The sequence below is a fragment of the Miniopterus natalensis genome, chromosome 7 (genome assembly GCF_054644295.1).
Source record: "Miniopterus natalensis isolate mMinNat1 chromosome 7, mMinNat1.hap1, whole genome shotgun sequence".
NCBI classification, from domain to species: Eukaryota; Metazoa; Chordata; class Mammalia; order Chiroptera; family Miniopteridae; genus Miniopterus; species Miniopterus natalensis.
In genome coordinates this window covers 60,678,835-60,823,013 of record NC_142087.1, presented here as the reverse complement: position 1 = coordinate 60,823,013, position 144,179 = coordinate 60,678,835, and the positions used below count along the sequence as shown (strand labels likewise).

The following is a 144,179-nucleotide window of genomic DNA, read 5'->3' as shown; positions in this document are numbered from 1 at the left end:
CTATTGTACTGGTGTGTGTGTATCTCTGTGTCTGTACTGTGTATATTTAAAATATGTATGTCAATATACCATTAAATGTGTCGATGCATTTAAATATTCAAAAATATTTAGATTGCATATTTTTTAAAAAGAATTACTCAGGTATTTTTATTCTCCAAGATAGAAAGAAACAAAAGAACGATTAATTTTTAGTCTCAGGTTGTGCGAGCTGGAAAGCTGCTTGGTGCTTGAAATGGTCACAGATACTGACTTAAAATTTAACGATTTAATGTACACATATCTGTTTTATTGTTTGAAATTAGTATAGTTTTAGTAGTTTTTTGATTCCCCATCCATAGTTAATGTTAAAATTCCATTCCAACTTTGGTGGCAGGAGATATTTTAATATAAAAACTATTGGTTCTACTGCCAGAATCCTGGAATTTCACACTTTCTGTGGGTGTCCAGATTTCTAAAATCCACTAGCCCTGGTCACTTTTGGACAAATACAATAGCAGTAGTGTTTTTCAGTTTAGTCATAGGCCTCTCTCCAGAGAGAGTCAGAAAGAAAATAGTATGTAAACTTATATTTTAAATTATATAAATTTAATATTAATTTTTCTGAAATACTATTAGAATGTCAGTATGTCCCTCGTTTATTAATCCAGGCATCGCAAAACACATATTGTCGATTCCTGTGCTAGAGAGAGACCTATACCAACATGTGGAAGAAGATTTTCCAGGAACTGTGACAATTTTAATAATATCAGCATGAAGGCCTGCATTCCCCAGGGCTTCTCCAGCGTACTCATCAGCACAACAGAAAGACATGTCCTCTCTGGTAGCATTTTTGGATGTGACTAGGTTCCTGGTAACAGGTCAAATTGAGTTCCACCAGAACACTTAGCACAGTAAAAGCGAAGAGGCTGCATGAAAGAAGAGAGCTCTGACCACAAGGAGTAACAGGGTCTGCCAAGTGTGTGATCTCTTAGTGCCCTCGAGGGAGGTTTGGAGCTCACAGTACTTCAGTATTTGAATTTGGAGAACGCCAGCTGAGGCTTAAAATAAGATTGACTGGAGGAGAATGACCAACAGCTTTTGATAGTTTATTAGGAACATTGTGACTTTTGGAGCTTCAAGAAAAAGAGAAATATATTAAAAATATCTTTGAAACCTTAAAAAGCAGATGCTTCCAAAAGATCCAGGGCTCTTTAATTTCTAAAACTATCTTAAGAAAGACTGCACCGTTCCTTGCAGAACTGAGCAAACATTGAATGATTAGTTTCCCCTATAAGCTGATGTTTATCTAACTGTCAAGTTTGCAAATCCCTGCTTTTAGATCCAGCAGAGCAGGTTGAAGTCCCACTGAATCCCTAAAGTGGCCCCTACCTTCCATGAAGCCAGTGTAGTCATAATTTATCCCATTAATAAAAGCTAATTAATCATTTGAACTAATTAATTTATAATCATTTATACATTTTCCTTATTAACTGCTCTACAATGTACAGCATGTACATGTTAGTTTTTTGGTTGTCTTTTTAAGTCAGAATGTTATATAGTACAACTGGCCAGCTTTTATTCAGGCCTGTCATTCAGCCTTTTGATCTGAATTAAAATGAGTCCTCTGTGATTACCACATATATGAAACACTTCAATTAAACAATAACAAAAATTTTTTTCCTCTTTTTTATCTCCAGTGTACTCCACTGACCAAGGAAGTGGTGTGTGTGTGCCCAAGTTTGAATAATGCGTGGTTTAGACACACCGCAAAGAGGCAGTTAATTTCACACCAGTGAAACAGCAAATGCACATTGCGTGCTGGTTAACTAAACTTGAGAGGCCGTGAGGCTGGCAGACAGATTTAGACTCACTCAGATGGAAAGGGCAAAACGGAACTTCGTAAAGCCGTATCAGAAGGAAGCTTAGAGGAATCCCGGCCAGAGTTTTGTAAAGCTTCTTACTGGGAGGTGGACAGATACTCACAGTCACAACCCCTAAAATCCAATTCACTTAGAACGCTAGGGACCTAGGCTAAGCTACTGCATGTGACAGTCAGGCATCCAGGCTCAAACGTTGAGTTCAGCTATGCTGGCTTCAAAAGAAGGGGCTCTGCTACTTCCTGGCTGTAGGACCACGGACACTGTAAAATGGGCCAGGTCATTCCTGTCTCGCAGGAAGAGGGAGGACCCACGTGAAGGGCTGTGCACGTCCCTAGCACGGGACAGGTGTGCAGTGATGTCAGCCGCGATGACGGGGATAGCTGGGCAGGGGGAGGAAGAGACTGTTAGCACTGAGCTCTAGAAAAGCATTTCTAAAATAAGTCCAGATTTCTGAGTTTCTCTTGGGATTCTTGTGTTCCTGAGGGTTAATGAGGGCCACGGGAATTCGTAAAGGTGAGGTTAAAGATTGGGGGAAGGAGGAGGGGGAGGGAGAGCAGGAGAAGAGAGCAAGTCTCTGTATTTGGGGGGCAGAAATTGAGAGGAGGAACTAGCGGGCCTCTCACTCGGTGGGAAGGAGGCTTCCGGAGCTTACCCTGCAAAACCCCGATGGGGAAATACAGAGAGGAGGACAGAAACCGAAGCAGCAGGGCCAGGCAGGCGTTTCCCATGGGGCAGAGGCCAAGAAGCAGGTGCTTAGGAGCAAGGCTCCTGATTTGGACACCGACCCCCCCGAGCAACCTTGGCTAGTCCCCTGAGCTCCTTTCAGCTGTAAAACAATGCTACTACCTACGGGGGGGGGGGAGGGTGCTGACAGGCTTCCACGAGTGCAATGTATGAGGTGACTCGCAGTGACTGCTCCGTAGTAATGGGAGCTGTTGCTACCATAGTCCACTTTCAAGTTTGATACTTAGGATGCTGCAGGGACTCTAGTAAACCGGCCGATACCAGGAACCAGAACATCGAGAAATGTATTGGGCTGTAGTTGTCAAGGGTGGAAGAGGCAGTGAAGCTTGGTTTGATACCAGACAGCGCGTTTAGCTGACAAACTGGGTAGGACATGAGCAGAGAGGTAGGGAGGGCATTGCAAGGAAAGGCGGGAGAAAGTTAATCTAGAATTGGGTGGAAATACAGAAATAAGTGTTTGGAGGAAATGCCTGAGAAAGAGTTCACCCTTATCGAGGTCACTTGGTGATGACAATAGGACAACTGGTGAAACGCCCTGCAAAGTCGGTCATGTTTAGTTGGACAGGAGTAAATGATTAGAGACCCTGCCCCCAACATGCAACCATTCCACCTCCCCCTCTAGTGTCTGCTCCGCTCATGTTTGCAGCTGTAAATCCCGAAGTCATTTTTGCCACCATATGGTGTCCACCTTCCCTAGCAAACTTGTCTCTTCCTTCTCCTGCAACACCCTTCTTTTATTATAGCATTTTCCCTTTGCTGTGGTTTTCATTCATTTCCTTCTCTTCCTAAAACTACCTTTGGCTCCAAGTCTTCCACTCAAGAAGCTATTGTGATTCCCTACTGCTGAGTGTATTGTATTTAATTTAACTCCTGGGTGACTCTCAAAACCCTCCATAATTGGCCCACCCTGCCTCTCCAGTCTGATTTCCGCTTCTCCTCCTGCTCAGCTTCAGTTACCCTGCAGACTGCTCTCTCCCCTGGCTTTCCACCTCAACATGCTGGGTTTCTCTAGTCTGGAATAGGTCCCCTGGCCTAGGCACTCATTATTCAGGACACAGTTCAAGTTCCGCCACCTCCAGGAAGCCTTCTCATTTTTGCATTGGGCACTCTTTTTCTTTTTTTTCTTGTTCAAAATATCACAGATGTCCCTTTTTCTCCCCAATGACCCATTCCATCCAGTCCCACCCCCCTTCAGTGGGCACTCTTTGCTGAAGTCCTATTTGCTTATTTCTAGTTCCATGGGTATTTTATGTTGACTCCTCTCTGATTGATTCACACATGCTCCCCTTGTCTAACCCACAGCCTTGTAAATAGGTTCAGGAAAGGGTGTTCTGTTGCTGCCCACAGCACCAGGCATATTGTGGGCATATAATATATTCTCAGTAAATGGTTGATGTAAATATTGGCATCATGTTCAAAGAGATTAAAACTGACAGTGAAGGATGAGATTGGATCACTGAAACCTGTAATACAAGGAGACTAGTGAGGGCTCGTGAGTTGAGTCCTTGGGTTTGCAGGTCTGATGACAAATTTGTGGCACTTGAGAGAGCTGAGTGGAAAGGCCAGTTGATTATGGCAGGATGGCCTGATGACTTGGGCTTTAGGAAAAACTTAAGCAGGAAATTTTGACCATGATATCATCTTAGACTCTTATAAAGAATTACTCTTCCAAGTTTCTTTTGAGGTTACTTCATATTAGAAACAAATGCCTGGTTGGCGTGGATCAGTGGTTGAGCGTCAACCTGTGAACCAGGAGGCCACAGTTTGATTCCCAGTCAGGGCACATGCCTGGGTTTCCAGCTCAATCCCCAGTAGGGGCGTGCAGGAGGCAGACAATCCATGACTCTCTCTCATCATTGATGTTTCTCTCTCTCTCCCCCTCTCTCTGAAATCAATAAAAAATTTTAAAAAACATTAAAAAAAAACCCAACACTACATTTCATCTACTTAAATATGCTTATCCTATCTTTCACCTGTGTCTGTTACTGGATTCATTCTGTCTTCATTGGTTTCTATCCTTCCTCTCTCTCTTTTTTTTTAATCCTCACATGAGGATATTTTTTCCATTGCTTTTCAGAGAGAGTGGATGGGAGAGAGAGAAAGAGGGAAAGAGAAACATCGATATGAAAGAGACGTATTGACTGGTTGCCTCCCGCACACGCCCCAACCAGGACCAGGGACAGAGCCTGAAACCAAGGTACGTGCCCTTGAGCAGAGTCGAACCCGGGACCCTTCAGCCCACAGGCCGAAGCTCTAACCGCTGAACCAAACTGGCTAGGGCTCCTCTCTCTTTCTGTAGCATCCTCTGTAGGAGGAGAAACAGCAGAATTCCAAAACACCGTACAGATCAAAAGTCTCAATATTTGTTTAAAAGCAATGATAACAAAACAAACACAATGTAAACAAAATGCGCCCCAAAGCCTATTTGATGAGTAGGATCTACCAGGTAAACCAGATGTACTGTATGGGTTTTCTTATTTCTGGTCCCAGGAGTGTGGGCTGGATACTTTTTATTGTTGTAAACTATGCACATTAATAGAGCACAGCCCTTGCCCCTGTGCTGGCCGACAGAGTGCTCTTCAGTGCTTTTCCTCTGCTCCCTCTTTTTATACTATCAGTTTCAAAAAATAGTTGGGTTTTAAGTGATTCTCACTAGAGAAATTGGCTTAATGATTTTTTTAAATCTCCAGTTAAGTTGTGCCTTCACCAACCTTTAGAACATAGCAGAAATTTTAGGGGTTTTTTCCATTTACGGATTAACAATCTTTTGTAACTCAAAAATTATATTGCCCTGGCCAGGTAGCTCAGTTGATTAGAGCATCATCCCGATAGGCCAAGGTTGCAGGTTCGATCCCTGGTCAGGGCACATATAAGAATCAACCAAGGGATGCATAAATGAATAAATGAGTGGAACAACAACTCAATGTTTCTTTCACGCCCTCTCTCTCACTCTCTCTCAAAAACAAAGAAAAAAACATGCACATGCCTGTTGCAAAAAATCTTAAATATACAGAAATACAAAGGGAAGAAAAAAAATCACCCATAATCTTATCAACTAGAGATAACCAATGTTAACATTTGGAACTTATCAATACATGTTAAATCCAATTTCCTTAGCAAAATGAAATTTTATGCACACCGCTTCATTTACACTTAATGTGAGCCTCTTGCATTACTACACAGCAGTCAGAAATGAACTCTTGTGTTGGAAATTAAAGTTTATTCAAGTTTAGAATCTAGATGGACATGATTACAATTAAATCTTTACACATATCCATGTTTATTTCCTTAGGATAAACTTCTAAAAGAACTGCTATGTGAAAGAATATGAACTTTTTAAAGCTCTTGATACATAATTTCAAGTTGCTTTCCAGAATGGCTGTACTAATTTTACTCCCATCCTGGAACACACACACCTCTTCATTTTTGCTCACTTAAACAGAAGAAAAATGGTACCTCATATTATTTCCTTTCCTTTCATAGTTAGGGATGTGGAACTTTTCAGATGTCTATCATCCATTTGTACTTTTTATGAAAGTTCTGTATATTTTCTCCTTTTATCTCTTTTGACATCATCAAAAATGAACCTTAAGGTAGCCTATGGACTTTGGATGATTATGATGTGTCAGTGTAAGTTCATCTTTGATAACAAATGTACCACTCTGGTGAGCGATGTTGATAACTGGGGAGACTGTGTATGTGTGGGGGCAAGGGTAGATGGGAAATTTTGTTGTGAACCTAAAACTGCTCTTTAAAAAGTCTTGAAAATAAATGATAGATAGATGATAGATAGATAGATAGATAGATGATAGATAGATAGATAGATAGATAGATAGATAGATAGATAGATAGATAAATAGCTAAATAGATGATAGATGATAGATAGATACATAGATACATAGATGATAGATAGATAGACAGATGATAGATGTTTGAGGTTGGGGAAGAAATTCTAGTATAAAAATGTAGACATCAATAAAATAAAACAACAATGTTTGCAATGTCTAAGTGCCCAGCGTCTCAAGAGTAGTAAAGGATTTATTATCTTGAAAGCAGTGGAAAGCCTCACAGATTTTTAAGCAGGAGAAAAAGGGGTTTGGAGAAGGAGGGACTGTAGGTCGGATGGTCAGCTGGGGGACTATTGCTTTGGACGTAACAACAGCAAAGAGAGGAGCGGATGGAGGTAGAATGTACAGGACTCACTCCCCAGTTGACTGAAGAGGAGGGTAAAAGATAATGACCACGCTTCTGGTTTCGTGAAACTGCTGACCTGACCACCCACCGCAGGTTCAATAAGACATTGTGTTAATTTCTCATTGAAAGCAGAAACAGGCTTTAGCCAAGTCTACACTTTTTAAAAGATCACATCTAGAAAATACAACATGATATATACATTGGGAAGTCATTTATTTCCATAAATGCAATTTAAAAATGATCCATATGTAGAAAGGCAAAGATAGTTTGCATAACAATACCCCTTAACACACACACCCCCTTTTCACCTAGAGGCAGGGTCTGTAGAAGGGGACCAGGCCCAAGAAGGAACATAAAATAAAGCTGAGACAGGAGAGAAAGCGTGCAGGTTGGTAGCAGGCCAGAGTCCGGTTAGCACTCCTCTTAGGAGTGAGATGAGCTGCAGTGAAGCCAGGCAGCCGCAGCTAATGGACCCACACTGTATCGCGCAGACTGCATCCCGGGTACAAGCGCCCACATTTCCTACGAGCTCAGGTTCACCCTCTCACTCCCTGTGCACTTCTGAAGACAGTGGAAGCTCTCAATACCTGTGACTTGCTCAAGTGTGCGAAGGTTAGAAAACACAGTGGCCCCAGGCATTCCTAAGAGTGATGATATGCCAGGGATTGTACTGCGTGGGTTATGAGATACTGTGAAATATAAGATACAGACCTTGCCTTCTCAGAGTTGACTGTCTGTTCTGATTAAATCATAGAGTCTTGCAACCATCCCTTCAAACAATGTTATTTACTTTTTAAAAATACCAAAAAAGGGGAGGGGGTTCCTATGGGATTGTCAGTAATATTTTTACTAAATATGCTAAGAGTAGATTTTGCACTTTAATTCATTTCTTTCTCTATTTCTCTCTCCTACTAGATAATTTTCAGGATCAAATGAAAAGGGAACTAGCCTACCGAGAAGAAATGGTGCAACAGTTACAAATTGTAAGTTGCATTTCTACTTAAAAATAAAGGCAACTGGTTGGGCTTTATTCCTAAACTGTTTTTGCCCTGAAAGCCTTTGGTCCACTTACTTCTCAGCTGGCTTAGATGCTAATTACCCAGAGATTTACTTAGACACAGGATAAACAGATGTGTCAGTACGTTTCCTCGGGATGTAACTACCTACCATGTGTTAATAGACAGATGTGTACACTGCTCCGTGGGCGAACCACAGGTACCTGCGTCATCTTCCAGTGTGCAAACCTCCCAACAGAGCCGGGGACGCACCAGGCACTCGGGGAAGGGCCTTTGTCTTCCAGCTTCTCCCCCACGCCCCCGTCACTACCCAGACCTGAGTCAGGCTCCCCACAGCCAGTAGGACGAAGTGTGAACACAACCGGCCAAACTCACTTGAAGGGTGGTGCAAAGGGAAGAATTCTTTCCAGACAGAGCGTGTTACTCCAGCCTAATCACCTCTCAAAGTGGGCACTAAGATCCATTTATACAGAAACGGGGAAACAGGAAGATGTCTAATAAATAGGTGTGATGGGTTTTCTTTTTGTTTTGTATTTTCCTTCTGAATTCCTCGCTCCTGTCCCCCTGCAGACACATCGGGATTATCCACTAGCGCCTTTAAAGCAGCCTCCCCAGCTTGCTCCTTTCCATGAGTACGACGGGGAAACGATTTCTGCTCAGTATTTGTCCGATATTTGTAACCGCCTGGATAAGGACACACACTGGTCCTCAGTGTTGTTCACAGCGTCAGTATAATTCGGGTTGCTAGGCTTTTCGGAGCTGGTGCGTGTTATCCTTACACCACGAAGCGTGTGTCTTTGCATACCCGCCCGTCTTGTCTAAAGAGACGGGTGTCTAGCTCTCTGTCAGGGCTATTTAAGAAAGATGGTTATTAATCTTGCCTTCCTGCGTGGGAGAAAGCATGCTTGTGCTCAGGGAGATTGCTGAGAGTCATTTTGAAAGCACCCTTATGTTTCATGTTTCTCCCCATGCCGGGCTCCGTTAAAAGTGCCGCTTGTCGCTCTTAACACCCCCGCTGAGGTTTTCCTCGATCTCAAGGGCCGGCTCTCAACTTCAGCTCTGAAACCCACCGCAGCATAAAATGCTTCTTGGACAGGACCTTTCTTCTTGTTCTGTTTTTGTTTGTGTTCGGGGGTGTTTTTGCACCTAAATTCACTGGGAGCAAAAGGATTTTCTTAAATAGGTAGCTTCTGACAATAAGAACTAGTAATTACTTGCTGTGAGTATAGTTATTGTTTTCTTCGTCCAAAGGAAGAATTAAAATATAGAATTGGAGGCAGAGGGATATACAATTTCAAAACTTTACTGATTTTATTCAGGGCATTGTTTTCAGACTCTTAAAACAAAAATTGTCACACATGCAACCAAAAGTTTGTAATTTCAGGGGGGTGGTGAGTCTAGCAAAATGCGCATTAAGAAAGGAAACTAAGTATTCACTTCAGCGCCCCTGTTTAAGGCTAGTTATGTAACTTCAATGTCTTTATTTACTTTGACATTTGGTTTCTTTAGTAAAGGAAGAAATGATATTGCATCCATGTGATAAACAGGCAGCACCGATAGAAGAAAAAAGTATCTCATGTCTTTTGAGATAGTTGGTACATGGAAGATACAAATTGGTATTACTAAACATTTTTATTATTCTGTATTGAAAAATATTCTATCATAGGTATTTATTTATCTAGACAAGTGTTGTTAATTCACATTCCTCTAGATAGTAAATTACTTCTTGTTGCAAATTGAATGCTTTGGGAGAAACTAGAATTTTCCCCCCAGCCCTGTAGGTATAAGTCCTGAAATCCACAAAGGCGTGTCCAGGCTAACAACATAAAAAGAGGTGAAATACACATGATTTGTCCCTCCTGCTGCTTCCTCTTCTTTGGTGTCCCCTACCAGAAGATACTAATAGCTTCTTGCTGCCTCCAGGGCCCAGCATTAAATAGCTATCAGTAAACATTTGTTGATTGAATTACTACCCATGGATGCTCCCTGCCCCAACTCTGATATTCTCATTTAGCTGACCTCTTAACTCTTTTCCAAATTTCCCTGGTTTGGTCCTGAGTTTCTCAAATGTTCTTTTGTGCTAAGTAACTACTATCAGAATTACTAAAGGAAGGCATACTATTGAATTATAGAAAGCTTACGTATTACTGTACTGTCCTTGTAACTAATAGACACAAGCTTTAAGGTCTGCAAACTTGAGTTCAAGACTCATCCCACGTAGTTCACTAAGTGTCAGTTCCTCAACCAAAGGGACCTGTTGTAAGGTCTGCCTTCTGCCCTGATAAGAATATAGTGTGGAGTAAGTATGCAATAAACATGAAATGCCCACGCAAGTCATAAAATGCTATGCCAACATGAGTAATATCCCTTCTCAAAGTAGTACTTTAATAGTTGAACTATTTCAGCCTTCGTGGCTAGAGATGTTTTTGTGCAGGAAAGACCTGTGTTTACTGTATGCCATCTGCTTTAGAACTGAGGCAGCAGACTCAAGTGTCCTTGAATAGACGTTTATCTCCTCCCTTATTCAGCTTGTTTCACTTGCTAAAATACCTATGGGAAGTGCCTTTAGAAAATTATATCCAAAGATTATCAAGAAGTTACTAGGTATCATAATTATTGACATTCTCAATATTTTTAGTTGAATGACCTAACTCATCTGTTAATATGGTTACATACTTTGCTCCCTGAGAACCCAGCAATCCACTCCAAATTATTTTATTATTTTATATTTAAAGTTTATGGAACAATATATTACAGAATAGTCATCTGTCTACAGAATAGGCATTTTTTTCCTGTAGATGAAATAAAAACCCACTCTATCCTGCAATAATGGAGAACTCAAATATATTAAAATCATCATATTTTGTAACGATCCCCATAGACCCAAGTGCACTTGTACTATGTTGTTACAGTGTTCTTATTCAAAATATTATATCCAAAGCATCTTGGGTGTCATTGCTGTAGGAAGAAAACTTATGAATTTCTTTGGCTCCTGCATGTTTAGATTCTCCACTGACTATAATTTCTGCATCATTGCTTCCTTTTCCAGTTTGTTAAATGCAAAGTTATGATGACTGTAGAGTCAAATGGTTGACTCTCCTTGTGCTCTTATCTCAATGTCAGATTTAAAGCATATGTATATTTAACATTTATACATGACCACAAGCTAACTTTAAAAATAGCTTACAATTAGAGCTTCATAGTACTTAACAAAGTTTGTGTTAAAGCCCCCTACCCCTGTCCTAAGCTTTCTAATGCTTAAAATGTTTCATTACTAAACCAGATGTATTTATACAGAGAAATATAGTCCTCTCACTGTGAACCAAATACAAAAGTTACAGAATTTAGAAAGTTCATGAAGAGGTTACTGTTTAGTATAATACAGAGACACAGATTTCTCATTCACGAGTGAATTGTGATTTTAGGAAAAATGTGTTTTGCTTTAAAAACAAAATTAACCACCCCTTAGGGGAAAGAAGAAGGTGAAGAAACTTCATAAACACATGCATTGTTATATGTCAAGTATGTCTCAATTTAAAAAAAGGTGAAGATATTTTACTCTGTATAACCTTTTGATTAAGGTTTTTCCAAAAACTGGAATATAATACAATTTACAATACAAGCTGAGACTATTCTGATGCCTTGATAACCTTTTTTATATTATTGCTAATTTGGCAACAATTTTTTTAAGCCAGTGCATTTATATGTGAGCTACTATTGTCGGTTTGTTGAAAATACGTACTTTTGTAGTCATAGTTCTTGAAGGACATGCTGCAGCAGAGAGCACATGATAAATGACTAGACCCAGTTTCACATCCTTTGAACTTGCTGGATCGCTACCAAGAGGCCCACAGACGGTGCAAATGCACTAGTCCTGAAGTGCCCTCTGCTGTTTTTCCAGAATGCTGCAGTCAGTCACACAGCTGGGGGGGGGGGGGGGGGAAGGGTCTCAAAAGCCATGAGTAAATGTCCCACGGCTTTTTTATCCACTCCACTACTGATGGACACTTGGCTATTGTAAATAACGCTGCAATGAACATAGGGGTGCCAATATTCTTTTGAATTAGTGTTTCGGGTTTCTTAGGATATATTCCCAGAAGTAGAATCACTGGGTCATGAGGCAGCTCCATTTTTAATTTTTTGAGGTAGCTCCACACTGCTTTCCACAGCAGCTGCACCAGCCTGCATTCCCACCAGCAGTGCATGAGGGATCCCTTCTCTCCACACCCTCGCCAGCACTTACTGTTTGTTGATTTATTGATTTATTGACGACGGCCATTCTGACAGGTGTGAGGTGACCTGCTAAGTGAAACAGCCAGTTAGAGAAAGACCAATACCTTATGATCTCACTTCTATGTGGAATCTAATGAACAAAGTAAACTAACAAAGTAGGAACAAACTCATAGATACAGAGAACAGACTGATAGCTGTCAGAGGGGAGGGGGTTGGGGGCCCGATGAAAAAGATGAAGGGACTAAGCAAAATAAAAACACCAAAAACTCATAGACAGACAGCAGTGTGGTAATTACCAGAGGGAACTGTGTGGGGATAAAAGGTGATGGGAGGAGGCATGGCTTGGGGTGGTAAACACGCAATTCAGTGTACAGGTGATGTATTACAGCAGCGATTTTCAACTGGTGTGCCACAAGAATGTTTAAAACATGCAAGGCCTGACTATTTAGTCAAGGACACTGCCCTTTTTTCCCTTAGAAACATGGCAACAGCCAACACAGCAGTAGCTGTCCAGTGTGAATGAATCAAAATTATACCTATTTTTTTTGTCAGATCGGCAAAAAATATATATTTTTGGTGTGCCACAGAATTTTAGTAATTAGTTTATGTGTGCCAGGAGATGAAAAAGGTTCGAAATCTTTGTATTATAGAACTGCACACCTGGAACCTATATAATTTTATTAACCAATGTCACCCCAATAAATTCAATAAAAATAAAAAATAAATTTAAAGCCTCCAGTAAAATAATGTGCAATCAATAGATTTCATACTGATGTTTCATTCATGTGGACTTGTAAACAAGCAGTTTACAGCTTCTTGATGGTGGGAGCACGGTGCTTCCTTGCAGGCAAAGGAGCAATCGGTCTTCATCGTTGCTGGAGAAACACTCTCTCCTTAGCAAGGACACAGCTCTTCAGTGATCCTGCCTTTTCTTGGAGATTCTCCAGTGTTCATTAGGGTGAGAGCTTGCCCAGATTTCTATCGTCTCAACCCAGAGAATTTTTTAAATATGTTTTACATTTTTTTAAAGTAGGTAGAATAGTTACTTTTTTGCACTATATTTTTAGAAAAAGATCTCTGGGCCACTAGAGGATTTTGGTTTTGTGGCTAAATATGAACCAAAAGGAGGTCCCAGCGAGTCAGCCTGCCTTGATTTCTCTAGCAGTGGATGAACTTGGGCCACAGTGGGACCTTTTCCAATTATTGATCTATTGCTGTGTATCTTGACAAAGCGATTACTTGTTCCTTAGTGATATAGCCTCTTCTCATCTTTCTCCTTCCAAGATGTTGACTCACCTGAATGTCAGAGCTCAGGCTTACTCTCTCTTGCCACAAACTAAGAAGTTTTTTGGGTTTTTTTGGAAAACTCTCAATTTTTTTGACAGACTAGAGTCAATTAGGTAATTAGAAGTTATATAATAACTTTAAGGGCTGTTTTGTCCAATCCAGTCTTGGTGATGTTTAAGCTGGTCAAGATGAAAAGAAAGCTTTTGTAAGTTCTATTACAGGAACTTTATGTGGCATAATTAACTTAAATGAAGCCCCTAGGATCCTGAGCTCCCATGCTGGGGAGTATTTACTGAGGTCTCATGAATCCAATATTACATTTCATGGAATCTTAAGTACTGTCAATTGTAAGAGTCAACATTACTTGATGGATCACAAGAAAAGAAGCTTCCAACTATTGTTCTAAGACACTATCAATTATAATACACCCAATTTCAGAGATGTTAAAGTGTGAATGGGAAAAGTGCATCAATGGAATCAATGGAATAGGGTAGCTCTCATTAACAATTGGACCATATTCTAATATATTGTTTATCATTCATGATTTAGGACTTAGAATTTAAAATACATGATTTTTAGCTCACAACCTTTTGCTTTTTGTCTTGCTTTTGTTTGGCTTTTATTTCATCTTGCTTTAATGAAAGAAATGCAACAGTCAGTGTTGGAGTGGGGATAATTCTTGATGCAGGTTTAAATTTCAGTGTGGAAATTTTGGATCAAATGTTCTCACTTGGAAATGTCCTTCCCCCCCCCCCCCCCAGTACCGTTTTCTTTCTCAGCTTCGCATCTTAATGAAATGCTACATTGTTGTTTTTGAAAAGGAAGGAGGGAGGGAGGGAGGGAGGGAGGGAGGGAGGGAGGAAGGAAGGAAGGAAGGAAGGAAGGAAGGAAGGAAGGAAGGAAGGAAGGAAGGAAGGAAGGAAGGAAGGAAGGAAGGAAGGAAGGAAGGAAGGAAAGGAAGGAAGGAAGGAAGGAGGAATTCTGACTTAAATCTGAAAGTAACATCCTTCAGACAGTTTCCTTTGGGTTAGGATGAGTAGTCTACTGACTTTGATGAGATATCCCAGAGCGATGTTCACTTATCTACATAAGAAGTGCCTGGCACAGAACTGACACTTACTAAATCTTTAATGGAATCTCATCTTGATGTTGAGGCCTCTTTCTAAATGTGAGAGGGGCACAGATACATTCGGTAATTCCTTGTGCCGCAAGGTTTGCATCATTTCTCCTTATTATCCCAAATAACAGAATTCCTTTCGAGTCTCTGTTCTCGTGCATCTAAAGAGAGAGGTGACCCACGTGCTTGGGTGTCCTGCAGCCTGCGCCACAATGGAAAATCAAGATTCAGTGTGTCTGCGTTAACAGCAGGTGTAGCATGACCTAGAGTGAAAAGAAGAGGTAACCAGAGTAGGTCCCCATGTAACTGTTCTTGTCATGGTTATCTAGCTGATCTCAGCTCAGGCCCTAAAATGTGAGATTAGGACACTGAACTTTTTATGGTACTGTATGAATCATTAATTTCAATGCTGCTATCCATGCCCTTTATCAGATATGCACCTATCAGATACATCCATGTTGTGGCTGTGTATAAAAATAGTGAGATGGTTATTTTAGTCTTGCCACTTGTTTTCCATCGAAAAGACTGTTTGATTCAACTGACCAGTTATTACAGCAAAATGGTCCAGCTAATCTTAGCTACTAGTGTCATTGTTGATTTGTAGCTCCTTCCATTCATAAAGGTTCTTATTTATGGACTGGTAGATCAGGAAAGCAAACCATAAATATTCTGGGACTAAAGGGAATGTATATAACAGTATTCAAAAACATTACCTAATTGAATGACACTAATTTTATTTCCCCTCATAGCTTTTACATAACAGCCGTATTTCGTGTTACATCCGAGAAGGCTGAATAGTTATTTCTTTAAGTGTAAAATAGATTCCAATCTTTAGAATTCTGTGTTAAGCTTTATAATGATGAAAGTAAGTAACGTAACGATAGAGTACCTTACCTGGGGTTAGTGCAGAGGCAAATCTAAATAATATATGCCGTCCAATTTCAACCATTTGAATTTTCTAATGAAAAGTAGCATATCAAATGTGATAGGCTTTCATTCAGTGCCCCAGTAGTGACAAGTACTTTCAAGTTTATCCAGGTAGAATTCTCAAGCGTCGTATTTTCCATTCAGTGCAATTATTTCTGATGCTTCTCAGTAGTTATTGGGAAATTACCCAGAGTAATAGTTTGTGTTTAGTTAGTTAATCTTACTTGTGATTTATAATGATATATATTTCATCACTTTAATTAAGTGAAAGATTACATCGAACTAGTTTATAGTCATATTCTTGTTTTGTGACGTTGGACATGCATGATAGCATCATAACTTAGTTTTCATACCTAAATAAAAAATAAGAATACCACATTATTCTTTTCTTTTTTTAATGTATCTTTGTTGACTTCAGAGAGAGAAAGGGAGAGGGAGAGAGAGAGAGAAACATCAATGATGAGAGAGTCATTGATCGGCTGCCTCCTGGCGCCCCCCACTGGGGATCGAGCCCACAACCCGGGCCTGTGCCCTGACCGGGAATCGAACCTCGAGCTCCTAGATCCTAGGTCGATGCTCAGCCACTGAGCCACGCCCGGGCAGGCAAGAATACCATATTATTAAATGCAAAATTTTGAAAACTTCTTTAAGTAACCTCAGAGACTAGCTGTAGCAACAGTCTATTGTAATCACCTGTCTGTCCTTGACATGCTTTTAAACAGGCACTTGGGATGTTATACCCCAGAAGCTCCATCCTGCTGAGCAGATGGAGATCTTTTCTCCTCAGAGAGGACCCACTGGCACTCAAATTATTAGACATGATTAAAGGTCTCCATTATATCTGTCTCCAAATTCAGCTTACCTGGAGAGTTTTGCTTGTTTTTATTTTACAGATCCCCTATGCAGCAAGCTTGATCAGGAAAGAAAAGCTTGGTGCCCATCTCAGCAAAAGCTAAAAGGTGAGCTCACCAGAGGAAAGAGATTTTCCTGAACTCCCTCAATTGTTATTGCTTGGCCATGTTCTTTATTGATGTATTTGAGTTAGCCCAACAGATTGGTAAAGTCATATCCTGTGTTTAAGCCAGTATACTGATGAACTTTATTGTATCTGGGCATAGGACTTCCTAAATGATTGGCTAAGTGGGTCTTATAAATTCTATGGAAATTTTCTAAAAGGAAATTCTCCTTTCAGTCTGGGGGAATGATCTTCATTCTGTTTGAGGTTTTCTGCTCTTTTTGGTTCTACCTGACACCCTGATTTTTGCCCCTCGGAAGGAAACTGAAGAGTTAGCAGTCATGTTCAGTGGATCTCATCTTCTCAGTCTCCCTTTTGCTTCCAAAAAGTCTTCTTGAAATCTGACTTCGAGTGAGTTACTGATAGACAGTGATATGAACAATTAGGGGCACTATAGACCTTTGAGAGCTTCTGCTCTAGCAGTAGTAATCCATTTTCTCCCTAAACCAATAACAGTTTCTCTACAGCTGAAGCCAGGTTCAAGGTTGCATCCCTGGCAACAATTTAAAAGACAAATATTCTGGGCTCCCAAGGAAAAGAAGACTGAAATTCAATGACTATACTCAGAACATAACATTTCAAAAGCAACTCTTGGGTTATATGGAAGAAGACATATAATTATTAGAATTGAAAGAATGCAAAAACTAGGATTTTGTTGTTCCTGTAGCAATACGTTAGGATAACTTAACAATTGGAATTGCTAAATCAGGGAAAAAACTCAGATGTCAGAGGTAGCATTTGTAAGTGTTCATGGCCAACTAAGGTTGTCATTTATCAGTTTGACTATTATTATCAGAATGATTCTTCCCACTTCTTCTCCTCTGGAACATATTTTCAACTCAGTGGAATTTATTGGCTAAAAGAATTCTGACCGTACAATTCAGTCTCACAGTTTCGTTTCTTTCCTTCATGCCTCTCTTCTGCATATCAAATGCCTCCTCTGCCATGGGCAAATGACAATCCTACTTTTTGGCATCATCTATATTAGTGACAATCTTTACTATGTGTCTTAAATCATGATAGTTATGTCACATTTCATCAAGAGCTCAAAACTCTTTCCAAGACATACTCTCATCCATATGCTTTCTGTTCACTTTATGCACAGAACTGAGGTACAAAGAAGAGAGAGAGATGTGATGTTTTACGTCTGTATTGCAAAGCCAGGAAGAGTCTAGGGCTCCTGACTTTAGACCCAGTGCCTACTGTCTCCTAGTGCATGCGCTTCCCTTCTTCTATGAGCCGATGTTTCGGCAACAGAGAAGGTCAAATAATAAGTTATGTTGTTTTCATCTCCATGAAGTCATACATAAATGGGTTTGTGAGTTTGGCTCCATTCTATAGATTCAAGTATTTTTCTAAAGTCAGAAGCTGACTTAGGGCAATTTCTCATTGTAGTAGACAAGTTTGCACCAGCAGTGTGAAATGAGTTATTTTAGAACATTCAAACTCCTGTAGATCTTAACCCAGAAAATCAAGGAAAACAAGGCACAAATCATCCAAATTAATGCTAATAAACCCAGAGTGTCAAAGTAATTTTTTTTCAAATCAAGGAAACTATATTAAGATGTTTTTGTTAATAACCTTTTTTTCTAACCCTCACCCAAGGATATTTTTTCCATTGTTTTTTTAGAGAGAGTGGAAGGGAGAGAGAGAGATGTGAGAGAGACACAGCGACTGATTGCCTCCAGCACAGGCCCCAACCGGGGCTGGGGATTGAGCCTGCACCTGAGGTACGTACCCTTGGCCGGAATCGAACCTGGGACCCTTCAGTCCATGGGCCAGTGCTGTAACCACTGAGCAAAACTGGCTAGGGCTGTTAATAACCTTTTACAGAAGTGTAACAAATTCAGCAAAGTCTACAAATGATAAAGTCATGCAAGTCATACAAATCATGTGTCTGGCTTCTTTTACTCCATGTTTGTGAGATTCATCCATTAGAATGTAGTTTGATTTATACTTAGCAACTTCAATAAACTCTCTCTTTACTCCTTCCACTTCCCCAACTCATCTCCCCTGCTTGTCAGACCTGAGCTGCTCTTACACCTACAAAATGAAGATTCACTGCCCAGAAACCACGCCTCTGATGGTGACAAAGCATCCAGCGAGGTGGATAAAAAGATTGATTTGTGTTTAGTAACTAATGCTTCCTCCATGCTGATTTTGTTTCCATCCTTGCAGACAACAGGGATTTCTCTAAGTAGACCCTGGTGCTTTCAGAAGATTAGTGGTTACTTAAATGCTGAGCTAAATCAGCCAAGCAGAGAATCACGACCATATTGTTAGAGGCAGTATTTGATTCTCAACATGCCAAGCCTGCAAGGAATTACCCCAAGAGAGATTACAAAATAAAAATCATTACACTGAGGGAGAGAGACAAATTCTGTCTTGCTGAGTGACCACAGGTTTCCAAATTAGGGACTGATGCATTAATGTCTTACGCAAGAGTGACCCTTAAGGTAGTGTGCTGTGTTCTTGCCGCCCAGTGGATACTATTAAGAGGAGGAAGCTTTCCGAAACCACAGGCAATCCACTTAATAAGCGGAGCAAGTACCGCCACATATCACTGTTCTACAAATCTGTTTTTGCACTACATTAAGACATAAGAAATTTCATGTTGAGTCAAAATAAAGGCCCACCCAGGCTAGATTATTTACTGTGCGATCCCATTTAAGAAGCCAAATTTTTGTCTTAATGATACCAATGTCAAAATTTAGGCAAATACCCTGAATACTCTTAAACTTTCCCTTGATAACTCCTTAAAGATCCATTACCCATGGATTTATCTAAGCCTTTCTTCAACTTAGGCATCATCCCCTTTGGGGCAATAAATTCTATTTGTTTAGCTACCAACTGTGTAAAGTGTAGTTTATTTTATTTATCTTCAAACTACCTCCTAAGACAAGCCCTAGTAGATTAGGCATTCTACTGCTCTGCATGTTTGTTTCATTGGGAGCTCATGAGTACAATGGAAATGATTTGCAAAATACTTCAAAGTTTTGTGTGCATTATTTCTTCATCTGGGACCAGTTACAACACCAGAATTATTCCTGACAGTCTTCCTTACCTTGATTGTTTCTGTGTCCTGTGCAGACACCCCAATGTAATCTGTGTGAAATCTGCACCCCAAATAAAAATGTCATGTTAACACTAATCTAATTATTACTTTACATTCTTTTTCTTCCAAGTACCATTTAACATTCTGCAAATGTCATCCATGTACCTGATTGAGACAGCCATGCATTTCACAGAGAACTCAATCATTTTATATACGTGGAAAGTGCATCACAGGAAATGGCTCATTCATAGTCACACAGAAACTCATTGACCAAGCTGGAAATAATAATAACTATCATTTACTGAGCACTAACTATCCAGATAGTAGACCAAATTCTTTTCCATGTTATCTTTTTGGACCCTTAGGACTCCATAAAGTAGATCCTATGATTATCCCTATTTCATGCATAAGAACGCTGAAGCTCAGTGAGGTCACTTAGCTATAAGTGCAAAAGCCAGGATTCAACCCAGGTCCATTTCACTCTAAAGTCACTTCTCTGTCTTCCTAGAATCAATGGGCTGGTTTTGAGAAAGTCTAGCTTCTGATACTACCTCCCTATATTATCTTGAGTAATATAATTTAATCTCTTTGAGTCTCACATTCATCTACAAAATGTGGTGGCCAGACCTGATCAAAGTCTTTGCCAGCTCTAAAATTTTCACTCTTGCCTGCAAATCACCCTCCATTTTCTCCCTCCTTTCCCACGAAGGGGCAGCTTTTATAAAGTCTGCTTCAGATCATGTACAACACTCACAGGCATGACCCACCTACATTCACCTTGTGTTTGTGTTTTCGTCACTAATTACCACTTTGCATCCTTCTGGAGAGCTTGCAAATATGATTTTTTTTTTTCTATGCTAACAATATCTATCTCTTTGATTAACTCTTGTTATTTTTATTTTACTTCTGGAATAATTGTTACAAAAATAACAACAAAGAAAAGGTCTTAAAAGGATGTTGAGGGGTTGCAACTGAACATGCTGAGTCTTCTTTCTGTATAGGTCAAAGATAAAGGGGGGGTATGGCATATTCATTTCAATCATCTGTAGTCAGACATAAAAGGACCAGGTTTTGTCAAGAGTCTCCACCGAGGACAACGTGCTCCCACTGTTCTAAGCACTTTATGTCAATTACGCTACTTAATCTTCAAAACAACCCCGCGAGAGAAGCACTGCTACTCTCACCACTCCGCCGCGAGCAAACTGCAGCGCGAGGGGTGCGTGAGCTGTTCCCGCTCCGAGCAAGTGGCAGGATTTGAGCCGGGCCACCTTGCTCTGCTGCCCACTCTTCATCTGCTCTCCTCTGATTTATAGCCTAAAATTGTGGCCTAGTCCACATTTTCTAGCATTAGTTACTTTAAATGTAGTTACTAACCAATCCAATGGTGTCATTGATGCTGAATCACAAAACTTTCAGGGATACTTCTATAGTTGTGCTAACACCCCAGGACAGGAAAAAATAGATATAACTTGGGCCAGCCAGCCAGAGCCAGCAGGGCACCGGAGCGTGAAATTCTGTCTGTCGCTTTCACCGCAGGCCGCCTTCATGTTTGCCCAACAACAAATCAGAGCTTCTAGAGCCCAACAAAATGGATTTACTGTAAAGAAGGCATAGTGAACCATCGCGCTCTCATTTGGTAGTTCTAGCTTGACTCAATGTCAGTGGAGATGCCCCACTGCCTAACCCAATTTAGGCAGATATACATAAAGAGGAAGATGATTTCATGGTCATTGTTTAAAGGTTTTTGTCCGAACTGTACTAAAAATATCTTCTCTTAAGGATATGCTAAATATTACTTTAAATGTTTTTAAACTATCTGATTGCATCATGCTGAGTTTGTCATTCCGTGCTTTTTGTCTTATCCCAGGTGCACAGAACCACTTACTCTTGTTCTCTTGTAAGATACAGCCTGCCACTGAGCACTTCTGACCCACATAAAGACTGCGATTGAAAGGGCTTGGGAATCAAACACAAAATCAGGTTCGGGAGAACCCAAGGACAAGTGACCTCAAAGCCGCATGGACAACCATGTAAAATAGACTGTAGTGGCCATCATTAGTGGGGGGAGGGGGGAGCCAACCAGAGCAGTCAATGCTTGTCGCATCTTTTGGTGGAACCAAAGTTTGAGTCTTTGTGTTTTTAAGGGCCAACTGAACCCAGAGCGTTGGGAGTGCTGTTAGCCAACCAGGGTGGGAAATTCATGGACGGTCCCAAGTGATCTCAGTGTTGCACACTCGGAGAGGGCAGCTCTAAAGACTGTCTGTTGCTTTTGAAGAAGTGATTCTTTGTGGAAAGAAAACATAAGACCTGTCCTAGGAGTGGGGATCACGTTTTGACAGCTAGGATGGAATCAGCCATGCACACCTGCTTTTCATAGCAAACTGGACAGACTTACACGTGGCCCCTTCCTCTCTGGTACTTTGCCTGCTGTATGAATGAAGATTGTATTCCTCTGGAAATATTTTACAGTTTAATATTGAGTGTAATTAAGAATATAATCATGTTATCAAAAATGGTATTTAACTCTGTTGTAGTTTCTTTAACATTCATGTGGATAAAAAAGTCTATAATAAAAAAAAACTATGAAGTAGTAGTTGTGTTCATGTAGTTAAATGCACATTTGCTTGGGGTCAACTGCTAGAAGCTAATACTTTTTAGAATTATTTTGGCATAAAATATTTGAATAAATTATTTTTGAAAATGGAATTCCTTCCAAAATGATTATTAAAGTCTAGATTAGCCTTTGGCCATTGTCAGCAGCTGGAGTCCTCCCATCACGTTAGGATCTTCATGGAGGTAAGGGAATGTTCTAAACTCCTACTAGGTCTTCCGACACGTTGGTGATAAGAGTTCATATTGTTTCTTCCTCCTTACTGTGGTGTTGAGTCAAAGTCCATGTGATCATTTTATGCCAAAAATCCCACCTCTCAGAGAAATAGAAGGGCCCAAATGGTCCCTTGGGGCCAGGGTTGTTCAGGCAGTGCTGGCTTGCACGTAGTCTACTATGGATGACCTCCTACCCTGAGGCTGCCAAAGACCATCCTACCCAAAGAGGTATCTCACCAACGACCTCCCTTGACAGATTTCAAAAGAGGTTTAAAATGTATCACCATGATATTTGATACTTTCCCCCACCATCTTCATTATCATGATTTATCCTAAAAAGCTTCACAATTTATTCTTGAGATAATTTTTTTTTATCCTTAGCTGCCACATTAAGAAATCAAAGGAGAGATATTCATGGTAATTTCCTTCCTAGCCTATAAAGAATGGGAAGCCAGGTCAGAGAAGGGATATAAAACAAGTCCTGAAGTCTGAGGACAAGTTCTCAGCGACTAGCGGAAAACAATCTGAAGATACCACTACTGACCACAGAGGGCAGGATGTCCTCTTTGAAGTGTTCTCCCAGGGGGGAAGCAGGGGCTGGAGCTGGATCTGGGAATGGGGCTCTCATAGTCCTTCAGGTATGTCATACAGTTCATTTCTGAAACTGGCAGCTGTGCTGAGGGGGCTGGGGATGGATAACTGGACAGCCAAGTTGATGGAGCATTTTCTCCTGTGTGCACTTTAAATTTCATATAGGGATGGAAGCCCAGTGTCCTTAGCTTTGTACTTGAAGCTAATAATACCAGAGGTGACAGAAGATTATCTGGGAGGACACAGACCTGGCTTCATGACCATCCACCAGGGAACAACAGAGATCACCTTTCTGCAGAACCCAATGCACACTCAGGGACCAAGCAGCTTCTCAGAGCAAGAGCAGCAGCTTGGCTAGAGATTCCTGGGGAGATTTGCAGATGAATTTAAGGTCTTTGCCCCGCAGCTGCCTCAAGGGGTAGTGTAAACAAGCCTAAAATGTCATTCTTTTCTTTCCAATTGCAACTTTAAATGGCTTGGAGTTAATAGTGTCAAAATCAGCAAAAGGGAAATGAGAACCAGATAGCTTGTCAAGTACGTCTGAGAGCCTGGAGTGACTAACCGTGGCATAGCTCTGAACTGAGCTAATGGTCAAGTGTGTAGAACCATTGGCCTCTGCTACTGACAATGCTGAAACCACATTGGTTCCTTCCAATTCGCCACCTAAATTCCAGGCTCCATAGAAGCCCAGCTATACCTCTTTCCCTGAGCGGTAGGAGACTCCTATTATACTTATTCTTACAGCCTTAGTTTCCCTGTAATTGGAGGTGTCTTATCAGACTGAGTCTATTCCTTAAAAGCAGCAGGGCTTCACAATCCTCCGAGCAACCCTGAAATTATACATCCAAACCCAAAAGCTTCAGGTAAAAAGAGTCAAGGAGATCCAGCATATGGTATGGAAACATCATTTACCCATATACCTTCTTATTAAGGAGAGTGACTATATCTTCTCTATTCTAGCTATGTTCGTTGCTTTGAAGTTGGAACAAAAAGAATTTGTCCCTAAAACTGGATGTGCTTGGGTTATCTGAGCTGCCTTGTGGAAACAGACAGGACATCCATCTAAAGCACTGCATGGGGCTAAAAATAAAGCCACTCTTCAGAAGGACAAATAATTCTTAGCTCCACAAAATGACAGCAGAAAAAACGCTGTGCTCTTTTCTTTGACTATTTTGTCATGTCAAAATTTCAAGGTCAACCCAACTATTAGCTAATGAAGATTACAGGCAATGCAAACAAAATTCTCCATTTTAATTCCAAATGAAATTATAAGATCAGAAAGGGCCCTAGCAAATCAAAGCAGAAATCCTGGCTCAACCAATAAAGCATTTCCTATAGGGATAGACTAGGCATTTCAGACTAATGCTTCTGATCCTCAGAATGCCTTGAGTAATTGCTTATCTCTTTGCCACAGGCAAGGAGAATGAAACATCACATTCCAGTTTCCTTAGATTGAGCAATGAATGTACCCTCACATCTGTGGGAAACAGAGGGAGAACTCTCTCCTGGCTACAGGGGATATGACCAAGCAGATAGGATCTCTTTCATTTAAGACTAAGAGTTCAGACAGCCTTGGTCAGCAGTGAGCAAGGTCAGGGAGGAGGAACATCACCTGCGTGCTAAGGATGCGTAACCATCATTGAATGGGGCACTTTCAGCTGACTACAGTTCCAACGAAAAGAGCTCCTTTCTCTCTCTTTCTACGGAGGTGAGCACACAAAATTCAAGTCTGACTATCTTACAAGGTGCTCCATAGACAACCCACACCGTAGTTTGTAACTATACACTCTTCCTTTTGTGGGAGGGTGCATACTAAAAACCTTGTGAGGGTAGGGGATGTTTGTTTCAACTCACCACCATCTCCCTAGTGCTGAGCACAGGCCCTGGCAAGTAGTACACAAACATTTTTTGTTGAATGAGTAAATGGATCTCATTTATTTTTTGAGCCAATCACAAAAAAGGATCATTTCACTGTTATCACTTTAAACACGCTCTCAAAGAATGTTGACGTTTCATTTGGTTTCAAAGTGCTGAGGTGAGAGCTATATGGCTTAGAAACCCATGTGGGCCTTGGCCGTCCTAATCAGAGGACAGCAAGGTAAGCTTAAGGGATGAGACGGTATAGCTCTGGGACGCTCAGACTTGGGCCAGCAACCACACACAGGCCTGGGAGGAGACATCTAAGGCTTTCAAATGCAGCTTGACTTCAGTCTTGTTTGGGGCTCTGAAACAGTGTTGCAGCTTTAGGAGCAGGAATGGAAAGAGGGCTGGGTTTGAACTGAGAAAGGATCAGAAAACACTAAGAGCAGAAAACACCTTTCTGCAAATAGTCACTTATTTCCATAGCATGTCTAATACACATATAATTGAGAAGCAATAAAGTCAAGTTCATAAAGTAAATAATCATTGTGAAAAGCCATGACTCTGTACTAAATTAAGAATTTCCCTGAAAGCATTGCTAGCGCCTGGAGTTTTCAAATAATAAAATTCATTCTTCTCATCCAGCTTTTACATCATCTCACTATTAAAGACAGTGGCTTCCTGGATGATAGTTAAGGATGGTTTTCTTTATTATATTTTAGACCATTTAGCAAAGTTTATTGATTTATACTTCCTTGTAATTAGTTGTAGTGATTAAAATAGCTTTTATGGCCCTCTAGAGATTGACTGTTTAAAGAATCAACATTTCCCCCAAATTGTGTGCTTTTAAAACATGGTTAAATACTGTTTGAGTTCAGTGCTGAGCCATCACTGGTGAAACTGTGATTTTATATGTAGTTGCTTTCCCATCTTCTATTTATCTGGCACCATCATCCAATTACTTGGCAGCCAATAATAATAACAGCAGCCAACTTTCATTGAGTGATTACAATAAGCCAAATATTGTGCTAAGTGTCTTAATGCATTATTTCATTTAACACCCCTATGAGGCAGGAACTGTTTAACTATTTCATTGAAACCTGAGGGAGTTAACTCACTCAGCTTATAAGTGGAAAATCGGGAATTTCAACCTTTGGCCATTGTGACTTCAAAACCTCTGCTTTTAACCACTGAACGCCACTGCTCAGAGCACGGACAAGATTCCTGTTTTTATTATTGCCATGTATATTCTTCAGTCAACCCCCACTGCCTGAAGGAACTTGAATAGGTCTCTACAAACAAAAGCTACATACAAGTGCTTAACCCACTGTCTGTGTTGCTTTTATTAGAGTTCTACATTTACTTATGTCTATATCTAAAGATATAAAAGACATTTTTCTGCTTCCTGCCCAAGGAAAAGTATGTTGGAAGAAAGTCATGCAGTTTCCCTATTCCTTAGAAAAAGGAAAGCTATTCCATAAGATAACAGGTTTTCAGAGCCCTCACAGTCCCCAAATCCTTTCCAATATCTCTAGGCACACTTCCTAATACACTCTGGTTTCCCTACCCACCCACCCCTCATCTTTCCTGAGTGTATGAGATTGATTCAACAAAGATTAATAAGGTAATGTTTATAAAGAGAGATCTTTTCTTTAATAAGCTAGATAAATAACAACAGACATAAGAAAGTCCCTTGGGAGACACTAATTAATTCTCAGAACTCCTAAGAGGCTTCCTTTCTTTACCATTAAGTAATAAGGAAAGAAAAATCTTGGCAACAGCAGATGGGTGTTCCATCTTCTAGAACAGAACTTTTTATTCTTAACTCTCAATAAGCCAAGGCTAATTGACCCTTGTAGCTGCTCCAGAACTAAACTGAACTGAGATAGTGTTCTCACATATGCGAAGGTTTCAAAACTAATACTAGAAAAATAAATGTGGTATAAGGTCTTGTACCACCATGTTCATCTTGAAAATTTTTGATGCTACCTATTGTCCACAAAATAAATCCCAAATCCTTACCTAGTGTTCAAAGCCCTATATAATTTGGACCATTCTACATTTGCCATCTCACATCAGGACTCTTCCTTTGCTGGCCAATGCCTACCTTCTTACCCTTGCTGACACCATTTCCCCTTCCTTCCTCTCTTCTTGCCTAAGCTTGGTTCAACTCACGATTCAGCAGCTCAAGTCCATCTTTGGCCCTGGCTTTCCCAACCATCAGATTTTCTCCCTCCTCTAAACCCTGTAAGTGTTATCGGGGAAACCCGGGTAGGGCTCGGGGCTGCCTGTCAACGGAGGCAGGGTTGGATCATATAAGGCATTTATTAAGAAGGCCAGCCAACCAAAAAGATAGGGAGCATATGAGCATCCAAAACCTGTCTTAAGGAATGGCCTGAGGAATAGGGTTATATAGGGAAATGGGGTAAACTGAGGCTGGGAATGGAATGCAGCTACTGTGCAGCCCCAGAGGTCCACAGGTATCAGCTATTGTTCTTGGTCATCTGGCAATGCCTCGAGAAGAAGATACCTTGATTCCTGGTTGGGCTGGCCTACCCACGCCTGTTCAAGGATACACTGTCCATAGCTGTGTCACCTCTATAATTGCTTTGTCCAGAATCAAGGGGAGTGTATGGGCACAAAGGCCTAGGAAAAAGAAACTTTAGCCCCTGCTCACATGAGTATATGTGTTCTATAATTTATAAGTGATATAGTTATATTTCAGATTAATTCAGGAGCTCAATCTTTGGACATTATAAGTGCCCCTATCATAAGGGCACTTGATTTTCTGCACCGGTCACTTGGCCCTTCTTATACGCTGCCTTGGGTTTCTTTTTGCTCTCTCTATCTTGTGTGCCCAGAGAGGCCGTAAACTCCTTTAGGGCAGGAGCAAGTAGTCCCAGTCCTACATCACGCTGCTTTTGGCTGGATAAATGCAGCTGCTCCATATTTTCTAATGCAGATGACTTGGATGTCTTAAATGCTCTAAAAGCAGTGCACAGCTTTGCACAGAACTACCAGAACTTGGGGAAGGCTCGATATACAGAAATGTGGCCAAGCAAGCTAATCTTTCTGGGCCACACTTTATTCCTTCTCACCATGCCTCCTTACCCTCCTCCTCCAGTTCCGAGTCTCTGTCTGTCCTCCGCTTATATATACAGACGCTTCTTGACTTTACAGCTTCTATACATTGTGTAGCTTTGCTCCAGAACCAAAGTAAGTTAACTCCACCAACACCAGCAGATGACCCTGATGATTGCTTGCACAGCGTCACTGGGTTTATGAATAAATGAACCCGCCACATTCATTCTTGAACTTTGCTCTCTCCTTCAGCTGCTGCCCCTTTTCTCCTTCCTGTCCCTGCCAATTCCTTTTCCTTAATTCTTCGTGCTTATTTGTTCCTTGGAATCTAGCTTCTGCCTTCACAGATATTTATCTCGACTTTTTATTGGATCGTGAGTTTGTTGTTTCGCATTTTATTTTGTTGTGTCCTGATTATATTTCTTGTTTCTTATTGAAGGAAAAAGGCACCTCTTCCTTCCTTCTTTTTCTTTTTAATCATATTTGTACTTAAGTTAGATTAAGAAATGCTGCAGTAGCAAATAAATGCCAAAATCTCAGTCAGTCAGCGGCTCAACATTTTAAAAGTTTAATTTCCTGATCATATCACCACCCACTGTGAATCAGGAGAAAGTTTCCTTCCATGCTATGCCTCTGACGACCTGAGATCTTTGCAGTTCTCTACTGGATCCAGTCCATCCAGCCAGCTAACAAAGAGGAAGAAAGATCATCAGAAAATTCACTGCTTCTTAACTGCCTTGGCCTGAAAATGAAACTCACATTTCATTATAAACTCACTCGATTATACAGTCCCACCGAACTGTAGGGAACACTGAGAAATGTAGACATTTTGTGTATCCAGGAAGGACTGAACTGGATATTGCTGAACATTAATAATCACTACCACACCACATTACTGCTGTCTTCCAGTTGGTTATCATTTTATCTATTACATTGAATCTATTTTTATTTCTTTTTTTTCTATAAGAGATTCTTTGTGGAGCACACTGACTTACTGTCCTAATTTGAATCAGTGCTTTTTAGGGTTGTGGCCGACCTCTCTCATCTTAGGTCTTTTTCATCGACTGCTTAGTTTAGTTCTATTTCTCATAACTTCTTGTTTTTTACCAATGTATTGCTGGAGTATAACTTCAAATAACTTTTTCAAAAAGGATGCATGAAACTTATCTCCATTAGACCATAAGTTTCTTGAGGGCAGGGCCTCTGTCATGTTTATTGTTGTATCTCTACTGCCTAAATAATTCCAAATAGGGACTTGTTAAGGTAAGAAATCATTCAAACCTGTGAAGAATTTTTGTGAGTTTATTTGAGCCAAACTGTCAACAATTGCCAGGAAGCCGAAATCTCAACGGATTGAGATAATACTCTGGAGAATGGCAGTTTTGCACCTTGCTTTATAGATTACAATCAAAGGAGGAGACGTAGGTGGGTTTCAAGAAATCCATTGGTGATAGATTAGGGAGGTGGGAGAAAGCAAAGCGAGGAAACCTCTGGGCTTGGATAAAAAGTAAAATGATAGACACACACTTCTTTTACATAGGTGGATACAGGATAGTTAACAGTGAACAATTAATAAAATATAAATAATGGGAGAGGATTCCTGGTTGCTGCCCTGGTGCGTTGAGAGCCCAGAAATTACTTTGTTTTTGCAAAGGCATGTGTTAGTCCATTATGTTATCTCAGATGCAAAAGACAACCAACAGGCTGAGTTAAGGTGAAAATTAACCTTTGTTAGGGAAAAATACTGCCTTAGGGTGTGCCTACCAACCATAAACTACTTATGTTTAAAAAGTTTTAATTTCAGACCATCCTTTGTGGTTATTTTAGGTCTCTGAGTTTGTAAGGTGCCTCCCCTGAGCTTTTCAGGTTTAGTATGTGGCCTCTTTTTAGTATGTGGCCTCTTTTGGTTCACACACTCAATAAGTATTTGTTGATTGATTATGTTACAGGACAGTAAGGAGCTAGGAAAATTCCAGGGCAAATGGAGTAGGGAAACTGAGACAGGAAAGTTAAAACAAGGCCAAACAGTGCGGGCAATTTGCAGTCAGTTTGTAAATAACAAGCCATTATCTGACCCAGCCAAGGACACTTGAGAGCAAATAGTTAAAAGCCTCCCTAACAAGAGAATTCAGGAAAGGAGGGGGGAAAGGGGAAAGAGAAAAAGGGCAGTTTTACTACCTAAGCAGAGACGCCAGTAGTCTCAAGGCTTGGCAAGATAAAATTGCCAGGTGCTTCTCTTGAATTCTGGGAAGGCCACAACAAAGTAAAAAGGGACCTTGAGAATTAATCTGTACCAAAATATTCAGCAGAGGAATATTCAGACCTATAGACAGGAGGGTATATAATGCCTCGGACCCCCATCCAACTCGCTCTTCAGATTAGCTAAGAGCCCATCTGTGCTTCGTAAGCCAGATGTATAGATTTGCTTGCTTTGCTTTTTAACAAAGGTGCATGCTTTAATTGCTTTATTAAAATTGGCTTAATCACAATGCAATCAAGATCTCTCGTATAAATTCATTTATATGAGAAGACAAGGATCGAGGATGAGGACAGCCCTCTCCCACTGACTTGGGGTTGTCCAATAACATCTCTCTAGGGTCTCTGGGCTGAGCCTCTAACAACTAGACAAAAACTGAGTATTTGCACAGTTTAAAACTTTTTTGAAAAATAATTTTTTTTCAGAAAAATTTTAGTTTTGCCTTGTTTTAAAAATCTTTATTTTACCTTCACCATTAATAGTTTGATTGGCTATAGAATTTTAGGTCCAAAGTTATTTTCTTTCAAAACCTTGTCTTCTGCACTTAGTGCCAATCAGTTGTGTGTTTTTTATAGATAACATTTTTCCTCCCTTGAAGCTTTTAGAATCTTCTCTTTAAAAGGATTTGAAATTTAAGTTCAATAAGTTTTGAAATTCCATGATGATGGGTCCAGGTAATGGATTTTTTTTTTAACCAATCAACCAACTCTGTACCTAGTAAGTCTTTTCAGTTTGAATATTATACACTTTTCATCTCTGGAAATTTTTATTTTTTATTATTTTTTTCTGTCCTTATGAAACTCCGATTTTTCCTATGTTTCCTTTCTGTTTCTATGTGGTTTTCTCTATAGTCTTGGATATTTCCTCAATTTTATCTTCCTGGTATGTTTTTAATTTTAAGAATTAATTCTTTTTCACTAATTGTTCCTTTATGTAGAAATTTTGGGGGGAGGGGCGGTAAAACTTTTTAAATGCCCCTCAAATCACGTTTATTATCACTAATTAGCTTTTCCCCCTAAATTATCTGTCTTCTTCTGAGGTCAGTTTTACTGATTTTTTCATTTTAGTCCTTCCTTTTCATGTTGTTTTTCATTATGTGTCCTGTTGCCTGTTTATATTTAATAACAATATTTTAAGTGGATATTTATATAATTGGTGTGGGAAGAAATATCTAACTGTAAACTCTACGTACTTGGAAAAGCATGACATCAGCAGCTTAGCTATAGATTGAACTATCAGAGAATCAGTAGTCAAGATAACCTCCCAGATGCCAGAATAAGAGCAGTCCTACTGTGGAGCAGCAATATGCACAGCAGGAGCCTGAGCTCTCCTCAGATAATTTTCCTAAAAGGAAAGTTATTTTAGTCTTGCCCAGGGGCAAAAGGGGACTGTTTGCTTTACTGTTGAAGCACTTTGGATGTAAGGGCTGGTAAGGCTGACTATTTCATATGCAAGCCATCAATCCACACACACGTTTTCACCCCAGCTTCTCCTTCTAAATTCTGTTATACCTCTAACTCTGAATCAGGAACTTCTGTGAAATTTTTCAGTACAGTCACTTTCACCCTCACTGTGACCCCTTCATGGTTCATTCTGGGCTACAGCTTTAGCCCGAGTCTCATCCATCCATATACTTCCTTCCATTTTTTTGTCTTCCAGAGATTGCTGAAATTTCTATGTTTCTCTCTCTTTACTATTAGAAACATATTTCCTTTTTTATTTATTTATAATTTAATGGAGTCTTCTGAAGTGGTAAAGAGAAATACATGTACTTGATACAGCATCTTGAACTAGAAGAGGAGTGTATGTATTTAAAAGCTCCCAGGCAATTCCAATGATCAGCCAAGTTTGAGAGACCCTGTTCTAAACTATCTTCTGTTCATACTTTCCCTTTCCTTTTTTAAAAAATATTTTTTTATTGATTTGAAAGAGAAAGGGAGAGGGGTAGAGAGATAGAAACATCAATCAGCTGCCTCCTGCACACCCCCTACTGAGGATAGAGCCTGAAACCCAGGCATGTGCCCTGACTGGGAATCGAACCAGTGACCTCTTGATCTGTGGGTCAGCGCTCGACCACAGAGCCACACCAGCCAGGCTCCCTTTCTTTTAATCACTGAGCATTTACTCCTTTGTAACTCCTTGCATTCTATGGCTCATCTTTCTTACTACTTCATAATTTTCATCAGGGCAGGAGCATGTCTAATTATTATTTGTGTTTAACCTATTGTACCTTACCTACCCCCTTGCACAATGTAAGGCACATCTCAGAAGTTCAATAAATTCTCCTTGAGTAAAAGAATGTACAAATGAAGGCACAAGTGAAGAAATAATATGCATTTGAGTAAGTGGCTCCTCTAGTTTTTTATTCTGCTTTTATTTATTCAGGTGGTATTTAAAAACAAAAACAGCCAGCTATATGTAGCCATTCAGGATTAACCTGTTTAAAAATAGGTACAGTGACTCATTTTTATTTTTTAAAGAAACTTTCCATTTCCAATAGCCCTATTTCCAGAATCACTTCATAATGTACAAGCTTTCAGCTTGCAAATGGTTTCATTTGAGTTTCATACCAGGAATAGCTTGTATGAATCCATAAACATGAATGAGGCTCTTCTTGTGGGATTTTCCTATTTTAGGCCAATGCTTACCTCAAATAGAACCCATCTGTCTGAATTCTGCTGTCATAAACCCATTTAAGCTCAAAGTTGCTATTGTAAGTAGCAGGATTAAAAGCAAACATACCTCAGTCATCATTGATTCATATCTCAGACATAGACAATAAGATAAATATATCTATTAAAATACATTAGGATAAAAATGTTTAAAACCAATAATCCATTTTTATCATTCTTCAAGGTGAGTCTAAATTTTAAATAAGTAACATGCATAATACTTACCTTAATGAACTATTTTTAATGAATGCAAGAATAAAAATGCTGGAATTTAAAAATATGAATGGGAAGAGCAGACAACACATTTATTGAAGAATTATTCTAAGATCTAACTTGTGGAAAAAAATTTTTACCACATACCCGATATTTTCCATTGAGTTAGTGAAAAGTTTTAGTCACTTTAAATAGTGCCTGTTTTCTTCAATCAGCAAGTGTTTTCACTTTTTACAGATGATTCTGGTATTGTGTATACCATTTAAGTCAGCCAAGACCATGGGGATGCAATTAGCAAAATCTGAGAATGTGGAAAGTTCTATCAGATAAATGACCCAGTTCTCTCAACAAACAAATTGCTTTCATTACTTGGATTTAAAAGAAGTGCTTGGGCTGCTCTGGGGAGAATAAACTGTAGAGAGATAAAGGTGGAACCACAGAGACCTGTTAGGAGTTATTGCATTAACCTATGGACCAGGGCTTCAGTAGTAGAGAAGGAAAGATGTGGTCAGATTTGAATACATGTTGAAATTAAAGTCAAAAGAATGCTGATGGATTGTGTACAAGGTGTGAGAGAAAGAAAGAGAGACAAGGACAATCCAAGGATTTTGCCTCAAACCACTGGAAAGATGGAGTTGCCATGAACTTCAATGGAATGACTATAGGATGAGTAAGTTTCAGAGGGAAATCAAGAATTCAGTTTGGGGCAAGGTAATTTTGAGGTATCTTTTAGACACCCAAGTGGTAGTCAGTTGGAAATATGAGCCAAGAGTTCATGGGTGAGTTCCGGGGGGGAGATATAAATTTGGGAGTCTTCAGAGTATATAAATGTTTTTAAGAATTAGAATAAATTAATAGAGATCTATAGATAGAGATCTGTTGCTTCAAAAATACTATAGAATGAACAACTCTAAATATAGTTTTTTAAAACAATAATCATGTATTCTCACGGGTCTGTGGTTGGATGAAGATTTGCTAATCGTGGTTGGGCTTGACTGGGGTCATTTGGCTCTGCTCCAAGTGACTCTAATCCTTATCTTAGAACCTGAGGACTAGTCCAGGCATATTTTTTTTGTTTTTTTTGTTTTTGTTTTTGTTTGGGGGGCAGGTGGTGTGTGTGTGTGGCAGGGGGTAGGGGGGAGCCCTGGCAATTTCAAAGGCACAGAAAAGAAAGCAGAAGTATATAAGGCCTTTTGAGGTCTAGGCCCAGAGCTGGCACAGCATCATTTCCTCCTTATGCTGCTGGCCTAATCAAGTCATATAACTTGGATCAGTAAAATAATAAAGCAAAGTCATTGATACAGAGAAGGTAAAAATTTGGGTTCAATATGCAATTTCTTGTAAGTCTAAGAACTGAGATCATCCTGGGGCATTTTAACTTTAAAGGGTCCCCACATCTAACTAGGGACCAAACATAAAGATTACCCTAGACATAATCTTAACCATTGCTTCCCCTTGCCTAAAGGAACATTATCAAAGGCACCTATTCTTTGATTCTTGTCAAAGGAATGAAAACATTGACTCCATATTACTAGTTACAAAGAAAGTCTTTGGCAAGATGCTCCAAGATACCCAAGTGTGCCATCTAACAGTCTGAAGAGAAAAAACACAAAACAAAACTTGAAGAAGCAAATGGTAAGTGTTAGACAGACATGAGCAGAGCACAGATGATGGGCGAGGTTCAGAGACTCACCAGGGCAGAAAGTCCCGATGCCTAGCAAGGTGCAAAACTGGGAAAACAAGAACCTTGTCCCCAGGGTAACCTGTCCTCCCCCAGCAAATTGCTGGTCATGAGGTTTACACCCCCTGGCCTTTTCCTCCCTAAAGATAACATCTAAGCTTCAGTTGTATTTCAGCTCCAGACTCAGAAAAGCAGCAAAACCAGACAAGTGATGCAGTGGCTGCCTTAGGACCAGCTACATTGACTTATGACCCCCCTGCCCTGCCACCACTCAGTCAGTGGAGACCACGACCCTGAAAGAGCACATCTGGAGAGCTGATGAGTATTCTATTGAGACCCTCCCCTGTGACGTCCCCTAAGATTTCCACCCACAAAAAAAGATAAATATGCTCCCTAGTGCAGGGAGCATTCCAGCTCCATCTCCATCCCCCTTCTTTCCTCCAGGGGGACCCCATGAGACTTGTAACCAAGGGAGCAATTGGCAGGGCATCTCCTCCTGGCCTTACCCCCCCCGCCCCCCCGCATCTGTCTCCAAGGCCCCCTTTTCTCTGACTTCTCGTTGAGTCAGAGCAGCCCAGCCAGGCTCTCCTGTTGCTTCTTCTATGCTCTTCCTTGTTTCACTGTTGCAAGTATATCTTTGCTGCCACCATGGGCCCAATAAATACCCTCTGACTCAGTGCTGTGTAGACTTTCCTTTTGATATCTCCATCCCCCCATCCCCTTTTCTTAAATAAATTTAATTTTTCTTTATTCACCCTCTGAGATGGCTATTTAGCCTGTCTGTGCACCACCGACCTTCACCTTTCAATAAGGACACATCTGTGTTTGAAATTGAAGAAAGTATCATCCTCTACAGCAGTGTCTGATAAGATATATAATATGAATGAATGAACATGAATCAGAAGCTCAGCACCTAGCAGCAAGTTCTAATTTTAAATAGGCCATAGCCACTCTTCCCCTCCCTCCCCCCAAGCTGCTAAAATGCAGAATATGCATTTTAACCTCTTCTTTGTTTGGGAGCAGATTAAAAAAACACACAAAAAAACTAAGAAAACTATTTTATAAATATATTTTAAAATTTTAGGCTTTTGAATATCTTCGGAAGTAAGAACATCAGAAGAATAATTCTTTTTAAGGATATAATCTGCTGTTATCAGCTTAGGCTGCAAGCCTGGTTTTTGAAAAATAATGAATTAGATAACATGATACTAGTACTTGCACTATCTTATATTTTAAGCTGCTTCTGCTAGATCTAGAGATTTTGGGGGCTGAAGAAGCCTTAGAAATCATAATCACCTAATTTTATAGATAAAGTAACAGTGGCCCAGAGAGGTGAACCAGATTCTTTTGACAATAAAAGAACTGCATCAAGTGAGTTGTAACCCAGTGGCAGGTGACACAAAGGGATAACTGTGGGAGGCTTTAGTCCCACATCCACTTCATCCATCTCCATAATCTCCAGTCATCCCCCTTTACCCCTTCCCCTCAGTAAATTTAAGATCTAGTAAAAAACAATTTACTGATCAACCAAAGCTTCCAAACAAGGCCTCGTAGGTGCTTCCTCCCCACGCCCAGCCCGGTGAAGAAATCCTGGAGTGCTCACTGTCCACTTACAGGAGCAACCTTCCTTCTCTATCACTATCACCAGTGTCTAGAGTTTTGTGGGCCTTGAAAAACTGGAGTATTTGTTGGTATCCTGTTATTTTGTTTATTCCCTTTACTTATCTTCCTGGATCTCTCCCTACCTGGTTTGCACTTGGGGCCGATTTTGGGGACAGTGTTTATGTACCTCTGTGGGAAAGGACACATCTCTTCTTCCCTATAGGCACTAAGTAGTTGGCTTATTTAAACTTAATTTTTTCTTGGGAGTTTAATTCTTCTCTCTCTTGTTTTGGCTACTGCCTCTTGCCGAGGCTTTTCCCTTTTCCATTTTAGGGGACCCTGAGAAGTTTAGGAGATGATTACTTTGCATACTGCACTTGCCCTCAAACAATATTTAAAATTTAACACCATCAGATTCAACCTCTTACTGCTGCTATCAAAGGTAAACAAAGCTGACACCAAGTAGAATGGTAAAGACCGTATATCAGTAATATGCTATTGGAACAGGGAAGAGGGTCAAGTGTGAACTAAACTCAACTTCAATTTGTACAGAGGCGACGGAGCATTTTAAAGCGTGAATGAGGGAGGAGAGCAGAGGCTCAGAAGAATCAGGAATGTGAAAAATACTAAGTGCAGTCAGTGTAAATGTTGATCAGGCCAGCTGTCTGTTAGTTGGAAATATCAGTTAGGATCCTGCAGTCCCACAGAGACTGGGAGACAGAGGCCCTAGGATAGGATTCCTGAGGTTTACGTTGTAAAGTAGGGCCTTTGAGTCCTTAAGGAAGACACTCTTGAACTGTGGGAGATTCATAGACATCTCAAAAGGGCAAAGGAAGGATTCACAATTGTAAGCCTTTTAGGTAGGTGTGGTAATTCAGGGTGGGTCCGGGCCTCATTTGCAGCTGTTGGCTAGAACAAAGGACATTTTTTTATTTTTATTTTTTGCAGCCTTTAGCTCCCTCAGGCAGGCACTTTAAGTGGTCATCCCAGGAATAAGGCCTTGAGCTGTAAGAAACTATGTCAATGTTTTTGTTTTTTAGGTGTTTTAATGAGGGGGTAGGGAAGTGGGTGAAATTCTGTGTTGAGAATCCCTAGTTTTTATAGGCCAAGGTTGAGGCCTAGTGGACAGCTCAGAACAGCCTGGTTAGAGTTTGATCAAGCAGAGAATGTTTCTCACTGAGTAATTAATTTTAAGACATGTTATTTTATTCTAATTTTTTAAAAAATTATTTGCCAAAGCCTCCATTTCTTCATCTGTAAAATAGGAATATTAAAATCTCATATAACTCTTGGGAGCATCTAGTACAGTACTGTCCAATAGAAATATAATTCAAGCCTCATATGTCATTATCAGTGTCCTCACAGCTACATTTTTTTTAAAAGTAGAAATAAACAAAATTAATGTAAATTTGATTTATTTACCTAATATATTAAAAATATCTCAACATGTAATCAACATTTTTAAACTATTGGCAGATTTTTGCTATCTTGTCTTCGTCCTAAATCTTTGAAATCCTGTAACTTACACTTACAACACCACAATTGGGACCAGCCCCAGCTCAGGCGTTTCACAACAGCTTGCACAGCACAGCTCAGGTCTAGACTGCTAAGCAGACGGACCTCGCTGACGTAAGCGCGGGGGCGGGTCTTAGCCAGCTGGGGGGCGGAGCTTCTCGGAAAGGGCGTTTGGGGCCTTGCCGGCCGCCGTAGAAGAGCACCGGCAGTGGCGGCGCCACGTTCCCCGCGACGGCTGTGGGCAAATTAGCTGGGACTCCGGGTGGTTCCCGGCGACCATGGCCTTTACCCTGTACTCGCTGCTGCAGGCTGCCCTGCTCTGCGTCAATGCCATCGCCGTGCTGCACGAGGAGCGTTTCCTCAAGAACAGTGAGTGGGGCCGCGGGGCGGGGCTGAGGTGGCCGCGGCGGAGCCCGGCGGGGGGAGGGCGACCGCGGACCGAGCCGGGCCGCCTGAGGGGACAGCCTGGGCCCGGACAGACGGGCTGCAGAGCGCTCGGCTCTTGGAGCCCTTCCTTGCGAGGGGAAAGCCGAGCCACTTTCATCTCACCAGGTTTGAACTTAGCAGCGGGGTAGGGATTGTTCAACAGACGCCCCCTGGGAGCCGGGCCCTGGGAGCGGGGATGAGGGCGATACTGAGATGAGCCAGGGACCCTGCCTAGGATTGGTTTCGGTCAGTCATTTCATGCACTTCTCAGTGATCACTTAATAGTCAAAAACTTGGGGTCTGAGTTTTCGGTTAAAGAGGGAAGGGCGTGGCTCATTTGGAGCTTAGGTGATCGGGTGAATCAACTGATGGAGGGCCGTGGGGGTTCCTGGGCTTTGGGGGTAAAAGGAAAGGGAAAGTGTAGGGACTCTCGCGACATCCAGCCACCTAAGTTCTAAGAAAGTTTACTCAGCGCATAGTTTTTGGTGCCTACGATGTCCCAGGAGCAGTGCTAGAATCATACAAAGACGAAGACACACGTTATGCCAACCGGGACCTCACAGTCCAGCAGCCTCCACGCCACCCTGGGCAGGCTGCTTCTTGCTGTTAGGAGGCAGAAGTGAAGCAGGATCCTACGTTATGTGCACCATTTGCCACAGTGTACTAGTTATATCTGTGTGAATCACTGAAACGCAAACCCATGGACAAGATCGGCTCGTTTATTCCTTCAAAAGAGATTTATTGAGCATAAATGACGTGCCAAGCCCATGTAATAAAAACTGAGATGACGGCAGTTACCCTGCCCTTCTAATGGAAGTTAATCTAAATAAAACTGAACAAATAACAATAACAAAGCTGCAGAATATTATGAAAGAGATGCACAGTGAAACTTTAGCCTGTGAATCTGAAAGCTACTTGGAGGAAGTGCACCTGACCCCAAATCTGATAAGTGTGTAAACATTAACTTGGTGAAGGTGAGGGGTTGGGAGAAGTTGAGAGAGTGTGAAAACTCTGGGACAGGTGAACACAAGGTCTTAAGCAGAGCAGTGACGTGACCAGGTTTGTGTTATTTGCAAGATCCTTTTGACTACAGTATGGAAAACAGATTGGAAGGGTAGAAGAGTGCATGTGGTGGGCACCATTCCAAACAAGACAAGTAGAGATGGTGGATATATTATCAGTTGAGGGCATAATAACAACTAATACTTAACACTGTGTGCCAGGTGTCTGTATCAGGTGCTTTACATAGTGTTAACTTGAGTAACTCTGACAACAACCTTATGAGATAGATAGTTTTCATCCCTACTTTACAGATGGAGAACCTGAAGCACAAAAGAGAATAGGTAACTTTTCTAAGGTTACACAGCTAAGAAGTGGCAGGCCTAGGATTCAGGCTTAGGCAGTCTGACTCAAGAGTCCATCTTTTCACCACTATACATAACAGAAAAGTAGAAGGGATCATGTTGTGGGTTGAATTGTGTCCCCCTGCCCCCAAAAGATATATTGAAGTCCTAACCCTTGGTACCTGTGAATGTACCTTCTTTGAAAATAGAGTCTCTGGATGTGTAGTTAGTAAGATGAAGTCACACTGGATTAGGATGGGCCCTAGATCCAATGAGTGGTCCATATAAGGAGAAAGAAATACAGAGACACACAGAGGGAAGAAGGCCATGTGACAACACAGGCAGAGATTGGAGTGATGTGGCTACAAACCGAACAACCCCAAGGATTACCATTAACGATGGGAAGCTAGGAGACAGGTATGGACAAGATTATCTCTCAGAATCCCCAGGAGGAACCAATTCTACAAACACCTTGATTTCAGACTTCTAGACTCCAGAGCTGTGAGAAAATAAATTTCTTTTGTGTTGAGCCACCCAGTGTGTGGTGCTTTGTTATGGTAGCCCTAGGAAGCTGTTACAAATCAGGAGATATTTTAAAGGTAGAAAAAGCAAAATTTACTGTTTGGACATTGGGAACGAGGAAGAAAGAAAAAAGGCAAAGGCCTCTCTTGGTCTTCTGGCATAAGCAACTGAGTGAAGGGTAGTAATTTTACTGAGAGAGTACTAGAGGAAAACTGGGGAGGGGGGTGTGGATAAGAAGGTAAAGAGAATGTAGTAAGTTTTAGACATGCCACGTTTGAGATTATGTCGGTGAGATATGCAAGTGGAGATGTGGAGTAGTCAGTAGGACTTGAATCCATAAAACAAAGCAAGAGCCAGAGCGAAGATTGAACTTTGAGCTTGCCCGCCACATGATAAATGAAGCCATGTGAAAAGATGAAAGTGCTCAGGGAAAGAGGAGTACAAAGGGAATTGGTGACCAGTACAGCTTGGACTCTCTTCGGGATTTAATGTTTAGGTAGAGATGAAAGAACTGACAGGAGAAACTGATGAATGAGCAAAACAGAAAGAAGGGAAAATCTGGGGTTTCACAGAAGGCAAGGAGTGTTTGAAGAAAAAATAGTACAACAGTGGGATGTTCTGAGAAGCCAAGTAAGATAAGGACCGAAAAGTTTCCTAAGAATTCAGGGTAATAAGGTCCTTGCTGATTTTATAAGAGCAGTTACAGCAGTGAGTAAAATCCATATTGGAATGGGTTGAGAAGTAAGTGAAAAGTGACAAAATGGAGACAAGATTATCCAATGTTATCACGAAGTTCAAGAAAATTGATGTTCAAGAAAATCTATCAATTCTCAGTAAAAATAGTAAGAATTTCTGGTATTTGAGCCACAACCTGTGCCCCACCTCCCCGCAAAAAAAAAAAAAAAAAGCAAAAGGAAGGAAATAAGAAAGATCACATTGAAAATTAAAAATTAATGAAATACACAACGGAGAGAAAGAACAAAACCAAAAAAAAAGGAAAGAAGACTCAAATTACAAAAATCCGTAATGAAACAGGGTGACATCACTAATGACCTTAGAGAAATGAAGAGGATTAAAGGGAATACTGTGAACAATTGTATGCCAACATATTAGATGACTTAGATGAAATAGACAGATTCCTGGAAAGATACAGCTTATAACACTCACATAAGAAAAAATAAAAAATCTGATTAGACCTATAACATATAAAGAAATTGAGTTAGTAATTTCAAAACTTCCAATGAAGAAAAGCCCAGGCTTCAATGCTGGATTCTACTAAACATGTAAAAGCTTAATACCAATTTTTCATAAACTCTTCCAAAAAGTAGGAGGTAGCACTTCCCAACTCATGTCATGAGGCTAGTATTAATCTGATATGAAAACCAGACAGAGACATTACAAGAAAAGAAACTACAGGCCAGTATCTTTTATGAATATAGATATAAATTTTTAACAAAATACTGGCAAACTAAATCAAATAGGATTTCCCCAGGCAATCCAGGGTTGGTTTAACATTCAAGAATCAATTGATGTAATACATCATATTAGTAAAATAAATAAATTACATGATTATCATCGTAGACACAGCAAAAACGTTCATTGAGTTCCAGTACCCTTTCATGACAAAAACTTTCAGTAAACCAGAAATAGGTGGGAACTTATTCAGCCTGATAAAGAGTATCTAGGAAACATGCACACAAATACCCCAACCCCCAGTTGACATTATACTTAATGGTGAAAAACTGAGTGCTTTCCCCAGTTAGGAATAAGAAAAGATGCCCTCTCTTGCCACTTCTGACATCGTACCAGAGATTCTAGCCAGGGCAGTTTGATGAGAGAAAAAGAAATAAAGACATCCAGATTGTGAGGTTAAAAAAGTAAAACTATCTCTTGTTTGCAGATGACATAATCTTGTATAGGAAATCCTAAGGAGTTACCAAAACTATTAAAACTAATAAATGGGTCAGTAAGGTTGCAAGATACAAGATCAGTAACAGAAATCAATTATTTTTCTATACATGAACAATCAAAAAATGAAATTAAACCGTTTTATTTTATAATATCAAAAAGAATTACTTAGGAGTAAATTTAAAAGAAGTGTGAGTCTTATGCTGTGAAAACTACAAGGCATTGTTGAATGAAATTAAAGAATGAATTTTTTTAAAGATAATTAAAGAAAATAACATCCTCTGTTCATGGATCAGAAGAGTTAATGTTGCTAAGATGATACCAAACAATATTATTGATTTACAGATATAATGCAATGTTTATCAAAATCCCAGTTGGTTTTTTTCTGCAGAAACTGACAAATAGATTCTAAAGAAAATGAAAGGGACTGAGAATAGCCAAAAAAATCTTGAAGGAGAAGAGCAGATGACTCACACTTTGAGATTTCAAAATTTACTACAAAGTTACAGCTATCAAAACAGTGTGATATTGGCATAGGACGGACATGTAGACCAATGGAGCAGACTTGAGAGTCCAGAAATAAACCCTTATGTTTATGGTCAATTGATTTTTGATGGGAGCCAAAACAATGCAATGGGTTAAGAATAATCTTTCAACAACTGGTGCTGGAACAGCTGCATATCCATAGAATAAAGAATGAAGTTGAATCTTTCTGCTTCATACTAAACACAAAAATTAACTCAAGACCATAGACTTATAAGCTGTAAAACCTAAAGCTATACAACTCTTAAAAGAAAATATAGGCATAAAGCTTTGTGACTTTGGATTAGACAAAGCCTTCCTGGATACAACACCAAAGCAGAAGAGCCAAAGAAAAAATACAATGGGCTTCATCAAAATTAAAAACTTTTTGTGTCTTTAAAGGACACCATCAAGAACATAAAAAGACAACCACAGAATGGGAAAAAATATTTGCAAATCATATATATGATAAGGGACTGCTATTCAGAGTGTATAGAGAACTGTTACAACTCAATAATAAAGGATGAATAATCCAGTGCACACATTAAAAATTTGGAACGGTTATCTGATAGTCAAATTATGCTAAGTGAAAGAAGCTAGTCATGAAAGATCACATATCATGATTCCTTTTGTGTTTGTTTATTTACTTATTTATTTTTTAGAGAGAGGAAGGGAGAGGGATAGAGAGAGAAACGTCACTAAGAGAGAAATAGCCATTGGCTGCCTCCTGCACACCCTCTACTGGGGATTGGGCCTGAAACCTGGGCAAGTACCCTGATGGGGAATCGAACCAGTGACCTCTTGGTTCATGGGTCGATGCTCAACCACTGAGCCACACCGGCTGGGTGATGGTCAAGATTATTGATTATTAGAGAAATGCAAATCAAAACCGTAATGAGATATACTTTATACCAACTAGGATGAATGTAATAAAAAAGAGTAATATGTTGGTAAGGTTGTGGAGAAATTGTAACCATTATACATTGTTGGGTATAATAGCTAAAAAGTGGAAACAACCCAAATGTCCATCAACTGATGAATAGGTGGCTATAATATGTAGTATATCCACACTGTAATGTTATTAATAAAAAAATGAAATATTGATATGTGCTACATGGCTGAACCTTAAGATCATTATGCTAAGTGAAAGTAGATAGTCATAAAAGATCACATATCATTCCATTTGTATGAAATGTCCAGGATAGGAAATATAGAAACAGAATGCAGATTAGTGGTTGCTTAGTGCTGGAGGCGTCTGAGAGGATGGGAAGTGGTTGCTAATGGGTACAGGGTTTCTTTTGGGGGTCATGAAAATGTTCTAAAATTGAGTATGGTGATGGTTGTATAACTCTGAGAACCATACAGGTATCCCCAAAAATGTATATACACTTTAACAGCTAATAGCTCAATTTTGAAAATGAAATGTATTTTAATAAACACTGCCTTTATAATTATTCAAAGTGTGTGTATACATTTTTTTGGGACAGCTTATATTTAAACCACTGAATTGTATACTCGAAATGTGTGAATTATATGTGGTTTTTAAAAATAGCTTTATTTTTTAAAACCACACAGTTTAAAAAAATCAGACAAGTATTTATTATATCCAATAGTAATTATGAGTAATTTAAAAGAAACATGAAACTATTAGTCAGCTGGAGTTGCCGAAACAAAATATCATTAAGCAAAATGAAATCTTGTTTCATGATACTTGGTTCTTTCATGTATAAAATAAAGACTTGTTCTCTATCTTCAAGTTTAAGGGTTAACATGTCAGGAATTAATTAAGTCATTTGAGATTTTAAAAAAAAATGTAGTCATATGAGATACAACAGGTGAACCTGAAATGAGGACAAGAGAAGGACACATTGTAGAAATGAGGACATGTAAGTCTTTAGAAGAATGTATCAGGTAATAAAAAAAGAACTAGCAGGTAAAGGTAAAGAAATAATGATTTATAATATCAGGAAAGGATGTAGAAGGTAAAAGACTCATTTACAGAAAATAAGTGGGATAGTGAGCTAAATTCCTCACCTCAGGACAGAAATGAAGAATGGTCAAGGGGGGAAAAGATGTGCCCCTGCTGGCGTGACAGAACATGCTCTGCAGGCCTCACCAAGCTGTGGCCAAGTTTAGGTTAAAATTTCCCCCGTGTAATGTAGATAGTGAATCTGTTACAGTGTTGTTATTATACTGATAGTTAACGTTGGGTTTTATAAATTCCGAATTGAGCTAATTAATTATTCAGCTTGACGTTGCTTGTTCAGTCCTGACTTGAAAAATATTTTGTTAATTTAAAAAAGGAGTAAAATAATCAATCAGGGTGTTACAGTGGTCATCTTTACCGAATTAAATGCCATGGAATAATTTATTAGATTTTAGTTAATTTTATAAAACCAAAGTGGAAATGAATTGAGTTTTTGTTGCTTATCAAAAGTAAAAAACATACTGTAAAGTATTTCACTTACTAGTGTTTTTACTTTTAAGTTGTATGACTTTATATTTTATGTCTTTAACAAAGGCTTGATAATCTCTTAGAAAATGACTAATGAGAGAGCAAGACAAGGACATAATAAATTTTAACACAGCTAATCATTTTTATATTATGCAGTTGGCTGGGGAACAGACCAGGGAATTGGCGGATTCGGAGAGGAGCCAGGAATTAAATCTCAGCTAATGAACCTTATTCGATCTGTAAGAACCGTAATGAGAGGTAAGACAAAAAACTAGTGGAACACTCTTAAGTTTTAATTTTGTAGCTTGATTTGAGTAGCAAAGCTTCTGGGTGTGAATACTATCACATACCATCTTTGCAGCGGGAAATTTTTTTCTCTTTAACCTGGCTTTATTGCTTAAAAATTATTGGTTTCTTTCTTAGTTTGCCTCTTATTTCTAAGCCAGTTGCAAATGGAATGCTCAGTGGTGTCATCTGTTTTTATGTTACCTCTCAGAGTTGAAAGACAATGATATCCTTGCCTTTTGGAAATCCTGTTGCTTCCAAGTAGTAAAGTTATCTAGAGTTCTATAGAGTTTTCAAGAGAAAAATAAAGGTCCCGTATTTGCTGTTCTCTTAGAAAAGACTTTAGAGTAACTCAGTAGAGTTCAGAACCTTTTACTGAAAACCATTAAAGCCAGGGCCTCTCTTCCTGGCGGGCGTGGCTCAGCGGTTGAGCATCGACCTAGGATCCAGGATATCACAGTTGGATTCCCGTTGGGGCACATGCCCCGGTTTCTGGCTCAATCCGCAGTCAATCCCCACTCTCTCATCATTGATGTCTCTATCTCTCTCCCCCCTCCCTTCCTCTCTCTGAAATCAATAAAGATATATTAAAAAAAACAAACAAAAACCAGGGTCTCTCTGTCTCCCTCTTTTCTTAGCTGCTTTAATCACAACTTTGAGTAGAATGGTAAGTTAATTCTTAATTTGGTGATTAAACTACTGAATCACCTTTGCATTCGATTTCTAATGTCAGGTTTCACTGGTAGCCATATGGGTCTATTTCTGCCTGGGTCCAGTGTGCTTCTGTGTTCCCAGAGCTGCACCAATACAATCTACAGATGTTTTCATATTAATCTAGTTGTGTCAATGTGACCGTTTTCCCCATCACACAAGCCCTCTTTAAATTAAGTTTTGGATTTTATGATCCAGTGCATGTTTGAATATTCCTGTTATAAGTATTTGCAACATGATTATGATGACATATTGTTAGGTATTACCAACCTTCCTGGATGCTAGTAATTATGGCTTAGTTTTCTTATAATTTTCTTTATAGTAACAACTTTTTTTTTTTTTTTTTTTGCAGTGCCATTGATAATAGTAAACTCAATTGCAATTGTATTACTTTTACTATTTGGGTGAAGATCAATGGGAGAAATGGAAATTCAGAAGAAGAGTTGCCAGCAGAAGTTATTACTTTGGTCATTATTGGAATATACGTATCTTAGCTGGCTGTCTTTGGACTTGACAAAAATGTAAACGTGATAATAAAACTAGAGTCCCTATTCATCTGATTTTTTAAAATGCTGCACTTATAGTTTTATTACAAAAAGATCAGATCATCAGAGGCAGTAACTATCCAGGATTGGAATACATTTGATTGCTGACTGTTAATAAAAGTTTGTGCTATGGTAAAGATTGTTCAAAGGGTGCAGGACTGTTACTTCTGTGTTTTTAGAGCTTTTTGTCTCACTTCTCAGGGATGAATTTTTTTTGCTTTTGAAGTTTCTTGTGACTTAGCTATGATGCTCAGAGAGTGATTATATATCCTCCTAGATAAAGTTTAAAGGATTTAAAAAAGTAATTACTACATATAAAATGATAAATAGGTAATTGGGATGATTTTATTTTGAACTCTTTGGTTAAATATTTTGTCTATATTGTCAGCTATGAAAAATCCAAATTTATGGTATCTATCGAGGAGCAATACAATCTGACTTTAGGGAGAATTATAATTTTCTAAGTCAGATAGTCACATGGTGATTGAGTTTTTGTTTTAATCTCTTTTCGTGCATTTCTTATTTTAGTAATTGGTCTGAATGATGAGACCAAGTCAGTATCTACATATTTTCATTGGTAGAAAAATCTGAGTAGAAAAGTCTATGCCCTTTTTACAATGATGACTTATTTTTTGAAATCAGCATAAATAGTAACCTGCAAGAGCAATCCTAAACAATCACAATTATAAAGTATACTATGTAAGAAGACTTATCTATGTAAGAAGACTTTATTGTGAAGCATTTACCTGTCCCAAAACTATCCATGTTTGCAGTTCTTGGAGTAGTATATTAAGGAGAGTGATTCTTAATTCTTTCCATCTGTCACTAGGACATTCATGCTGGATAAGTTTTGTTTTGATGCCTTAGACCATTCTATATTTTACTTATCCCATTTTACAGTTTTATGCAGGAAGATTAAAACTATGTAAATGCTTTTTCTGGAAATTAAAGGTTATAATATTTTAAAGGGGGTGGAATGGTATCTTTGTTTATAATGGGACATTTGTAAATAAAGCAAAATTTCCAAGTCAAGTACTTGTTTTTGTACCTTAGTGTATACCTGTCAAGTGTTAACAAAATTAATCTCATTTGTGCTTAACACTTCTTATATATGTTCTTTTCTGTAAAATCACTAAGCACAGATTTAATGAAAGTAAACATTCACAATCCATTTTTTCTTTAATGAATTGAATCACTGATGTAGATCAAGAAGACTCATGAGCAACTTTTATTCTATGATATAATTTACTTCTAAAACTTTGGAGCAAGTATTGGATGCCTGTTGGCCATCCCTGAGTTAGAGATGAATTATCTCTGGGCCCTGGGCTTGTAGCTGAACCAAAGAAAAGTATCAGGGATTTGTAGTTGATTATTTGGTTCATGTGGGTAACACATTTGGCACTTAGAGACAATGTTCTTTTGGCCTTACAAAGAGCTCATTCATGAGTCTGAGTGTAAGCCACTGACCATATTCAAAAGATTCAGTTAATTGAGGGCACTCCCATTTTCCACCAGCTATGAGCCATACAAAATTTTAAAAAGAAAGAGAGACTGCCCTGATGCCATTTTCATGTAAAACATTACAACACACCTTCATGCTCATTTAGTGTCAGGTACTGCCCAAGTTCACACTCCATTGGGAAGCAGTCACAGCAGGGCAGGATCATAGTATTCTGGAGCAAAGCAGTTCTGGGGAAAGTGAAGCATTGAACATCAAAGTATTTTGTCTCTGGAGGCAGCTTACACATTTCTAACTTTAATGTGCCTGAAGGGAGGTCTGCAAGCTTCTGCACGTTAACCCTGGTTTCCCCAGAGCAGTTGTGATTTAGTAACCATAGTACCTTATTTTAGCCTGCCCACACCCTCCTTAGCCATTCTCAGAATTACCAATTTGTGATTGTTCTGGCCTCCAAATATCCAAGATGTTTATGGTCCTATGTATTCTGACCCTGCATCTGTATACCTCTAACCTGTCATGAAGGATCTTGGCTCTAAATATTTTTAAGTTTTTTTTAATCCTCACCCTAGGATATGTTTATTGATTTTAGAGGGAGGGAAAAAGAGAAATATCAGTGGCCTCCCGAACACACCCCGACTGGGGATGGAACCCACAACCTAGGTTTGTGCCCTGACCAGGAATTGAACCCACAACCTTTTGGTGTACAGGATGATGCTCCAACCCAGCCACCCTGCTAGGGCTGTAGTCTGTTAATATTAACCAAGTTTATATCCTAATCCTTAAGTACAATAGTTTTCAAACTTCGATTAACAGCAGAACCAGGCTTTCAAAGGAATAATAACTAATACTCCAATATCTAAAACAGATGTTAGCAGGACTATTGATTTTTAGTTGAAGCAGGGATGGGGCCCAAAGGCCCATTGTTCAGCCTCCACCTTAATTCTTGTCAAGCTTCCTAAGGCACCTCCATAAAACCCTAAGTTTTCAAAAAACATGGTTAAAAAGTGTGTTTTTTAAATCCCTGCTTTAGATAGAGTAGGCAAGATGATCTGTGCTCTTTAGGCATATGTAATCACTTGTGTGTATGTGTATATACTCATAAAATCACTTGAAAAAAAGCAGTATATTTGAGTAAAAAGAGTAGGAGGCAGGATATTTCTAATACGCCAAGCAGGAACCTTCTATCAGATGACTTAAACTTCCTAAGACCTCGTTTTGGTTGCTTCATTTGTAAAATTGGTCAATAACTGTTTCAGAAGTCTTCGCTGGGTGATTTATATTTATATTTTTCAGGTCACTAACCTTTTATTCTAGATGTACCTCAACCAAAGAGATGTTCTCCTGAAGTAAAATGTTTGTGGTGAAATAAATCACTTTTTCATTGACTTAGTTTCAAAGTTATGACCAATAATAAAATTTTGATACCATGCAAAATGGAATTATATTTTGCTAAAATTTTCCTTGGCCCCTGATAAGTCATGAGATGTCAGATATTGTGAACACATTCTGTGAGCAGAGTGGGCAGCGTCCAAAGGTATTAATGATTCAAGGTAAGTTTTGGAATCCTACTTTTTTTGTTTCAGTTCTGGTACTGCTTTCTTTACATCTCCACTCCATCTTTTTCTTTCCTGAATCAGCCCCTCCCTTTTTGAAGTCCCATCCCTTCTTTACTGATTTTGCTGTTTGGCAGCAAAGTCGTCGGAGTATTTTGGTGAGGAGGGAGCCATTAGTCCTCTTTCAATTCCATGTCACAGCGAATGACCCAATTACCCAAACCTGGAACCTAGTGATTATCTGGATGCCTTCCTCTCCCTTACACTCAATCTATCGCCAATTTCTGACTTTTATCACTAAAGGTATCTTGAATTTCTTTTTTGCTTTGTTTTCACACAGTTTAAGCATCTCTTATAAACCTGCAGTACCTTCTAATCTGGTCTCACATTTTGGCACCTCTCTCATCACATCTCCTTATTGCAACCAGAGTAAGACATTTAGATAAAATGCATGTTTTACTAGTACCCACTTAAAATCCTTCAGTGGTGTTTTGATCTGGTCAAAAACAGGCTCGTAGCTCTGAAGGGGGAAATAGGAACAGGTTTCTTTTCCTTCAACCAAGTGGGCCCTCACACAGAAAACTCAGACTTAGCAAATATGAGTAAGACAAAAACCACCTCCAGACCCCGTGGGGAGGAAAAGCAAAGGATCCCTAGTCCAGGGAACAGGGTTATCGCTAGCAACATGGCTCACTGTAGCACTGGGCAGGGGTATGTCGGATGGTGTTCTAGCAGCATGAGTCTCCAGTCAAGGACGGAGCATTAGGTTTGTCAAAGGATTCCATGTGTGTAAACCAGGGTGTCCTGTTATGTCAGAATTTTTTTCATTTAGTCATCTCCATAGAGAACGCATCTCTGCAGTCAAGTAGTTTCTTTGGATCAAAGGGGGAGACATGTAGAGACTCCCTACGTGTGTGGGAGGGGAGCAGTGAGGGAGGTGGTTCTGCGTATCCCAAGATACTGCTTCCCTTGGAGATGACGGGTAAAGCCTGGGGTGGCAGTCTCTGATGAGAGGCAGGGTGCGTAACGACAGTGTAAGGTTTTGGGATAGCTGATGCAGAAAAAGAGGGTCACTACCTGAGGTAGTGGTTCATAGCAGTAAGTGCCAGATGGTATTGAAGTAGCAAAGCAGAAAATGACCTCAGAGACTGGGTGTTTCAAGGATAGTATCTAGGACATGACTTCTGAGTTTACCTCTCGAGAATGGGGAAGTGGGGGGAGAGAGCTGCAGCAAGGAAAAGTTGGCTCTACCATGGTGCCGCGGCATGGAAGACAGCTCCTGAGCAAAGGCAGAGGTTTTTGTATTCCCTCCTGCATCGGGGCCCTGGACGCCGCGCCCTTGAAGAAGTGCGTCTCAAGAACGACTTCTCGCCCTTGGTGGCGAAGGAGCAGGACTAGACCCGGTACTGGAAGCCCCAGACAGGGAGGAAATCCTGGGCGGATGGGGCGGAGATGGACCGGCATAGGCGGGACTTCCGTTGGGGCCCTGGGCCGTTTCGGGCGTCAATCCGGAGCTGCCCCGGGCGCCCCGGCCCCGCGGCCTGGACGCTGCGGGCTGCGCCGCTGTGCCGGCTTCCCTGTTAGCGGGACCGTTGCTGAGCACGGCGCGCGGGGCCGAGGTGAGGAGCCGCTCTGGGACAGCCGCCCGCCCGCTAGCCCGGAGGCTGCATTCCGCTGTGAGGGGGCTCCGAGACTTAACTGTTTGCATCTTTAGGCCACCCCGTCCCGGGGCTAGGACCAGCCCCCGCGCTTGCTCGGTGCGGCTGCCACGCCCCTCCGGGCGGACACCGCCCCCTGGGCCCCGGCGCTGCCGCGCGTGCGCGGAGAAGGCGCGAGGAGCCTCCGCGGGGCCCTGCTGCGGGGCCCTTCCGCGCGCGGCAGCTGTTGCTCCGGGGTAGGTGGCGACTCAGAGGTGGTGGGTGGTTGCCCCCCGCGCGCCCCCGGGCCTTATTTCGAAGCCGGCGTCCTTTCTGGTCCGTCTGGCGCTTGCCAGGCCCTGGAACTTGGCTGGGGCGGAGCGCAGTGACCGGTCCTGAGGCCCCTCCGCACTGGGAGGTGGCGGGAGTCGCTGTTTAGTACTGAAAGGTTCTTGTTCGAGGAATGAGAGACCCGGGTTCTTAGGTTTAGTTAATTCAGGAGTCTGTACGCTAAGGAATACAGTGGGAAGGGCAGCACAGCCCCTTTCCTCGCAGAGCTTAACCCTTCGGACTGTGCGCGTGTAATATGGAGGGCGCGCTGCGGGGTCGTGGCCCAGCCCTGGGAGAGTAGGAGTGGGACTCGGGAATGTCGGAGGAAGTGGCCCTCACCTGCGGCCGCGGCCTGAAGGAGTTCGCCAGGGAAAAGGACGACTAGGGGACGGGGGTGGTAGGAATCGGAGCAAAGATGGCCCCAGACGAAAGTCCAGCGAGGAAGGAGGTAGAGAGTGGAACGGGACTCGTGCCCGACTGCAGTGGAGCTTCGGTGTGGGGTGTAGACAGATGAGTCGGAGAGGTCGGCCCGGGCTCTGTGCACCAGTGTTCATTGTTCAGACTATCCTGAGGAAATTCGGGAGCCACTGGAATATTTTTAACTGGGGAGTAACTGGATAATCACATCATTTATTCAGTGCATACAGTGGTTACAGACTTTTCTGCTGGAGGCGTAGAGGGAACAAAAGAGAATTTTTACTCCCATAGGGTCTAGGAGGCATATTCTGAACAGCCCCGACCTCCCAGGAGAAAAATTTTATTGAAATCTCATTTTATCTTAAATATTTATGCAAGTTTTGAATTGCATGCCACAATATATCCTTATTTTGGTATAAAAGATTTTCTCAAATCCTCAAGTTATACTAATGCTTTAGGACAGTGCATCATATTCTATGATTTTTGTAGCCCTGACATCCATCATGTATCCTTCCCTCATTTCCCCCTCCCCCGACATGTACATAACCCAGCCTTTCTATGTGTGGATTACTGTTCACAGTACATGTCTTATTTTCTTTAATCCTCCCATCAACCATTAGAGGCCGGTGTTAACCCTTTCTATTTTAGCAGTGAAGAAACTGAGGCTGAGAGCTTAAGAAAAGTGCCCAAGTTCCCACGTACAACTCCTTAGTTCTTGGCCTTCACCACTGCACTCTTGCATTTTAGGGAATGGATTTGCAGCTAGAAATAGTAGATTTCAAGTGGAGAAGACATTTAGAAAGTTGTTGAACCTGGGCTAGATGAAAAGTGATAATTCCAAAACTAAATTTTATTGATGATGAAGCGAAATGAGTGGATTCAAGACTGAAGGAGTTAGAACTGACAATTGGCAATTGACTGGATGGGAGGAAGAAGTGGGAGAGCCTGCTGGGCACATCTGGATTGATGGTGCTGCCATTCACTCATTGATCTCAGGAAAAAGAGCAGCTCTGAGGGTTGTTAGTACTAGTTGAATGGAAATACCCCTGGGATACTCAAGGGGAGATGTCTTCTGAAGTGTCTTGGAGAATTACTCTTAAAGATGAGAGAGAATTTGCCTTGACTATGTACCACTATCAGTTGTTTATGACTCTTCTAAGGTATTTGGCTATGTATACTGTAATCCACACATAGCCCAGGTTCAACAACTCTCTAAATGTTCAGACTGGGAGATGGTGGGAAGTAAACCCAAGATAAACCAAGAATATGGACTACCTTTGAAGCCTTTACAGTTCTTCTGGGGGTGATACTAATTTTTTACAATTACATTTTTTGGGGGGGAAAATTTATTTTGTAATATTGAATAACTTTTTATTGAGACATAATTGACATATAACATTATACTAGTTTCAGGTGTACAACATAATGATTCAGTATTTGTATACATTGGGAAATGATCACCATGATAGATCTAGTTAACATCTGGCAGTGTACATAACTAATTTATTTTTCTTGTAATGAGAACTTTGAAGAACTATTCTTAGCAACTTTCAAATTTGTGATACAGTATTATTAACTAGTCAGCATGCTTTTGACCCCCTTTACCCACTTCTCCCCCCCCTTACTGCCCTACTCTGGCAACCACCTGTCTGTTCTCTGTATCTAAGAGCTTAGGAAGATGCAATATATAATAATCTCAGTTCTCCTAATATTGCTTTATGGAGACAGTGCAATTCTAGTCAGCATCCCAAAAGGTGGGGTTTTGTTTCGATGGGAAATGGCAGGCATCGGCAGGTTCAAGGTTTGTTGTGGGTAATGTAATCGTATGAATTCCAGAACTATTCTGTGATTTTTGTAGTATCGAGCAAATGAATAAATGTATTGTTGATGTTTAGAAAATCAGTATACTCAAATGGGGAAAAGAGCTATGAATGTGGAATGGGAGGAGAGGAAGAACCCTGTGGTATTGGTTTGGAATTGGAGATGTCATAATGAATTAATTTTAAAAATACATACATTTTGCCCTAGCTGGTGTGGCTTAGTTGGTTGGAGCATTTTCCTGTGAACCAGAAGGTCACAGGTTCCATTCCAGGCCTGGATACATAGGTTTCAGGTTCAATCCCTGGTCAGGGCAAATACAGGCGGCAACAGATTGATGTCTCTCTCTCACATTGATGTTTCTCCTCTCTTTCTCCCTCACCCCCTTCCTCTCTCTAAAATCAATTTTTAAAAAAATCTAAAACAAAAAAAATACACCCTGGCCCGTGTGGCTCAGTTGGTTGAGTGTTGTCCCATGCTCAGTGGTTGCCGGTTTGATTCCTGGTCAGTGACCATGCCCGGGTTGCAGGTTCAACGTCCAGTAGGAGGCGTGGAGGAGGCGGCCAGTTGGTGTTTCTCTTTCTCCGTCTCCCTTCCTCTCTAAAATCAATAAAAACATATATAAAAAAATAAAAATATATACATTTTTTAGCACTGCAGTTCTTTTTGTTGTTTGAATATATTCTGTTGAAGGGCTAGAGTCAGAGTACTATGTGTTTTAGCATGATTAGTTTGTTAGTATTTCATTTTAGAGCCAGCTTAATTTAAGCTTCAATATATAAACCATTAACATGGTTCAAAGCTAAAACTAAAAGCATGGGCAAGTTAGTAACTTCTCAGTTCCTGAATTTGCTAGTCTGGCTAGGATTGCTTAGAAGTTTCAGTAAAGAGATAAAGACTGCAAAGAACTTAGCATGGTGCAAAACATATACAGCATCCAATAAATGTGAGCTGTTCTGACTTTTTTCCTTCCAGTTACTTCTCTTGTTCCTTACTTTTCCTGTGACCCTAGGCCATACATTGCAGTGCAGAAGTCGTCAAGGCCTATAGTAGGACTTAACAAAGAAGTATATTTTGAGTTCTGGGGCTTACTGTGGGTTTATTTAGTTTTTATATTTATACCTTGTATGCAGAGATGACTTACTTGGAGTGGGAACAGGATTTGGGAAATAGGAGGAGCGAAGGAGCTCTAAACTGGGAGGGAATTTAAGGGTCATCTTTGCCACCAGAAAGGAATACACCTAAGAGAGAACAGCACTTAGAAGGACAACACTGGACAGTCTAGAGTATTCCTGGCAGCTTTGGGAGATGGACCAGGATCGAGGATTAGCAGGCCCATATTGAAGAGGGGAAAATCAAGGCTTTGGAGGTAACGTGATACATTAATTCTTTTAGCTTTGATTTCCAGACTGTAGGCAGTAGAGAAAGATTGAGGCTTTATCTTGCTTCCTCTCTACCCTACATATTGAAGAGAAATGTGGGTCCAGAGCAGGGAAGGCACTTGGCCGAGGTCACACAATGAATTTGAGGCAGAACCAGGACCACTACCCGGGCCTACTGACTGCCAGTCCCAAGCGCTAACGATTGCATTTCATAGGGAGCTCCCCAGGAGAGAGAGGTCTTCCCTCCACACACCCCATCTGTCCCAAGGTAAGATGCCATAAAGCTTTTCCTGTAGAGTCTCCTCAAATCCTTGGTAATTACCTATTCATATCTCCCCAGGTTCTTTTCCCTTTCCCTCTGCTTCTCAGTTTAAAGGAGATGGCCCCTCCATGTCTGTTGTCACATCAGGACTTGACACGTAGTAAGTGCTTAGTAACATTTGCCCTACAAAGATGCAAATGAATATGGCAACTTGGCAACATCCTGTAAGGATGCAGATAAGCACATACCCTCAGACTCAGCAAGACACCAGAAATGTTCACCAAGAGATGTGTACAAGGAGGTTCAAAGGGGCCCTCTTCATTATAGTAAAAGGTGCAAGACTACTTAAATATTCATAATCAGGAGGACAGATAAAGTCTAACCCATACAGTGATACTATACAGTAGTGAAAGTGAATGAACAGTGGCTATATGTGTTAACATAGATACATCTTCCAAGCATGATGCAGAGTAATAAAGCAGGTTGGTAAGAGTAGAAAGAATAACATTAATACAAAGCTTTCAACACATCAGAATCAAGAGAGTAGCTTTCTTGGGGAGAGGAAGAAGGGAAATCAGATCAGAATAGGGTACACAGAGGGCTCCAACTCCATCTGTGATGTTTTATTTCTAAAGCTGAATGATGGGTAAAGGGGATGGTTGTATTGTCCTTGATGCCTTTTTGTATGTCAGAAATACTTCATTATAAAAACAAAAATATGAAAAAAAATAGGTTTTTAGAAACTAAAAATGACTGTTCTTGCCCACTCCCTTACTTTTTAACCATACATTATACTCACTCCTCTGTGTATAGGGTATAGGCAAGAAATTCTAAAGGGAAAATATGCAAAAGGAATTTTTACATTGTAAGATAAGGACAGTATTTTCTGACTTTAAAATTATTGTATGACTTGAAATTCCCTCCTCAGTAACCTGTAAATACTGTTAACTCCTTGGCAATATATGTCATTTCAGGATATAATAGTGGACATGAGTAATTAGAAAATTTTCATCATATAGAACTAAAGCTGAAAAAGATTTTGGCACTGATTTAGTGCTTCCACACACTCATTCTTCAGAGTACATTATTCTCATATTTAGAAATAAAATAAATGAATAAATTGTTACACCAAAGAGTTATTTTAAGAAACCTGAAAGTAAATAGTAACTTCTTTTTATTAAATCTTCTTTTTTCCTTTCTACTTTTAATTCAAAATTTTTTAAAAACTAAGCATTATGAAAGTTTTATGAGTCAAATTTTGGATTTTGATTTTAAAATATACATTTTTTCCCCAAAAGAAACAGCTTAACACCTAGCAATATCTTCCTGGATATGAATGATATTTTTGAAGACTTCCCAGTTTTTAATTGTGCATTGTTTTCTAAACTGTATTTTTAATTTCATTTGCTCTCTCCTAGGGAATGAAGGATGGCAGCACGCCGTGCATTAAAAGCTGTTTTGGTAGATCTCAATGGCACACTTCACATTGAAGATGCAGCTGTGCCAGGCGCACAGGAAGCTCTTAAAAGGCAAGCTATCCTCCAGGTTCAGCTGACAAATATGTTTGTAAGTGCCATTTTACCAAGGCAGATCATTAGCTAAATGGATGACCTTAAGATGGCATTTCACCAGCTTACCATATATACAAAAACTGCCTTGGGTTTAGCTAGAAGATGTATGCATTGTAATATCTTCCAAACATTATTTTCTAAGCCTATATTAGGTTTGGATTTTGATCTAATCTAGTCTTTTTGTTCTTTGTGTGCGTGTCTTTTTCTAAGTCAGTAATGTAAATTTGTGAATGAAAACTTAAGATTCTGAAATGTAGAGTAAATAGCATTGGAAAAACCACAAAGGAAGGAATCACAAAGTGAAACACACACATACGCAAAGGCATAGCACTGCCCACTCCCCCTTCACCTAAGATCTAGCATTGAGTGTGCAGCTGCTCAAGTAAAATTTGAGGGACTTGAAATTTTAGAATTATTTCCGTTAACCAAATTAATGCCTTTGAAGGGTAGAGACTGTTTTATATTTCTGATGTATCAACCACAGTACTTAATGTGTCTAGGTACAAACGAGGATGCGTAGTAAAAACTTATTGAAGTAAACTGAATGTGGCTGTTTGCTTCTGAGTGTTCTAAAAAAACACTCATCAATACAATAGTACTAATAATTGGTATTAAGCACCTTCATACTAAAATAATTTAGAGAAGTTTTCAAATTCTGCAATACTTAGCATGTGGTGCTTATTATTTTCCCACCTTAAAACAGTCATAGTATGCTGTTTTTCAGAAAATCTAGTGCCTAGTATTACACTACCAGGTAGTAGTGCAAAAGATTGTCACAGACCTCGGTTGTGTCAGTCTTTTGCAAGATAGCTTGCATTCTCTTAAGGGAGCTTACTTTCCATTTGGGGAATCAACAAATATAAAGAGACTTATGTATCTGGTAGGCATCATTTGGAAGCTATCAGTTTAGTTAGAAGTCATGATGTTCATGTTATTCGTGGACATTGTATTGTTTAAAGCCAAAAGAAAATCAAATGCACATTTCGACTTTCTCTTGACTCCTTGATACTGTCTCTTAGTTAGACTTTCTCTGGGAAAGGATGTGGACAGGAGCTTTTACTGCTCTAAAGATGAGCTTTTTACTTTGGATCGAAAGAAAAATCTTTTTATTTCTGGTGAACAATGAATGACATCACCAAGTAGCTCTGTAACTATGAGCCTGCCATTCTGGAGGGGTAGGAGCCTACAAATTGCACTGGTGGGTTTCCATCCAGAGAAATTGCTATACTGTTATGGCCAGTTTTGGTTTCTATAGAAACAAACAGACTAAGGGAAGTTGAGGGACCAGTAAAAAGAAAAGTTAAAAAAGAAAAAATCTTCATTAAAAGTGATATGGTTATCTCAGTACTTCTACTTGTTCATTTTTAGGATAATAGTTATGTTGAAATAATCAACTTCTTTTGAGAGATAAACCACCAAATTTAATGTGTTTTTCAGAAAAGTTACCACAAGATATTATAGAGGCAATCATGATTACAATGAACTGTTTAATCATACAACTTTAGTTAATGTTCTTTGGGTGAATATTTAAAAATCTCTTTCTGTTTTATTTGCTTGCTTGTTTTAAATTGCAGTTAGTGCTTTTATACCTTGAATCCTTTGGGGCAGGCATAAAATAAAAAGCAATAGGGTATTAATATAAAATTTTAATTGTAGCTAAATTAAAATTATTTTTAGATTTTGGGTGAAAACACTGTAGGACCAAGAAAATAATTTTCATTTTAAAGAAAGCTATACTCTCATGAATTCTTTCTCTGACACCTGATTGCCAGTTCAGGTTCCAAAAGCAGATCACAGGATCAAAACAGTCCTCTTATATCTAAGTAGTTCAAAGGGAAAACACATTTTATTTTATTTTAAATGGACTGTTCTTTTAGCTCTCCAAATAGATTCTCTTTATAAATTTGGTAACACATTAGGGTTTAGCCAGTGTCTAATTAGCTAAGAAGAAAGAAAAATAACTTCTTGAGTATCCTCTGTTCTCTTAGTACAGGAGATCAAGGCCTGTACCAGGACATAGATTGGAGCCCTTATCTCAGCTCTACTGCTACCCAGTGTATAAAGCTGAGCAAGTCGCTTATCTCCTCTAGGCCTCAGTTTTCTCCTCTTTAAGAAGAGGAGGTTGCACTAGTAGATAATCTCTAAGGCAACTTTTACTTCTCGTATTCTGAGAGTACAGTGGTTATTATACTAAGCTTTGTTTTTTTCATGTATTTGCTAAATCCCATGCAGTAAAATTCAGTTCAAGTACAGGGGTTCTCAAAAAGATAGACACAGCTTTTACTATTCTACTTTGTAGCCTTTGGTGATATAGTGGCCCAGAGGGTGTGGATAATATGTAAGCAATTCTGGGTACATAACAAAAAAGATTATTGGTGATAAAAACATTTACTGGGTGACTTAGCCTTCATTTTCTGACCTTTGGCAAGTGCTACCAAATTAGATTTTATGGGGCTAGGATGTAAAAGCTGCCTGTTGACATCTGAATTTTACTTTTCCAGGTTACGTGGTACTTCTGTAATGGTTAGGTTTGTGACTAATACAACCAAAGAGAGCAAGAAAGACCTACTGGAAAGGTTGAAAAAGTTGGAGTTTGATATCTCTGAAGATGAGATATTTACTTCTCTGACTGCAGCCAGAAATTTAATAGAGCAGAAACAAGTCCGGCCCATGCTGCTAGTTGATGATCGGGCACTACCTGAATTCCAAGGTAGGGAAAATTTGAAAAGATTTAAAAGTTGGTTCTTCATATCTTCTTATAAACCTTTTTTTAAAAGATGTAATTGGGTGTCTTTTATTTCAACTCTTGATGTACTTCCCTCTCCTCTCACCCCCACCCTCAAGAAACCTGTTTGAGGGACAGAATCTATCTTGTCTATCTCCTAGAGCCCTTAATGTTGTGTCCTAGAGGTTCTGTAAATATTTGCTGGATTGTGAGACAAAGTCTCAACATAGAGACTTGGAGGAGCATCAAATGATTATCAGGAATTAGGGTTGAAATCATCTAAGAGTGTTCCTTGGATTAAAGTAGTGTTATAAACCATTCTTAAAACTGAATGGTTAGAAGTATTTATTCAGATTTCCTCCTATTATTATTGAAATGGTCAACAGATCTTTTGAATCTAAATTGGTGTTTCTCGAATCTGTTCTGACCTCACTCCACAGTAAGTGAAACACATTACATAGTAACCTAGTACATATATGTGTGTGTTTATATTGTGCTAAACAATACTCACTCTTATTGTATAATAAGTACTCTGTTTTCTGTTTGGTTTACTTAATTGTTTATTTGATTTTGATGCTGCTTAGAGTTCTCCAAATTAGTTTTATAACCTACTGATGGATCATGACCCATGGTTTGAAAAAGCCCAGGTCAAAATCACTTTGAATATTTTTGAATATTATAATCCTCTGGAATCAATGTATTTGTGTGTCTGGGTTAGCTGAAGTACTCCAAAACAATATTTTAATCAGGTTTTTCTTTTTTGACTTTATTTGAAGAAGGTGAAGATTTCAGTTGTATCAGCAGTGAGCACTATGTAGGTGGGCTACATAAGCAGAGTTCCTGGTATAAAAGAAATCTTTGTCTTTCAGTGAAGGACAATACTTGAAACATTCTTATATACATTAAAATACCTAAAGTAGATGGATTTTTGAAAGGCAAGAAATATCTTTGCTGTTGTTGAATATCTTTGCTGGTGATAGAGATAATAAAAACACAAAAAACTTTTAACAGTAGCCAACAATTTTGTTTTCTTCCTTCAGCAAACTCTAACCACTTGCTCAATACTCATTGCTGCTGGTAAGGAGGAAACTGGAAAGCCTGGATATCTACTCTTCCTACTTTTTTCCCTTACATTTTGGTGGAATTGATATGAAAAATGTTTAAAGGCAAACAATAAGAGAGGCAAATAGGAATTGGCATATGGATAATCTACAGAAACCTTTAGTCAGACTTTTAATAACTGTGATGATGAATGTACTTGTTTGCTTGTCATATCTGAAGCCCTGTTACCAGGTAGCGAGGCCTTAAAATATGCCTAAATTCTAGAGTAACATTTGTGACACTAAAAGTAGATGAGACATTATGTAGAAAATAGTAGAATCTGCAGCGCATTCCGTCTTTATCATGAATTTGTTAACCTCACCTTTGTCAATTAGAGGGTCTAATTTCCCTTGCCTCTTAGATTTTCATTCCCTCATCAGTTGCTATTGATCTGATATCTCATGGGGAATTCATGGCTGTTCTTGTTGATTGTAATCAGTAAAGCTTTTTGAAGTTAGAAATTACTTGTTTGAGAACATCAGGTTACAAGTTTCAATTCAGATTTTCTAGTTACTGAGTAGCTGTAAAACTATGCAAAAGAAATATGTAAAAATACTGGGAGACCTTTTTCTTTAAGTGTATCATACTATTTCCAAAGTACACAGGGCAGGATAATCTCTTAAACTTCAGATTACTGCTACAGCAAAAATTTGTACTTAGTTGACTAAAACTACTTTATTGTAAAATGTGACATTACTGTTAATTGCATTTTCAACAATCATGTATTTTTTTCCATTCCCAGGAATACAAACAAATGATCCTAATGCTGTGGTCATAGGATTGGCACCAGAACATTTTCATTATCAAATTCTGAATCAAGCATTCCGGTAAGTCTCTAGCAATTTATTTTTCATCTGATCATATACTTCCCTCTTTCCCTTCTTGAGTCTATGTCACATAAGGTTATACATGTTTTACTTTCTAGCCACCTAGATTGTACATGAAGACACATCTTCAAAATCACTTCAAGATCAACATCAAATAATATTTAATACTATCCTGCTTATTTTTAAAAACATGACCAATATGTTAAAATGTGATGATCATTGGAGGTTTTTCTGATTTGTAGAATCAATATTCTAGAGCAGAAATTCATAATAAAATTGCAACTCTTAATACTAGTAGTTTCATCTTTTATCACCACTCCAGTGATTCTCCACTCACTATGCTAATTTCTGACGGAAAACAGCGTCCAGGCTGCTGCCCCCAAAATAGTAAATGTGATTCTTCCTCCAGTGAGAATCCAGGCTATGGAAAAATCGACACATTTGACTGTACTTCCAAAGAAATTATTCTGAGTGGTAATGGTAGCCTGAACTGAGATAGTGAGAATGAAAAAAACAGATTCAGGTAGTATCAATATGACTTGATGAATGATTGAGTTTGGAGATGAAGAAGGCAGTGAGTCAAGGTGGATATCAGATTTCTGATCTGGGCATGTGATCGAGAACACTGCCTGTGTGGGGTTCAGGAGGTGATAAGTTCAGGTTGGGTCTGTGTGGCATGTGGGATATCTAAGTGGAGATAGATGTTCCAGTGGATATTGGTTGAAATTGGGGAAACACAACTAACATATGTAATGTTATAAATCTTCAGTTGTATATGCATTTTACTTTTATGAACCTTTTGCTGCTGCTTCCAAAAGAAAGACTGCGTACTGGTTCTCATACTTCCTAAGATAAACTGGATCAGAATTTACCTACAGATCTGCTGTAGAGTGAGATTGTGACTTTTTCCCTTGCAGGTTTCTCACTTTTCATTTTGCCTTTTACTTCTTGTCAAACCATTAAACAGTATAATTTGTCTTTGAATTTATGACAGGTAGCTCAAAATATTGTATAGGTATACATCAAACTAGCTTAAAAAGTTTTTTTTAATGGCCTGATAAATTTTTGGTATTTAACTTCAAGAATGCTATAAAAACATTATTTTCTTACCAGTACTAAGATCTACAAGAATCATTCTAACTTATACTTGATGTAGAATTCATTTCGTGTTTTTTTTTTTAATATGTTTTTATTGATTTCAGAGAGGAAGGGAGAGGGAGAGAGAGAAAAACATCAATGATGAGAGAGTCATTGATCCGCTGCCTCCTGCACACCTCCTGCTGAGGATTGAGCCCAAAATCCTGGGCATGTGCCCTGTCCAGGAATTGAGGTGTGACCTCCAGGTTCATGGGTCGATACTCAACCACTGAGCCACACCATCTGGGCTAGAATTCATTTCTTTTTTTTTCTTTTTTTTTTTTTAAATATATCTTTATTGATTTCAGAGAGAGGAAAGGAGAGGGGGAGAGAAAGATAGAAACATCAATGATGAGAGAGTCATTGATCGAGCCCGCAACCTGGGCATGTGCCCTGACCGGAATCAAACCCCAATCGCCTGGATCCTAGGTCGATGCTCAACCGCTGAGCCACGCCCGGCCGGGCATAGAATTCATTTCTTGATGTATATGTCCTAGAATCACGACAGGGCTCATACATCTGAGCACATTATTTGCTGTTGATCTTGGAAATGGCTGTCCTCGTGTACAATCTGTGTGGCCAGAAATAGCACCTTTTTTCCTCTTGTGCATTTTAGAGTCTCAGTTAATAGAAACTATGGCTACTTAATGCACTTGGTCATTGTGATAGTCAAGCTTTTGTTTAAAAGGAACATACTCACTTTTTATAGTTGCTCAGTGTCCGTTTACTGTAATTATTTCCTGGAGGTCCACTGCCATGCCACATTGTGTGAAGATATACATGGGGGTATATGGTGTTAAAATTTCTTTTGCTTCACCTACTGCAATTATTCTACTGTGGCTTCTTTGGGTTGGGGTGAGGGGAATATTATATCACCTGCTCCTTAAGTAAGTTTTACAACTATACCAAAATCGGTTTTCATTTGAATAGAGAACCTACTTCCGAATTTACTTCTACTACCTTTTATTCATTTCTTTAACCACAGAATTCAAGGAGAAGGTATTGATTGATTTTAGCTGGTAATTTGGGAAGGACATATTTAATAGGTCTCTGCATTAGATGAATGCTAGACTCAGAGTAATAAAAATGTATGTTGACATAATACTGACTTTATAATTGCTCGGATGCTGTCTAATTAGTACACTTCCCTAACCATATTGATTTTTTTAAACACTACATCTTGAAGCATTACAGTGCACTTATAGGTCAACTCTAATTTCACAAATGCACTTAACAGCTGGATGGAGAGTTAACAGAAGGATTTTAGGTCTTGCCCTTCTTTGCATATTGATGTCTCCACAGAGACTGTGCCTTCCAACCAATGACTGTAGCTGTTTGGATTGTAAGTGGCAAATACAGACTTCTCAAATGAACCACCGATTAGTTAAATTACTATTCAGGTTGATAATGAGAATAAACATTGTATTTTAAACCCCATGGCATAGCTGCCTTGAACACCAGCTCCAAGGGCATATTGCCCTCAGGTGGATGCATTAGCGTTCCACATTGCACTGCTTCTTATTTACTGTTTCAGATGGGTAGGCCCCCAAAATGCATAGGACAGTCTGGCTACAAATATGTCATAAATGTGTGAATGAAATTGAGAACAATGCATTGTAGAGAATTGATTTTAGAGCAGAACATGAAGCAGTTATAGGAAATAGACATGATTTAGGGGTTTGGATTCTAGAGAACATTTAAATCCTGAAATCTATCGGTATCTTTTTTCCTTTTACCTACTACAAGAAGATGCAAAGAATAATACAACAAACACCCATATGTCTATCAGCAGTTTAAGAAATACAGATTATCGACATATTTGATATCCCCTGCATATCCCTCCCCAAATTTATCACCCAAGACCCAGAAGTAATCAGGATTCTGAATTGTGTTTATCATTTGCATGCACTTTTTAAATACTATAGCATGTATGTTGGTATTCCTAGACAGTACACAGTATTATTTTTCATGTTTCTTCCCTGGTAATACTGCCTGATTCATCAATGTGAACCTACATGGCCCCAGATTATTCATTTTGGCTGCAGTACTAGCTTGTAGCAGGGTCTTTTTCATCTTCTGACCTGAGTTAGAAACCCAGAGCTTGAGCATTTTAGTAATGGACCAATTATAATTAAATTTAATGATCTCTGTTCAGAGGAAGGCTACCTGGGCAAGCAGATTACTTAATAATCTAATTTGAATTTAGCATTAACAAGATTAAAAATATCTCAGCACAAAAGTAATATGTCTTTGTTGTGGAAAATTAAAAATGCTCGAAAGAGAATAGACAAAATTGTCTGTAATCCTTTCACCTAGCTAGTTTGTTTCCATGCACATACTCATTCAGACAAAAGTGAGAATTTGTATGTACTGTGTGGTAATTTGCACCCATATTCTTAAATATTCTTCTAAAAGATGTTTGTTTCCCACAGCACATTCCACTTGGAGAAGTGCAGTAAGCTGTATATCCATGTTTTCTATTGTTGGTTATTTTTAGGTTTTTGAAGTTAGTTTAAAAAAAGACAACCATAAACCTTCTAAGAACATTTGTTAAGCAATATTTATGTTTGTTCCTTAAGATTTTTTCAGAAATATAGTTTTTGGATCAAAGGAATTTTGAGGAAAAACTGCATGGAAATACTTAATCTAAGAAAAGTTAAAGTTTTTTTTAGTAAATTAAGGGCAGCTGCTCTCTAGCTTCTGGAGGAGCTTATTAAAATGTTCTATCTGAGAATAAGTAACATCACAGCCTGCACATTTAAGTGCAAGAGGCAGAAGGCTGCTTAAGAGTAATATTCTGAAGCTTCAAAACGACTTAATTTTGAAGTTAATTATTTCTTTTCTGTAATTATTACAAGGTATGAGAATCCTCGAAAAGTCTTAGAGATGTACGGAAATTAGTTTGTTTTTCAGGAGGAGATTCTTATCGTAAATAGCTGCTATTGAATGTTGGATTGGTTTTCTTTTCCCATCTCCTCAAGAAAAAAATTAAAAGTTAATTACTTCAATATATTAAATTCCTTAAAAAGAGAAGAGAAAAGGAGAAAAAGGATCAACAACAGTGGCCTCAATTATTCCTGCATTTGTACAGTAACTTCTGAATCTGAGTATTTAGAACCCTGGGCATGAAGAATTCCAGAACACTGTGCCAGCAGGACTCAAATTAGAAATATTTCTCTGGGCTTTATCCATTTTGAAAGGACTGACTGCTGCTGTGCAGTTTTTTAATTCAAGTCCAGACTATGAGAAATAAGATTTAAGAACTTTAGGTGTTTAAAGCATTACATTAGTATTTGCCAGAGAACCACTTTAGATGCCTATTTGAAATCCACAGAATACAGAATTGAGTTTAATATCAGTCACTAATTGCTCTTATTTTTTAATTTGGGGAGATTGTTATATGATCAAGGCAACTTTTGCTACTCTAAATAAAAGTTGCAGGTGAAAAAGCCACACAAATATATTCTGTTACTCATTTTTGAAATTGATGTATAACATGCACAGCAAAGTACCCAAATTGTCAGCATACAATTCGATAAAATTTTACACATAGATATACCTGTGTAACCTCTCTGATCAAGATCTAGAACATTTCTAGTACCCTAGAAGGCTCCTGTCTCAGTCAGTACCACTCCTTCCTTAAGTCACCACTACTCTGACTCCTGTCAGTACTACCAATCTTTGGTCTTCATGTGAATGAAATCATAAAATTGTAGCATTTTTGTCTGTTTTTGAGATCTATCCAAGTTGTTGCAGGTTGCAGTACTTTCTTGTTTTGTTTCTTTATTTTTGTTGTTGTGTAGTAATCTATTGTATGACTACCCCACAATTTATTTATTTATTTATTGTTAATTTGGATTGTTTCCAGTTTTGGCTGTTAGGAATAAAGCTGCTATGAATGTTCTTCAGCATGTCTTTTGGGGGACATATTTGCTCATTTCTCTCGGGTCTGCAGAGTAGTGAAATTACTGGGTAATAAGATAAATACTTGTTTAGCTTTAGTAAATATTGCTAAACAATTTTCTAAAGTCATTATAGCAAGTCATATATTCCCATTGGTTATGAATGAGAGTTTCAGTTGCTCCAAATTCCCACCAGTCTCTGACCAGTCTATGTAATTGTAGCTATTCTGTTTGGTGTATTTCTTACTGAGTTTCAGTTTGTATTTCCCTGATGAGTAATGTTCTTGAAACCTTTTCATGTACTTGTTGACCATTGGATAACTTCTTTGCAATGTGCCCATTCAATACTTTTACCTTTTCTGATTGGGTTGTATTTTCCTTACTGATTTGTATATATAACAGAACTAGGTATATATATAAGCTTTTGGCTGGATATATGTACTGCAGATATTTTATCCTGGCCTTTTCACTCTCTTAACAGTATGATAACATGAAGTCCTTAATTTTAATGAAGTACAATTTGTGAAAATGTCAGTAGTGCTAAGGTTGGGGGAAAAAACCCTGATAGTTCAACCTCTTCACTGATAAGAAACCTAGGTCCACAAATGTGAAGTGATTTGCTGTTACCTGTTTTAAGAAGTGTAGATACTACATTCTGGACCAGAAAATGCTGGGGTGGGTGTGCTGGGGAGAGGCAGTGCTGTACATTGTAGGATGTTTAGCAGCATCCCTGGCTTCCACCTACTAGATGCTAGTAGCACCCCTCTTCCTGCAGTTGTGACAACCAAAAAAGTCTTCAGACACTGCCATATGTCCCCTGGGGAGCAAAACTGTCCTTGGTTGAGAACCACTGAGCTAGATATCTGCCTAAGATGTTTATATTGTAACCCTGCTTCCTCACTAGGATTTGTAAGTTTTTTCCATTGCCTACACAAAATTCATAGCCAGAGATTTTTGCATTAGGCCTTCTTTGTGCCCATTTGTCCTTGCTGCGTGTACCTCAGTGGGCTTATAGTTAGAGAAAGAAAATTATAAGAATATTTCCTTCTGGTACATCATTTCTAGTGTCAAAAACAACCAACCCTTTGTTGCCCTGTCTAGCAAGTGTAAAAACACTTCAAGTGTTGGGGTGTCTGTTTTTGATATTTTTAAAAATGTTTAACTATTAAAGATCTTTTAATCTGTATCCTAGAAAATGTTTACCTTTCAGTCTATACCTGAGTATGCCTGGCTCTTCAAAGACTCAGTTAAGCTTATTCTATGCAGGGGATGATAGCAGCAGGAACCACCTCCCTGAGAGATGCCTATCTTTTCCAGCCTCGTGTGGTACCAGTTCCCATTTAGAGACACGTAGAGGAACCCACAGTTTCAGCCCTTTCAGGGAAGGCACTAAAGTACTGCCTGGGAATTGAGTACACACATCAATCAAGCTGATAAATCTTATCCCCAGTTAATACATAATAAAATATTAACAAAGCCAAATCAAATGAGTTTTTAGTTTAGCTATGTAAGTGGAAAGTAATTTTGAGGTCTGTTGCATAAAGAATTCCAGTTCCGTGGTAGAGTAGCAAATAAATGGGATTGGGGGTGGGTGGCAAGGGAAGATAGATAAATCACCCATTATTATCTCATTGCTATCAGCTGTGGTTCTTTAAGGCCAGGGTAGTGGCTTTATCAGGTTGGATTTTAAGATCTGCTTTAAGAAATAAACTTGTATTAATATTAGTGAATAAATTTGAAGAATCTGTCCTGTGCTGTGAGCAATTTGTAGTAACTAACAGAAAGGCCCTGTAATAGTCCAGTACTGGTTTTTACTTAATAAAATATTTAATCATAAATGTCTGAATTCTGCATCTCCCACAGGAAGGCATTTCCATGCCCACCAACAAGAATAATTTAGCAGTTTCATAGCTGAGCGCTTAATTACTCATAATTGTGAAGGGTAAGATGTGATGAATTCTTCCTCGATGGACATACTAAATATTTTAACTAAGTAGATGACTTAAAGTAAATTAAGCTGGTGAGATCATTTATTACATTGGTTAAAAGCAGTTTAAGAAATCTATCATGTCCCGCATTCCATTAGATGGTAATATGTGTGTGACTGTATCTGCAATGTGACTACAGTCTGCACGGTTGGGATGGATGGCAGATTTTTTTTGGATGGGGGTTGGGAAGTAAGTATTAAGAAGTTGGCTGGTGGGGTTTTTTTGGATTTGTTTCGTTATGTTTTGCCTGAGTCAGTAATGAGGACCCTTAGCTAGTAGAGTTTGGTTATCAAATTAATGGGAAAACGCTTTGTGCCCTTTTGTTTGGTATGAGAATAATTGTCCTGTATCAGGACAGAGAAAGAGATTTGGCAGCCAAGGCTCTCCCTTAAACCTTGTTGGTGTGTCCTTATGGGAAGATGGCCTGGTTTGTAAAGTAGTGTCAGAAGCAGTCAAAGATAGAATGAAGAGGTAGAGGTCCAAGCAGAAAGTATTGTAAAATGCTCTATTAAATTTCTGAATTAGAAAGAAACTTCTCTTTTGGAGTAGAGGAAACAGGAAATCAGTATTTTAGGAGATAGAGGAATATGTCACTGCAGCAACAGTTGTGTCATTCTGTAAAGGGCTCAGGAGCCCCCTGCTTACCATTAGGGAAGGCTGAAACAACTTGTCTCATTAAGTTAAGCTTCTTCCCTTGAGTGTCTTATTTAGCTTTACTTCTCTTCATTCTCTTTCCCTGCTGATTTGGGTAAAGTGTCTGAAACCACTAAAGGTAAAAGGTTGAAGCAATCCCAAATTTAATAATCTATCACCTTTCTTTAGTGTATTTGAGTATAATTCCCAGCAGTTCTTAGTGAATTCATTAGAAGACAGCAAGTCATTAAAAGTTAATAAGAAACTCTTTGTTTCTGTGACTGTGGATGAAACCACTTTCTTTTCCAGTCATAAAGGCCTTGCTCTTAGCCAGTTTCCATTTTCTCTGTCTCTCTAGGTTACTCCTGGATGGGGCACCTCTGATAGCAATCCACAAAGCCAGGTATTACAAGAGGAAAGATGGCTTAGCCCTGGGGCCTGGACCATTTGTGACTGCTTTGGAGTATGCCACAGATACCAAAGCCACAGTAGTGGGAAAACCAGAGAAAACATTCTTTTTGGAAGCACTGCGGGGCACTGGCTGTGAACCTGAGGAGGCCATCATGATAGGAGATGTAAGTAGAAGAGTCCAGGAAATGCCCTGAGCTCACCTCTCATGCTGGACTCTACTACTGATGACATCAGATGGTGATAAGTGGCTGCCTGTTAAACAGGCTTCTGGTAGATGTTTAGTGGTATTCTTCTAAAGAACTGAAATTTTTATTATTTCTGACATTCTCTATAGTGTGATGAGATGTATATAATTCAAAGAGCATTAAATACAAGTCAGTCAAATGCTTGATATGTCTTTTTAAAGAAACCTTTACAGAAATTTAGATTTTTCAAATATTACTAATGCAGGGAACAATCTATACCTAAAGAATTCTACCATTGTTGATTTTTTTCTTAGTATATGCTCTATGGAAGAACTTCCCAGTGTGCCACAAATAGCCACAGATCTTGATTGCCTCAGCCCTTAGAGTGGCAGGTCTGAACCTGGACAGTTAGAGGCCCTAGCTGGTGACCTCTGGCTGTGAGCACCTTGTCAGTTTACCCCAGGGTACCGGGGAAACGTTTTCTACGTGTGCCACGAGGGAGAAAGAGCTAGAAAGCACACTGCCCTGTGGTAAGTGGGTGGCAAGGATTATATTTCAGATTGAAATAATGTGTTAGGCTAGAAGGGGCCATCAGGATTGTGTGGTCCGAATCACTTCATTTTCTGACTAGGAAACTGAAGCCTGGAGAGGTCAGTCTCCATGCCTCCTTTCCAGTAGCTAATTAGTGACACAGCTGGAAGTAGAAGTTGGGGCTCTGGGGACACTCCAAGACAAACTGTAGATCCCTCGCTTTCTTAACTTGTGATGGTACAAATGTATCACAGCCCTCCTGTGATACCCTCTTCCACATCTGTATTTGTTCACCTCATACTGAATAGGATAGTCACTGAACTTGATACTGTTTTGAGAAACCATCTTTTTTTAAATCCTCACCCAAGGATATGTTTTCATTGATATGAGAGAGAGAAAGAGAGAGAAACATCAATCAGCTGCCTCCCGTACCCTCCCCAACCAAGGATCGAACCTGCAACCTTTTTGGTGTACAGGACAACCCTCCAATCAACTGAGCTGCTCGGCCAGAGTGAGAAACCATCTTTTCAGACACATCTGTTCCTCTTGGCAGGCCTTTATCTGACTTTCCTAGGCAAGTGTGTGTTTGAAGAAGTGGTTATCTGAGCCTGGAGACTTCGGAGTGTTTTACCTTGGAAGATACTGGTTTGGGGACAGGGTGAGAGGCAGGAAGGGCATGTGATAGCAGCTTCGTGCAAGGTCGTTTGTTATCCCAGAGTGGCAGTTTTTTCCTCCCTTTCTTTGTCCATTTCCCCACCTCCCTTCTTTCTCTTCCTCTCCCCCATCTTCACTGCTGCAACAGGGCAAGTTTAGACGCAACAGAAAAGGTTTTAAATTAGACTTTGAATGAAGATTTTGACATTCTAAAACTCATTTCCAAGGGCTGTTGTTGAATAATATTGATTTTAATGGAAGAGATATTTTCTTTAGGCATAGTCCGAATGAATCCTGCTTATAGGCATGAGATAGCAGGATTGATTTTCTTGATGTTTCTTTCAGTCCTTGGGTTTTATTACCTTGCATTTATCATCACAACCAGCCAAGTATATTCATCCGCATCTTGAGTAAGAATTGGACAGAGGACCTCCTTTTCTAACTGATCTGGTATTCCCAAGTGTGAAGGGAGTATCAGTCCCACAGCCTGTTTAAGCATACTGATGTGGCATGATTGCTCCTGTTAGGGACAATCAGATGAAAAGTAAGGATAATATAGTACATGGGCAGCAGGAAAGCTATTTTCTGAATCTAGCTCATTCACTGTCTACGCTGGGATCATTTACCCTAAAAGCTGCCAAGTAGATAGAATGCTTTTTCCATGATCTGTTTTAAGAGGAGATCGATGTTCATGTGGAAAAACTTAAAGAACTGTGACTGTGCTCTTAGTGTTTGGTTACTAGAATTACTACTCCGTTGTACACCACTTTCCACCTCTGTTACACTTCCCTTTCCAAATGCTATGCTTCCTCAGACTATTACATGTGAATTTACCTGTTTTAACACCTTCCTGGATTTCATTTCAAGAGAAAACCATGAGGTTACAGTTGCCATCCCAGCCTAATAAGTCAAATAAATTGTTAGGTTTTATTGGCAAGTTAATTGAAGACCCTATACTAACTGCTTTCTTTGTGCTTTCTAGGATTGCAGGGATGATGTTGGTGGGGCTCAGAATGCCGGCATGCTGGGCATCTTAGTGAAAACTGGTATGTATCTTCGGTACAAGCCTTCTGTAAAGCAGGATGGTAGAATACACAACTGCCTGAAGAAAAGTTTTTGCAGAAATCGCAAAGCCCATTGGACACTTTAATTCTCTTTCTGCCACAAAGCAAAAATAAAATGGTCTTTTCTTTTTGTGCCAGCTATAAGATGATGAAGTTGATCTCTTTAGGAACTGGCCAGCTAATGACCTGATGCTTTGTGTTGATGTTTGCATTATTTAAAAAACACACAAAAAATTCTTTTCTTATCTTTCACTTACTGTTTTAGGAACTATTTCCTGTACAAGATTAGGGATACTCTGCATGGTTCCTCAAATAAATGTAAGGAAAAGCTAGGAACTTAATGAGGAAGACACTGCTAATGCAGTATTTTGACTACAGTGGATGGCTTGGCAGCGGTCACCCTCGGGAGCTGACAGCCTCTGCCCTGCGGGGTCTGGGCTTCCATTTAAAAGCATTGATTTGCTCACTATTTCTATCTTTAGAGCTGCTGGGGGTAGAAAATGATTTCATCAGCTATGGAGATCTGAAGGAACCCTTAGCTGTCAGGTGACCCAGTGCCTCTGGTTGTCCTTGAGAAAGGCTAGAGGTAGGCCTGGGAAAATGCTGAATGTAATATTTCTTTAATTGCCTCATTGCATCCTGAAGCCTCAGTAAAAGGTGCTTTGGGAGATGTGGACCCTGATTCTCTAGTAATTGTAAGGGTGGTATTGCAGTGGCCGAGGTGTCCACGGGGTGTGATCATTGGCATTCTAGCTTTAGTCTTTGTTCACGGCCTTTCCTTCTATTTCAGGGAAATACCGAGCAGCAGATGAAGAAAAAATTAATCCACCTCCTTTCTTAACGTGTGAGAGTTTCTCTCATGCTGTGGACCACATTCTGCAGCATCTACTGTGAACCATCATGTGAACCAGAAGCACCTTGAAACGCAGCTTTTCATCATCTGGAACGAATCCGTCACCACTCAGAGCCAGCACAGGCAGACACAGCCCTCAGCGCTGACATGGTGCAACCCTCTTGTATTGTGCACTAATTAGAAAGAAAGGTATTGAGTTACAGCCAGCCACTAAGCCTTGCTTATCTCTTTTGTTGTATTTTGTAAAAGAAGATGAGACCCAAAGAAAGGGAAAGCTGAGATTTTATGCCATTCCTTTTAAAATATTCATCAGAATAGGCAGGGCTAGGAGGGAGAAGCTACTGCAGGGAGTTGTGTTCTCTGCTCTCTCCTCACTGGTAAATTGGGAGGGTAGATCCAGATTGTTAATAAAGTTGAAAGGTGCATTAGTCTGTAGTTTTAATATTCAATTCACCTGTGAAACCCATCAGAAGTGCCAAGTGGAGTACATGTCAGAAGAAGCAAAATAAATTGTCCTTTAGCCCAAGTGATTGAGTGCATTTGCTTGAACGGATGTTGGAAAGTAGATTACCTGCTGTATTATTCCCAGCACGGATGACTTCTTTTTCTCTTCATTAGCCAGAGATGACTAATTTAAATTTAGAACCTGATTTTAATTTAAAATAATATTTCCATTAATAACCTATTCATTGCAGATACCTATTATACTGTGTAACAGTTGTTTTGGAAATTTTATGTAAAATTAAAACTATCAGTATTTTACAGATGTTTTAATTAGACATTGTTATTAACAGGAACAGTGCAGAAACTAAAATCAAGCCTTTAATGTCTTTTAGACCATGCATTTTTGAAGTTAGTGTCCACCAGGGTCCTATTAACTGTACATTTGCAAGATTTCATTATTTTTGCCTCTGACACTATGGGAAAAATCTTTTAGAAGCTATTGGGACAGATTCAGGCTTTTATGTACTTGGTTACTACAGCTGTAAAATGAAATCTCGTCTGGTAGCATGGATTATTCTTCTCATGTTAAAGCCACCAAAATGAAGGGGACTAAGTAGGTAATGATTTTCCTAATGCATTTGCATACTGTGATAATCCTGGGCCCTTGCAATTGTTTACAGGACTCTTGGGCATTGAATTATTAGCATGTAATTGTACATCATTGTGGTGCTCACCTTATTGAAGCACACACTGATGTTAATGAGCTTCGGGTTTTGATGCTTGTTTAGAGATCAGCTTGGTCTTAGATGGGAAGGAACAAACCTAAATAAATAGTGGCTCTCCTCTCCTTTTGGTAGTTTGGTGAGCACTCTTCTTGTTTTTATAGATGCACCAACTTGGTACTTAAACATCCTAGAGATAGATGTGACAGGACCACCACCCCAGATCAGAAGGTGAGCAGAGTGGCAGAGAGCATAGATTTGGGAGCCTAACCAGCACGTAACTAGCTCTATGACCCTGCGCAAGTCACCTAGCCTCTCACACGTCCTTTCCCTTTTCTGTAAAATGGAGATAACGATTGTGCCCACCACATAGGCTTGTTGTGAGGGTTAAATGTGTGGTTCATATATTAAGTATTTAGAATGGAATCAGGCAAATGTTAGATATTGGTGGTGGTGGTGATGTGGCAGGAGTGTCCATGTTTAACAATCTGCAAAGTTTTGGTAGAATTAATCTCTATAGTTCCTTCAGTGGGGAAAGTCTTCCTGAGAGTTAAAAAAAAGAGAGAGAAACATTCTCCTACATTTAGACTCCCTGAGAGCACAGTTGTGCAGAGAGAGAAGTTCAGCATGCAGGTAGAGAGTGCTGCTTGTACCTGCTGGATGGGCTGCATTCAACTTTGGTCTGTTATCTGGGCACCCAGATCAGTGATTCTTTGTTTGCTAGTTGCTCCGTACTAAGTGCCAGGCTAGGAAATAAGCATTGAAGAGAAGGAGTTAGCCTTGAAGACCCTTACTAGTAGAGGAGCTGTGGAGAGCACACAGACATTATAAATACTCCATCTGTCGTCTGTGATGCCATCCTGACTGCTCGATGGAGTGAGGTGTTCCCTCCTTCGAGCCTGCGTAGCACTTATTTGATTACACTTAGGTGTTCACATGACTCTTGTCCCTACCAGACAGGGCTGTGTCTCTTTTTTTTTTTTAAATATCTGCTACAACACAGATAAGCACTCAGATGGTTATTGAACCAATAAAAAACTAGCTGTAAGTATTACAGGAATTTAATGTTAGAAGGTATAGCTGTGGGGAGGGAGGAGAAAATAAGATTCATTTTAGACTTGTTGCCATAGGGGAACTCCCCCGTAGACATTTGGAAATAATGGATCCGATGCTCTGGAGACAGGGTAGAGCTAAAGCAGTGAGGTAGGCATCACTGATGGTCAGGAATGAAATAGTGACAGGAATGGGTGAGATCACTTGAGCATAACGTATCAAGCCAAGAGCAATGGCTTCTGTACTTTTCTCCATTCTGGTTTGGCCCTGTGAGCCATTAACATCTCAGTTTGATATTTTATTGATTTAAGAGACATTATATAGGGCTTGCTAACCACCTGTCCATAGTGAAGTTCATGAGGATAAATAAAAATCTTGGTTTAGATCCAGGTTAGTATAAATTTTCCCAGCTCAGCTGGCTGGTTTGCCTTGGGCCTCATGGAGGAGATTTTAAAACCAAACTATCTAAAGGACTTCATTTTCCAGCCCTCCCATTTAAAGGGCTATCTTGTGGTGGTAACCTCAAGGACAATATTTGCATTAGGTTTACTGTAATTCTGTCCTGGGCCCAGAAGAGGGACCAAGTGGCATCTTAGGACTAGACAGTATTAGAGAACACCTTTTTCAGGAGATGGCTGTTGAGTATCTGCTGTGAGCCAGCTGCTTGCTAGGTGTGGACGACAAAGCCCAATGCAGTAGGGGAGGTGCTTGGTTGTTGCACCCCTTCATTCACACCTCTAGAATCAGCTAGTTCTGCAGTAGCTCTGCCTGCCTGCCATTTTACGTCTGTCAGAGCTGAATGTAATGTCTAGGAAACGAAAGCGAGCTCCCCCGGTGACAGTTCCATCAAATACACCTGTAGCTGTAGATGTCAGAAGTTTCCTTGGAACCTCACCCTTAATTTCACATTTAAAAATTACAGTAGCATGTCGAACAGTAAGTCAAAAACACAGGTTGTGTTCAGTTGGTTTTGGGTCATTCATTCCTGTAATATGAAACTGAAGATTTTGGGTCCCTATAATGAAGAATTTTTTAAATTGCCCTAATCTGTTTCACTAAAACATTCTGCCTCAAGCAGTAGAATCCCTTTCTCATATGCAGTTGTTTGCCTCGAGCCATGTTTGCATGATCGGGTTTCTCTGACATAAGTCACAAAAGTCTTTTTCAGCATAAATGCACAAAGCCTTTGCTGCCTTGTATTGTGCCAGCCATCAAGGCCTCCTACCCCAAAGCACGTTGCTCTTGTTAAGAGGCAACCAGAGCACCAGAAATTATCTTAATTTAAACTGTGTATCTGTTAAAATCAAGCAATTTTGAATACCTTACTTTTTTCAGTGCTTACTTTCATGTCATACACATCTCAACACCTGTTTGTTTCACTGGCTGGTGTGCCTGAGAAGATGAAACTATTAAATGCCCACTGTGTATAAAGTACTAAGGAAGAGAGAGCAGAATGTAGCTCCAACTCCTTAGATGCATATCTTTTAGTTGGGAGATTGATGCATATAAAAATAAATCTAACATTCCAAAGGGCACTGACAAGTTCCAAGGGTTGTATAAGTCCTGTCAGAGAAGAGGTCATGTGCAGTGAGCTAAGAGCTTTGGCCTGTGCCATTTTAAAGAATGTTTCATTCATTCAATACCAGTGAAAAAAGTATCACAGCCATGGTGTTAACATTTGAGATGAAACAACAGCTTGATACAACAGAGCTATTGACAAGTGATGAAGATGAAAAAGCCAGTAAGAGTGAGGAGATTATTCTAGATGAGTATGGTCCATCCAGGAAGGTTTCCAGTGGTGATCTGAAGGAAGTGTGGGAACAAGTTGGAATTCTAGAGGCAGGTAGTTAACTTTATTGCCAACATCTGTCTATCAGGCATTTCAAGTGCAGATCAATCACTGGTTTTCCTAGGAAGATTGGAAGATCTGGCAATGTTAGGTCCAAATTTCTATGTTTACTTGGAGCCGAAGTCATTGTTGTCATTCAGATAGTTTTGGCCGTCTCCACTTCCCCACAGTCCCCAACCCTTCCTTGTCTTACAGCCCGTTTCATTTACTCGGGTGTTACTATGTTCTAGGTTCCTAAAGGAATCTTGAGTTGTGACCTCTGCTTTAGAGGAAAATGCCTTATGTTGGATTAGGTTAAATTTTCCTCTAACAACTAACAGGCCAATCTCCTATATCCCTATAAACTTAGATACTTTTTTAATCTACTTGTTAAAAAATGACCATAGACTCTAAACATAGATTAACCATATATGTCAGTTAGTCTCTTTCTCAAAGCCCCACTCGAATAAGAGTGAAGGAAGAAAGAAAGTATAAATCCACGAGGACAACCCGTGAGAGAATGGTGGAGGAGACATCAGTGGATGAGAGGGTGCAATAATTTGGAAGATGGTAAGTGGGTGGAGTGTTATAATTAAAATGAGCATAAAGAAAAGAACCAAAATTCATCCTGAAGAACCACCTCAAAGGCTCAAGGCTGGGAGATACTAGGTAGAGAGAAAATGAGGTGTGAGGCAGGATTGAGAAGCAAGGAACTGGTTGGAAGCTGACAGACAAAATGGAGCCCCTGAGCAGCCAGATGAGCACCCCCAGCCTAGGCAGGAGAATGGAAGTTTATTTTCTGAGAAAGTGAAACCATGAAAGTTAAGGCCTTAGGGACAGTGGGCATGGTACTGGGCCAGGGCTGACAGTGCGAATTAGGTACATGTCTGCTTACACTACAGCGGCCCTCAGTTCCCTTCCTCTGCAACACCAGGCCATTTGGAAAATAATACTGATGGGTATTGACAGATCTGAGAATGTGTTGCAAAAAAAAAGAGAAAACTAAGGAAATGGGGGGAAAGGCAGTTATTAATTCCAGGAAAGACAGAACTCACCAAAAAGGAAAATGTAATCCTGATTTCACTAGTTGGCTCTGTAGTGAACAACATACAGTACTCCTAGAAATACTGATTATTGATTAACCTAACATTGTAGCATAACTATTTGGGAGGATAGGGAAAGACATGTTTGTGTGGTAGGGACAGGGAAGAGGGATGAAAGCTACATTTCAGTTCATCTAAAGAAGTTGTAATTTATAAAACTAATTTTTAAAAAAGAAAGCCACCAATATAAAAGCATGACCTAAAAACATACACGCTTAATTATTTGGAGACAGACTTTGCAAGGGAAGGAGAGAGGATTGAATATGTGATTGAATGAAGGTGGAAATATTACAAAGATGAATTTAGAGATTCTTAAAAGGAATGGAGGAAGGTTGTGGAGATGTGTTAAGTACCTAGTAGGCTGTGTGGGGGGTTCTGGAAGTATTTACTGTGAGGGGTGGCAAAACCACTCAAGTGGAGTCAGGAACAGGCAGTAAGCTAAAAGGGCCCAAATGTATGGTTACAAAGGATGTTGTCCACACACGTGTCTCTTGTCTCTTTACCTGTTCACTGTGAGCTACACATACAGTGCAAACTTACCTGCTTTCCAACCGTAGCAAATTAACAACAGTGGAGTTTCCATCTAATTGGGATTTTATGAAATCAGAAAGGATGGTAGTAGCCACAGCAAATGGACTAACAGCTACAAAAAATGTCAGCTGGCAGCCTGACCAAGAAATAACCCCATAGCACCGAAAGAGGATGTTGGAAATTGAACAGTACAGCAGTCTGAGGCCATTTAGTTCAGAGACCTATTCATCAGGCTTTTTTGTTTTTAGCATATCCAAAGATAAAATATCTTTTTGTTTATTTTGAATTCATTATGTAAGGTATATTTTAAATTTGACTACATATTTCCATGACTATATTTTAGGAGGCTTTTGAAAATATTCCACTCAAAATAATACCCCTTCCCCCCAAAATGCTTTGTTTTTGTTTAAAGGGGTAAGTGAAGTCCTTTGGGTTATTTACCTACCCACAATGTCCCGGTTCCTGGGAATTGTTCTTTGGAGGAGGAGCCTGTCTTACAGGGATGAAGAAAACAAGGCAAGTGAGAGAGAAGAAGGTGACTTACTGTAGATAAGTTTTAGTTGGGGATGGGGTGGCGTTACTTAGTAGAAGCCTTCAAAATTTATCAGGAGTTGAAAATTGATGCTTCTGAGATCGTGGGTTTCTGAGAGAGATGCTTTTACCTGTTTATAACCCATACGGAGATGTGAAGGAGCCTAAGAGCAGGGAGACTCAGGATAGCTGTTCTGGAAGCTCAGGTACTCCATCCTAAGCTTTGGATCCTACAGGTGCTGTGGTATGGAAAGAGAAGGGCAGCGCACATGGGATGTGAAGAGTTAAAAGATGTTATTAGGGGTCAGAACTCAAAATGCTCAGACTGGTAGCTAGTGGTAGTGATGTGCTAGTCGCCACTGCTGTTAGCTCTAGACTCAAAACAGTCATCTCTAGAGATGGAGTGACATTTCCGAGTGAGATCCACTCTGGTAGGGGTTTGCTCCTGATAAAACTAGTTGAGGTCAGCATTAGGGAGAGCTGATGAGATTCCGAATATTGTCAAAAGAAATAGACTAGCCCGGCCAGTGAGGCTGAGCGGTTGAACATCGACCTATGATCCAGGAGATCAAGGCTCAATTCCTGGTCAGGGCACATGCCCAGGTTGTGGCCTCGATCCCCAGTGGGGGATGTGCAGGAGGCAGCCAATCAATGACTCTCTCATCACTGATGTTTCTATCTCTCCCTCTCTCTGAAGTCAATAAAGATATATTTTTAAAAAAAGAAGGGAAGGGAAGGGAAGGGAAGGGAAGGGAAGGGAAGGGAAGGGAAGGGAAGGGAAGGGAAGGGAAGGGAAGGGAAGGGAAGGGAAGGGAAGGGAAGGGAAGGGAAGGGAAGGGAAGGGAAGGGAAGGGAAGGGAAGGGGGAAGGAAGAAAGGAAAGAAAGGAAAGGAGGAAGGGAGGGAGGGAGGAAGGAAGGAAGGAAGGAAGGAAGGAAGGAAGGAAGGAAGGAAGGAAGGAAGGAAGGAAGGAAGGAAGGAAGGGAGGAAGGAAGGGGAAAGACTACATTTCTTTCCTGGTCCCATCCTTATCCACCCTTGCACTGTCAGCTTAGCTTCTAATTGGCTCCCCAACTCAGAACCGCACCGTGCATTCCAACGCAGTTTCCCTAACTATATCTTTTCCTTCAAAATCAAAACACCAGTCACAAATGAGGAACACTGCAAGAAATTGTTAATCAAAATTTCGTTGAGTCTAATTGTAAGAAAAGTCTCCATTGTATGCCCTAGTAGCCCATCTGCCTGTAATTGAAATCTTTAATATTTTGCTGACATCAAATATGAAAAATTAATGAAAATATCTCAAAGTTCCAAAGCAATAGTTGTCCAAATTAATTCAGTCTTCAAGAACAATTTTTTCTTATTCCAATCATGTCCTTCCACTTACACTGATAAACCAGAAGGCCTACGTGGTTGTCTTTGTGGCCAGGTCAGGGTCAATGTGATTTCATACAGACTCGAACTCACTTTGCCAGGCCGAGTATCTCTGAGTCAGGTTCTTTGCTGAAGGCTTGGTGTGAGCTAACGCATCCAAAAAGTCGGCAGTGGTCACTGTGTCCAGCTGGATCCCAGGTAAATCGCTGCTCTCTAGATAAAAACAACAGTAACAGCACAACAATCGACCTTATGGTGATCAATGCTCTTGCAATGCTAATAGACCGTCTTTCAAGACAATGCATAATGCAACATTCTTAATGGTTAATGCAGAAAAGTCAAGACTAAACAGGGCTCAGAAAAAATTCTTTAATGTACAACTCGGCCCCTGCAGTCCAGACAAAAATATGTGATTTAAATGTATCATCAAAGTTTTATTTAATATTTATATAGTGCCGCAGTGGGTCCAGTCCAACATCATAGTGTGCCAGAGATATAAAAGCCCGAGCCCTAAGGAGTTTATTATCTGTGGGCAAAATGGATCCAAAACAGAACACCAGAGGAGGGAGGAGCTGAATGTAGGAAGGGCGATAAGACCAAGAATGTGTGCAAATGTCAAGAGCCACCAAGAACAGGCACAGGGCTCCATCTGCTGGTGAAAGTTGGACTTTTAAACAGATTTTCCTTCCAGAGCACCTTTGCTGCGATCCCAGCGTTACCTGACTGGTGATTTTCAAGTGCATTGAAGATCTTCCTCACAGGCCGCATAGCTGCCTCCCTGCAGACCAGCTTAATGTCTGAGCCTGAGTAGCCCTCAGTCTCCTGAAACAGCCACAAACCAGCCATTGGTCAGCAGGCAGAATGCTGGTGGTGATCACATCCTTCTGGGCAGGACCCAGGATCAGAGCCCCTGTTTAGATTCTGTACCTGCCCCCCATACTCCATGCCCCTGGACACTACAAAGATTCCCAGGTAGATAATACTTGGAAAAGAGAGGCCTTTAGCATGTTTGGATAACCTAAGAAGCTGGGCAATGAACAACTTCCTGACTCCATCCAAATATATGTTATAAGATGTTGGTAAAGGACTGGACCACCCACATTAACCTAATGGGGCCCTTGTGCTAAATTCAAAGATGATCAAATTTAAGTAGATACTTTTGTTCTTGTAAATAAGACCATGACTGCCTTTGAGGAACTTCAACGAACATCAAGTTCGAGTGTCCACTCAGAGGAGTCAGTGATGGCAGTGACGATGAGGGCAATAGACATGTACCTAGAGCCTTCATATTTGTGAACGACTTCCATTTCATCATCACAGTAATCCTTTGTGGCATGTTACCCATTTTACAAATGAAGCTGAGTCTCGGAGAGTAAGTGATTCCCCTGAGGTCACATAGCTAGGAAGCTGCTGGCAGGGCCAGGATTTGACCACAGGTCCTCCAAGTCTAAACCCTATGCTGTTTTAACTATATCATATTGTTTCTCTCTGCTTGAATACTTCCAAGTGACAAAGAGCTCATTCTTTCATGAAGAACTCTTGCATTGTTGGGGAGCTTGGATCTTAGTGACTCAAGGAAGAGGTTTAGCTCATAAGAAGACCCTGCCTAGATGACTGTCATGTGGTGACTGCTTGGCCCACAGATACCTCTCCAGGGCAGCTTACCTCGCTCAGCATGCTGTACTCCAGCTCTGTGCGCAGCTCCAGGGCTCTGCCCTTGCTCACCGGGGGCAGCCAGTGGTGGATCATGGCCTGCCTGGCCTCCCTGCTGGGGAGATCAACCAGAATCCTCTTCTCCAGGCGGCGTAACATGGCACAGTCCAGCTCCCTGAAGTCACATCAGAAATAGAGGAACCAGCTGGGGCCATAAACTCACTTCATAAGCAACAAGCACAGTTTAAGAACAATTTTGCACTGCAGGAAGCCATTCTGCACTTTAACGGTTACTCTACATCTGTGCCTGAATGGGTAGGACAGTTACTTCATGTTGTTTGGGAGAAAGAATTGGTTAAAAAAAGGGAGAGAAAAAAATCTTAAAAATACCATATGTAAAGGAGGTAATTTTTAGTGACTTAATCTGGGGGAAAATAATCCACAAGGAGCATTTCCATTGCATTTGTAACATGAATTATTCAATCTGATCCTGCCCATGAGTAAATTATGCCTGACAGTGACTTGGGCACTCTGGGAAGTACATTAATTCTTCCAAAACTCTCATACATTCTGGAGCGAATGACCATCTCACTCCATTGCTCGGGTAAACAGAGAGAGCAAATGCTCCTTCCAGGGTGCCCAATGCCAATGTGGCCCTTTGGCGCACACACTTGTGCTCTTTCCAAAACACTGTCAGGTTAGGTTTATAAAATTTTGTATCTGCAAGCCATTTCCCTAAATATCTTAATATAAAAATTTCAAACAAATAGCAGTGTAGAATAAAACAGCGAATATCCATATACCTACCATCTTGATTCAACAACAGTTAACATTTTACCATATCTGCTTCATATCTATTTGTCTAGCTAAATTATTTCAAAGTAATTTACATCTTGAAATCCCACCCCTAATACTTCTGCTGGCATCCCCTCCGCTCCAAAAAAGGTCATTTTCTTACATAGTTACAAGGCTATTATGACACCTGACAGAATTAACACTGATGGCATAATATGTCTAATGTTCATTCCATATTAAAATCTCTCCAATCATGCCAAAAAAACTTTCACAGTTTTTCTAACCAAAATCCAATCAACGGTCATGCATTACATATGGTTATATCTCTTAGGTCTCATAATGTAGACCTGTCTCCTTGCCCTGGCCCCTTTTTGAAAAGATAAGGCTAGTTTTAGAAGGTCCCACATTCTGGATTCTCTTGATGTTTTCCTCATGGTGTCGTGTACCTGCTTCCTCTATCCCTTGTTCTCTAAGATGAAACTCAGATCTAAAAGCTTAATTATTAGAATCAAGATAAACATTTTAGCAAGTATATTGTATAGATGATGATGTTTTCATATTTATCATATTGGGATCCACCTGTTGGTTTGTCTCATTATTAGTGATGTTGTGTTTAATTACTGGGACCATCTGGTGACAGCATATCTGTCTATTGTAAATGAAACTTCTTTGCAAATAGTAAGTATTCTACGTACAGTACTTCAGCACAATGTGAATATTTCTTTCCCCATCCCCTTTCAACCAGTGGGTTTTGCATCTATTAATGGTCTTTGAATCAATTATTTCACGAGAGCAGTGCAAAATGGTGATTTAAAATTTTTTTATTCTAGTCCGGCCGGGCATGGCACAGCGGTTGAATGTCGACCTAGGATCCAGGCGATCGGGGTTCGATTCCTGGTCAGGGCACATGCCCGGGTTAGTAGGCTCGATCAATGACTCTCTCATCATTGATGTTTCTATCTCTCTCCTTTCCTCTCTCTGAAATCAATAAAGATATATTTTTAAAAAAAATTTATTCTAAATGTATTATTTGGAATTATTATTTAAAGTAGAGCTTTCCCTCATCAACAGGGACTCTTTAGTTACCCTGAATTATAATTCCTGTTATCAATAGATCATTTTGAGTGTAAGTCCGTGAACTCTTTATAAGTTAAAATTTCAACTTCCTGGAAGGGAAGATAACAATTGTTTGACTTCCTAGTATAGAAATTAGGAAATGCCTGTGTGTTGGTCCAGTTTAATCACTAATAAAGACTAACAATGAAGGCATCATCACCAGATATTTCTCATTCATAAAGACACTGAGAATCTCCAAAACATCCTCTCATTTTTCTTACTGTCATTCCGAATCTATGTCATGATATTTCCTTTTAAGTTGAAAAATGAAAATACTCTTCCAGGGAGCATATCTGAATTCTAAATTGGAGTGATCAGATTACTTCAGATTGTGTCTTTTCTTTCCCTGTTATTCTTCTCATCCTGAGCTGGGAATCCATAGTCCAGGGGTGTCTTACCAGCAATAACAGTTACCTATTTATCAGCCTCACCCTGTTGAAATTCATCTCACGTCAGAAAATCAGCCACCTCTTCCCCTGTACAACCATTCCCCCTCTCAAGACCAACATTTATACTCAGGCACAGGGTCACAGAAACTTTGCAGAACTCTAAGAGATTTTTTTCATATTAATAGAAGATAATGCTTAACACTAAGTGGCAGGTACTGTTTTAAGCATTTTACAGATGTTAATTCATTTAATTACCATGAGAACTCTATGAGGTAGGTACTATTATTATCTCTATTTTAAGATGAGGAAACTGAGGCACAGAGGTTGAGTAGCTTGCATGAGGTCAGAAAGCTAGTGAGGTGGCACTGGAGCCTGCGCCTCAGTCACTGTCCGCTGCCAACACAGTCACTGCTAGTAGATTTCTAAGTCACATGGTGGTGAAATCTCAGAACCCTGAGGGCAAAGAGGATCATAAAAGATGCCAGGAGAAAAATACAGGTTACATACAGAGGATTAAGAATAACACTTCTCATGAACAGCATGAGATACTAAAAGAAAATAAAGCAATGCCTTCAAAATTCTGAGGAAAAGTCCTGGTCAAACCATTAATTAGTTGGTAGACAGAATAAAGGTATTTTCAATATGCAAAGCTTTAAATTTACCTCCCACATACCCCTTATCAGGAAAGTCCTGGAGGACCAAAGGGAGAGAGGAACCAAACCAAAGGGCCACATGGGATCCAAGAAACAGTCTGACACAGAAAGAGAAGGACTTTCCAGGGTGATGAGGTGAAGTCTCAGGGTCTCCTCTAGATCCTGGGTGAAGAGGACAATCAGTTCAGTGTGAAGTTTGTAAGAAGGCTCTAGAAGACATCTCCAAAAATATGAAATTGGTAGAATACCTGAGTGTGTCTGAATGAATCCAGAGATGATTTAGACAGCAGGGAGATGTGGCCGAATTAGTGAGAGGGGAAGGTGAGAGGAGCGGGGGGAAGGAGAGGAGAGAAGGCAAGGGGAGCTCTTTTAGTAGAGAAAAGAAACAAACTCATGTTAGGAACTAGTTCAGTTCAGCAATATTAACCATCTGTCAAGTGCGCTGTCACTGCTAAGTCTCCAACATACAGAAATGAGTAAGACAAACTCCCACTTAAAAGTAAATAAAGGCAATAACAAGGAGGTTCGGGCATGAAGTGCAGGAATGTTGGTCCAGTAAACTTCAAAGATAAAATAAGACTTGAGATCAGACTAAAAACCAGGAAAGAAGCGTGAATAAGCTGAAAAAGAGCAGAGCTGGAGTTGACCAGAAGCCACCATATTTCTTCCAAGGCCTTTCATTGGACCTGCTGTCCCCTCCTGAAAAGGGAGGGGACTACAGAAGGAATGTTCTGTAGGGGCACCTTCTTAAACTCCCCATTCCATCCAGAGTGACTTCATGCAGAGGGAGGTGGGAAAACAATCCCTCTCTATAGATGTCTGTATTGATCAGCTAATGCCCTAAAGCAAGAGATTTACCTCAAAACTGCCTGTGGGCACAAAATAAGTGCAACTCTGACAGCTGGGCCTGATGAATGTACTTTTAATGACATCAATAATAATATAATCATACAAGGGAGGAAACAAAGGACAAATGGAATGTACCCAGGAATTATTCTTTATGCCAATAGATTTATAAGAAAAAATTTAACTTGTGGCAACCAGAAAACACTCCCTTTAGCTCTTATACTTTGATTTGGACTAGTTATTCTGTTCTCAGGTCTTCTTTCTTTTGGTTATCTAGTGCTTCCATCGCCTCAAAGGTCAGAAGCCACCAGTGAGAGTGACATGTGAGATACAGAGAAGGTTCACAGGCATCAGAGCCTGGCCACTGAACCTCTGCCTGCTGCTGTGCACAAGGTGGCAAAGCCCAGTGGCCACTGGCACAGTTTACATGGGCTATAGGGCCTTGCACCTGAACCCCTGAGCTCCTGAACCAAACCTTCCAGAGCCTTCCTCAGCCCCGTGGTTTGTCTCCCCATTAAACCATGTGGTTCCTGGGACAGGGATCATTCCAAATTTTACAGAATTTGGAAACCTAACATAATTCTAGTTCATTTATCCAAGAGTTCAAACATATTCAATTTAAACTATCTCAGCGTGTTCAAAGAAAAACAGAGTTTTGTAAGCAAAGTCTTTGCAGTATATCCATAACCACCATGAAGTGAGTGGTCCTGGCAATCCTTGAAGAGCAAGTTAAGGAATTGTCATATTCGTTGGTAGATGGTGGAGAGCTGGTGACTAAAGCATAGAAGGTTACCTTGTCTCCCACAGTAAGCCCTGCATGAGCTAACTCCTACCTGCATTTCCCACTGGGGCCAGCTTCTCCCTGGGGCCCAGGGGATCCATGGAGTTATTGTGGAAAGAACTGGGTTATGTCTGCTGAGCTCTGCAATCACATGTATACACTTCTATAGAAATATCAAACCAGAGAGGAGTGACTTCATATGGGAAGAAATGGTTTACACAGGTATATTTCTACCCATTCCCAAAGCAGTAATCTCTTCGATTTTATGCTTTCTTCTAAATATTAGGGTTTGGGGTGTGTGTTTTTTAATCCAGAGTTTGGTCACACCAGGTGCCTGACTTTTAAGAGGGACAATGAAATATAGCAAGGAAAAGATGAGTTTCAACATGCTTGGCACATACAATTTTCACACCTTATTTGTATAAACTACCATCAAGCTAAATAGATAGCTAAAGATGGCATTTGCCTTACTGGCCCTTTTCAGTAGTTTCCCTCCGGACTCCTAGGCCTGAGTTTCTGAGTACTCAGCAATCAAGGAGAGTCAAATTAGCCCTAACTGTGCTCACTAAACATTCCTTACATGGCTGTTACTTTAAGTGGTAATATTAATGATGCAACACTTGTCATCCTCCTCATCACTTATTTTACACATCAAATGACACCAATGAGCTGTTACTCTAGCTTCCTTCTTATCCTCTCTGTGATGCTACAGAGCAGGGAAGGTGCTCCTTGGAGGAGAGGCACTGAATAAACAAAGGACCCGCGCGCCACCTCACTGCCCAGAAGGGTAGGATGACTGCCCCTCGCAGACAGAATGGGTGCGTCTAGGGAAGCTGGCAAGTCAACAAGCAGTAAAGGATAGCCTAGTGCCCTGAAAGATTCTACGGATGAGAACTACCTCTACCCAACTGTAAAGAATTTCTTTGGGGATTTTAGGACTGGGTTTTTACATAGTTTGATGTGACTTAATTATTTCCCCCAGAGGGACAGACTGCTTGAATCAGGTAAGTTTCTTCCCTCACCTAAGACTCTGAAGCCAATGCAAAGATCTGTTCTAATCTTAATAAAAACACAGTACTTGCTGAGAGAAGGACTTGGGCAATATGTAGCAAGGGACTTAAAAAATCTATACCTTTTGATATAGTAATTCTACTTCTAGAAAACTGTTCTAAAGTAATAACCAGATTTTTGTCAAAGATTTTTATAAGGAATTTGTTTCAGTGTTATATATAGTAGAGAGAAGTTGGGAGCATCACATATGTTCAACAGGGAAGGACTGATTAACTAAATTGTGGTATGTTCACAAGTGGGAATTTTGGGCAGCCATTACAAAATCCAATTTTTGAGGATTATTTAATGACATTGGAAATGTTCTTACTATGTTAAGTAATGAAAGCAGGACACTAGTGGGAATACAAAATGTACCTCTATAGAGGGAAATTTGGCAATCTCTACTATAATTCCATGCACATTAACCCCTTAACCCAACAATTCTACTTCCAGGAACCTACCCCAAGGATACACTGGCAAATACACAAAGTGATATATGCGCACCATTACTCATTGCAGTACTATTCGTAATAGAAAAGAGTATCAATAACCCACGTGTGACTGGGAGAGATTACACTAAATGGCACATACACAGCTCCAAAGAAAGTAAGGAAGAATTTTCTGTATTTATTTGGAAAGATCTCCAGAATATTTTACTAAACAAAAAGTCAAGATACAGAAAAATTTATGTTTCCTTTTGTCTAAGTAAACCAAGTTCAGTTATTCTATGGAATTCTTTAAAAAATCCTTGAGAGCCCTGGCCAGTGTGGGTCAGTGGTTAGAGCGTCGGCCCTCAGCCTGAAGGGTCTTGGGTTCCATTCCTGTCCCTGGGTTGCAGGCTCCGTCCGCAGCCCAGTCAAGGCAAGTGCGGGAGGCAGCCAGTGGATGTGTCTCTCTCACGTCCATGTTTCTCTCCCTCTCTCTCCCGTCCACTCTCTCTGAAAAGCAGTGGAAAAATAGCCTCAGGTGAGGGTTAAATCAATCAATCAATCAATCAGTCCTTGAGAGTTTAGCTGTGCAGCATGTGACAACTTATATCTATACAATGTCTGTCAATTCCTACTGTTAGCCCAGTGAGTCTCAACTGGGGGTGATTTTGCCCCCGCCCCCAGGAACATCTGACAGTGTCCGGAGACATATTTTGGTTATCACACTAGGGTGGAGGTTGCTACTGGCATCTAGTGGGGTGAGGCCAGGGGTGCTACTCAGCTTCATACAATGAATAGGACGGCCCCCAAACAGTTATCTGGCCCAAAATGTCAAAAGTGCTCAGATTGAGAAATCCTGAATTAGCTCTTCCATCTGAGTTAGGCCAGACCTATACTATTTTCCTCATCAAAATGTTACAGTCATAGTATACACACAAATATAAAATAGATTTACATGGTAGGATAAAATGAATATCAATCATATTAATGTTGTTAAAAACTAAGATTTTCACAGAGAAAACATACAATATAAAGTCAAAGAATTTAGCCCTATCCAGTTTTGCTCTGTGGTTAGAGCGTCAGCCCATGGACTGAAGGGTCTTGGGTTTGATTTCAGCCAAGGGCGTGTACCTCGGTTGCAGACTTGATCCCTAGCCCGGTCTGGGCACATGTGGGAGGCAACCACTCTCCCTTCCTCCCTCTGAAATCAGTAAAAACATACCTAAAAACAAAAACAAAAAAAAACTATGTATTCCCTAGCTCTGCCCAATCAAAAGGTCAGGAAGTAATGATAATCCAGTAGCAAGGAGCACCCCTAATTGTGAGACTGTGACTCTCTAAATATCATTTCCCATAAAAGGGCAGGACTCTGTGAATCAATGGCTGATTCCAGGTCTCGAGCAGAATGTACAAATGAAACTTGGGTCATCTTGTACAAATAACAAAGAAGCTTTGCCTTGGTCACACCTAACAGCAGGAAGACTAAGAAAGAAACCCCCAAGTTCTATTTTGGGTAAACTGAATATTGGGAGGCAATTACCAATTTCTGCCACAGTATTGTGGGGGCAGACAAATTAGTCTCTGGATCGCACTGCCCAATATTGTAGCTATCAACCACATGTAGCTACTGGACACTTGAAATTTGGCTAATCCAAACTGAAGTATGCCATAAGTGTAAAATATACACTGGATTTCAAAGGTTTACTATGAAAAAATAAAGTAAAATATCACAATATTTTTATATTGATTACGTATTGAAATGACAATATTTTAGGCATAATGGGTTAAATATAATGTTATTAAAATGAGTTTTATGTTTCTTTTTATATTTTTAATGTGGCTACTAGAAAATGTAAAGTGTATGTGTGCCTCACGTTGTATTCCTATTAGACAGTGCTGCTGTAGAGTAACTAGTTATAGGGTCTTCTGAATGCCCCAAACCTGCGAAGAACAGACATGGAAAGTTCAGGAAGGGCAGAAAGAGAGAAAGAGGAGTAAAAATGCTCAGAAAGGAGAGAAGGGAGAGAGGATGGAAGGGGAGAAAAAGGTGGGAGGGAGGGAGGCCGGCCTGACTAATGGCCACAGAACAGGAGAAAATATCCGCAAATTATATGTCTGATAGAGGGCTTGTGTATATATAAAAGAGAGTATATAAAACAAATCTTATAACTCAGTAATGAAAAGACAGATTTGAAAATGGGCAAAGGATTTGAAAAGACATTTCTCCAAAGATGACATGCAATTGACCAGTAAGTACGTGAAAAGATGCTCAATATCATTAGTCATCAGAGAAATGCACATCAGAACTACTGAGATACCACTTTACATCACTAGGACGGCTATAATCAAAAGTAATACAAGGGTTGATGAGGATGTTGAGAAATTGAACCTTCATCCATTATTAGTAGGAATATAAAATGGTGCAGCTCTTTGGAAAACAGTTTGGCAGTTCCTTAATATAATTAAACATAGAGCCCGGCCGGAGTGGCTCAGCAGCTGAGCATTGACCTAGGATCCAGGAGATAGAGGTTTGATTCCCGGTCAAGGCACATGCCAGGGTTTCGGGCTTGATCCCCAGTAGGGGGCGTGCAGGAGGCAGCTGATCAATGACTCTCATCATTGATGTTTCTATCTCTCTCCCTCTCCCTTTCTCTCTCTGAAATCAATAAAGACATATTTTAAAATAAAGCCAAAGAAAACAGAATTACCACAATAATTTCACTTGTAGTTATGAGAATAGGCAAATCTATAAAAACAGAAAATAGATTACTGGTTGCTTGGTACTGGGGGTGGGGGGGTGATTGCTAATGGGTATAAGGTTTCTTTGGAGGGTAAAGAAAAATGTTCTAAAATTGATTATGGCGATGGTTGTAAACCAAATAAATACAGTTATAACCACTGAATTGTATACTTCAAATGGGTGACTGTATGTCACATGAGTTATATCTCAACAAAGACTTTTTAAAAATTGATGAGGCTATACCTGACAAGTCATGAGATTAGAGAGAGACGGGGGGGGAGGGACAGAGAGAGAGACAGTGATTACCACTGCAGGTTGCTAGGGCACCAACTCATGACTCTAAAAATCAAAGAGAAAGAATCCTGTTCTTCTAGTATGAACTCTATTTCAGGGTAATCAAATAACCCTATTAGGTGAGAGAAAGTTCTGTGACAGAGAATAATCCCAGCTATCAATGAAAAGGAATGATAGACTCATACCCCTAGTGAAATAAGTGATTCAGGCAAAGATCATCAATGGGTGCTAAAACCATTGATGGGAACTGTACACCTGAACCCAATGATCCATCTTGGTGTCACCCAAAACTGGACAACAGGATGTTGTCCTATCTCTGGATGCAGTGCAATGCGATGTACGCAACATCATCTATGAAGTATGTTTGCCAAAAAATTACATTGATCCTGAATCTAATCAATCTAACTTTTAGTCTAGGGTAATTATAGGGGCAAGGAAATGAAGCTAAATACTACCATGAGGATACAATGAGCCAAATTCAGAAAGTTTAGACATTCTACGAGACAATCTCCCCGGCAGCCAAGTCGATGGCAAATGGGAGGAGGAGGGAAGGAGGAAGTCTGTCTGTTCTAGATTAAAAGAAACTTAAGAGAACAACAAGTTACAAAATGCAAGCCTTGTTTGGATACCAGTATAGTAAATCAATTATAAAAAGTCATTTTTAGACCAATATGGGAAATCTGAATATAAACTGAGTATTAGGTAATACTAAGAATTAATATCAATTCTGTTGAGGGTGATAATGTAAGAAAATGCCCTTATTTTTAAAAGATGTATCCTGAAGTATATATGCGAGAAATAACAATAAGATCATTTAAGATACTCAGCAAAAAAAGTGGGGCAGGAACAGATGAAATCAATTGGGCAAGATTGTTAGTTACTAAAACTGGGAAATGGTGGGTTCATTGTGCATTTTTTGTCTTCTTTAGTGTTTGGAATTTTTCATAATAAAATGTTTTTTTAAAACCCCAGCAATGCTCAAGGATATATGGGTTAAAACATGTGGGTTCCAAGGTACATTGTAATGAAGCAATCTGTGGTATAATAGAATCCGAGCTTAAAAGCATGTGTGTATTTGCCATTTGACATGTTGAGGGGCACTTCTTTCAGAAAAGCCCTCCCAAACGTCCTTGATTTGATTTTTAATTCTTTGTTAGCTACTCCTTCCTCTCTGAACCATTTCACTTGGGGCTTACCAAAAACCGATCACCTTAGGGAGACTGGCAGCACGGTAACTTCCTCAACAAAGTCCTAGGTGTCACTGGGAGTGGAGGGTTCCCTCTTCCTCTAGAAAATGTGTAGTCTCCCTGGGGGCACAGACCCTCCAAGAGCCGGGCAGGAAGTTACCGTTTTCACACAACATAAGTAAAGTGTTATGATCAACCATGTTTCAAATGGACGAAGGAACAGAGATGACGTCTCTGAAGGATTCCTGTAGTCACATTTAAATGACACATCTCTGTTTGGGCCCCACTTTAATATTGTCTATAAATAACCTGTATCTTCAAAATGTAAAATGCTGATCACCTTCACACATTAGAAAACATTTTATAAATTTGAAGGGAGGTGGAACCAGGTTTAAATTATGAATATATTTAAAATAACAGATTACACATGAACAGTCATGATCTCTTTTCGGTGACCTCTGCTTTGGATGTCCAGATGATTGGCATGCACTACAGAAGACTTTCATCTTTGAATGTGGAAACAAAAATGGAAGGACAGGGGTGACATAAGAGTGCCACAAGTTTGAGCTCTGTTGCAGATTTGCTGTTGACTTTGGGTGGATTGACCTCCTGTGACCTTGGTCTTCCTCTGTCAATGGGAAGGAAGCATTTCTTTATCTGTCTTATGTTTCACCTGCCTCTCAAAGGAAATAATGTATGTGGAGACATTCTTGGAACTATAAAGAGATTATAATTATTTTTTAAATATATTCTCCACATAGATATTGTTTTCCCTCATCAACATCTTTTATTTCCCAGTTCCACTTCTAGAATTGTTCTTAAACCACTCTGGGATCAGTTTGAATAAAAGACTCTGGGAGTAGATTACATTTTTAATTAGAGATTGTTTAGCTTCCTATTTACTGTGCAACATTAAAGAAAAGATTTTCTTCCTAACTTAAAAAAATTTTAATTTTACTACTGTTAAAATCAAAACATTATTTCTGGAATATTTTTAAGTCGTGGAAATTTTAGCATTTTATAGTTCTTGCCAAACTCCTGTTTAAACACAGTAAATACATTGTCTTTAAACTCAAAATATCCATTTTAAATATTGCCAGTGGTATGTTCCCAGTCTATGTTCCTTCTATTAAGGCAGATTCGTTCACAGTACACATAGCAAGGATTGAGGACTTGAACAGGAGAGCCTTCAGGTTAATCTTCCAGGGCTGGAACCAAACAACGAGGCTTTGCCCAAAGTGGTCAATATAGTATCTTCATCTGTACTCAGTGACTCATGAAAATATATTCAGAATGTACTCTAAATCTCTTACCAGGGCAGGTTAGAAGCTGCTAAGACAAACACAAGATCTTCTGAGCGAGCCAGCCCATCCATCTGCACCAGCAGCTCTGTCTTCATCCGAAGGCTTCCTTCGTGCTCTCCCCTAGAGAGAGACGAGGAGGTGAGGCTCTCCGGGCAGAGCCCTCCCTCCCCAAGGGCAGCGCTCAGCGGCGACTCGGTGCCCGGGGAGGGGCTCTCTTATGACAGCTCACCCTTCCCGGCCTCATTCTCAGAAGCCACTTGTATTAGAGTTGGAGGAAAGAAGCCATTTGGTATTCTTTTCCCAAAGGCAGTAATTGAGAGGACATAAACTAATATAATGATTATACTGAAAAGAAAACCAAAGGTTGACAGCAAACTAGAAAATGACTGAAGGGCAGACAGTGCCACTGGGAGATGAAATGCAGCCCGGCCCTGTCCACCTGCAGTGCTATTTAGTATTATTTTTTTTAACCCTCACCCGAGGACATTTTCCCCATTGATTTCCAGAGAGAGTGGGAGGGAGAGAGGAGGAGCGGAGACACACACACACACACACATCGATTGATTGCCTCCTAAACACGCCGGGACCAGGGCAGGAACCTGCGACCCAGGTACTGCCCTTGATGGGGTCAAACCAGGGACCCTCTGGTCTGCGGGCTGACGCTCTAACCACTGACCAAACTGGCCAGGGCTATTTACCCTTTGTAAATGGCATAATTGAGAATAATCCTTTTCATTTATATAGCAGGCATAAAAGAACTTTCACAGGAAGTATTTCTTTTAGTATAATTTGTGGATATAAACTGTCCAAAAAGAGAGATCAGCCATTAGTCTGAACCTGTTTCACTGTCTTTTAATAAGAGGCAAGGTAATGAACGGGAGGCAGCCGTCTGTGCGAGTTCGCCTCCAGCTCCCCACCAGCAAGCGGCCACCACAGGGTCTGAACATCCAAGCTGGCTCTAAGTGCTGACCATCACTTCTTTAGATGGGCATAAAAGGGCAAAAAATGCCTGTCTTGGACAACACGACACTCAGCTTCTCATCTCTGCATATGTATGGTGGCAACCCAAACCAGGTATGTGATTGTTAAGGAGCTGTGCCCCTTACTATGTAACTCCCGTTTCCTAAGAGAGAAGATAGTCTCACAGTATAGTTACATATTTATTCAGCATTTGCCCCTAATTATTATTCTTTTAACATAATAGGACCCAAGAAGTCTTCCAAGCACCTACATTGATTCCCTGACTACTTGAAGATTCTAGTTTTAGAGTTTAAGTTCCAGACAAGGAAAGAGATATTCAGTATAAACCCAGAGCACACTCCTCCATCAAGGATAGTAGATGAAGTTTCCAAATTAGCTCAATCAAAGCTGCGGGGGACCCGGGGATGGAGATTGACAAAGCGAATGTAAGAGTGAGTGCACAGGTCCCTAGGGTAAGGGAGACCAGGCGGCCAGGGGCTCTGCAGAGGGAATGACCACTAGGGCGTCTGGTGGGCTCCCAGCCTGGCACCTCTGTAGCTGCCGGCTCCTGCCAGGCCCTGTATAGAGAGGCTGAGGGTCCCAGCCTGGGGCTAACAGCACCCATTAAGCCATGGAATCATCCCGTTTCAATCAATGGTAAGAGTCCCATGGACCTTAACGGTTATTTTTCCCTGCTGGGAAAATGGTTTTCAATAAGTAAAATTTCATAAATTATATTCTAGTTATATTTCCAACAAGCTAATTATTTGCTCTTTATTACTATTAGTTCTGCCTTCATGATAGACCATTAAAGGTCATTAATAAATATAGTCATGTTGAGATTTCCTAGAGACTTGTTTCTTTTCAAGCCAGAGGAGCCAAGTTCAGTGAAAAGTTTCGGAGAAAAATACCTCTGATCAAGAGAGAAAGGCATTCTTAACACACACACACACACACACACAGAAAGCTCATTACAGCCTGAGAAGTGAACTAGAAATGAACAGCCTTTCCTGCTGGGGACATTAGACACTTAATCTTTGGAGAGTAACATACGTGACATATTTAAATTCGGACACGCTGAGCCACAACCTGATGTCACAGGGACGCAGTGGCTTCCCTGGCCTTGCACACCTTGTCAAGGACTGCCCCTCTGGGGACTTGGCTCTTTGCAGCCCCACTCCCCACAGGCAGACCCTCTGGCTCCAGAGGACGTGGTCACAGGCGGCTATTTTAAGCCAGCAGGGCTTTGGGGTTATGGCAGCCAGGGACTGTGGGGCTGGGTGATCTTCAGGCCTGAAAACCACTCTGTGGGGAAGGGGAAAGGGGGGAAGGGAGGATGACATTTCCTCCGGTTATAAAAACTACTTAAATCAGCTATTCAGTTAACAGGATCTAATTTAAAGACCTTCCCGTGTGTCTGCAGAAAATTTGTGGGCTTATTAATAGGCTCATTCTGCTGGTAAATGTCGATGGGCTTCCGACCATCAAACACACTTACAAGAGGGGAGAAGTGATGACCAAAAAAAAAAAACAACAACACCCCTGTCTGTTACCCAGGAGCAGTGCCTCTCTGACTCATCACCGACTCCAGCTCGTCCAGGAAGATGGTGGAGGGGGCGTGATAGCGAGCAAGTTCAAACAACACCTGGCGGGAGGAAAGCAACCACACGTTCAAGTTCGCATATTTAAAGTTCTCAGATGCTCCCAGAGAGTAAAAGCTTAGAATGACTACAATATTAACCATTTATGCTGCACTCTGTTATTTCACTAACAACTTTATAATCGTTACAATTATTTCTCCCTAGAATACCCCATGGGGTTGGATGGTCCAATTATTTCCATTTACCACTTGATAAAATTAGAGCCAGAGAGACTAAGTGTTTATCTCAAGGTTACTAATCATAAGTAGGGGAGCTTAAGATAAAACTCAGTTCCTGAGCTTTCAGTCCGTTAGCTAATCCCTGAGACTGCCTGTCAATGGCATGTCTCACAGGGACACTTGGAATATGTAAAATCATTTGATGATTTTTCCTACACCTTTAGGGACAATGAAAGGGTTATTCTCAGAAGGAAGAATTGCTGGGAAAGGACAGAGTTCCAGTCATAGGTTAAAAAGATCAAAGAATTTTGCCTCTTTCTGCTCCCCAAATTACTCCATGAGGTCCTCGTACTACCCAACACTGCAGTTTGCCGGGCTCAGGTACTTGAAGGCAATTCTTGGTGGAATAAAAGGTTCCATTCCAGATAAAATGTTATAGACTGAACAAGACAGGAAAGCAAGTAGCAAAAGAACAGCCATATAAAAGCAAAATAAAGAGCCCTAAAGGGAGATGTGGTGGTGATGAAAAGCATACAAAACTGAACCTTTTTAACCCTGAAACCCATCTCTTGAGCACCATATACAATTCTTCACTGGTTGATTGGAGAAAGCAATAGAGATTTAGAAAAAAATAGGGGTTCTTTAATTGGTAGAGGGGATTTATTCTCCATGTCACTTAGCACGAGCAAAGCATCACAGAACAAATAAGAAGGGAAGGGCTCAGAGAAAGCCAGGTTGTGGTTTTCACAAGTAATAGCAGGTCATCATTGCAGGCCCCCTAGCACTGAGTGGAAAACTGCTCACGTGCGTGGTGCATCCATGCTCATGCTCAAGTATTTTCCTTTTTCAGAAACCTATTTCATTTGGCCAAGGCAATTGGCTCAGCCTAATGAATTGAGAGAAATGTCAATGCTCATCACACATGCCTTTAGACGTAATAGAGACCACCTCATTAGAAGCAAGGAACTTTTTCTTGTCACAAAAAAGTGCCCAGATATACCTGATATTAAGGGTAATTATAATGGTGGCAATCTTCCCAATGAAAAATGGAATATTAGAACTCTTTATTAGAACCATACATGTTTCTAAGGAGCTCCCTAAGGTGCAAGGGGCAACACAAGACCAAATATCCAAGTGGAAGGAGGACCACATCTGGAGCCTCCGTCTCCATATAGACCACATACCACTGTCCTTTCCACTGCCAGAGAATATATAGAATCCTGGGTAAGTGCTCGGAAAGCATTAGGCTAAAATTTTCAAAAGTACTTGGAGGAAGTTAAATCATACGGTTGGGGCGGGGGGAGGTGTTGAAAGATGTAAGCACCAACAGGTGTGTGCATTTGCTAAAGAGACCACTCAACTATTCAATAACATCAACTCCTAAGAGGCATGAACATTAGGAGGGGAGGGAGCAACATAGCCCAAGGGTTCCCTATAAATAACTCTTAATTGGAATAGAAAAGAAGCAAATGGTAGGAAAGCTTCTTTGATTTAGGGGAAAGGCCCTAAAGGGCTATCTTTATCTGAAAGCTCCGTAGTAAGGAGCTTGACAGCATGACCAAGGTTTTGCAGGTGAAGATCTTTTCAAGAGCTTAGAAAATAAAGTAGCTTCTGAAAGGACAGAAGGTGAGATCCTTCGAGGTTAACAGAGGCTACCTGTCTTCCTCTTGAATTAATTTTTTTAATATCCAAAATAAAACTGCATTTCACAGAAAAAAAGAAACAAATTCTTCTAAACCTATAAAAAGATGCTCAAATTTATTCAGAATGATAGAAATGCGTATTTGAGCACTGAAATATTACTGTCACTATCAGACTGGCAAAGATTTCAAAATGTGGGTACTACACAGTGTTGGCCAGGGTGTGGGCAAGCACACACACTCGCCGTTGGTGGGAGTGTAAGCTGCCGCAGCCCTGCTGGCAGGCAACCGGGCAGTCGGCGATGTTCACTCCCCCGGCCCAGCAGTTCTACTTCAAAGAAATTGCTCTACATGACTACACATGCAAAGTCGTGTGCGTGACAGACTGTTCACTGTACCTTTGTTCATAATAGCAAGAGACTGGAAACAACCTAAATGTCCATCAGAAAAGACTGGTTTAATACGTTTTGGGACACACCCATGCACTGAAATACCATTCAGACATGTAAAAGAACACACTCTGTCTATAATAGTGTGTAACAATATCCAGTGAGAAAAAATACCCAGTGAGAAAAACCCCAGCGAGGTACAGAAGGGTATGGGAAGCATGCTCCTAACTGTGTTTAAAGAGAAAGGGAGATATAGATACAGTTGTTGATGTCAAACTAGATATAAATGTTTTATAAGAACAATTAATTGTATACGACACTTATTTATATCTGTATTACATAAAAACATATATGGTATAGTAGTAGTTGCCTCCAAGGAGAAGGCTTAGGGGTCTGTATAACCTTTTGTACTTCTTTTCCAAAAAAATTAGTTACTTTTTAAATGTATTGTAAAGTAAGGGGAGAAGTCATTTCCTCACTCTTAGAATTCTAACAAAATAATACTGAAGCAGAGGAAAACTTTAGTTAAATAAAATGCTCACACAGAAGGAAGCGTTCTGGCTAAGGGACTTTTCTGGCTAGTCAACACTGAACAAGAAAAGCCATTTAAATCTTTGTTGAGAATATTCATAAAATATCTGAATCTATTCTTCTGTCCTGTCCTGGGAATATGATGTCATCTCTCTTTGAGCACTTTGTTGCGTCTCATGCTCATGGTTCTAAACAGCACTTTTCAGGACAGGAGATGAATCTAAACTGATTCTGGGGGAATTTTCTAAGAGCTTTGTTGTTCCTCAGCACAGAGAAATGGAATTTTTAAAATAAAACTTTAAAAACAGGCTGATGAGGATTCTAGTTAGTAAGATTTCAGCTTACTAAAATCCCACTAACTAGAATCACACACAACCCAAGTTCTGGCACAAGCTAAATTCAAGCCCCATCTTTGGATATGGTTAGACTCGAGATGAAGAACAAAGAAATAGAAGATGTCAGCATAGGTTTCCATGAATTACAGCCTTGAGGGCTGATAATAATTTATAAAAATGTACACATTTGAAACAACTTGAAAACAATATTAAAGTAGTAAATAATAGGTTACTTTAGGTAAATCAATCCTTTAAAAATATTCTATTATGCTTTTCAATTAAGCCATAATATTTTGAAAATGAGCCATCCAAAGAAACGTAATTTAAGAATAATATTTTAGAGTAATTTCTTTTCAGAAAATATATAATATTTACTTTCCTTTAATATTGATTACTTATCAGTCATTCTACAAAGTGCAGTAGTTTAGCAGGATTTCTGAGAGGGACCCACCTTACATTGAGGCATAAATCATAAACAGGTATTCTCAAAAGGTAAAATTTTATAATATAAAATATACCATAAACTATGAATGTGATATTGTAAAAATAGAAACAATCTCTTAAGGAAAGGAAAAACACCCTATAGGCTATGAGCACTCTGTATGTACCTGGAGAGCATCTGAACAAATAATTAAGTTTCTTGATTCCCCCTTTGAGTACCTAGTATATGGACTAGCTCAGAGGAGTAGCATCTCAATAAATGTTAACTGAATATATGGCACATGCTTAATAATAAATGCTTCTTGAATGAAGGAAAAAATAGGCCACTTCTGAGACAATTTTCCCCCCCAACTTCCATTCCTAAGTTGCGTAATTCACAAAAGGGCCGTTGGTTAAATTCCCAAAGGAAGGGAGATCATGTTTTGCTGATGGGAGCATAATTAATATCCACAAATAATAGTCAGTCTGTCTCCTGGGCTTTGGGCAATCAAGGTCCAGGATAAATTCTAACATACACATCACTTAAAAACAAGGCAGGTATAACATCATTCGTACCACTGTATTCTGCTGGAGCTTATTCTAAAAAACAAAATCAAGAATTCCTGTATCTGTGAAACAAACTGGTGATTACTAGAGAGGGGAGGGGTTGTGGGGCAGACGAAATAGATGAAGTGGATTAAGAGGTACAAACTTCCAGTTATAAAATAAAAGTCATGGCGATATACTAGACAGCACAGGGAATAGAGTCAATAATATTGTAATAACTATGTATGGTGATAAATGGTAACTAGACTTATTGCAGGGATCATTTCGTAATGTGTATAAATATCAAATCACCATACTGTACACCTGAAACTAATACGATATTGTATGTCAATTGTACATTAAAAAAAAAATCCTACCCGAACAAGTTTTTCTGAATCCCCTCTCCATTTGCTGACAATAGTAGATGCAGAAATGTTAAAGAAGGTTGTTTTGCATTCTGTGGCCACAGCTTTGGCCAGTAAAGTCTTTCCTGTACCTAGGGACACACATGGAGAAAGTGTGAGTGGCATTTGAGCTTCCTCTCTCTGTTTACAGACAGGAGTCAGCATCACAAGCAAACAAAGAAGGAGGTTCCTCAGCTCTCATTTGCCCCGTCCCGGTGTGAGGATGGGTCAACTCACCCTCTGCACGCACACTTAATACTAAGACCAAACCAGAAAGCTTTGCTTACCTGGAGGGCCATAGAGCAGTAGTCCTTTCCAGGGGGAGAGAATTCCTGTAAACAGTTGTGGGTACTGTGGAAACAAGGAAGAGTGATGAGATTTGGTATCAGCATGTCAGTCAGACCCTTTGCACAGGAGACCTAGTGCAAGTGGAGTGAGCACAGCCCAACTCTGAGAGTCAGGCCTTCCTTTTACTAAGGCTGGCTGCTTCCGTATATATCTTACATATCCCAACTTTGCTTTCACATAGGAACACATGGCTTGATTTATGTGGCTTTTTAAGAGAGCAACTTTTTTAAGGAAGAAAAAGGCATATGTAGGTAATTCTCTCCTCCATTACGATAGCTATTTCTTACGTGCATAGCATCATCCCCCTCCCGAGTTCTATATACAGAGCATTTTGCCATCTTTGTAGACCTAGCAGATATGAACTTCAAGAGAAACACTAGAACCAACAAATAAAGGTGTGTGTGAATAGAGCACACCCCTGGTGAAGCCTGATGTAGAAGTTGGGACATTCGGTGCTGACTGCATTGAGACACCGGCTCCAAACAAGACATGCATGGACTTCACGGAACTCCTGTTAGTTCAAATGCCAGCAATCTAGAGGGTGGGCAGGGTTAGCAGAGAACCACCAGAAGGAAAGATAATAGTAAAATTATAACTACCTATGAGTTTCTTGCTGATGCTAATGTCAAAATCTCTATGCCATCACGTGCAGAGCTTATAAAACCATGGAGATAATACCCAAAGAGCTTCAATGAGCTGTTCTGTCCTTTCCAGAAGCCTTGTACTATAGAGCCACTCAGAGGACATGGTGAGTAAACTTCCACTAATTCTGAACACCAGGATATTTCTTACCCACCTGTCTTAACGCAGGAAAAAAGAGGGGAAACACAATCCAAATTTATTGATTTTGTCTCATTAGAATAGAAGCATCTGAAAGTCATGGGCTGTATCAACTTGGTAAAAGTAAATAGGTTATTCAATAAATTTGTAATCCTGACTGCAGGAGATTACAGAAAATAGCCACAAATTATTTGCAGCTCCTTCCACCAAGAGGCAGAGTATATTTCCCCACCACTTGAATCTGGACTTGGCCTGGTGATTTCGGTCAATGGGACGTTAGCAGATATAAGAAGAAACTTGAAAATATAAGACTAGCTAATATGAGAAATATAAGAGACATGGGAAATGCTCATGGATTGGGACCTGCCCTTTCTTGCTTCTGTCTGGGTATTCTCTGCCACCGTGTGAATGAGACCAGGCTTGCCTGCTGGAGGATGAGAGGCACGTGAGAGAGGCCTCAACTGTCCTGTCCGTCCCAGCTTCCCCAGCCTCTCCACCTTCCCCAACCACCCTGGCTGATGCCCCAGACATGTGACTGGGGCTAACCATTATCACCTGAAAAAGAGATGAGCCAGCCCCACTAAGCCCTGCCCGAACTACCTACCCTCAGAACTGCCAACAAATAAATGATCGTTGTTTCAAAGGCACTACCTTTGGGGGAGGTCTGTTATACAGCAAAAGTTATGTAATGCAGTGACCGTCTCATCACGTTTGTTACCCAAACATGGAGAGTTTTGTTTTCTATTTTTCTTCCTGTTCAGTAAGCCGCTCTGCCCAAAGACTTGTCAGGAGCAAGCAATGAGTACGTGCCAGCTTTACTGGCCAGTGCCCTGGAAGGGGCTGTCTGGTCTTCATAGCCAGCCAGAAGCAAAGCCCCAGATGATGGGGGTTTGTGTGTGTGTTGGGGAGGTAGATCTATCAAAACAAAGTGACTGGCCCTCTCCTATGGGAAGTATTTCTACTATAGTATATTTATAAGGAGGGAGGCTAATTTGAACCAATCTACAGGAACTGACAAATCATATATATTACAGTCTTAGATCTAATATTACCACTTAGAGCAGACACCTGCCTTGAACCCTGATGTAACATTTCAAATGGCCTAGAATGGACTGGGCCTTGGTAGCCCAGTATTGGCAAAGTGTTATGACACAGGCAAAAAGCTAACTTGTGGACAGAAAATCATCCTGTGCTTCTCTCCCTGATGGGTGTATGACATACAGCTTGTCCAATGGATAATGAACAGAAATACCCCCCAAGAGGCTTCCCATCCTTACCTTTATAGGATACACAACAGCTTCTTTGACTAACTGCTTGGCTGCATCGAGTCCAATAATGTCATTCCACTTTATGTTTGGATTATGGAGATAAATGTCCTGCAATGCACATTTGATATTTTGTTAAAACTAATGTTTTCCTCCACAGCTGTAATAAACATGGGAGCCACAGAATACTTGACTTATAATAGGACATAAAGAGCTGGTGATAAGAAATTTTCATGTTAGGAATATATATATATGCACATTGTAATTTTGGGTTGGTTCACCAAGGGATGCCATAAGAATATTCAGTGATTTTCCCTGAAGAAGACATTGATTATATAATATGGTACTTTTCGGGGGGGGGGGGGCTCCTAATGATGGACTATACCCATCTTCAGTCAATAGCAAACCATGCTGATTTATGACCCTAATCAAAGAAGCTACAGAATATGCCTCCAAATTACATGAGGCTTTACTGCAAAACATAGTTCCTAGCCAGTGCCTGGCCGCCCTCTTGCTCCTTGATCTCACAAACACTTTCTTAATTTGTTGATTGAAAGAGATAATGCTCTTCTGAAACCAATTTCTCTTTTCCCCTAGTGATCACTCCCTACTTCCATCAAGAGCAATTGCTTCTACAAAATTCAAGGGCGACAACAACCAAGCAAAAGTGAGTTTTCCCCTTGCAGAGGAGAGCCCTGTAGCAGCCACCTAGGATAATCAATTAAGGTAGCTTTTACTGATAACTCATTTACAGTTTCCAAACTTCAATTTCACAAGACTCCTCAGAACTGTCACTCAGGGGCCTTTCTTAGTAGGAGCTGTTTCAGGCAAACTAAATAGCTAGAGTGTTAAATTAAAAAAAATAAAGCCTCTTTTCCAAAGTCATTCTGATGACTGCACAACAATCTGGAAACTATTTTTATAGTTATTTAATTTTTAAATAAGTAATACATGCATGAGTTCAAAAATATAAAAGTATATTTTTAAAATGCTGGTGAGATGTTATGCTCCCACTCCTGTCCTCCATCTTCCTAGTTCCCTTCACCCACAGGTGACGATTTTGATTGGAGATACTACTCATACAAGTGACTTTAGTCATGCAGAATATGCATGATCCATTCCTGGATGGGAACTCAATCTTCCAAGATCTTGGGAGAACCTACCCTGTGTCTTAAAAGCCTGGACTTGCATGCCCACCAGCCACTCAGAGATAATAGCATTACTTCTTGCCCTCTCCTAAAGTTGACATTGAGTCCCACATGGTTGTGTTTGATTTCCCAAGAGGAAGTTTTTCCTTATAGCAATCAAATGTTATCCGTCAGAACTCAGCACGGCTGCCTCATGAAGTGGTGACCTCCCCTTCACTGTAAGCATTCAAGCAGAAGCTAGATGACTGCCTCCCAGGGTACTGTAGAAAGGATTCCAGATGGAATCATTTCAGGCCACTTCCACTGTACAACTCTATCACTAGTCATGTTATCCTTTTGCAAAAACAGTAACGAGACTATTGATTTCTGTGGCCATAAAAAATATTTTTCTCTGCTCTCCTATGCATCCCAGTTACCACAGCCTGGTTCAATCCCTCATCCTCTCTCACTGGTAATAACTTCAGAGCTGGTCTCCTTATCTCCATGTCTTTGATATCCATCCACCACACTGTCATTAGAGCAAGCTATCTAAAAGCACATTTGAACACCCCATTCTCAATGGACACCTTTGAAAGATTCCCCACCTCCTACAGGCAGGTCCCCCGCCCTGGGCCCTGTTCACTGAGCCCTGACTCAGGAACCCTGGCCTCTCTCTCCAGCCCCGTTTCCCAGCGCTCCTTAGGTCTTAGTTGGCTCACTAGAAATGACACAATCACACAATTTCACAGGTATGTACCTTTGCCCAGGACGCCCCTCCCCATCTGTTTTATACCCTTTCTCATGTGGCTCTTTCCTGGATATCTTCTTCCCTAACACCTCCCCTCCCTTTGGCACAAAACACTCCCCCTTTCCACTCCCGAAGTCCACCTTGCCCGCGGGGTGAGAAACTCTGCACTCAAGGACTGTGCCAACTGGTTCACCTTTGCGTTTCCAGCCCCATCACACACCTGACACATAGTAGACACGCAGTGAACAACTGCTGGACTGAAAGAGCGACCTGGGAATCCCAAATTACTCAGAGTCACTGTGTAGTTTTTTGCATCCTTTTAAACATCTGTCTGAGCCCGCCTAGATTTCAATCTTTCATGAAATCTGAGATCACTGGAAATGAGAAAGTCTCCTGTATCTCAGAAATCTCTTCCATTCCCAAGGAATTTGCCCAAAGTCACACAGCTAAAAAGAAGAGGGCCTAGGCATGAAATCCAGGTCAACCAATTCCAGAGCCTGTGTCGTTAACCAGGAGACTTCCTGGCCCTTAGATTCTGGGGAGCAGGCAGCCTTGAAGCATCAGTAGTCTGGGTGTAAGCTCTTTGCTACTCAAGTTGTTCTTCATGGAACCTTCCACTTATGAAATCATCAGACTCCTGGTCTCTCTATTTCTAGGCTTTGACTGTTTAAACAAGACACAGACATGCTTTTTCCTCGTCTAAGAGGTTTTCTTTCTTTAACTCTTGGCTCAGCCTAAAACCTTTCACCTGTCCCTTACTTTCTAAGTCTTTTTTCTCTTTTGGTTTTCTTGGCCTCTATAGTAAGATGGTGGGCTTTTTATATTGTAATTTTATGATTCTATAATTTATTTATCATGCATTATTGTGCCTCTAAACAATATGAGTGCCTTTGCAAGTGGGGGCACTTTATAAATAAATGATCATATTTATTGTTATTAATAAAAGAAGCAGCCCGCAATGCTCCAGGAGCCCAGTCCGCCTCCGTAAATTTGTGAATTGAATATCAGATCTTACCCGGCTCACCACGGCTGCCAGTTCTCGCATCTCACTGTTCATGCCAATAAATGCACTCAGAGGTTTCAGCAGCCGTTCCTGACCATGAGAACAGAAAGCTCACATTATAATATTGCTTCAGGATTTAGGAAGAAAAATAGGGCATGGATCACAGTGACACCAATGGTGGCAGGTTGCTATGACCTTCTACCCAATCTCAAGGTTTCTTTGGACTCAAAATTATACTTCTAAAGTTCTTCTGGATTTTGGCAGCTTACAAGATGAATGTCACATTTTAGCCACTTACTGAGGGGTCTGGGTTGCAATCGAAGCTGTTCGAGCCAAGCTCGTTGGTTGCTCCTTTGATAGCGTCTGTGAGCAGCCCTCGGAAGTCAATGATTTGGCCCTGAAAGGGAGTATGTAATGGTTATTTACACCATTAAAACTTGAGGGAAGACTATCCTTAATAGCTCGGCTTCATTAAACCAAGACACATTTATGTTCCTTGGTGTGTAGGGCAAACTAAAGTGAAGCTTTAAAAAGAACCTGTACTAATAATGAAAGAGGTAATTTCCTGGAGTTGGGGCACTCTAGGAAAAAAAACACACAAGTTGTAAATAAATTCTTCAGACTGAAGTTGGTTTGAATTGAAAGTCACAAGCATTTTTCAGTTCCTGACACACACCATCTGCTTCCTTACATGTCTATCTCCCCACACTGTCCCCTCCTTTTGAAACATTCCACACACAGGAAGGACTCATTGGCACAGGAGTAATGATAGTTCCTGTTTACTATGGGCTTTCACCACTCAGTAGATACCTGGCATGAAACAGGTGTGCAAGGTACCTTGTGAGGATTATTTCCAACTTTTCTCAATTAAAAAAATTTTTTTCAGTTAGTTTACATTCAATATTATCTTGTATTAATTTCAGGTGTACATCATAGTGGTTAGGTGATCATATACTTTACAAAGTGTTCCCCCCAATATTCCAGTACCCACCTGGCATCAAACATAGTTATTACATTATTGGCTAGATTTCCTATTCTGTACTTTACATCTCCATGACTGTTTTGTAACTACTAATCTGTACTTTTGATTATTTCCAATTATAACACTTCTGCTAGTCAGTCATGGTGCCCTAGGTTCATAGATGTGGAAATAAGGCCAGGGAAATTATGTGATCTGCCCAAGGCCACACAGCTAACAAGTGACTTCAGGCCAAGATTCAAACCCAGATACCTGTCTCTCATACTCCTTCCAATAACACTTTGTCTACTCTCTAGGAAGAAGAAAAAAGTAAAGATGTGTGTAAAAACAAGTAACAATAACTGTAGCTGGCATTTATTGAGTGTTTATTGTGTGCTGGGCACTGCAGTAAGGCCCTCCATTCATCATGACATTTAAAGTGGCCCTATGATTACTGTATGAGAGAAATGAGGCTTGGAGGGATTAAACAACTTGCCCAAGTTCACACAGTTGGGAAGGTCTGAGTGGGGGTTTGAACCTAGGCAAGCTGACTCTAAAGTCATAGCTTTTTTTTTTTTTAATCTTCACCGGAGGATATTTTTTCCATTGCTTTTTGGAGCAATTGGTAGGGAGAGAGAGAGAGAAAGAGAAACATTGATGTGAGAGAGACACATCGATTGGTTGCCTCCCACACATGCCTCAGCTGGGGCTGGGGACTGAGCCTGCAACTGAGAGGTACATGCCCTTGATCGAAATGGAACCTGAGACTCTTCAGTCTGCGGGCCGATGCTCTAACCACTGAGAAAAACCGGCTAGGGCAAAGCCATTACCTCTAAGAGCAACATTCCTATTAAATTTGCAAGGGGGACTTGGGAATCCTGAAGCTAAGGGCCTTAACATGGCAATGAGAGACACATTGTAGAGATCAGCTCCCTGGCCATACAACCTCATTCAGCTTGTGACCATTTGAAATGCTAGGGAGAAAATCATGTATATTTTACCCTGAGGACATTTCTGCTGGAAGAGGATTTATAGCCAGACTCTTTCAAAGGTTAAGTGCTGGGTTAAATAGTCCCTTCTTTATAACCTGATCAGAAACATCCATTCATATGAACTTGAGAGGATCAAGAGAGAAACTAATGCCACAAAACTGCTAGGCACAAAAGTGATTGAAAACACAATGAAAGTAGTGAAGGTGAGCAAGGAAATATTTCTCCATGGGAGGCACTGGCTCGAATGGTGTCATGTCCCTCAATCACTCATACATTTGAGGCACTTAAAAGGAGCCAGTTCAGACCAATGAGACAGCACCCTTGATTGCCAAGGATATGCCCCCAGCTTCCCCTCCAAACACACAAACCAGAGTTGAGTTTGGCTGAGAAGAGCTGGCTGGAAGAACTCGATCAAAGAAAGATGACTCTTAAAGAAATACAACCCTGGAAATTATAATCAAGAGGTATGCTGGTGGTTATGCTGCTTTTCATTTCCAAGTGACATGTTTTCCCTGCCTTTTGCCTATATCCACCCAACCTGGGTCTTTTCTGTTTGAGAAACTATTATTTACAAATCAGGACATGAGGTTCATCATGAAAGAGGTAGAATATCTATCAAGGACACAATCAACTCTCTGTCAGCAGAAGCTTCATGGTTCACAGGAAATTACTTTCTAGCTGAAGCCATACCTCCAAGGAGAAAGGTGACACCACTAATCAACAACCACTGACAGAGCAGAAAAGAATGCATATGAGGCTACTTCTTAAATAGTGCAGCACAATCTTGCCAATGTTTGTCATTTTAATCATCGGATTTTACTGATAGGAACATTAGAAGCCGCCTCTTCCAAACCCCTCAACTTACAAATGAGGAAACTGAGCTCCTTAGAGATGGGGCAGTTCATTCAAGTTCGTTCTTCCAGAAGGGAGATTCCGACTGGAACCCCAAGGTTCTTTCTAATTCTTACCAGTGCTCTTCCCAGTTCACCTCACAGCCAACCTTTGATCATTACATATTAACTTTTCTGTTTGACAAAAGTAACATTTTTATTTTCATTTTTAAAAAGATAAAGGAATGTCCCCTTTCAGCGTCAGGTTCAGGAGTTCCACGTACTTTGTGTGGACGGGCATCTCCTCCATTGCCTCTGATTCCTGATATATTTAAGCCAAAGTCAGCGCCCTCCGCCCGAGTGTTGACAGCCTCCTGAAGGTAGGAAGACAGGTAGAAGTCAGCTCCCTGCTGGCGTTGTAACTGCCTATTCCAGCATCCCAGATCGAGCGCCGGAGATCAGTTCTGTGTATGGAGGGCCCCCTGTGTAATTCGGCCACTTCTCTGCAGCCCCAAGAGGAATCAACTCTCTGCCTGTGCCACATGGAAGGAGCTGGCCTTGGAAGCCACGGGCTCTGAGCAGCTTTTCCAACAGAAGAGGCAGTTTTGCCTCAATCCATCCCCACTTGCTGGCTTGTCTTTTCTCTGGTGACTTGAGATGTTTGTGGCCAGGGATGGCTGAGTTTGGAGAAGCAGCTCCTGTGGGATTTATCCGCTGCTCTTCCACTTGGGTTAGACTGCAATGGCCAGACAGTCCAGCCCCTTTGAGGGTGAGAGATTCCTTTTGACTAACTCATTTTCGTGATTATTTCTTTCTATCCCACCAGACATCTTTGACAGTAATTGTTTCACAATTTCCATTGGTTCTCTTTCCTTTGAAACCTGGTGTGTTTTGACCTAAACCAGGAGGTTCTAAGCATAGATCTCCTGAGTCAGGAGCTGTTGGTCTCACTTGCCTGCTGGACTCTCTCCTCTTATTGCCAATCTCTTCTCCCAGAAAGTCCAGTGGGGACGTCTGAGGTGGGGACCAACCGTGTGCACTTTGGAAAAACCCAACAGGAGCCTCTGAGACCCAGCCACACCCAAAACTACCCCTGGCCTCTATTTAGGAACCCAGAGATGTGCTACAGGCCAGGAAGGTCTGCCAACTACAGTTACCTCAAATGGGAGAAAAGAACTCTGCAGCAACCAGGCTCAGACTGGGCTCAGGGCTCCCCCCTCAAGGCCCATCACCCAGCACTCAGACCACAGGAAAGGCTGGGGGAGGAAGGAGCCCTCCCACTCAAATTAAGAAACACTAGGAAGACTAGGGATTTGCCTGTGTTTTAATCCAGTGAATTGGAAAAAAATCTATAATTTAATGAAATTATACAGCAATTTAATAAACATAGGTCCTCAAAAAATAAATAAATGTGACTGTTTTCTTGAGGCTATTTCTCAGTCACCTGCGATTTTACCAACACCAAGCAAAGCCATCCCCACCTGTTTAGGGTGTTCCTTATGGAGGTGTTTGGCTTCCCCTGGCTTCCCCGCCATGGTTTTGGACCGTGGCCTCAGCTGACTGACCTTGGGAAGATTTTGACAGCTGTCACTCATCACCCTAGGAGAGGAAACAAAGACCTTGAAGGAAATTATTTTAACCAGTTAGTCTGAGGTAACTAAACAACTTGTGGAGCACACTTAAAGAGAGTTCTTGAAAGAGAGGCAGGTGCACCACAATAGGGCCCTTCCATCTGCACCATCCCCCTATCCTGTCCATCCAAGCCTGACTCGCTAAGTCTACCCACTGGGTTCCTCTAAGACTGGGGTTGAGGGACCGCCTCCTCCTGGAGGCCCCCGACTCACTCTGTTCATTTCCCTTTCATGCCCCTGACTTCAGCCCTTCTGTAAATAACTTTATTTTTCCAAGAACACATTGCTCTACAAACATCCTTCCATTGTTTCTTTCCACCTTTTTAAAAGAGCAGCACTCAGACCAGGGGAAAAGTACAGGGGAGGAAGGAATCCTCCACTCAAGTTACCGAGCATTGGGAATCCTCGAGGTTTGCCCATGGTTTCAGTCCAGTGTGCTGGCCATACGCTGTCCACTTAAAATACCTCCCATCACGCTGTGTCCAATAAGGGGCTCGTGGGAGGAAAGCAACCTTACCTCACCTCTGTTGTACGGGTCATTCCTATTCAAAAAACAAATTTCCACCAGAATTGTATACCTCTGGCCAAATGAATTAATGGGACTGGAAGTCAGAACAGTGGGTAACTGAGGCAGAGATGGGGGTACTGACTGGGAAGGGAGCCTGCTGATGGGCTGCCAGCGGTGGTAGTTTATGGGTATATGTGCATTTGACTGTATCTACATTACACATCAATACAGAGGTAAAATACATTTGTTACCTAAATCCTCATAATTAGATGTAAAATTCAGCATTGGAATAGTTTGAGATGGAATCCAGAGAGGAGGGACTTGCTTGGGGGCAGAATGAAAATGCCACATCACCCAGTGTTTAGCCCTCCCATGGGAGATGCGTTTGCAGGGGGTATTTCTAGACTTTTTCTCCCCCTGTGCTAAGTGGTCTCAGAGAGCTGCCATTTGAACTCCATTTCTTTATGAGAAAGGAAAAGGTATTCACATCCAATATAAACACGGAGCTTTTTGGCACCAAGACCGCCTACACCAATACCGCCAGTGTCCACACATGGTGAGCCCAGTGTTGGGCCCACTGGGGTAAATGTTATGGGAGGTGAACAGCTGCCTGTTTCTCAGGACATCTGTTTTCATCTGTAAATCAGGAATAAGAATGTCTGTCCCTCGGGTCTTTCACTGGCACAACAATAAAATAGCTATGAAATAAATACCAGGCGTTTTATAAGTGAACAGCCCTTGTGAACAGCATTGATTTAAATGATGTAAGGTGAGAGATAGATGATAGATATAGATAGATAGATGATAGATAGATGATAGATAGATAGATAGATAGATAGATAGATAGATAGATAGATAGATAGATGATAGATAGATAGATGATAGATAGATAGATAGATAGATAGATAGATAGATAGATAGATAGATAGATAGATGATAGATAGATAGATGATCGATAGACAGGTGATAGAAGATAGATAGATGATAGATGATAAATAGATGATAGATAGATACATAGATACATAGATACATAGAGTTAAATTTGCCTCAATACCCTGTGGGGCTGTCAGGGAACTGGGAGCCTACTTTCCCACTGGAGGCAACTGATACACAGATTCACTTTAACATGACCAAAGACAAGTGCACTAATGTGCAAAGCAATGCAATTTACTTCCAATCAGCTCTAGCAATTGTAAAATTCTTTCTAATATGGAACCAAATTCACCCTGCTTAACCTTTATTCACCAGTCCTACGTGTGTCCTGTGGAATTTTGCAAAGAAGTCTAATCCATCTCTAGAAGTGAAAACAGCTACTGCATTGTTCTAGGGACCACCCCAAGTCTTCTGTTCTTCAAGCTAAACATCCCCATTTTCTCCACTCATTCCTAAGGTCGTCTGGCTCCCAGATTCTTACTCATCCTGGTAACCTTCCCTTAATCCACTGTCTTCTGACCAGAATAGAGCCACCTCCTACTTTCTGGAGTATTTCTGTTGATGAGACCCGAGACCACATTAGAACTCACACCACTCTGTTGACTCACACTGCATCTGCAGTTCACTTAGATTCCTAGGCCTCAGGTTTTGTAATGGGGGAGCTATTTGTTGTGAATCTTTGATTAGAGCTTAAACCATATTTCATTCAATTTCATCTTGTTATTTTGGGCCTATCTTCCAAGCTGTCAAGATCTTTTGGCATCCTAATTCTGTCATCCATCACATTAAAGGGCCTTTCCTCCTTGGGGTCAGCTGCAAATCTCTAAACTGGGAGCTTGCTCTCTGGTGTGAGATGCAGGAATTAGGAAAAGGCACTTTCATTTGTTACTAGTCAGTCTCATGACACAGCCTCTCATTTCAATAACCATCTTTGAGTATAAAATTGTAAGCAAACACCATTCATTATATTCCTTGTTATCCTTTCTGACTCCAGCCATTTGCTACCCAACCTTCGTGCAGGTACAAACATCTCAGAGAAGAGCTGAAGGAACCCCAAGCCATCAAGCTCTATCCCAGAAGAGAAGCAAAGCACTCCAACGATGTTCGCTCACAGAATGTTCTGCCACATAAGGAGTACTGAGCAGATTCCAAGCATGAATGTGTGGCTGAGAAATAATCAGAATCCAAATGTGTTCCCCAAAGCTGACCTCTTAAATGCTCTTTGCTGTGTCTATTCACAAGTAGTTATTTATTACCAGAGTCTGACTAGCTTTATGGAAGCTATAAATAAAAGAAAAACACTTTGGTCAAAACAATAAAACTGCTGCTAAAGAATAGTGTAAAGCAAAGGGATCTTCAGGCAGAGTATGACTGTGAATATTACCACGAAGCATACAGGGGCTCCGCTGCCATTTTATAAACAATGCCAAACAGCCCTGTGAGGTGTCTGACCCTCCCTCTCAGGCTGCAGACCAGGGACTGGAGGCACAAGAGCAGGGAACTTAGCGGGGCACATGGAACGGATACCTCCTAATGAGTGGCTTGTGATTATAATCTAAGCTTTCTTCAATTGCATTCTAAGATTTAAAGAAATTTTGCTCACTGACTGAATGGTTGTGAGGCCCCTACAACTCCACTTCAACTTTCCCCTGAGGTTTGGAGCCATAATATTATAGCAAAACCCTACAGGCCTTCATGCCCCAAAGCTATGCCATTCTTGGCAGCCGTGCCCTTGCACTCCTGGCCATTCCTGAACAGACTCTGACAATGGGTGTGGGTTGGGAGTGGAAAGAAGGGAATGCGGAGGACACTGAGGCAAGAGTGGTGGGACCTTGTGTCTACCCAGAATGGTCAAGAGACAGAGGGGCTCCATCAGATGCTGCAAGTTCCAAGTGAGATTTGGATTTGAGAAGCTATAGAAAGAAATATAAGATAAGAGTCAGAAGAGGAGACAAGAAAGGCCTGATTATCTTCAGGCAGGTCAGAACATGGGAGTGCACAAAGAAACTCAGGTATGATTTTAAAAGGGAAAATAATATTTCCTGGGTGCTCAGTATGTGCTGGGAACTTACTATGCTTCAGGAATATGCTCCTGGCTTATCAGAAGCAGAGCCAGAAATTGAACACAGGTCTTTTAATCTCTGAGGTCCATCCTTTTCATACCACAGAGCCTAGAATGACAGCATCAGTGGATGCCACTATTTGCAATAAAACCAGGAGAACTGACAGACATTGGCGCACATCCTGGACATCTGTAACATGAGGGGAACACGTGGCCGGGCCCACCTAAGTCACATGACCACAGCCTGGTACTGCTGGTAGACAGTCATGGAGCCACACTGGAGAATCTTCTGGAAAGGGTCCCACAAACTCCTAGAGTTGAGTTGATCAAGATGAATTCCCATTCACTTTACCTTCTGGTATTCCTTCCACTTCCTGGTGTTAAATTATTTTCTGCTGTCACAAAAAAGATATTGGGAGGGAAAGGAAAGAATTCAATTTTTAAGGGAAAGTGATTTTTCAGGTATGTTTGTCCTTTTACATTGTTTTTAAATTTGTGCTACAGCCTTTTGGAATTTAAAGACCCTAAGCTACTCTTATCTAGATAGAAGTGAAATTACCAGCCAAGAGAAAGAAGCCCAGGTTTCCCAAATGTTTCCACGTAGAGAAAGACCCCAAAGTCCTCAGATATTAAACCTGTTGGAGACCATGGACCTAGTGACAACTCCAACATGGACTAGCTTTACAGTTAACATTTCATTAGGTTTTCATGAGCTTGACAACATTTTGCTATGGTCTGTGGGACACTAGGACGATTCCATGAGTCTGGCAGGGAACACCTGTCAGTCGTACTCTGCCAGTTTACACAGAAAGACATAGTGTCCATATCCCAGCAGAATGTGTTTCCAAGCTAGATCAGAATTAGCAATTTAGAAATCAGATCATGTCAACAACCATTCTGGTGACCGGTTAAGAGTTAGTGCTTTCTCTGTCAAGACCCAGATCCACCAGCCAAGGACCCTGAGCTCTCACCCCTGCATTGGAAGGGAGCTCAGATAAAACACCTCTCTCTCAGACCCCTTCCAGCCCTTGCTATTTTTAATTGACACTCCTCTTTATTTCCTGGTCCCCACATGAAATGTTAAAGTCTGTGGCTTAACAAGTGCCTTATAAACAGGACAATGATCTCCCTTGGTTTCTAATTACTTCCCCCACTTACAGACTTCTAAGTCAATGTTACTACAAAACATAGGGCCCTCACTTTAGATCTTTCCTCCAGCCAGCCTCCTTGACTGCTAACCTATACTGGGTCTTTGCAAAATATTGATCACTATCTGGATTGATGGCTTTCAAAAGCATTTCATTATCTATACATGAGCTATTAGCTTCACCAGTACTCATTTTCATGATATTTTCAAGATAGATAATAGGTCTTCCTAACAAGAAAAGAGTCTTCTGTCATTTACCCTCTTCTAACAGCTCTTTCCATCACTAAAGAAAGTAATGTTGGTCTTCTAAAGAGAACCTGTAAAGTATATGATTGTCTAACCACTATGCTGTACACCTGAAACCAATACAAAACAATACTGAATGCAAACTGGAATTGAAAAAAATTATCTGGGATACATTGAGGTTTTGTTTTCATGTTCCTATGACACATATTCTTCAAACAAATGCCAACATAACCAAAGGAATGTCCATTGCCTGCACTGGATCTAAGGGAAGCTACAGGATCTGTCTGATCTAGTCTTTGAGAATAGCCTGAGGGGCACCATCTATCTGGGAATAAAAGGTGGAAGAAATGCTAATCTTAAAGATGAGATGAAGTTTTATTTCTAGAAAATAGCCACGTACCTCTGTCTGATGCCTTCTTGACAATTTTGGGGTATTTCTGAAATTTTACAAAATAATAGCTCTCATAGTCCATCAAAATAGTTTCAAGATCAACGTTGTCGCAAACTTCAAAGCGTCGTAACCCCAGTTTAGTTTCTTGCTCCAAAGCATTAGCTGTATCGATGTATCTGGCCATTTTACAGAAGCAAAAACAAACAAAACAAAACAAAACAAAACATACAAAAAATTAACTCTGGATAGAAAGAATAAAAGCAAACAGGCATTAAAAGTCCAGAGTCATCACTGTTTAAAATGTTTTTGGAAGTGCTTAGTCAAATAAGTCAGTCAACTGAGAAAATATCTTGTCATTTACCTTTACTCATTTGTAGCCAAAAGTGGGTATTTACCTCTTTATTCATTTTAAGTAATATTTGGCCATCGATAAAACCCAAATTCAGCCCCAACAGGCAAAATTTGCCATCATTGAGACAATTCAAAGGAATATGTCATGAGCTCTGAAGGGAATTCCAAGGACACATTGAGCAACATCATTGAGGAAATTTAGTATAAGAAGATGTCATCCAGTTGGATGCATTATTTCTGGTAATTTTTTCATCAGCCACACATTACTACTTCTGGGTGTAAATAGCATCTTTACCAGGGGTTCTTCACTGGCATTTTTAACCTGTCCAGTTGTAAAGCTGTCTGACTCAAGCGGTATTAGCAATAAAAACAAATGCCTTGTCTCACAATCCTCTGAAAGTGGAAAGACTCTCCAAGCCTTCATCTTAGTTCTTAACTTCTTTTTAAAAGCAAGGACTCTTTCCTGGAAAGTGTGCACAGATGTAAATATGCACAGATTAGCATACAATTTTAGGGGTTTATCAAGGGCTTCATTAATAATTCCTGCTACAGGTTAGAGTTTTTTCTGTTTGACTTGAATCTGGAAGGTAGAAAGAGAAAACTTTATTATTATTATTATTATTGTTGTTGTTGTTGTTATTATGGTATCTTCCCTGCCCCAGATTCAGGCCAGCTTGAAGGCTGAACTTTCTTAAACGAGGTTGCCATGAGTACTTCCAATGGCCTTGCTACTTTTAAAGAACTTGCAAAGGTCAACTGGCTGTAATCAGTCAGCTTCCATACTTACTGATTGCTCACCAGGCTTCTACACTATGTCTTAATCCCCATTTTACAGAGAGAAGAGCTAAATCCATTTTTCATTAATAACTTTGGTTTGGTATGAAGTAATATATGCTAATTTAAGAAAAAAACTGAAAAATACAGATAAGTCAATAGAAAATTTCACCACTCAGAAATTATGACTGTTAACATTTCTCTCTTTCCAAACATTTTTAATGACTTAACACACATATACTGACATATATGTACTTGTAAAGCAAGAAAAAAAAGGAAGGTGGAAACATACTATACATAGCTTGTTGTCTTTACTGACATCACATTATATCCTAAACTCTTCCCAGGATCATAGAGTTATGACTTAAAAAAAATTATAATAGATGATGGCAGGTCCTGTGTTTCCTAAACAAATTGGTCAGAGGAACAAAACTGCTTCTGCGTGTTCCTGTTACACTATTTGATCTTGAATGAGGTCTGAACTTGATAGGGTTGGCAGGTGCCACTAGAAATTTTTAATCGACAGAGTGACATGACAGGACAGGACTTCAGGAAGAGCCGTGAGCAGTAATGAGCAAGTCATAACAGGAGAGACGGGAGGCTGTTAACAGGCACTCAGTCCTGAAGAGATGCATGTGTAGTGCTACAAGGATCTGTATCCTTCACTGACTGATCTCACTGATTCTCCCTCACGCATTTGAACTCTGGTCTGTTTCCCTAATCGTTCCAGTTATGCCATGCCCCTTCTTCCTCTGTGCCCTGCCTAGAATGTCCTAGTCCATCACATCTGTCTATTGCTATTCTACACATCTTCCATTGTATGTCAACTGTAACTGAAGAATAAAAATTATTTTTAAAAAAGACCATTTCACATCAACTTCTTTACAAAGCTCTCTCTGTTTACTTTACTCCACAGTAATCTACCCTTTTTACTGAGTTCTTAGTATTTTGTTAAAGGCAGATTTGCTTTTCTGACACTGATATGTCCTTTAAAATACCTGTACTGTAGTTCAGCTTTCATCTTGATAGTCACTCATTCCCTTTCCGAGTAGAATTCTCATTGATTTGAGATGCAAGGGGCCATCTCACGGCAGAAAGAGGAAATGCATGCTGTTAATACACAGTGAACCCTTCAGGCCATAACAGATAAGCGGCCAAATTTCCTCCCCTTGCCAGTTACAGGATGGGCATTACAGAAAAGAGCTGAGCATAGGTCATTCAGGCAAGTGCAATATTTTTATTTTGAAGGAAGAAAAACTGAGGGTTAAGAGCATTGTCTCTGTGTACACAGCCAGCAGTGGGGCCCCGGGAAGCTCACTGTAAAGGCCTGCACTCTCTTCAAACCTGAAAGGGAGAAGGTGTGTATCACATGAACTGGGGAGCTTTGTTAATGAAGTTTTCATGGGCATAATTTGGAAAATATCTAGGTAAATGAGGCAAAAACATCTAGGTTGCTGGGGGTGGGGCAGGGACCGGTAGAACACAGGGGTTTTAGGGCAGGGAAGCTGTTCTCTATGATCCTACAGTGGTAGACACTTGACAGTATGCACTTGTCCAAACTCACAAAACCGTACACCAGCGTGAACCCTGATGTAAACTGTGGACTTAAGCTAATAATAATATACCAAGTACAGTACTGGTTCATCACCTGTAACAAACACACCACACAAATGCAAGATATTAATAATAGGGGAGACTGGGCAGGGCAGGGGGTTGCCAGCATATGGGAACTCTCTGTACTTTCTGCTCAATTTTTCTGCAAATATTAAACCACTCTTAAAAAATAAAGTCTATTACTTGCTTTTAAAAGGGTATATCTGGAAAAGCAAAGGTCAGAAAAAGAGAGGAATCATGCCTGTAAAATTTGTCATGTAACATACCCTTCTTGTGTTAAGTAATGCAAAATCAAAATAAGGAGATTTTTCCGCCGTGCTTCTGTCCTCACCTTGCACTGTGAAGAAAACGGACAATTCAGACAGGATGACAATGAGATACAACACCCCTGTTATAGCAAGGCTCCCTGGAGCTACCCTCTCGAAACCGGGAAGCTTAAATGCTGGAGGGCGGTTTGACGTTTCTAGGGATATACAAAGCCTTTTCCATTGTTTCTTTCTTCCTAGAGCTGACTTCTTAATTGTAAACTGAAGGTGCCATGATTTAAATTAGGATTGCTCTTTACTAGTTAACTTCTTACTGCCAGGATAATTGTTGTTTTATTGCTTATAACTGCAGAGAAACAAATATACACAGTCCTATTTGGACCAGGTTAAGGGAAGTGATAATAAAGATGAACTCAGGAGCCAGGAATCAGCTCTGACATCACAGGCGCTTACTGCTGTTACATCTTAAATTCACTCCGGGCCCCACCAAGCCCCTGCACAAGCGTGGAGGTGAGCTCCAAAAACCACTCTGGTGATTGCCCAGCCAAGCACTTAGAATGGAGTAGCAGAGGCCAGGAAAGGGAAGATTCTGCCTAATAATACCCTTATTCAAACTGGGTGAATTTCACGTTTACTCACAGTGTTAGTGTGTTGCATTTAGTTACCTAGTATCTCAAATTTCCCTGAAATGTATTCATAAAATGCTCCCAATAACATTTCCCTTACTTGACAATAACTTACCTAACATCTTTTTCTAAGGAGAACACAGGTAACAACTGGATAAAAGCAAAAAAGGTCCCCGAGTAGCCCAAATTATGTCATAAAATCTAGGTACAAACACATACTCATGACACATATAAAAACTTTTCAGGCATTTATCCGAAGCTTTCTAAAAATCAAATAATACTATCATTTTTTTTCTTTTTATGTTGCTTTTCATTTGAATAATAGTAAAAGATTTGTAACAAAATTTACCATTTTAAGCATTTTTGAGTGTACAGTTTAGATAAGGCATTAAGTACATTCAAATTGTGCAACCATCCCTATCACCCATCTTCAGAACTTTTTTATCTCCCCCAACTGAAACTGTGTTCTTTAAGCAGTAACTCTCAACCCCATTCCCTTAGCCCCTGGCGACAGCCATTCTACTCTGTCTTTATGAATTAGCCTGTTCTAGGTACCTCATGTAAGCGGACTCATATAGTATTTGCCATTGTGTGTTCAACTTATTTCAATCAGTATAATATCATCAAAGTTCATCTATGTTGTAGTATGTGTCCCAATTCTCTTCCTTTTTAAAGCTGAATAATATCATACTGTACATTTTTAAAGAGAAATGATAGTCACCCTGGCCAGGTGGCTCAGCTGATTGGAGAGTCGTCCCTCTTACCAAAAGGTGGTGGGTTTGATTCCCCGTCAGGGCACATACCCAGGTTGCAGGTTCCATCCCTCATTGGGGAGTGTTCAGGAGGCAACTGATGGGTGCTTCTCTCTCTCTCTACCTCTCTCTCTCTCTCCCCCCTTCCTCTGTCAAAAATAAGTAAACAAATATATAAAATAAATTTAAAAGGTATTTTAAAACATGACTTCTTTTGAATAACTACAGAGAATGAACCAGAATTTAATCAACCCTCTGCTATTGGATAGTCCTATCATTTGCTGTTATTTGTAGTTACCCCATTTAAAGAACACACTTTATTAGGAGAGTTGACAATTTCTAAAATCCAAATTTATCCTCAAGGACATATCAGATAACATTAGAAGAGCTTTAAATGTGTATAACAGTATCCCTGACCAGGTAGCTCAGTTGGTTAAAGCACCGTCCCAATACACCAAGGTTGTAGATTTGATCCCTGGCCAAGGCACAGGTAAGAGTCAACCAATGAAAGCATAATTAAGAGGAACAACAAGTTGGTGTCTCTCTCTCTCTCTCCCTCTCTCAAGTCAATTTTTTAAAAAAGTGTATAACAGTCTATTCTAAAAGAATGACACTGGATACATTTCTATCTCTGTCCTTGAAGAGACCCCATTAGTCAAGGAGGGTTAACAAACCATAAAGGAAATTACCAAGAAAATATAAAGAATCATAAAGCAATTACAGCAATCTTCTCTGCTATTTTTATGTATTATAATATATATAATTCATACAGAAGAATGTAGGAAATATCATTTATTTTTAATAATAATAATAATAAATACCACCCTGGTTAAGCCCCAGAGCACCTTTAGTATCTTAGAAACTCCCTCTTATATTCCTTACAGATGTTTCCCCCTCCCTCCCCTCAGAGGTAACTAGCATCCTGATTTTTATGTTAATTATTCCCTTTTTCTTTACGGTTTTACCAACTATGTATGTATCTTTTAAAAATATATATTTTTATTGATTTCAGAGAGAGGAGGGGAGAGGGAAAGAGAGATAGAAACATCAATGATGAGAGAGAGTCATTGATCGGCTGCCTCCTACACACCCCCTGCTGGGCATCGAGCTGGAAACCCGGGCATGTGCCCTGACTGGGAATCGAATCACAATCTCCTGGATCCTAGGTGGATGCTCAACTACTGAGCCACGCCTGGCTGGACCGGTCTGATATTTCTTGATAGGTTTACTAGATAATTGTTTCTTTGTTTTCAAACTACAGATGATGAAATCAAGTTAATGGGTTACAAGCAGCATAGTTTACAATGCACTAGCTTATCACAGAATGAGTAGCAAGTAAGAAGGCTTACTATTGCTTCAAGAAACGTTTGTTTTGTTTGCCTGTATGTATGTCTGTGTTCTGGGTCTCAACCTCAAATGTCTTCCTTTGTTGATCACAATAAAAAACTTTGAAAGTCACTGTAAAAACGACATTATCCTGATATTAAGATGCCCAACACTGGAAGTTTTCATTAGTCTTTCTGAAGATATTGGTGTTGATGCAGCAAGGCTTGGTGAAGGCCTTCCTAGTTTACCAAAATTGGCATTGGTAGTCAGTTTCATCTCCCCCCCCCCCCAATTTTATTTGCCTCGCCTATAGTGCCATCTAGTGTATTAGGAGAGGAAGCACTTCATGAAATTGAGGTAGTTCCACATTATTAGTTCCATAATAAAGATGACAAACATCACAAAATTCAGTCCAAAACAAGTCTGCAAAATAAAAATATAACCTCACATTAACAAGCAGTAATAAGATTGATGGGAATATGTTTTTAAATGTACAAATTCTCAAACTCATGCTTGGGGTTTTGATTCAGAATTTTAGGAGTCTAGAAGGTACCTGGAGATCATTGAGCCTCAGGAACCCGAGATATAGAAAAGTTAAGAGATTTGCTCAAAAGCCTGCAAATAGTTGGGAGCAGAACCAGAGTCTTCCAGTTCCTGGGCCAATGCTCTTCCCTCCATTTCCTCCCCGGCACTAACCCTTCCTCATCAGTCTCCACTCCCACCCCTGAACATTCACTCCAGACCAGAGAGAAGCGTCTGTTTTAATTTGCCAAAAGAAAAGTGTACTAAATTTGCCAAAATCAAACAACTGTCGTTGCCAGTCTTTTTAAAAAATCTTATGATAGCAAAGTGAAGAGAAATAAAGGTTCTCTTAAAAAAAAAAAAAATCAGGCAGTATCGAATGAGCTAACCACTAAACAGTTTGGCAGCAAAAAAATCAGTGATAACATGTACAACACAAACGAAATTAACTGCAAAAAAGTATATTTGTTAAATAATTCTACTCTAAATAACCCTACTCTAAAGTTGCAAGACAAGAATTGACAAAACTATTTGCAATGTTTTCCCTTATTCCTAATCCTGTCCGCAATGGGCAAATTGTTCTCTTTCAAAGCTGGGTTACTTGCTAAAGAAGTCAAAGGTGTCTATGCAGGGAGATCCCAAGACCGTAGCAGGTTGAGTGGAAGCTACACTGACGCTCTCCCAGGACCACAATGGAATTACAATTGAAATATAGAAATTCCACCCTGAATAATCAACTGCAGCTGAAGATGAGCTGGAGAGCACCCTCATAACCAAGGAGGAAAGGTGGAGACCACACAGAGACTGGTAGGAAGTGTGGAGGCCCAAGAGGGCTGCTGGGCTCCCACAGGCAGCAGCTGAAGGTCCGGAGGGAGATCTCAGATGTGGGGGGTTCCCAACGAGGACTCTGGGGCCTAAACCCCAAACTGGGCCTCCCAGCCCAGAGCACCAGAACCGAGAAAGCTGCCCACATAACATCTGCTGTGAAAAGCAGCCGGGTTTCTGTCTGCCAGGGAGAGACGGTTGGAAATGCAGGCACCCTCTTAAAGGGCCAACACACAAAGTTTCGTGTGCAGCCGCTCACCTTGGGCTCCGGCACAGGGAGGGCAGAGTGGACAGGAGCTGTGTGAGGAGAATCCAGGGGTGCTGGCTTGTGGACTAGCACTCAGAGGGCAGCCATCTGGATTCCTGTGCTGAGTCATTCCCCCACACTGCAGAGGACATCTTTCTCAGGCAGACATTTACCTTCCAAGCAGCTTTTGCCTGGGGGAAAGCAATTCTCCACCCTGTTGGCAAATCTCTTGCCCCACCCTGTGGAGTCTCTACAGCCTGAGGCTCCTTAAGACACGATAACAATCAGCCTCTGGGTGCTTTGAGTCTTTGCCTTATTTGCTTCTGGACCCAGGGCTTGGAAAAGCAGACCTTGGTGCACATCTTGGTCCTGTTCAAACAGCCAGCACCAGCAGAGGAAACCAGAAGCAGTGGAGTGTGAAAAACTTCAGACAGGGTCCTCAAGGCCAGTCACAAACAGCCTCTGACATTGGCCTGCACCAGAGACCATCCAAAAGACTGGGAGTCCTAGCCGATCTACCTAAAACGTAGAAACAAATCCAAACAGGCAGCCAAAATTCGGAGATAAAAAAATCAAGCCCCAAATGAAAGAACAAAAGAATTCTCCAGAAGAAGAATGAAATGAAATGGAGATAAGCAATCTATCAGATATAGAGTTCAGAATACTGATCGTAAGGATGCTTGACAGCATGAGAAAAGAAATGGAAATTAAGAATGACACAGTAGATGGGGTGGAACGGGTCATTGGGGAGAAAAAGGGACATCTGTAATATTTAAAAAAAAAAAAAAGAATGACACAGTAGAAATAAAAAAAAAAAAAGGAAGGAATGAACAGCAGATATGGGGAAACTGAGATCAGATCAGTGAATTAGAAAACAGGGTAGGAAAAATCACTGAATCAGAGAACCAAAAAGAAAAAGCAATTAAAAAACAGGAGGACAGTTTAAGGGACCTGTGGGACAACATGAAACATAACAATATTTGCATCACAGAAGTGCCAGAAGATGTAGAAAGTAAGCAAGGGTTAGAGAAATTTCAATTAGTATGAAAGTTTTCAAAAGAAAAGTTTCTTTCTTCACTCTACCCACCATAGTTACTATCTCATGTAATAATTCTGAAAGGGGCTTATGACTGTATCAATATATATACAAGCTTTTTAAAATTTACAAAAAATGGAATCATTTTGTATATACTAGTAGGCATCTTGATCCCCCCACATTGATAAATATCTTTCTATATGAGCATATCCAGATTCACCTAATGGTAAAACATAAAGTGAAAAACCACAGAAATACACTTACACTCTCACTCATAGAAAAACGAAGGAATAAAAACCTAGATATATAGTTAGTTACCTCTGTGTAGAGGAATCTGATGGGGGCACAGCAACTTAAGTTTCAATCCATACACTTCTAAGTATTTAAATTTAATACTTTGGCAAGTAAAAAGATAACACTTTGGCTTGGGTTCAACTGGTCACAGTTCAGAAAATGTCTAGGTCAAGAAATTATATCATCACTTTGGCTGATAAGCCCCTCTGACTTCAGGGTTCCCTGCCCCAGCCTCAGTAGGTACAGAGTTGGGGTCAGGGAAATGTCCTGACACTGATGCTGGCCTCAGGTGTGCTCATTCACGAGGAGGGAAAGAGCCATAGGAAGTCACCCAAAGGCATCTCCTCCTTCATTCCACATTCACCACCTGTTAAATATTTAAGATGTGCTGTTACTTGAAACATAGAATGTGGTCTTATAAATTGGTTAACTAAAAGTGTAGTCTGCCAGGTCTATACCATCTTTCTACTCATGCCATTCAAATTAGCCTAGAAAATTATCTGCTGAATTAAAAATCTAAGAAGTTGGACACCAACAAATGGTCAATTTAAACTGTAAAGACGGTGTGCCCCTAAAATGGACACAATTAGATGCTCAATTAATTTCTGTCTACCACAGAAAGGAGGCCCAGAAGTAAACATTTACCGAGGTATCTCACTTGTCTCTGCGTGAATAATCTGTTTTCTTCTTCCTTCATTTCCTTTGTGGGCTATTGTACAACAAAAATGCCTCCGTTATCAGATTCAAAATTGAATCCTATGATACTGTAGCCTGAGGAAAAGGAAGCATTGAATATCATTCCTAGTTTTAGACCCAGAAGATATTTAGGAAATGTTACTGTATATACACCACAAGCAACATTAGTGCCTTTAATTTCTTTTTTTAATGGTGTAATGGAGATTAATTTGCATGAGCTCGTTTCAATTTCTGTAATAAGATCCCAATTTTGCATTAAGCTTTCCATCTCAAAAACAAACAGTTAAAAAGAACACATTTCTCCTTTCAAATGTTTTTATTATAGTTCTATTTTACAGTCCCTGCATCTAATATTCACTTAAGTGCTTGAATATATATACCCGTAGGTTCTAATTTGTTTGTTTCCTGATTACCTCCTGCTTCTACCAGGAAACTTCCTAAGTTTCAAGTGCTGCATAACTTGAAAAAGCATGAGAACTATCAACAGGAATGTCTACAGATCCAGGAAGGCATTTATTGTATTTAACACAAAGTCAGGGCTGGTCAACTATGCTCAGCAACAGCGTTTCATGAAGAGGGACATTTGTTGTTGATCCTGAGCATGAACTGGTTATAGAATTTGAAATTTCAGAAAAATATAAAATCCACTGAAACCCAGGGGACTTTCCATTCTATGCCATTGTTATTAAACACTGAACTAGATTGTGGAATTATAATATGTATGTTCTTTTCATAAAGCTCATGCTCACACATGCTACTTCCTACTTGCAACAGAGCTGCACATTACAGAGAGGAGACTGTCATCACAGGAAGGCAGTATCGCAGTCTCCTGGTGACCTCAGTATCACATCACCTGCGAGATAAGTTAAAGGGAATAACTTAAATCCATCAAGCCTTTAGAACCAACTTTCAGTTTACCCGGGATGGGCAGCAAATGAGACCTTCAGGAAGTAATGAGAAAAATTGAGAAAGGGAGAGGTTCTGCAGAACAATTTTCAGGATTTCTTGAAAAAGCCGGTGTGATTAAAAATTAAAATTAAAATTAAAATTAAAACGGAGCTTGTAGGGGGTGAAAAAAGCTGTGCTAATTCAAAGAAACTTAAGGGATACAAAAACAAGATACAATGCACGATCCTGAATTGGATGCTGGTTAGAGAACTAATTAGTTAAAGAATGGTATTTATGATATGATTTCATTCGAATAAAAAATACAGTGTGTGTGCATGTGTGTGTATACACGCACGGAAAAGGATCTGGAGGCATACATGGATATACATTAAGGTTCACCCCTGGTTAACACCTCAGTGTATCTGGGTTGTGGGAATGTGGTGTTTTTATTTTACTTAATGTGTTTGTTATATATCCTTTCCTTAAAGTTGATTCTTGACTGAGTAATATTGCAGTATTAAAGCCGCCAACTGATACTACTGAGAATACTGAAAATACTGAAAACAATAACTGTCAGGAATTCTCAGATCTCATAAGTTCTAAGACTTGAGATATCTTTAAAACCCAGAATTATGGGGGAAATATAGACTGCTCAGTAAATAATATTAAGACAACTGGAAAATCTGAGGGAAAGGTTGAACAAAAGCTCACAAGGTATACCTATAGAATTGTTCAAGAGCTCAGAAAAATTTACATATAAAAAAAGAAATCAAGGATCAGCAACCACTGAGCTTCCTAACTTGGTCAAGGGGTCAGGCCAAGTGCATTCCTGGAGATCTGGTTGTAATCTAGTTACAGTTCTGATCTAATCAACGAGATGGACGCAGCGTGACACTCAGTTAAGACTATGAAGTTGTTCTTTGGGGTAGTGACTGCAGTATTAATGAAATCGAGTCCTTGTAGGGTGAGGATAAGCGCCCCAAGGACACCTGGAGTGCCTAGACCTGAGTCAGGCCCTACTGCTAATGTTCAGGTGATCAGAGCAAACGGCCATTCAGCCACTCATTCCGGGAGAATTTGTCGATGCCTACCTAGGGCAGGCACTGTTATTGTGCTCACAGGGCAAAGCTGTTGACTCCAGACAGACCCATTTCTCTCTCTGGGCTCCCACTCTTTACGCCCTTCAGAAGGGGGTCCGCTCACACTGGAGCTAAACTTCTGAATTCCAGCCTCCCCTCTTCCCGGTACAGGACCGCATATGCAAATTAACTTCATCTCCCTACGCCTCAGTTTCCTCATCCCAAAAATGGGGATTAGATAACGGACCTCCAGGCCAGGCTCTCGAGACGGAAGCTGGGCCCTGCCCTCAAGGGGCCAGGGGCGCCTGGGTGTCCCCAGGGATGGGGCAGGGGCCGGGCACCTAGTGGGCGCGTCCGCAGGCCTGGCCCCGCCCCCGGCGCTTGGCGCTGAGTATATAAGGAGACCCGCCCACTCTCAGTAACCATTCCGGTGGAGACCCGCCAGCCAGACGCTCGCCTGCGCAAACGCGAGCACATCAGAAGCCTTGCCGGGGACTCAAGAAGTTGGTTCCCGTGGAAGGAAACACTGGGCCTGACAAAAGGGCCTCGGGGAGAGAGATCCCGAGCGCGCCCCGGGTGGGTCTGCGGCAGAGGGAGGGAGACCGCCGGGCGGCCCGCGGCCACGCGCACAACTCCGAGCGCCCTCCCGGCCCCCGAGGCCCCAAGGGCCCCGCTTTCGTGAGGCGACAGAGGAGAGAAGGACCGGCCGTCGAGTTTCACCAGCTGACTCGGGAGCAGAGATCTTCCGGCGGAGGCCGGCCCCCTCCATCGGCTGCAGCTCCTCATCGGACGCCTGGGGCCCACGAGGCGCGCCAGAGGCCTGAAGGCCGCCTTACAGCCTCACGGGCCAGGCGGCAGCTCGGCCTGGAGCGACACCTGGGGCCACCCCGGGGGAGATGGGCTGCGAGTCGAAGTGAGGGGCACCCACAGTCCCACAGGGACCACCACCGGGTGCGTGTCAAGGGACAGAAGTCCCGGGCTCTGACCAGCCAGAGATCCCGCCAGGCCTTGTGCAGAGAGGAAAGCCCAAGGCCCCTCTCCCGAGAGGGTGCCAAGAAGGGAGAGGAAAGAGAGCGCCGCAGCTTCCAGAAGTTTTCGGCTCCATCGCAGGCGGCTTCAGAGGACCAAGTGAAAAAGCGAAAGCACGAAGAAGACGCGGGGGAAACCCAGCCGGACGAGGACAGGCGGCGTCTGGGCGGCTCAGGCGCGGGAAAGGGGGCGCGGGGCCTGCCGCCCGCGGCGAAAGGGAAGGTGGCCCACAGCCCCAGGGCTCCCGAAGCGACAGTCGGAACTTGGCCCTCGCTGAGGCGGCCCGCGGGCCCGCGCCCCGACGTGGGCGAGGCTCTCCTCACCTACGACCAGCCCCGGGGAAGAGAAAGCGGAGTGCGCACGCTCCAGCCCGGGCGTCTGAGGGAAAAACTGCTGAGGAAAGGGATTCGAAAAGCGCTGGGAGAGCCTGGTTCCCGGATCACCTCAGGCGCGCACCCGCGGGCCCAGGTCGCTGGAGCCGCAGCCCCCCGGGGCCGAGCGTCCTGGACCACGGGCTGCCCACGCTGCCGGGCCTCGCGTCCTTCAGGGCCCGGCCCAGCTCCAGTCCCCTCCCTGCCTTTGAACCGATGTCCTCCTGCCGACTGAAGCAGAGGGCGCTGCCTTCCCCGCAGGACGAGGAGGAGCCTGGGTTTGCAGGCCTCAGGGTGAACTCCAAGGTGCGCGTGTTCTCGGGCTCCAGGTGGGCCTGTCCCTGCAGAATGACGACGTTGCGCCAGCGGTGTATCCAGGTCCTTAGAAATAACGTCGACGGCCTGTTCCGAGCGGGAAGGGTCCCGAGTTGTTCTCGAACCCGTCTTGGAGAGCTGTACACCTGATCAGCTCCATCGCCTAGAGACGTACAATCGTGCACTAGCTGAAGAAACGCATCAGTTGTGGAAGATGCATTGTCACCGCAACTTTAAGAAAGAAAAGCGGGAAGAACGTGAGTCGTGGCGGGAGATGTACCTGAGGCTTCAGGATGCCCGAGAGCAGCGGCTCCGCGCGCTGACCCTGAAGATCAGATCCGCACAGGCCAGTGGGCCCAAGGGCCGGCAAGCGAAGATGATCTTTTTCCACTCGTTTGAAAGAGGAGGAGGAGCAGCTGGCCAGGAAAAAGTCAAGATCATGGCAGCCCTAACCCCCACAACAAGCGGCCATGCTCCCTCTCAGGGCGCCGGTGGCCACAGCTTTCTCCACGTCCCTGGGAAGCCGGCTGGCGACAGCACCAGCTCCACCAGGGCCCGCTTGGCGCAGGCGGCCAGCAGCAGCAAGAAGCCTGCGAAGCTGATCGCCCCGATGATGGCCAAGACCACTAGAGATTTCAGGAACAGATTCTCCCGACGATGAGCCACGGGCTGCCCTTGCAGATTTAATTTGGAAGGTGGAATTTGGACAGTGAGGCTGAGAAGATGGTACTTCCACGGGAGACCGCAATCTTTGGCTTTGCGGAAACTTTTGGACTATGATGCCTGTCGTTTTCAAGTGCTGCCCTGTGAGCCTTCATGCCACAGCAGTCGGGAGTGTGTGCAGGCCCATGTGTGTATACACCACCCGCAGAAAAAGATCTGGACAGACACACACACAGAGAGACGCCAAGGTTCCCCGTTAGCATATCTGGGTGGTGGGAATGTGGTGTGTTCATTTCGTGTACTGTGTTTGTTACTTACCATTTCCTTAACCTTGATTTGTGAATCTGTAACTAACCGCGCATATATGAGCTGTCAATGTATACCACTGAGAACGATAATCGCAAGCATTACCGTTGGGAATTCTCAGATCTGACAAATTCCAAGACTTGGGATAGCTTTAAAACCCAGGACAAGAGGGGAAATACAGGCTGCTCAGCTCCATCAGTAATGCTAAGACGGCCGACTCCTTGTTTCTAAGCGCCCTCTCTGTGAACCTTGCGCGGCAGCCGCTGCCTACCTGCCTGGAGACCGCGCGCGCGTGTGTGTCACGCACGGAAAAGGGTCCGGAAGGAAATAGGGATATGTGCTGTGGTTCAGTTGCGTGTGCACATGTCAAATACACACCTGTACAAATTCTTCGACACAGCAATTTCAATGATAGGGTTTTTATCCTCCAGATATACCCGAGTGCATGCGCGTTCATTAACGCACACGCGTGATCGTGGCATTTGAAGCCACTTTCCCCCAAGGACATTCGCCTGCTCAGAGGCTGAGGTTCTGAGGAGTGCATTTGAAAACCTCACCCTGGTCAGTGTGACTCAGGGGTTGGAGCGACAGCCCACGCACCCGAGGATCGCAGATTTGATTCCCGGTCAAGGGCACGTACCTGGGCTGCAGGTTTGATTCCCGGCCCCCGGTCAGGGTGGATCTGGGAGGTGACCAATCTATACGTCTCTCTCACATCGATGTTTCTCTCTCTCCCCCCACCCCCAGGCTTCCTCCTTTCTGCTCTCTCAAAAAATAAATAGAAAAAATATCCTCGGGTGAGGATTAACAAAAAATATAAATAAATAAAATAAGTAAAACTTAAAGGCACTACAGGTACAAAAGTTAAGAGTCCAGGGCCCAGCAAGATAGGGGACCCTGCAGGACCATAAGTAAAACCTATGAAGGGCTCAGTCCTGGGAATAAGGGCGAAAGAGAAGTTAAGTTGCCCCAGCTCAGTTGCCCATTTTCTATGTGGCCCAGAAAAAAATCTCAATTTCTGAAATTGGATTGAGATGTTCTTGGATTATTTATAACCCCCAGTAGGCACAAGGCAGAAACAAACTTACTAAATCACCTCTACAGGAAGATAACATCACCCTTCATCTCAAATTATTTCTAAAAACAAATTATCAGCTGCACTGCCCTACACAGTCTAAGATAAGAACAGCATAATGAGGAACATCAGTAATAATGACAATTGAAACATCCACATGGGACTCAAGATATTGGAACTATCAGACACAGACTTTAGAAAAACTACTTTAACCAATACCATTTACAATTGCATGTAAAAATCAAATAGGGACAAATTTAACAAAAGATAACTTTTTTGTGGTCTGAATTGTGTTCCTTTCCCCAATTCATATAACCCTGAATACTTAGAAGGTGACTGTATTTGGAGATAAAACTTTTAGGAGGTGATTAAGTTAAAATGAGGCTGTTAGGGTGGGCCCTAATCCAATATGACTGGTGTCCTTATAAGAAGAGGAAATTTGGACACACAAAGAGACACCAGGATTCTCTCCAATACAGGAAAGACAGAGTGACAGAGAACACAGCAAGTAGGTGGCCATTTGCAAGGCAATGGGGGAACCGCAGGAGAAACCAAACCTGCTAATACCTTGAGCTTGAACTTCTAGCTTCCAGAACTGTGAGAAAATAAATTTATGTTGTTTAAGCCACCCAGTCTGGTATTTTGTGATGGTAGCCCTAGCAAGCTATGACAAAAATATAGCTAAGAGAAATTAAAGAAGATACAGTGTTTATAATTGGGAAAATCAATATTGTGAAGATGTTCATTCTTCTGCAAATTGATCTACAGATTCAATGCAGTCTAATCAAAAGCTCAGCAGGCCTTTTTCAATAAACTGAAAATCTGATTCGAAAATTTATGTGAAAATTTATAATAACCAAGATAGCACTGAAACAGAGCTAAGTCAGAGGATTTATGCTATCAATTTTCAAGGCTTAACATAAAGCCACAATAATTAAGATTGTTTGATGTTGGCATGTAGACAGACAAATATATCAGTGGAACGGAACAAAGAATTCAGAAATAGGCCTACAAATATATGGTAATTTGATTTTTTTACAGAGTTGCCTATTTTTTAAAAAGGTGCTAAAGCAACTAGATTAATCCCCCCAAAATGAAGCTTAACCCCCATCTCACATCAAACACACACATTAACTGAAGATAGCAACCATAAATGTCTATGTACCTAGCAACATGGCATCAAAATAAATACAGCAAAAATTGACAGAAGCAAAAGGAGAAATAAGCAAAAACAAACAAACAAAAACAGCAACAAAACAATCACAGTGGGAGAATTTTATATGGATTCCTCAGTAATTGATAGAACAAGAAAAAAATCTGTGCCATATAAAAGATTTGAGCAACACAATTAATAGACCTAACCTTAGAATGTGAGCTATAAAACAATTTTCAACAAGTATCAAAGAACTGAAATCAGTTAGAATATTATTGTGTTCACACAATGCAATTAAACTAGAAAACAGTGTCAAAAAGATATCAATAGATTTCTTATATGCAAGTTATACACTTCTAAATACTTATGGGTCAGAGAAAAATCCCAATAGAAATTAGAAAATATTTGGAATTAAATGAAAATTTAAAAAATGAAAATGCTGCATATTAAAACGTGGGAAACAGGAAAGTAGTGATTGGAGGGAAATTTAAGTCCTTAACTGCATTTGTTAGAAGAGAAAAAAGGTAAAAACATTAATGAGTTAATCAACTATCTTAAGAAATCAGAAAAAGAATAATAAAATAAACCCAAGGAAAGTAGAAGGAAGGAAATAATAATTTTAAGAATGTAAAAGTGAAATAGAAATCAAACTTCCAATAGACAAGATCAACAAAACAAAAGTTGGTTCTTTGAAAAGACTTACAAAATTGATAAACTATTGGCAAGACTGATGAAGAAAAAAAATAAAAATGTATGTATAAAAATAACAAAATATTATGAACAATTATGCCAAAATATTTGAAATTTTAGATGAGATGGACAAATTTCAAGAAAACAAAATATAACAAACTGATACCAAAAAGAAATTTTAAAGTATTGATAATCCTATTGATATGAACTTGAATGTGTTGACTGATTTTTGTGATGGTTTTGTGACATTTTCCTGTTTCTTGTGACCACTAGTGATTTTTTATTGAATGCTAGTCGCTGCAAAAGTCTGGATTTTACTGTCTTCTTTTTAAATGTGTTGAGTTTTATTCTGGCAGATAGTTTAGTTATTTGCAGGTAAGTCTGATCCTATCAAGGCTTATTTTTAAGCTTTGCCAGAAAGATATATCTAAAAGTAGCCTTTATCCTAGGGCTAGTTTAGCTTACTATAGGTCTTTCCCTAAGCTTCATTCATCTTCACTGTATATGTGCACAGCTTAGTATTCAGTCAAAAACTCAGAATTATGAAGCAATATGTTTGCATAGCTCCCTTCTCTCTAGTCTTCCCTCCCAATTCTAACCACCAGAGTTTTCCTGAACTCTACTTTCTGTGTCATCTGCTGCGCTCTGCTTAGATATTACCTCCTGTGCTGGAACCCAATAACTGCTTCCAGGCAGAAGGCCTTCTCTCATGATCACATTGTCCAATGTCTGAAAACAGATTATTCATATATTTAGTCCAGTTTTCTAGCTGCATACAGCAGGAATGATAGTCTGGTACCAGTTACTTTATCATATTTGAAAGCAGAAGGCTATATCAAATTTTTTGTAATGTTTTCAAAATTTATCTGGGTGGTGCGATATATACTTTTTTTGTATTTAAAAATAAAACCTAATGTTCTTTTTACAAAAGAAAGAATGTATATATATATATATACAAAAGAAAGAATATATATATATATATATATTCTCATAGTCTTAGTGGTTTAAAAAAAAACCAAGTCTGCAAGAGTAGCAATATGACATTATTGTCTGATCAGTCTGCTTTTCTCCTTTTTTCTTTTCTTTTCTTTTCTTTTCTTTTCTTTTCTTTTCTTTTCTTTTCTTTTCTTTTTTCTTTTCTTTTCTTTATCTTTATTGTTGAAAGGATTACAAATGTCCTCCTTTTCCCCCATTGATCCCCTCCACCCTGCACCTATCGCCCCAGACCTTCACCACACTATTATCTGTGTCCATGGGTTATGCATATATGCATATAAATTCTTAAGTTAATCTCTCCCCACCCACCCACTCACCGCCATCTTCCCTCTGAAATTCATCAGTCTGTTCCATGTTTCTATGTCTCTGGGTCTATTTTGTTCACTGGGATTTTTTTGTTCATTAGATTCTACGTATGAGTAAGATCGTGTGAGACACTTGTCTTTCTCTGACTGGCTTATTTCTCTCGGCATAATACTCTCCAGGTCCCACCATGCTGTCTCGTAGGGTAAGGAATCTTTTGTTTTACAGGTGCATAGTATTCCATGGTGTAAATATCCAAGAAGATGCTTGATATGATTTCAGTCTTCTTGAACTTGTAGAGACTTGTTTTGTGTCCTAACATGTGGTTTATCTTTAAGAATGTCCCATGTGCACTTGAGGAGAATATATATTCTGTAGCTTTGGGGTGAAATATTCTGTAAATGTCAATTAAATCCATCTGATCTAGTGTGTCATTTAGAATCACTGTTTCCTTATTGATTTTTTGTCTGGAAGATCTATCCAGTAAAGTCAGTGGGGTATTAAAGTCCCCTACTATGACTGTGTTGCTTTCCATCTTTCCCTTAAAGTCCTCCAGCAAAAGCAGCTTGGATGGTAAATGTCTGCCTGAGAAAGATGTCCTCTGCAGTATGGGGGAATGACTCAGCAGCTCTCTGAGCTCTAGTCTCCAAGCCAGCACCCCTAGATTCTCCTCACACAGCTCCAGTCCACTCTGCCCTCCTTCTGCCGAAGCCCAAAGTGAGTGGCTGTACACAAAACTTTGTGCGTTGGCCCTTTAAGAGGTTGTCTACATTTCCAACCATCTCTCCCTGGCAGACAGAAACCCGGCTGCTTTTCACAGCAGATGTTATGTGGGCACCTTTCTCGGTTCTGGCGCTCTGGCTGGGAGGCCCAGCTTGGGGTTTAGACCCCAGAGTTCTCAGTGGGAAACAACCCCAGCTGAGATCGCCCTCCGGACCTTCAGCTGCTGCCTGTGGGAGCCCAGCAGTCCTCTCTGCCTCCACACTTCTATGTGGTCTCCACTTTTCCTCCTTGGTTATGAGGGTGCTCTCCTGCTCATCTGCAGTTGCAGTTGATTATTCAGGGTGGTTTTTCTATATTTCAGTTGTAATTCCATTGTGGTCCTGGGAGAGCGTCAGTGTAGCTTCCACTCAATCTGCAGCCATCCTGTAATGCCTCAGTCTACCTTTCCTGATTCAGGTGCAGGAAGAATGTGGACCAACAGCATCCACAGCATTTGAAAAGATGCCCACAAGGCTGCAGCTGTGCTCAGTACTGAAGTGGTTAAACTTCCTCATGTAAGAGCAGAGCACTTAAATCATAAGAGTTACTTAACATTCAGCTTAGCTTTATGGTGATTTAGAGTTTGTTTAATTAGTATTTAGAACTGCACACTGTTTATAGCTATTGGTATTTCAATAGATGCTTAAATGTTCGAACATTTAAAGTTTAATAAGCCTTAGTTCTTTGAAGAAAAACATTGATGTAATTAAATTTTCAATTATTCTGTTGTTGTTTTTAGGGTCTATGCAATTAATAAAAGTTAAGGCATTTAACAGTACTCATTTAAAAACCTAGTCAACCACTTAACTAATTAGCTAATGCTTATAATAGATATTTTTTAATATAAAAGTCTCACATAGGCAATCACAACTTTTGAAAAGTACATATAATGACACATAAGAATAAATGAAAGTAGCTTTGTTTCAGGATTATTCTGTGTGTGGATCAATTACGGCTTTCCCCAAACCATTCTTATGCATCGATACCAATTACTATTTGTTTGTTTGTTTGTTTGTTTGTTTGTTTGTTTGTTTTAATCATGTGGTCAAATTAAAAACACTGAAGCTATTGTTCTTCAGAGCTTCCTTGCCCTTAGCACATTCTAGAGGATCTTACATGCAAGTTGGAAAAAAGAAAGTGGCAGATGTTTTTCAGGCTGAATGTAGTCTTATTTTAATTAAACACTAAATTTAAAGTGGAATAGGAGAAAATTCTCCATTCCCAGATCTTTGCTACCCTAAGATCAGCAGTAGAATCAGTATTACATAGGAGCTTATGATACATGCCCCACCCCAGAACTGCTGGATCAGAATCTAAATTTTAAAAACATCCCTGTATTTAGTGTGCACATTGAAGACTGCAAAAGCTTCAAAAGCATGATCAGTTTACTAGTCAGAAAAGAAACATGCCAGACTTTACTTGGGTGGAGGGAAGAAACCGACAAAGAAAAATTCCACTTTAATTTCCTAGGATGAAGGTGGTGTGGTGATCTCTACTCATGGCATAAAAGAGGGGCACTTTATCAAGTTTGAGAAGCAGGCTAACCAAGAAAGGCAAGTTCAGATCCTAAAGAACAAGAATTTAAGGGGCAGAAAAAAGAGAAGCTCATAAGGGGGCCAAGAAGTAAAGTAGAACACTAGGAGGCTGGAGTAGGAAAACCAAGAAAAGAGGCATTTCCTGAGGATATCTCAAAACACCAGTACCAGGTTTTGTTTCTGGTTTGGTTTTGTTCTGTTGTTTTGTTTACTACTAGATCACAGGCTTGTTGTAAAAGAATATGACTCAGGAACAGCCAGATAGAAGAGATACGTAGGGCAGGGCCAGAAATGATGTCTACAAGGAAAAAATAAAGGGACTGAGAAGCTTCTGGTGAGCTTCACCACATGGAGAGGAGTTTCACAGTTCTTTCAGAAAGTTTAGGAAGAAATGGCATGGTATATATAGAAAACTAAGCCAAAGAATGAGGTGTTAGTTAAGAGATGATTGAGTCCTGACCCAAAAGTTAAATGAAAAATAAAATATAGCTGTAGTGTACCACATGGCTCAGCTCTGAATAATATTTACATGTTCAGATTAATATAAATATGGAATATTTAATTAACCCCAAATTGTGACAGAACAATCGTGGGAGAATATGGGACGGGAAGTATGGGTGGATGGTAGAGTAAGGGGAAAGGGTGAGGTAGGTAGAGGAAAACCAAATGCTCATTTTCCATAAAAGTGAGAAGATTACATTGGACAATGAAAAATCAAAATTCATAAGTATAAACTTGTTACTTTGAAGAAGCTGCTAAAAGAGGGGAAATTGGTTGTTTCTAGGGAGCAATACTTGAGGGTAGGGTGTGGTAAAGCAAGAGACTTTTGAATTTTGCAGAACTATTATAAGTTTTAACTATGTGTGACATTAAAAAACTAAAACTAAAACAATACATATATATGTAAGTAAATAATTTGAAACAACTATAAAAATCAACCAAGTAAAAAGGAAGTATTCTGGGAATCCTAATACAGGATGTAGATGAGCAAGATTCCTGTGGACACCCGGTCCTCTTTACACTGGTTCACCACATCGCCACACCCACCTCCACCTTATTTCCTTCTCAGGCCCCCCCTAATCAGCACAATTCCTTGCACTTAGATCTCCAGAGATGAAGCCACCAATGAGCATAACTAAATATTGCTCTCTGCACCATCTAGGGAATAAAACAAGAAATAGCCTTGCTGGTGTGGCTCAGTATCCACCTCTGATCCAGGAGATCATGGTTCGATTCCCGGTCAGGGCACATGCCCGGGTTGCAGACTTGATCCCCAGCAGGGGGTGTGCAAGAGGCAGCCGATCAATGACTCTCTCATCATGGATGTTTCTGTCTCTCTCTCCCTCTCTCTCTGAAATCAATAAAAATATATTTTTAAAAAAACAACAAGAAATAAAACTGGGTCTCTGCCAGGTTTTACACAAATTCTATTTGAGAAGCTGTTATGAGCAGGAAACAGATAATATAAATGAATTACAATTAAGTACTAATTTGTATGGTACAGAGTATATAGACTTCAGAGACATGTCAGATCAGAGAGAATGTGCTTAGAGCAGTGAAAGGCAAAGTGGAAAGTGGTGAGGAAGAGCCTGGATGTGGAACTTAGGCCACATCATTGCAGTGCTCTGTGAGTCATGTCAAGGTTTGGGGGTTTTATCCCAAGTGTAATGGAAAACCAATAAAAGGATCCTAGCCAAGGAGTGACAAAATAGAATCCCAGCCAAGGAGTGAAAATTTTTAAGATCACTCTGATCACTGGGTGAAGAATGGGCTGGAGGGAGGCAAAAACCAACAGGGGGAATAGTAAAGAGGCTATTAAAGTGGTTCAGGTAAAATAGTATGGTTGCTTTGGATCAGGGTCATGGCTGTGGAGATACAGATGGTTAAAAACTCATTACAGAAATAGAATCAATAAAATTTGCTGATGTCTTCCTTGTGTAGAGGATAGAGGGGAGGGACTAAGAGGAAGAAACAGCTAAGGATGACTCCCAGGATTCTGGTTGGAACAATTGGGTTGGTGGTGGTTTCACATTCCCAGATGGAGGAAGACTGGAAAAGAAAGGTACAAGTTTTATTTTTTTATTTTTGAAATATGTCTTTATTGATTTCAGAGAGAGGAGAGGGCGAGAGACAGAGAGAGAAACATCAATGATGAGAGAGCCATTGATCAGCTGCCTCCTGCACGCCCCCTGCTGGGGATCAAGCCTGCAACCCCAGCACGTGCCCTGACCAGGAATGGAACTGAGATATCCTGAATCATAGGTCGATGCTAAATCGCTGAGCCACGTGGGCCAGGTGAAAGGTACACGTTTTAGACAGGAAGGTTAAAAGTTAGGTATTGAACAAATTAAGATGCAGATACTTGAGATACCCTACTAAATTGTCAAGTAATCAGTTGATTCATTGTCCTCTCTGTATTCCATCTTTTAGGACACCACATGGGTTTGGGGCTCAGCAATGAAGTCTAGTCTAGAGACAGTTTGGGGGATTGTTAGCATATAAATGGCACTGGAAGTCGTGAAAATGTGTGAGATCATTTAGGGAAGTGGTTTTCAAACCTGGGTTGTGTTCACAGTGCAATTTTCAAGATTCCATCACAGAGCGTTTCTGATTCAGAAAGTCTCAGTGAGGCCCAGCAATCTGCTTTATTAAAAGCCAACTAAAAGGTTCTGATGGCTGGGAGTTCAAGCTCAGATTGGAATGGTTTAAGCATAATCCAAATATGAGGAAGTAGCAACAGAAGTAGCCATTTTTCTCCCAAAGTTGGAGAGAGAGAGGTTCTTATTGTTGGGGGTGGCATCGGGGAGCAATGTGGGGTCAAACAGAAAGTTACATTTCTTTTGTATTGTTAGTTTGGTGTGTCGTTTTTTTTTTTTAAGGTGGGAGACACTAGAGCAGTAGTTCACCTTCTGAACTTTCAAAAAAGTATCAATGCACAGGCTCCATCCCAAACCAGTAAATCAGAATCTCTGCAGGTGGGGCCCAGATAGCAGTTTTTTTAATTTTAATTTTAATTTTATCTTCCCTCCTCCCCCAAGCATTGTTTTTACTTCCCCAGTGCCTGGCATAGAGTATGTCTTCAATTCATGTTTGTTGTTGTAAAAAGTATTGCTGGCTAGTTAGCAGATGATGTAGACCACAGGAAACCACTGCACGAATTGTGAAGTTTATGTAATCCAATTTCCTTACTTTCAAATGGGGGAAATGAAGCCCGAAAGGGGAATTCCTAAAGTCCCTCGGGCTTGTAGTGGCGAATCAGGACCAGAATCCGGTATCCCAACTTTCAGGTCACAGGATTTCAACAATCTTCATTTTGATCGCTCCGCAAACCTACTCACCAATGAAGACTCAGATTGTCTAACAATACCTCCCCCTCGGCACCCCATTTCCTCAGTCACTAACCGCCTGTGCCTTCCCTTTCATCAAACCCATAGTCACTCACAAACCCGCCTCCGTCCCAGACCCATCCTCTCAGCATCAAGCGACCGCCTCTAGCCCGGCGCCGGGACTTTACCGATGGGACCTAGAGGCCCTCCCGGCGCTGGCGCCGCTCGGCGGCCGACTCTGCGCCATAGCAACCGGTGACGCATAAATCGGCCGGCGGCAACAAGGGGACAGGAGTTTGGGGTACAGTTCTGTTTTGCATTTGCTTTCCTTACCGCTTCCCGTGCCTGATGCGTGACTTTTAGGGTCTGGTAAGAAAGCTCCATCAGAAACTGTGTTAGGGCCGGAGAGAAGAGAGAAAAGAAGCCACTTGCTGATCTACCGGTAAGTACATCCAAGAAAGGCAGCTCGGCGAAACCTGACGCTTAACCAGCCCGCCCCTTACAGGATTGGCCAGAGCCTAGACAGATCAGCCAGTCACTGGGCAGAGATGGATTCTTTATCATGCCAATCAATGATAAAATTAGCATGTTTAATCCAGAGCGTTTGCCAGGCGCTGACCAATCAAGAGACCGAGAGAGGATGATTGGCAGGGCTTGGGGCGGGGGTTGCAATTGTTTTGAGTCTTTTAATTCTGTCTCCATAATATGCAAGCTAACCGAAATTTATGTATCATCGAATTTGTCCTTGATTTCGGCAGCTGTTCAGGCCTTTGTGATTCAATCCTTATGTTCCTAAGACCCTACTTATGACATCCCTTCTTCTCTAGGGCCCCCTCTCCCTCCCCATTAAACTTAAGATTTGGTAGTTCCTGCTTTACTTTGAAATTGCCTATGTGTGGTCCATTTAGGCTGAAAAAAAAAAAAAAATCTGCTGTGGACTTTTTTGTTTTGTTTTGTCTTGTTTTGTTTTCAGGGGCATTCTAGGATGCAGACTGTGTATCAAACTTTTCCTTCTCCTTCAGTTCCCTCCACATCAGATTTATTCTCATTAGAAAGGGACAAATATGGACTTTACATTTACCTCTGCTCCATTTTCTTCATGTATTTTAAAAAATATATATCTTTACTGATTTCAGAGAGAGGGAGAGGGAGAGAGAGAGAGATAGAAACATCAATGATGAGAGAGTCATTGATCGGCTGCCTCCTGCCTGCACCCCACTGGGGATCCAGCAGGCAACCTGGGCATGTGCCCTGACTGGGAATCAAACTGCAGTCTCCTAGATCCTAGGTGGATGCCCAACCTCTGAGCCACACCAGTTGGGCTACCATTTTAATGTCCATGGGATTTGTAGTGATGTCCCCTTTTGTTTCTGGTATTAGTAATTTGTGTCTTCTCTCTTTTTTTCCCCCTTAGGTAGCCATTTATTGAAGAATCTGCATCATTTGTCCTGTGGAATTTCCTATCTACAGCTGTTTGCAGCCTTGTGGTGTGGTTTAACAAGTTCTCTATTTTGCATCTCTCTTTCCCTTATTTTCTGTGAGACATAGTCTTGATTAGACTTTTGGGCAAGAGCATTTCATGTTACTTCCTATTGTACCATCTTCAGGAGGCAAATAATACTTGGTTGCTCCACTTTTACTAATATTAAAATTGATCGGGTTGGTTCATGTGTGTCATCATGATCCATCCACTAGATGCCAGTGCACATCCCAAATTATGACAACCAAAAATGGTTCCAGACATTGCCAAATGCCTTATCCCCCCCCCCCAGGGGTAAAATTGCCCCCAGATTAAAACCATTTTTTTCCTCCAAAAAAAAACAACAAAACCCCATCATATTTATTTAGTTTAACATATCCCTTGATCTAAAGAGAAAGATGTCAAAAGAAAACCTAAGACATATACATAAGCATGCACCCCCACCCCCAACCCAGATAACATAATAATAATAATAATAATAATAATAATAATAATAATAATAATAGAGGCAAAGTTCTAAATAGATAAAGTTATCTTTACTTCTGGAAGATATTTCCATGTCCCATTCCATGTCTTTTTCCTCTCAAGGCTGGTTGGGTTCTCAGATTAGCAGCTCTTTCCCAGCCAGCCCCTGAGCCTTGGTTTTTCTTTTTCATGCTCTTTAACATGGGCGAGTTTTTCAGCATGTCAGGCAAGATCAGAAAGTGGATCTTGCTGCCACAGATGTATACCTGCTCTAGCTGTGCCATTCAGCATCTCTGTAGGGCACGGTGATGTTGGACATCTAGCACTTCCTGTTGTCTGTTTTGTGAGCTTCCCACCTTATACCTTCCTGGTGTTTGTCTCACATCCACCGAGTGGCCTGCTTTCTGGTGCAAAAGGCAGGCTTCCCGCTCCCAGAATGGATTTTTAAACTGTATCAATTTATTGCTTGCTAAACTATTAATGATTGCAGACAAAAGAAAATCTTCTCTCTTTTTTGAAAAAATGTGTTTATTGATTTTTTTTTTTTTAGAGAGAGAGAAGGAGAAACATCGATGTGAGAGAGAAACATCGATGGATTGCCTCCCTTATGTGCCTCCATCAGGAATCAAACCAGCCACCTTTTGGTTCACAGGACGACACTCCAACCAACTGAGCCACACTGGCCAGGGCAAAATCTCCCCTCTTCCTAAGAAATTTTATTTTTTCATCTTTTTATAAAACACATTAAAATTTCTCATGCTTGAGTTTTGAAACATTGTTTAAATAATTAGGGAAGTAACAAAATTGTGTCTGGTGTGCACACTAAGGATGCTTCCAAGGCATATTATTTGATGTATATGACACGGAGCACAAGCTTACCACTGTTTCTCAAGGCATATTATTTCCCAAGGATTGAAAAACAGAGTCCAACTTCAGTTGGAGAAAACGAGTTACTGCCCTCGTCCTTTCTCTTACAGCAAGGATGTTTCAGAGGGTGAATTCTGAGTGTTTTTTAGTCATAAGACTTTTATTTTATTCATTACTCTCTTCAAATCATACATTAATCCCTCAGTCCTATCCCTTTCTATCAGCCCCTGCCCTAGTAGACCCTCTGGAATTCTGTTTTCACCACCTCTCTTATGTCAGACCATCTTCAGCAGAGCTGTGCTAGGCATGCAAGAATGAGGGGCAGTTTCAAGAATGGCAAGAAATGTACCTGCCTAACTGCAAACCCTGTGACAGTGAACTATAAGTCATCTTTAAATATATATTGTTAAAACTCCCTTTTTTATATTATTAAAAAATGTATCTTGTCATTCTTTAAAAACTGTCAACTCTGTCAATGGAAAGGGAAAAGTTTTAATCATACAGACACTCCGTGTTGGTATAAATCTCTCTCTGCCAACAATTGTTGGTATGGAAGAGCTTTTATGGGAGCTTATCCAAAAAATTAAGCGAAATCTGGTTTTTGCCCCATCGCTGTTATCAGTGTCATTTTCCAATTTACCCAAAATGGTACCAAAATGTTTGCAGTCTCCCTAATTTCCCCTCCACAACCGTTCTCTTGCTGCTCTTGCTACAGCGCCGTGTAGCAGCTCAGAGTCCCTCTCGAGAGCCACCAGGGCCGGGATTGGAATCTTTACTGCTTACAACTTTAGGAGAGGGATTGGACCTGTTCAGGCCTTGTCTCCTCATCTGTAAGACAGAAATAGTAACACTCTCTTAGTGTTGCGTGGGAAAGACTACGTTAGCAAAGTTTCCTTGATTAAGAGATTGTTTGCTTTTTGCGTTTTTGGGAGAATGAATCATCAACAAAACAAAGAATCCTACCCATATTAGTTTGAAAACCGAAGGGAGTGGATTTTACTGGACGGATAGCTGGTAACTTACATCATCAAGCCAAGGGAACGTTGAACAACAAGGCTCCGAAAGGGCAGATAGCAGCTTCAAGGACCTCTGCAGCTGTTCCCTTCACTCACAAACGTCCTGCCATTAGCATGACTCATCTTCAAACTCCCTCAGCCTGCACATCTCTCAGCACACATTTTCACGAAAAAGAATCTGATTGCTTCCCCCTGGCTAACAGATGGGCTTTTCTCAGCTGGTGATGCGCCACGTCCAATCAGTTATGGCTAGGGAGGAGGCGCCCGTGACACAAATAGGCTTGCGGGGCCAGGAGGAGAGCAAGGCTGACACGCACGCCCAGAAGCATGTGGTTCCAGTGCTCACAAATGCCTGGACATAATGAGCACTTAGCGTGTCCTAGCTATCGTTGTTGCTGCTAGGGAACTGTGTCATTTTCAACCTCCATGCCTTCTATTACACTTTTTTTTTTAACCTCTGCAGTGTCATTCTTCTCCTTTTTGAATGAAAATGAAATCTTTGCTTTTCATTGATCCAGAAAATATTTATTCCATACTTAATAGGAGTCAATGTTCTTGGCAGTAGGGATACAGTAGAGAACAAAGTTTCTGCCTTCATGGAACTTATATTCTAGTGAGGGCTGGGGACTGCAGGGATAATTACCCATACACCATGAATTCATATAATTGGGGTAGTGAGAAATTCCAAAACGAAGACAAATCAGTTTGAGGAGATAGATAATGATTGTGGGGGAAGAATAAGAGCTAAATGTGGGCAATAAAACAGGACTTGTGGACTGTGATAAGGAGTTTGAT

General features: G+C 40.7%; 4 protein-coding genes across 6 annotated transcripts in view; 3 read left to right on the top strand and 1 right to left on the bottom strand.

Moving 5' to 3' along the window:
• The window catches only part of SKOR2 (SKI family transcriptional corepressor 2), a 32,489-nt gene extending 16,156 nt beyond the window's left edge, over positions 1-16,333 (top strand). The window contains exons 6-7 of the mRNA XM_087818615.1: positions 7,713-7,780; positions 16,271-16,333. Of these exons, the coding sequence (XP_087674741.1) occupies positions 7,713-7,780; positions 16,271-16,333 (131 nt within the window). The remainder of the gene's footprint in view (positions 1-7,712; positions 7,781-16,270) is intronic.
• A 21,625-nt stretch (positions 16,334-37,958) lies between these two features.
• Positions 37,959-47,497, top strand: IER3IP1 (immediate early response 3 interacting protein 1). The gene is made up of 3 exons (XM_016225060.2): positions 37,959-38,114; positions 45,078-45,179; positions 46,270-47,497. The coding sequence occupies exons 1-3, from the start codon at positions 38,024-38,026 to the stop codon at positions 46,323-46,325; spliced, it is 249 nt and encodes an 82-aa protein (XP_016080546.1). The 5' UTR covers positions 37,959-38,023; the 3' UTR covers positions 46,326-47,497.
• Positions 47,498-50,979: 3,482 nt separating this feature from the next.
• HDHD2 (haloacid dehalogenase like hydrolase domain containing 2) lies at positions 50,980-74,193 on the top strand. 3 transcript variants are annotated; one of them, XM_016225058.2, is made up of 7 exons: positions 50,980-51,093; positions 56,739-56,849; positions 59,393-59,601; positions 61,460-61,544; positions 69,563-69,779; positions 71,968-72,031; positions 72,840-74,193. In XM_016225058.2, exons 2-7 carry the CDS (start codon positions 56,749-56,751, stop codon positions 72,941-72,943), a joined length of 780 nt encoding a protein of 259 aa, XP_016080544.2. In that variant the 5' UTR covers positions 50,980-51,093; positions 56,739-56,748; the 3' UTR covers positions 72,944-74,193. The 3 variants fall into 3 exon arrangements, with proteins under 3 accessions (XP_016080544.2, XP_016080543.2, XP_016080545.2); XM_016225057.2 differs by lacking the exon at positions 50,980-51,093 and adding an exon at positions 51,206-51,368; XM_016225059.2 differs by lacking the exon at positions 50,980-51,093 and having other exon boundaries at positions 56,800-56,886.
• Positions 74,194-80,352: 6,159 nt separating this feature from the next.
• Positions 80,353-140,002, bottom strand: KATNAL2 (katanin catalytic subunit A1 like 2). Its single transcript, XM_087819079.1, has 16 exons — positions 139,890-140,002; positions 118,742-118,812; positions 115,746-115,912; positions 114,305-114,344; positions 110,300-110,417; positions 109,103-109,192; positions 106,337-106,435; positions 106,051-106,128; positions 103,173-103,271; positions 101,055-101,118; positions 100,741-100,859; positions 96,237-96,328; positions 93,733-93,843; positions 82,153-82,315; positions 81,207-81,309; positions 80,353-80,700 (listed from the first exon to the last, which is right to left on the bottom strand). The coding sequence occupies exons 1-16, from the start codon at positions 139,938-139,940 to the stop codon at positions 80,561-80,563; spliced, it is 1,605 nt and encodes a 534-aa protein (XP_087675205.1). The 5' UTR covers positions 139,941-140,002; the 3' UTR covers positions 80,353-80,560.
• Between the last annotated feature and the right edge of the window lie 4,177 nt (positions 140,003-144,179).

Bases quoted from the DNA above. Each gene is read 5' to 3' on its own strand.
- IER3IP1 (XM_016225060.2), top strand. From the start codon at position 38,024: ATGGCCTTTACCCTGTACTCGCTGCTGCAGGCTGCCCTGCTCTGCGTC. The intron at 38,115-45,077 runs GTGAGTGGGGCC...TATATTATGCAG, and splicing joins GGAGCGTTTCCTCAAGAACA to TTGGCTGGGGAACAGACCAG. The intron at 45,180-46,269 runs GTAAGACAAAAA...TTTTTTTTGCAG, and splicing joins TGTAAGAACCGTAATGAGAG to TGCCATTGATAATAGTAAAC.
- KATNAL2 (XM_087819079.1), bottom strand. From the start codon at position 139,940: ATGGAGCTTTCTTACCAGACCCTAAAAGTCACGCATCAGGCACGGGAA. The intron at 109,193-110,299 runs GTGGGGATGGCT...TCCTACCTTCAG, and splicing joins ATAAGGAACACCCTAAACAG to GAGGCTGTCAACACTCGGGC. The intron at 96,329-100,740 runs GTAGGATTTTTT...TCCTCCCGCCAG, and splicing joins ATTCAGAAAAACTTGTTCGG to GTGTTGTTTGAACTTGCTCG.
- HDHD2 (XM_016225058.2), top strand. From the start codon at position 56,749: ATGGCAGCACGCCGTGCATTAAAAGCTGTTTTGGTAGATCTCAATGGC. The intron at 69,780-71,967 runs GTAAGTAGAAGA...TGTGCTTTCTAG, and splicing joins AGGCCATCATGATAGGAGAT to GATTGCAGGGATGATGTTGG. The intron at 72,032-72,839 runs GTATGTATCTTC...CTTCTATTTCAG, and splicing joins GGGCATCTTAGTGAAAACTG to GGAAATACCGAGCAGCAGAT.